The 144179-nt window shown below is 43.2% G+C and overlaps 1 protein-coding gene across 2 annotated transcripts; it reads left to right on the forward strand.

Annotated features, from left to right (window-relative positions):
- Nucleotides 1-2925: 2925 nt before the first annotated feature.
- ALKAL1 (ALK and LTK ligand 1) lies at nt 2926-112144 on the forward strand. 2 transcript variants are annotated; one of them, XM_040433487.1, is made up of 6 exons: nt 2926-3466; nt 101289-101342; nt 102901-102972; nt 110284-110367; nt 111211-111288; nt 111892-112144. In XM_040433487.1, exons 1-5 carry the CDS (start codon nt 3133-3135, stop codon nt 111249-111251), a joined length of 585 nt encoding a protein of 194 aa, XP_040289421.1. In that variant the 5' UTR covers nt 2926-3132; the 3' UTR covers nt 111252-111288; nt 111892-112144. The 2 variants fall into 2 exon arrangements, with proteins under 2 accessions (XP_040289421.1, XP_040289422.1); XM_040433488.1 differs by lacking the exon at nt 102901-102972.
- Nucleotides 112145-144179: the final 32035 nt, after the last annotated feature.

Consider the following 144179-nt stretch of genomic DNA (forward strand, 5'->3'; position numbering starts at 1 on the left):
TGGGTAGGTGGAAATCATGCTGTTATGTACGGTATATTCCAGACCCTCTTCATGAAATGTCTCTTGCTTTTCAGAAACTGGTCATGTAATAATTGTTTAAATAAATATTTCTGAACCTACGGTCTGATCTTTTTGCCCTCTTTAGGTTGCCCTACTACAGCAGTTATGGCATAACTCAACTGCTAGGCATAGCTATGGTGAGGTAGGTCAGGTACGTTTCCGATAGCCTATCCGATCACAAGTTGTAGGCAAATTTATTTGCCATGTTTGTGGGAGGGGAGGCTTGTTAACGGCCCTATTTATGGACGTCCTCGGGCCCTAGGGTGACGTCAGCATGCCGGCTTTTCACCCACCCACCCCAACCATCTTATGGTTATTTCATATTAGGGTAGCCCTTTTAGGTTGCCCTACTACAGCAGTTATGGCATAACTCAACTGCTAGGCATAGCTAGCGTGAGGTAGGTCAGGTACGTTTTTGATAGCCAATTCGACCACAAATAATAATTACCGGTATATTAGTAATGTTTTTTATTATTTTTTGCATTAAAAAAAAAAAGTTTAGAAAATCAGTAATTTCTATTATGAGAACCAAAGGCATAGAAGTAACCTAACATTCAACAGGTCTCCTTATCAGCAGGGATGTGGACTACACTTTCCTGCGTTCCTGAGCTTACATGGCAATAAGTAGAACTTGTCTGCATTCTTCTAAAAGTCTCAGGGGAAGAATAGATTTTCCTCCTTCTTTTACTGTCATTCTCAGTGAATCCCCATAAGTCCTAAATTCTGTCTGATGCTGTCAGCTTTATTAACAGACATTTCCTGGTCTAAAGGGAGAATCTAATTCACAAATATATCTGAGTCAGTCTAATAAATGGCTCTCAATTACTATCCATTGGGGAGGGGGGATACTGTATGCCAGGAAGAGCCATGGTGACTCAAAGAATGAATTACCAAAGATGTTTTCATTACCTGCCACCCACCTAAAGTCAATACTATTCGCCTGTGCAGCCACCTAGAGAAAGTATATATAAGACAGGTGTATGGATATCAAATGATGCTCTCACTGTAACCCGCCTGCACATCTTACATCAGTGTTGGGATAAGTCCAGCTCACCAGGGGTAAGCTAGAAGAAAATCTGGTATCTATATACTTTACTTGTATTTCTTCCTTTCTTATTGCCATGTGTATGCATGTTGTTTAGTAGCTTTTCTTAGATACTGTAATGCACCGTACACAAAATATTCATAGACCATTCCCTATGGCACAATTTTCTCACTACATTGAGACTTTAAGAACATTCTTTAGATACATAAGATATATAAATGACAGTGAATACGCTGACAGGTACACACATTATATACATATACATTATACTGGCTACATTGGGTTTACACACATTATAAAACATAGAAATTATACTGAAAATATTGAGAGTTTACACACATTATATCAAATTATATACATATGTACATGATACAGTCTACAAGCATTTTATATTTACAGTATATATATATTATACTGAATACATTGACACTCTACATACATATATATGCATTTACATACATAAGTACATTATAGAGACTACCTCCAGTGTGTGTATATATATAATGAACACATTGAGAGTCTACAATAATTATATCTATCTATCTATCTATCTATTGATCTCATATCTATCTATCCATCTCCTATCTATCTATCTATCTATCTATCTATCTATCTATCTATCTATCTCATATCTATCCATCTCCTATTTATTGATCTCATATCTATCTATCCATCTCCTATCTATCTATCTATCTATCTATCTATCCATCTCCTATCTATCTATCTATCTATCTATCTATCTATCTATCTATCTATCCATCTCCTATCTATCTATCTATCTATCTATCTATCTATCCATCTCCTATCTATCTATCTATCTATCTATCTATCTATCCATCTCCTATCTATCTATCTATCTATCTATCTATCCATCTCCTATCTATCTATCTATCTCCTATCTATCCATCTCCTACTTATTGATCTCATATCTATATATCCATATCCTATCTATCTCCTATCTATCTATCTATCTATCTATCTATCTATCTATCTATCTATCTATCTATCTATCTATCTATCTATCTATCCATCCATCCATCCATCCACCTATTATACTGAATACATTGACAGTTTACCCACCTTATATACCTGTATACATTAGGCAGTTGTTAGGCTTCTCATGTATACTTTGATGTAGTCCCTCCACCTTACCCTTCCCCCATTCCCTAAATAACATATTCACCTGTAGATCCCAGTCTCTTACATCTGATTACACAACCTTCTCTGGTGCTTCACTTCCAAAGATATGTCATGCAAATATGGACAGACGATTCATGTTTGTTACAGGAATGTGTCTGGTATGCTTTCACAGTCTGTCTTAAAACAAGTAATAGGCAAAAGATGCACAGAACCTGTCAGAACTACAAGTCCCAGCAAGTCAAACAACTTCATTGCACTGCACTGTACCTTTAGTCCCCTGTAAACTCTAGAATAAATGTGCACTTACTGTCACTGTACTGACTGTAGGTAGGTATTGCACGTGGTGTGGGCAGTATCTACAACATCTGCATGCCGTAGCTGTTACATTGCACCGAATCCCAGCAAGTGCCAGGCAGACCTTGTGAGTTTCCTAAACCCGACAATAATGATGAAGGAAGAAAGCTGAGTAAATCCCAAACAAAGCCAGGATTGTATCATCTGCATTGTTAATACCTTTTCTAATCCGGAGCTATAAATGTGCCCTGGAAGATGTGGGATGAGAGGCAGCCTGGAGGGTGGAGAGTCTGGCCACTCAATTAGGGAGGCCAGTCATTAGTGGCTGTGCCCTGGGAGGAGGGTGTGCTAGTTGGATGGATTATAACAGCTGGAGAAAGGGATGAGTGCGGGTTGTTTGATCGTTAATGGGAATTTAGCAGTAGTTATCTTCATCAGCAGCAGCTTCTCCTCCTCCTCCTCCTCAGCTTTGTCTTTTGCATTACTTCAGTACCCCTCTGACTGCTTGAAGTTCTTCCTAGGAACACCCCAGGGTCCTGTATTGTCCAAGATCACCATGAGCAGCCCGAAGATGATGAAGGGCAGAAGCTAGCATGTGTAACCCTTGTCTTCCTCCCTCTCTCTTCCCTAGGATCGCAAAGGGAGAGATGCAGAGGGCGAGGAAATGGCAGGCAGTACTGGCCATCTCCTTCTTGCTGGTCACCTCCTCTGTCCAGGGCATCAGTGAAGCGCAGTCTGGAGAGAGGAGAACTCTTCTAGATCTTATTGTGCAGGTCATTGGGGACAGTAGCACTAGCAGAGAAAGTGGCAAAGTCATTACCAGGCGGTACAGCGAGGGGACTGCTTACTCTACAGAGCATGGTGGCAACCACAGACTGTCCTCCAGGGAGAGAACTTCTCCAAGGACCAGCAGCAAGAGACCTTCAGGTAAGTGAATCTCCTCCTAAGCTTCCTGATCTCTGCCCCTTCCATTCATGCACAGGAAAAGCACCAAGTTTCTACAGTGTAATCCAATCCTTAAGACATCTAGTAGTTTTATCTCCCTCCAGAGTCTCTAATCGCTTTAGAGGGGATTTCATGCTGGTATCAGGCTTGGATTCAGCACTGACTATCTACTGTATCTTCACACTGCTGAGCATTACTCTCAGACAGCCTGTGCTAATCTGACCATACACAATGCAATGATTTTTAAGGAGAAACATCACAAATTCACAATTCTCCCATGGTAAAGAACTTGTCATGTGCTTGGTGAAATAATGTGTCAGGTATTGTGGTTACAACTGTCAGACCAAATCTGTAAATGCCTAACTCTTGTCAGGAGACAATGGGGCTCTTGTAGTTCTCAATCAATGTTCTACAGCAAATTCCTATGATCTTCTTTCAGCAGGATTTTATCTTTAGCCTCATGATTTTTCTATAACTATTATTACACATTGACACAAGTTGCGCTATTGATCATTGATATTCTTTATTCACACTTGTTTGACCAAACACAACATGAATACTCTCGGTACCAGCATGAAAAACAGCACAAATCTATGCAGAATGTCACACATCATTTTGTTCCTTGTTTCAGAACTCCTCTGAGGCTGATCATTTATCAGTTAATATGTATGGCTCAACATTTTGTAACTTATAGGAGTCCTAGTTTAGCAACTTTTTCTACATAAAAAAGTCTAGCATTTGTATGTATATTTGCAGCTTTTGGCAAGGATAGCTACTAGAGATGAGTGAGTTTCCCAAAATGTATTTTTGGGTCAGATTCGGTCATATGGGTTGTCAGATTCAGTTCAAATAAGTTCAGCCAGAACTGAAAGTTCCTCAGTGGACCTGGAATGACATGTAAGACACCCTGGGGTCTCCTAGGATTGTATCCAACCTCTTTCCAGATTTAACGCCAAGACAGCAGTAGTAATGTCAAAGTGAGAGTGACATATATGGCTATGGGTAAATGGATGGAAGCCAGCAGTAACAAGGAGACTGTTTAATATCACACTGCACTGTCTGATTTTTTTAAAAAAAAATTCTGATTGGTGGCAGATGTCCTCTTCTTGGTTTAGACAGAGTATGGAACTCCAGCTCACCTGAGTTAGGATACAAGCTGAGCCCAAATAGGTCTGAATCAGGCCCGCTCAAACAATGTAGGAAGATCCAGCACAGGTCATAAAATCCATGAGTTCTTTATTGAAGATTCAAATCAATACATGTATGTATGGGGACAGAGCCTCCGATAACGCGTTTTGGGCATATCAGATGGAGAAAAGTGGTATGTGCACCTGACATAGAGTATATCTACCGAGTCCACATACCACTTGTCTCCGGTTATGACTAATGACATCTAATATGTTCGAAACACGTTAACAGGAGTATCGGAGGCTCTGTAACCACACATGTATGTATTAATTAGAATCCTCAATAAAGAACTCATGAATTTTATGACCTGTGCTGGATCTTCCAACACGTCCTCTTCTTGGTTGTCTGATCCGTAAAATCATGGGCACCATTTGGAATGATTCATGTAGAATGAATCACTGATGTTTCGGATTCCCCGAAATGTGTATTTGAGTAATTTGTAACAAATTTGATTAGCGTAGAATTATTTTTTCTCATCTCTAAAAGCTACACATCTTGCTGTGAGTGTCTGGAAAGGAATTTCTGTGCACGCAGTACATTTTGTTTTAATGTGAAGCACTATGTGTGATTTTAAGAGCATGGTATGATATTTCTAAAACACAGCAGGCTCTATGAGGCACATTTATCCCATACGCCCGTCTTGATACCTGCGTGCTGGGATGCCTCTTAATAAATGTGTCGCTTCTCTGCTAGTCCATGCACCAGATAGGGGTTGGCATAGACTTCAGCTGTAACTTATACCAGTTTCTGCAAAGCCCCATTCCACTGAGCTCCCCCTACTTTGGGGTCACTTTACAAAATCTCAAAAAGTCGCTGATTATGGCCCATATATGGCATATCCCATAATTTGTGACTTTTTTTATGCCAAAAACAATAGTGGCATAAACACTGCTGAATGCCCCTCTATGTGAAGCATTTTTTCTCCCATAGACCTCCAAGTAGTAAAGAACTTAATGAAAAAAACTGCCCTGTGTTGCATGTCTTTTCCTTTTTGCATGTTTTAGGCTGTAGGTTTTTATCTTCTTAGGCCATGTTCACATCTGTATCCGTTACAGATTCTGTCACATTGCAATCAGCTGTATTCTCCTGGTAAAGCAATGGGCACCTTGCAGGCATTGACAGCCCCAATCGTACTCAAGGCGGTCAATAGGGCACGATAGGTGTCCATCCCATGACCGTTCCAGCACTGCATCATGGTTTCAGTTATAAACAGATGGGAACAGGGCCTTGCTGATGTTTTTGAAAATGTGTTTAACACGAGATTGTGACGTTCTCTGTGCACGTCTATTATGAATGCAGTTTCTTACATTTTCTGGCAAAGTGTAGAACTGAAGGGTCCTTGCTTCTATAGACACATGTAGGCCAATGCATTTATGAGAAAATACTGCCACCTTGCAGCTGTGGTGTTAAGCTGCAATAGTTAGTTTTCCTGTCCTAACCCATATTCGTATTCATCACTGTACGGTCTAGACTAAAGTAAAAAGATTGTAACTACCGGAGAATAATTTCTAAGGCATTTTGGTTGATTTTTTTTTAAATGCAGCTAAAAACATAAGTGAAGGAAGTTGAAAAGCACAATGCAAAATCATATGTGAACAAGCTCTTAACTCTCACAAGTCACCGAGTGCCATTATACCTTCTGTTTTGCACACAAGGATTTAAAGGGAACCTGTCACCAGGATTTTGTGTATAGAGCTGAGGACATGGGTTGCTAGATGGCCGCTAGCACATCCGCAATACCCAGTCCCCATAGCTCTGTGTGCTTTTATTGTGTAAAAAAAATGATTTGATACATATGCAAATTAACCTAAGATGAGTCCTGTCCCTGACTCATCTCCAGGACAGGACTCATCTCAGGTTAATTTGCATATGTATCAAATCAGGTTTTTTTTTAACAATAAAAGCACACAGAGCTATGGGGACTGGGTATTGCGGATGTGCTAGCGGCCATCGAGCAACCCATGTCATCAGCTCTATACACAAAATTCCGGTGACAGGTTCCCTTTAAGTAGTGGAACAGAGAATATGTAAAATATGAACGCAGTAAATTTTCATGGATTACCTACTGTAAGTCTAACACCGGTGCCTTGCAGCCCTGGGGTCCTGGGATCGAATCTGACTGGGGAGTATATTAACATGGAATTTGTATGTTCTCCTCATATTTGCGTGAGTTTTTCTCTGGGTAATCCAGTTCCTTACCCACATCAAAAATATACAGACAGATAAATTGACTTCCTACGAAATTGACCCTAGTGTGCATTGTGTGTCGGGGTCGACAGCCGCTGACTTTCAAGAGAGTTGCCCCAGCTACATAACTATCCCTGCAGTTTCAGTCCTTGGGTGAAAAGCACATTAAAAATTCTTTGTCATTATTTCCCAAGCCTTCACATCAGTTTGAAAAGCAAAGGAAAGTCAAATTGGCTTCAGCTGCATTCTCCATAAGTAAATGTGCTTCACAGATGACTTTTTACATTTATAGATCAGGTTATTGTTTTGTCCCCGGACCATGCAGGGAGAAGAATTGATGTATAATGGGATGTAACACAGTGGAAAGGTTTTTGTGATGAACTGATGTCTCTGTCCAGTGAGTTAATTTGAAACAAAAGCCAATAACTCTGGTCTAGTTTCTGCCTCACTTGGTAAAAACCCAATTCAGTGCTAGAGGAGGACAAATCAATGACTAAGGCCCTTCCCCCAGCTAACATTTGTTTAGACTGCTCACCTATTAAACGACACCATGAGTCACCATCTACCCAGAAATATATGTTCTCCTGAGCTATCCTAGTTATGTACAGTTTACTAGATATGGATAGCTTGTGCAAGCATAGGGATGTCTTCTTTGACAAGTGCTCTACTGGAAACATCTAGTCACTAAGGGCCCTTTAACACCGGTCAAGTATTGGGCCAGTCTTCCGAACGCTCATTGGCCTATATAAAGGTGCCGTTGATCACTCAACAAATGTGCACAATGCTCTTTTGTTGGGCGATATTAGCCCATTTAATTCTAGGAGCATGTTAGCATATACTGTAAGTTGGAAGAGATTCCTGGAGTCTGCATTAAACAGTACACCACAAATGCGCTGTGAACTTAGTCTAAACCAGTTACTCTATGCAGTACGTGTAGCCATAAATTTTGCATGGACAATTTGATGCAGGCAGAGAAACATACGTCAGTAAGAAGCTATGATAAATGTATGTAGTTGACTTCACTTAAGCATGCCATTCATCTCTGTATCGTAAACCATGGAAGGCACATCATACGATCATCGTAAAGTAGCATAACAAATGGCTTATCATGCACTATTAAATATTTACTCCTCTAATCTCTGAATCTTAGACTTGGAAAATTAGGAATGAACTCTGTTTTTAAGGCCACTTTACACTGCTCGATGGAGAAGATGATTGTTGGGAAGGGAACGTTCCTTCCTGACAATCATCTGCTCATGAGCGGAGTGGACCTCTTCATTTACATGCAGCAATCTCCTCCATTGTATGGAGAGGAGCGATCACTAATCCCATCACTCGTCCCCATACAGACTCATTGTTTTCTGGCAGCAGAGTGCTATCTGCTGCTGGAAAACGATGATTTAGGTGTCCGCATAAATGATCCTATTACCCACCCGAGGAACATACGTTTTGCTCGTTCATTAGGTAATCTGCAGCACCTTTATACCGGTAGATTTATTCTAACCAGTGTTCGTACGAATGTTCGTAAGGGATAATCTGCCCGAACACCAGGCATTCTAAAGGAGCCATTGACTAATTCTTGTCAGAGGTCTAGGATTGTTGGTTCCTAGACGATAACTAGTTTCATTCAAGGTGGTGTTACTTTATAAATAAGGCACAGGGAAAGCTCCAATTCATTCTCTAGTTAAAGTGTTAGTGAATGCTACAGATGATACCATAGTATATTATTTACTGGCCTATAGAGTTATTTTTGTTGATAACATTCTTTGCCTATCCTCCCAGCAATCAGAGCCCCACCAATCTCTAAAACAGGAGATCCCAGACACTGTATGCAGAGGTGGTCAATCATGCATGCTGCCACCGTAACAACTCACCCAGCAGTTTTGGCAAGTTTTGAAGATCTTTATAGAGTGAGGGCACACAGTGGACAGATAGTAAATGTCTACTGGAATTATAATTTGCCAGAAATTCCAGAATGTATCTTTAAAGCAGCATATGGTCCACTGACACTTTCTTGACAAGCATACGTACGGAACTGTTTTCGGAACTCATATAGAAGTAAATGGAGAGAGCTACAGATGTGCAGTCACTTCTCCATTCCTAGCTGCTACGGGACCAAGACCTGTTCTTGAACATTTATGACATATCCTGTCAATATGTAAAAAATGTATAGATTGGCTATACGCAAATACAGAAAAAAGTCTCTATCACAGAACATTCATAATTTATTACAGCTTCTATATACTGTATCCCTATAAATCTTGATCCAATCGTTTCTGTTAAGGTCAGGAATTTTATAGAAAATATTTAAAGTGAATTGACTCTTTTTTCCCCCAAGATGGATCTAATAAATATCTCCATCTCTTGAAAGCAATAAACATGAGCACGCATTATATAAAGCACAATTTCCTTTAAAAATAGAATAAAATCAGAATTGTGGAGGAAACTGATTCCATATGTATCCAGGTCCAAATGTGAGTCCCTATGTTCTCTATTATTGATTCCAGCTAAGATCTGAGAATGCATTGATAGTCTACGCAGACGTTTCTTCATCTTCTATGCACCGATAACACATGTAACATCTGTATTAAGACACACTCCACCTCAACTCAAATTGTTAACTTCTGCGTTGTTTTGGGGTCCATTTTATAAAATTGCCAACAACTCTAATAATAGCTAGCCAAATCCCTAGAGTTTTCACACATTGATTACATGAAGCCAAATATATACGGCAGCTCTGAGGTGTCGTAGATTTCTGTTGAGGCGCACGGACTGTAAGAGGATGAGCCTAATTTATGAGGACGCCTGCATCTCGCCAAAAATTAGGCACATCCTCCAGCAGCGCAGGGAATATCAAGACCAGTGCAGAGAGCGGTGGTCTTAATAAATCTCACCCAATGTATTTCACTTACATTGAAATAAATTTGACATGTTTTACATTACTACATATTGTTAGTTTATTACCCTATAATTACCAGAATATTACTTTTATAGCAGAGGGTAAAAGCACTAAGGCATAAAAAGGTAGATATTTGACAGTCTGGGAGAGATTTATGATATTGGCTATAAGAAAAATGTCCTCTGTTGCTCATAGCAACCAATCACAGCGCAGGTTTCAATCCTTATTATGCTCCCAGAGTTTAATATTGATGACCTATCATCAGGATAGGTCATCTTTGTATGATCAGTTGGGGGATCCAACACCTGACACCCCACCAAACAGGCTATGAGCTGTGCGCTACGATTGGCCAGCGCTGCAGCAAGGGACAACCCTAATACAAAAACTCTGCCCCGTACAACAGAGGGAGCTGCAGACACCGGAGCCTATACCGGGGCGAACGGAGCGGCGCCCAGACATACTAGTAAGTGCAGGGGGACCCCTGGGCGCCGCTCTGCCCACTGATATAGTTAGTTTTTAGTTTTTAAACTAGTGAAAGGTCCTCTTTAAGTTCAGTTGTGACTAACATTTATCTCTGTATACACACTTACACAGAGAACTTAAAGGGGCTCTCTGGACTTTTAATATTGATGACCTATCCTCAGGATAGGTCATTGATATCAGATCGGCGGGGGTCAGACACCCGGCACCCCCACTGATCAGCTGATTGAGGAGACGGTGTTCGCAGTGCGCACGTGCCGTATCCCTTCTCTCTTCCCGCTCTCCGCTGTGTGTCTATGGGCACACGCCGTCTCCTCAAACAGCTGATCGGCGGAGTTGCTGTGTGTCAGACCCCTGCCGATCTGATATTAATGACATAGGATAGGTCATCAATAGAGAAAGCCTGGACAACCCCTTTAAATTTATAAAATTACAAGCTTTATTGAATCTTTAAGAAAAAAAAATTATATATACAGTATATATATATATATATCAATCTGTTCACCTCCTTCTGCATTTTGTGGTAACAGGTTCTCTTTAAATAGGTTGTGTGACCCCCAAAACAAATGACTTCAGAACAGTATTGAAATGCAGGTAAAAAATGGACTCACCTACACGCCGTGGTCCGGAAGTAATAGAGACCAGAGCCTTGCCACTGGAACAGAGCAGTGTGGAATAGTCAAATGCATTTTCTTTTCTTCATTTGAACACTTCTGTGTAGTGCTGAAGTTATGAAGTGTACTGGTCAGACAGTTCTTCTATGTGTACATGTATGCAGGACCGGATTAAGCATGATGGAGGCCTCTGTGGAAAAAATCTGCTGCATTTGTGGAGGGGAAATGTGATGTCCCTGAGCTAAATGCCTGTCCGCTGCTGCCACTTTAAGGTCTGGCATAAATGCTGCTGCTAGTCAGTCCACAGTCTGGTATAAAAGCTATGGTCAGTCAGTAAGGTCAGGTGTAAGCTCTGCTTTCTGTCAGTTTATATTCTAGTGTAAATGCTGAGGTCAGTCAGTGCATAGTCTGGAGTAAACGCTGCGGTCAGTCAGTCCATAGTTCGGTGTAAATCCTGCAATCAGTCAGTCGACAGTCTGGTGTAAACACTGTGGTCAGTTCATAGTCCAGTGTAAATGCTGCAGTCAATCCATAGTCTAGTTTAAACACTGCGGTCAGTCAGTTCATAGTCTAGTGCAGGCATCCTCAAACTGCGGCCCTCCAGCTGTTGTAAAACTACAACTCCCACAATGCCCTGCTGTAGGCTGATACCTGTAGGCTGTTTGGGCAGGCTGGGAGTTGTAGTTTTGCAACAGCTGGAGGGCCGCAGTTTGAGGATGCCTGGTCTAGTGGAAACACTGAGGTCACTCATTCCATAGTCTAGTCTAAATCCTGCAATCAGTCAGTCCACAGTCTGGTGTAAATGCTGTGGTCAGATCATAGACCAGTGTAAATGCTGCGGTCAGTCCATAGTCCAGTGTAAACACTGCAGTCAGTCAGTCCATAGTCTGGTGTAAGCTCTGCTTTAAGTCAGTCTATATGACGCTGTGGTCAGTCAGTCTATAGTCTGGAGTAAATGCTACAGTCTGGCATAAAAGCTATGGTCAGTCAGTGCATAGTCTGGTGTAAGCTCTCCTTTATGTCAGTCTATATTCTAATGTAAATGCTGAGGTCAGTCAGTCCATAGTCTGGAGTAAACGCTGCGGTCAGTCAGTCCATAGTTCAGTGTAAATCCTGCAATCAATTAGTCGACAGTCTGGTGTAAACGCTGTGGTCAGTTCATAGTCCAGTGTAAATGCTGCAGTCAATCCATAGTCTAGTTTAAACACTGCGGTCAGTCAGTCCATAGTCTAGTGGAAACACTGAGGTCGCTCATTCCATAGTCTAGTGTAAATCCTGCAATCAGTCAGTCCACAGTCTGGTGTAAATGCTGTGGTCAGTTCATAGTCCAGTGTGAATGCTGCGGTCAGTCCATAGTCTAGTGTAAACACTGCAGTCAGTTAGTTCATAATCCAGTGTAAACACTGCAACCAGTCAGTCCATAGTCTGGTGTAAGCTCTCATTTATGTCTGTCTATATTCTAGTGTAAATGCTGAGGTCAGTCAGTCCATAGTCTGGTTTAAATGCTGCAGTCAGTCAGTCAGTCCATAGTCTGGAGTAAACACAGCGGTCAGCCAGTCCATATTCTGGTGTAAATGCTGCAGTCAGTCAGTTCATAGTCCAGTGTAAATCCTGCAATCAGTCAGTCCATAGTCTAGTGTAAACAATGCAGTCAGTCTATAGTCTAGTGTAAATGCTGTGGTAAGTCTATAGTCTAGTGCAGGGCTGGCCAACCTGCGGCTCTCCAGCTGTTGTAAAACTACAATTCCAACCATGCCCTGCTGTAGGCTGATAGCTGTAGGCTGTCTGGGCATGCTGGGAGTTGTAGTTTTGCAACAGCTGGAGAGCCGCAGGTTGGCCAGCCCTGGTCTAGTGTAAACACTGCAGTCAGTCTATAGTCCAGTGTAAATGCTGCGGTCAGTCTATAGTCTAGTGTAAACACTGTGGTCAGTCAGTCCATGGTCTAGTGTAAACACTGTGGTCAGTCAGTCCATGGTCTAGTGTAAACACTGCAGTCAGTCTATAGTCTAGTGTAAATGCTGCGGTCAGTCTATAGTCTAGTGTAAACACTGTGGTCAGTCAGTCCATGGTCTAGTGTAAACACTGTGGTCAGTCAGTCCATGGTCTAGTGTAAACACTGCAGTCAGTCTATAGTCTAGTGTAAATGCTGCGGTCAGTCTATAGTCTAGTGTAAACACTGGTCAGTCAGTCCATGGTCTAGTGTAAACACTGTGGTCAGTCAGTCCATGGTCTAGTGTAAACACTGCAGTCAGTCTATAGTCCAGTGTAAATGCTGCGGTCAGTTTATAGTCTAGTGTAAACACTGTGGTCAGTCAGTCCATGGTCTAGTGTAAACACTGTGGTCAGTCAGTCCATGGTCTAGTGTAAACACTGCAGTCAGTCTATAGTCTAGTGTAAATGCTGCGGTCAGTCTATAGTCTAGTGTAAACACTGTGGTCAGTCAGTCCATGGTCTAGTGTAAACACCGCAGTCAGTCTATAGTCTAGTGTATACTCTTTTTGTATTTCACTTATAATTATTATTTTTAATTTAAAAATAATTTGTATCTTTAATGCATTTTACCAAAGAACCTAAGGCTTTTAGCCTGGAGACAAGATAGATCATTCTGAAAGGGGCAGCACTAAGTGGCAGGGCTCTGTGAGGGGATATGGGCAAGAGGAAGACACTACCTAGCAGGATTATCTGGGGGGAGTAGGAACAGGGGAACTCTGGCCCCCCTCCAACAATCACTTACCAAACATAAGAGCTCCTCATGCAGCCACTTCTTGTTGGCGAAATCTTCTTTCTTCTGTTGCCAGCTGCGAGGACCTGCCATATTGTCCAATTCATTTCCCATGTTATTTCAGTGCCAATCGAGGCAGCATGGTTTTGTACTACTGGCCAAAGAAAAATTTCTCTTCTCTGAAACAGAGGAGAGATAAAAGGTTCTCTGGCCAGTGCTGTGTGTTTCATACAGTACTAGGAGCAGTAGAAGTGGGCATACTGTAGGTGCAGAAGCTGCTCACTCGTGTTTAGGGCCTAGTTTAACATGTAGTGCCTTGCTGCTCCTGCAAGTCACTGACATATACAGGTTGACATATGCCCTGGGGTGTGCGACCCGTGTGCCCTCCCTTCGATCCGGCCCTGCACGACAGTACTGTGCAATTTACAATATAATATAGCATATAAACTGAGAATACCTTACCGAATAATGTTGTGCAAATCCAGGCACAACACTAGGAAATGACGTGGTCTATCCTATAGAGAGGATAGGTCAGGCTGCTGCGCTTGTTCGCTGGGATCCTCCAGATGGAGTGCGGAATACACTTAGGAACATATTCGCTCAACAAGGAGCAGAAAAAGAAAAACAAAAGTGCGCTGCTCTGCTATCTATAAAAGTTATTTATTAAAAACAGACATAAAACACTATAAAACACTAAAATTAAAAGACTAGCTACGCTTTTCAGTGGCGGGCCGCCACCTTCATCAGGCTGTCCACTTTTGTTTTTCTTTCTCTGCTACTTGTTGAGCGAATATGTTCCAATGTGTAGATTAGTAACACTTGAGAATAGCATCAGGATCAGGATGTCTCTGCTGTACTTTGGTGTAACTCTGGTTGTATACACTATTTATAAGCCTAATGTATCTACCATAACACCACTGAGATGACCACCCAAAATTGCATTGAAAAGTTGTCTTCTGGAGGTGAATATAAAGTGGCACTGAAAATGTAAAACAGAAAATCTGTTTTGGATAAGGAGTTGGTCTTCTCAAAGAGGTCATCTCCTGGAAAAAAGTTTACGATTTAGTTTTTAGTTGTTTTAATAATTTTTCTATTTAACATTGGTTCTCTTGAGCTTAACCCTCTCTCATATATATTGTTACTGCTCCTTCTCATTTTCTACCTCAGGCTGAAATCCTAAGGCCTCTTTCACACGGGCGAGATTTCCGCGCGGGTGCAATGCGTGAGGTGAACGCATTGCACCCGCACTGAATCCGGACCCATTCATTTCTATGGGGCTGTGCACACGAGCAGTGATTTTCACGCATTACTTGTGAGTTGCGTGAAAATCACAGCATGCTCTATTTTGTGCGTTTTTCGCGCAACACAGGCCCCATAGAAGTGAATTGGGCTGCGTGAAATTCGCAAGCAACTGCAAGCAAGTGCGGATGCAGTGTGATTTTCACGCATGGTTGCTAGGAGATGATCGGGATGGGGACCCGATCATTATATTATTTTCCCTTATAACATGGTTATAAGGGAAAATAATAGCATTCTTAAAACAGAATGCTTAGTAAATTAGGGCTGGATGGGTTAAAAAAATATAACTAAAAATTTAACTCGCCTTAATCCACTTGTTCGCGCAGCCCGGCTTCTCTTCTGCCTTCATCTGTGAGGAAACTGACCTGTGGTGACGTCACTGTGCTCATCACATGGTCCATCACATGACCCAGATCATGTGATGGACCATATGATGAGCGCAGTGACGTCACCACAGGTCCTTTTCCTCACAGATGAAGACAGAAGAGAAGCCGGGCTGCGCGAACAAGTGGATTAAGGTGAGTAAAAAAATTTATTTTATTTTTTTAACCCATCCAGCCCTATTTTACTAAGCATTCTGTTTTAGGAATGCTATTATTTCCCCTTATAACCGTGTTAGAAGGGAAAATAATTACATCTACACAACCTTGAACCCAAACCTACTCGCGCGGGTTTGCCACAATGCACCCGGGACGCACCCTGAGCAAAAACGTGACGCCCGTGTGAAAGAGGCCTAAGACTCCTAAAATCTGTCAAAGGCTTGCATTTATTTATTTTTTAGGGTACTTTCACACTAGCAGCAAGGAACTCCGACAGCCTGTCGGATCCGTGCTGCTGCTAGTGCACACGTGCTCCCGGACTACCGCTTCGGCCCCATTGACTATAACGGGGGCGGGCCTGAGTTCCGGCGGCTGCACGGCAAACATGCAGAGAGGCGGACGGAATAAAACTATGCCATGTAGTTTTCCTCGTTATGTTCTTAATCCTCGTTATGTTCTTAAGAGAAAAAAACTGAATGGTCAGATGACATACAGTACCTTTGAGACCACTAGACAGTCAGTCTAGTCACAGCTCTCACTTGATAGGGCAATGTGCTCCAGCCTGGAGTGTCAAATGTCCTGTTCACATGACTTGTCTTCTGGGTATATTCATCTAGACACATGAATATCACGTGTCTCACATTCAAAAGATTAAAGTCTCTAATGAGTATTTGTAAAATACTACATGTCATATGTATTATACTTCAATAGGTCAAATAACATATGTATATTCATCAAAGCCATATCATTTCTTTTCTGGAAAATCATTGAGAAGACCTGCAGGTTATAAAAATAGAGGCAGATGTGGCTCTATTTCGTTTCACCAGCCAAAATATGGTAAAACACTGTGGAAATGTGGTATTTTATTATTTCAAATATCTGAACACCAAGCTACAGATAATGGTTTCTGGTTACAAGGTCTACTGAAATGTTCTGTTTAGTGTCTATAAGCTACTACAGTATATACAGTATGCTTGCACCAGTTACTGGGTGAAGGGGGTATAGATTACTATAAATGTATGGTCTTTGCAAAAACATTTCAGTGGTCATTTAATAATGTAAAATATGGATAAATTAGGCATACTTCAGGCACAGATGGTGGCCCAGTGGTTAGTTGCGCCACTATTCGCGACTTTTCCCCACTCACACCAGGTCTAAATTTTTTAGCGCGGAGTGAGTGGGGAAGGGGACGGGCCGGTAGACCTATCTCATTCATCATTTTCTATGCCTTTTTCAGGCGTAGAAAATGGCCTAAGGCCTGTTTGACACTGGAATTACTCTTTCTGGCAGGCTGTTCCCCTGCCGGATCCGTAACTATAGTGTACATACATGAGGTGCTGGAAGTCCGTCCGGTCCCATTCACTTTAATGGAGAGCGGCATAGATCCAGCCGTAGCACTGCAAATATGCTGAGAAGCAGCCGGACAAATACCACTGCACACATCGTTTTTTGTCCGGTTTCCTCTCGGCATATTTGCTGTGATGCTGCTGGATTTACACCACTCCCCATTATAGTGAATGGGGCCGGAAAGACTTCCGGCAGCTCACGGATGTACACTATAGTTACGGATCCGGCAGGCTGTTCTAGCAGGAACAAGTAACGCCAGTGAGAAAGTAGCCTAAATGTAAGACAGCTAGGATGCTGGTGCTGGATGCGCCGAAGTTATGGAGAGGCCTGCCCCTCTTTATAACTTCAGCGGATCCACCAACCTCTATGGGCCTTTATTAAGACCGGCATCTAAAACCCCAATCTTAATAAATGTGCCCCTACATTTCTTGCTATTTCCTAGCCCCCTCATGATCAGAGCTTAAATAGTAAATATTTCTTGGTAGCACAGATGTTAAATGATTCTTCCTGGTAGATCAATACTCAATATAGAGTACAGTATGTAGGACGTAATTCTGGAAGCATGTCATACATATCCCTTCACGTGCATAGGCAAAAATCAAGCTTAAAGTGTACTTGAGTTTTCAAAAAATGTTTGCATAGTAGCTGTGCTTCTTTGTACAATCACAACTGTGAAGGAACAGTTATTTTTTGGGCTTATCTAAGACTCTTTCAGCCATATAATCCTCTGTTTCAGCTATACAGCTAGATGCATTTCTCTCACAATCAGGCGGTGTCTCCCTTTTTCGAGTACTGTGCTTACTTCACAGGAACATGCAGGATGCTCCTGTGAATTCAGAAGCTGTGTAGATGTAGTTGACAGCAAATTAGGTGGATGGAAGTAAGACCCCTAGTGGCCATGACTTTACAGCTTTTTTTGAGGTGGAACCAGGCATATTTTTTAAATGAAGTAATTTAGAAATTTGCAAGTTATACCATTGGCTATTAAATTAATAAAAAAATTGTGAAAGTGCAGTAACTGTTTAAATCTTGTTTGCCACTGTATGTCTTTTTGGTCCAGTTGGATATTAGTGAAAATATGAAATTTCTATGACAACTCTGTTTTAAACTAAGCCAGCCTGACTGACTAATCAACACAGGTCCTGCTGCTGTAACCACTGGCTATCCACCTCTATAGCTGGGGGAAGTAGTTTAACAACTTCCAGACCAGGCCATTTCCCCTCTTCTCCTCTAGCCAAGTTATGCTAATTTGATGTGAGTCACTTTATGTGCTAATAACTTTAGAATGCTTTCACTTATCCAAGTGATCTGAGATTATTTTTTTGCATTGCACTTCAAGTTAGTGCTAAATGTGTGTCAATTCATTACACCTTTGTTAATAAAGAAATCCAAAATTGGCACAAATGTTGGAAAAATTAGCAATTTTCTAAATTTAAATTTCTCTACTTTTAAGTCAGATGGTATCTTACAAAATAGTTATTAACATTTACCATATGTCTATGGTCTATTATTTTGTCAATGTAATTTTTTTTTTTTTAGGACGTAAGAAGTTTTAGAAGCAATTTTCAAAAAATGTTAAGAACATTTCAAAAACCGATTTTTGCGGGGCTTACATAACAGAAACCACCAATAAATTACCTAATTTTTGAAAATACACCCTTCACAATATTCAAAACTGATTTTTGCAATTTTGTTAAACCTTTAGGTGGAATTTAAAACTTTTTTTTTTTTTTTGCAGAGGTTCCATTTTAATCCATTTTACTGTAACACAGCAACGATTACTAAAAACAAACCTCAATAATTATTACCCTGATTGTGCACTTTACAGAAACACCCCATCTGTAGTCATAAACCTATGGACACACAGCAGGGCTCAGTAGAGAAGGAGTTGCCATTGTTTTTTGTTCTGACATAGTTATGGGGGGAATACAAGCCCGAGAGAGTATGTACAACACTATACAGTGCTATACAACCTCACTGCAGAGCTGATCTTGGTCTGTGAGGACCCAGCAGCTCGCGCAGACTCCTGTTCCTCCTCAATCAGATGACTGCTAAGGTGGGAAAAGGAAGCAGCATAGTGATTTCTGATCGCTATATACTGTGCAGTATATAGAGCAAGAGGGAAGGCAGGGATGGTGGAAAACCATCCCTGATTTATCTATGGGGAGCCTCTTTCATTGGGACTCCCACTCAGCAGCTGCATGATTACCGCATGTGGCTGTGATCTCTATCAGAGATAAGTCTCGATCTCAGAAGTTTATAGTCAATGGACAATCTGGAACTGGTTATTATTTTATTGTAGCCGTTCAAATGACAGTCCGTCCATGTAATACATAGAGAAATGAGGATGATATCTCCCAGGATAGGGAATTCTCTTTATGACCTGATAGGGTATTTGAAAAGAAGTTGTTTAACCCTTAAACTCCAATATGCTGATACAGGGAGCAGAGCTCTAAGGTGTTTGATGGCACTATGAAAAGGTATTTGACTATACAGCTGAAAAGATATCCACTGATGACTAGTGTTGTGTGCGAATATTCGAATAGCGAATATTAATCGTGAATATCGGCACATTCGTGAATATTTAGAATATAGTGATATATATTCATATTTTCGAATATTCTAGATTTTTTTTCATCTGAACCCATGATCCCTCACTGCTTCTTGCTTGTGGGCCAATGAGAAGGCTGCAATGTCTTTGTCTGAGCTTAGCAACATCCCTAGCAACCAATAGGAAAGTTGCCTACCCCTTACTATATAAGAGAACCTCCCCAGCAGCCATTTTCTACCGTTTTTTAAAGTTCTGAGAGAGACAACAGTATCATTGCTGTGCTCTGTGCTTATCACTCATCACATTAGATAGAAAGTTAGATAGCTTATATATATATAATACAGATAGTTAGTGGGAGATAGTCAGTGTAGGTTATATCCTGTTATAGTGTAGCTGTTCCAGTGCAGGGTGTTAGGTAGTGTGATAGGTTCTGCTGTCCATACATACAGTACATTCTACAGACATAGTTCTGTGATGTCACAACAATACTTAGTGCACCAATCAGTAATGTGTAGTCAGACCTGCTAAAATGTGAAGTTACACGTATTGTGCCAAAATATGCGCATCATTAATTGACGATTAGCACAATCGCAAATATATTGGAACTCTCTATCTGCATATAAAGCCATTTTTAATGTTCTGCCATGCCAACCATTTTCTTTAGTCTCAGGAAACTTCTAGCAGCTTGGAAAATGTAGCAAAAGTGACCCACCCCTGTACTGCTTGCGCTTTACGCGAATATTACATTGCCGATTTTCACAATAAAGAAAATAATAGCGAATTCTCGAACTCGCGAATATATGACGAATATTCTGCAAAATATTCGTGAAATATCACAAATTCAAATATTGCCCCTGCCGCTCATCACTATTGATGACCAAACAGCTGCTTATATTTTTGTTTTCTGGACCCCTCAGTGTGTCATGGGGAGGGGGGGGGGGTGATATGTATTCAAAGGTAGTCAAATAGAAACATTCATATATTAATTGGAGTTAGACCTTAGAACTTTGCCAGTACAAAGTTTGGAAAGTAATGTAATCTATATTATTATTTACATATATCAAATAGGCTCCAGTGCAGAGCCGAAACGTCGCCATTGCCACATGGGTGACTAAAGAGTGATTTCATTTTTATCCTGGAGTGCTGCCCTTTTTTCAACCTATATACAGTACAGACCAAAAGTTTGGACACACCTTCTCATTCAAAGAGTTTTCTTTATTTTCATGGCTATGAAGGCATTAAAACTATGAATTAACACATGTGGAATTATATACATAACAAACAAGTGTGAAACAACTGAAAATATGTCATATTCTAGGTTCTTCAAAGTAGCCACCTTTTGCTTTGATTACTGCTTTGCACACTCTTGGCATTCTCTTGATGAGCTTCAAGAGGTAGTCCCCTGAAATGGTCTTCCAACAGTCTTGAAGGAGTTCCCAGAGATGCTTAGCACTTGTTGGCCCTTTTGCCTTCACTCTGCGGTCCAGCTCACCCCAAACCATCTCGATTGGGTTCAGGTCCGGTGACTGTGGAGGCCAGGTCATCTGGCGCAGCACCCCATCACTCTCCTTCATGGTCAAATAGCCCTTACTTTCAAAGTTTTCCCAATTTTTCAGCTGACTGACTGACCTTCATTTCTTAAAGTAATGATGGCCACTCGTTTTTCTTTACTTAGCTGCTTTTTTCTTGCCATAATACAAATTCTAACAGTCTATTCAGTATCCACCTGACTTCTCCTCAACGCAACTGATGGTCTCAACCCCATTTATAAGGCTAAAAATCCCACTAATTAAACCTGACAGGGCACACCTGTGAAGTGAAAACCATTTCAGGGGACTACCTCTTGAAGCTCATCAAGAGAATGCCAAGAGTGTGCAAAGCAGTAATCAAAGCAAAAGGTGGCTACTTTGAAGAACCTAGAATATGACATATTTTCAGTTGTTTCACACTTGTTTGTTATGTATATAATTCCACACGTGTTAATTCATAGTTTTGATGCCTTCAATGTGAATCTACAATTTTCATAGTCATGAAAATAAAGAAAACTCTTTGAATGAGAAAGTGTGTCCAAACTTTTGGTCTGTACTGTATATATATATATATATATATATATATATATATATATATATATATAAAAATGAAGAAAGGACAGCACTCCAAGTAAAAAGTAGTGGTCTTTAATCACCCATGCAGATGGCAACGTTTCAGCTCAAACAAGAGCCTTTTTCAAGCTCAGGCTTTTTTTTTCAGGCTCTTGTTTGAGCTGAAACGTTGCCATCTGCATGGGTGATTAAAGACCACTACTTTTTACTTGGAGTGCTGTCCTTTCTTCATTTTTGTTCATCTGGGGTAAGCAGCGATATCCCTGGACATAGCACCCACACTGCTTGTTTCCAGTGCCGCTATTACTTTTCCTTTTTTTATATTTGTCAAAGGCTCTTGTATGAGCTGAAACGTTGCCATCCACATGGGTGAATAAACACCATCAACTTTTACCTGGAGTGCTGTCCGTTTTTTCATCTTCCATTGACGGGGTAAGCTGCTACATCCCTGGACATAGCACCCTCCTTGTGTTTTTCTTCCGGTGCCGCCATTATTTTCTTTATATATATATATATATATATATATATATATACATATATATCCAATTGACATTACATTGTGTATACATACCATAATATTGAACACAGACATGTGACATATGTGAGCTCAGCATGTCTGGTATTAATATGAGAATAACCATACATTCCAAAAAATATAGAAAGAGATATCAAAGATTTTGAAGGGGGTTCCGACAATGAAATTCATGCCTGAGATTTCCGTGACTCACAAAGCACTTCCACCCTTAGGAGGTTTTGTAATGCTATAAAGGCTACAAACACTTGTGACTGGGTTGTGGTCAAAGAAAAAAGAAATGTCTATAAGACCACATTAATTATCTAATGTGGTTAGGTCAAGAAAAATGTAATTTGAAACACCAACTTTTAAAGTATTATAAAACAATACAGTTTTTCATTAGAAAAACATCATGCTTCATGGTGGAAAAATGCACATTGTAAAGTACGATAGGAAAACAACACACTTGATGTCTAGGGTTTGAGGTAGGAAATAGGTGTGTATGACAGCAGGTAGGTAATAGGTACTGTATGTATAGGGTAGAGAAACTGGCATGAATGAAGGCAACTGCCCAACTCCTGGTTCACACCACCATAGAGAGGAAAATATCAGTTTGGCCGATGGCCTGTTCCCTTATTTATGTCACAGTGACTGCAGAGATGGACTTTCCTTTTTAAGTCCACACCATCCTTGTGCCAACCCATGTTATATGTAGCAATTTAAAAGCTAACTAATAAGAAAACTATACAGGGGGAGATTCACTAAGCTACATGCGCCAGAATTGAGGCTCAATCCTTGCATATCATGCACCAGATGTATATTGTGCTTTAAATACTTATTGCACCTCAGTTGTCAACTGACCCACTGGTGGAACCACCAGAAGCTTAAGATGCAGAAATCGTACCAAACCCAGTCTGAGCAGTTACTTAGGCTTGAATGCTGGTTTTAGAGATCCATCCAGCACATTCGTAGCGTGGATGAAGGTAGACAGAGGACTGACTTGCAGACAGGGTCATAGTGAAGACACAGACAGAGCAGGCAAGCAGGCAGGCTGGATACTTGACAGAAATACAGACAAGGCAGACAGACAGGGTTTACTCAAACATGAACACAACTGAAAATGAAACTGGAAGTGCATGCACGGTGGCTCAGTGGTTAGCACTGGTGCCTTGTACGAATCCGACCAAGGACAACATCTGCATAGAGTTTGTATGTTCTCCCCATGTTTGCGTGGGTTTCCTTCCACACTCCATACTGATAGGGACCTTTGATTGTGAGCCCCATTGGGGACAGTTGGATGCTAATGTCTGTGTAAAGGGGAAATATTAATCACCAATATTTATGCAGATATCGGTAATTAATATTCATAAATAGGAGGAACCGTCTATTGATAACTCCGCCTATTTATACCTTTATATAATAATAACAACAATACCTTTGCTCTGCTTTACACTAATCACTATGCTAGCTGCATGCGCCTTACTAACTAACTATCGCCAATAATTACACGTTACACAGATACAAATATAACAGTATTTATTAACAATACACTACGCAATACACTAACATTACAGCACTAATTATACAGTATTCAACTACACTACACGTTCCCAATTCCACCCATAAACTAACTATACGATACACACATTCAATATTAACAGCCCACCCACCTAGTACTGTATACTATCCCTACGGGGCAGACGAACGTAGACGGTGGTCTTACAAGCCGACCACCAAGCACAAATATACCACGGGAGGGGATTAGAGTATCAGGAATCAGGGCAACAAGGGGTGTAAAGGGTTACCAGGATCAGGGGTAATAGGGGTAAAGGGGTAGGGATACAGAGGGTTACCAGGGGGATATGGGGTAGGGTTATAGTGTCCAGGGGATATATACCAGGGGATAGCAGGAGGGTGTATCGTGAGGGTTACCAGGGGAGTGAGATAGTACAGGGGGGGTCCGGGGGGTATATAGAGTGCAGGGGGGTCCAGAGGGTATATAGATAGTGCAGGGGGGGGGGTCTGGAGGGTATATAGAGGGCAGGGGGGGTCCGGAGGGTATATAGAGTGCAGGGGGGTCCGGAGGGTATATAGATAGTGCAGGGGGGGGGTATATAACGATACTTAGGGTTAATGCTCGTTGTCCAGGGGTCGCTCGTTCGTCTAGGGGTGCTCGTCAGTCCAAGGGGGTCTCCTTCAGGGTGGGTGGGCGGCCGGCTCTCTCCTCACTAGTGCAGGCCTGCCGGACTTATATGTCCGGCCGCCCGCACTGCCGTACCGCCCACACAGTGCAGGACACGTGGGCCGGCGCGGTGAGATGACGTCACCGTGCCTGCCCGCGCGTCCCTGCACGCGCACCGCAGGGCCGCGTGCACTAGCTGACAGGCGGGAGATCCTTTGATCTCCCGTCTGTAGCTCTTAGCATTCTGGACATCGCAATGGTAATTGCGATTCCAGAATGCGCATAATAGAGTGAGCGGAGGTATCTCCTCTCCCTCTATTATGCTTAATTATCTTCAGCAGGGCTGCAGATAATTAGAACAAAAGGATTCAAATTCTATTGAATTTGAATCCTTTTGAGGTCACCAGAATGACCGGACCTTGTTCGGTCATTCTGGCGCCTTCACCCAGATTACATCAATGTAAATGCTTGGGGCACATTTACATTGATGCATCTGTGTCCATGTAGGGGGGGGGGGGGATTTATATGGTATGGGGATATATATATATATATATATATGATATACAGGGGGCATTATAGATAGATATACAGTATATATATATTAAAGGGGGCACATACATATATGAATTCCCACAGGGGCATGAATGAGCCCCTGGGGAATATCAGAGGCAGATGGGCGCAGGTGCTGGGCACATCTGCGCACATCGCCCTCTGAGGGGCTAACATATACATACATATCTATTAAGGGGGCACATGCATATATCACATTATATGAATTCCCACAGGGGCATGAATGAGCCCCTGGGGAATACCAGAGGCAGATGGGTGCAGGTGCTGGGCACATCTGCGCACATCGTCCTCTGAGGGGCTAACATATACATATATATATGCATGCCCAGTAGGCATGCATATATATTTATGTATACCTGCCACCCTTCCTCAACAATCCCCCTGTTGTCGGTGATACGACAATATCTAGGGGGAAGGGTGGAGGCATCTTTTGCCCCCCCTCAACCCCATCCTCGGTGATGGTCCAGGAAAACCGGAGTGCACCCTGTCTCTTAGGTACCTAGACATCATCTAACCCAACGACTTCCTCCGACCTGCCCTTCACCGTAACCGACTCCTCCATCCACAGGATACACCGTCGTCTTTGTTTCCCAGGAACTCTCTTCTGCCTTGACTGTTACGGTGTTAGCCCCTCCTATTGTCATTTCTTTCTGGACTTTCGGAGTGGCTTGATCCTCGCAGTCTTTGACTTGTCTTTCTCTCACTCTTCCGGTGTCGGTCACTCCTGATAAGTTTAGAATGACCACACCCTCGCTGTCTTTGACTTGTCTTTCTCTCACTCTTCCGGTGTCGGTCACTCCTGATAAGTTTAGAATGACCACACCCTCGCTGTCTCGGCATTGCTGTCGATCTTCAGGTGTCGTCCACGCCCAAGGAATCTGGAGTGGGTCCACCCTTACAGTCTCAGTCTCTATTCTGCGCCAACTCTTCTTAAGCCCGTCTTGTTCCATCTTGATCGAAGGATGGGTGCGGTTCTCCCATGGACAGCTGAATCGGTCTTTACAAGGCAGGTCAGATATATATATAGGTTTTTCTTTCAAATAGAGGTGATGTCACGGTACCTAAATTCTAACAACGGGAATACCTCCGTTACACTACACATCCAGGTTATTCCCTTATGATCCTTACCGTTCAGGGGTCAAAGTGGCAAATGGAAACCAGAGGGGGCCTGTCCCTATCGTGCCCTAATCTTATCCCCATTCACACCACCTATTTACACAATAACCCCCAACCCCCCCTAAATCCAAGAGTTCAGTCCAATTGTCTTGTTCTTTGGGCGATTAGGCCTCAGGACTTTTTGTGACGTCAAGTCCTGAGCCTTCGGCGGTTGTTTTCGTGAAGTGCCGTCTGGTTCTGGTTTAGTTGGTCCGTTAGTCTCTTGACTCTCCGATACATCCACCATAGTCCAAGGTACATGAGTCCAACCAGAACCAGAAGCACTATCACCGGGTGAATCAATAAATTGAAAAATGACGTTGCCTTTGGACTGTATCCGAAAAGACTCTCCCACCACGAAACCTTTGAGTCCTTGTCCAATGCGGTGGCAACCGCGATGATCTTTGTTCGGTCATGGGTGAGTTGAATGGTGGCTTGCTTTTCCGTCTCCCGAAGACGTTGTATGATCTCTTCCTCTTGGCCGAAATCCATCAGGAGATGTCTAAGTTCTTTGCCGAAGCCAAGAGGAATCTTCTGAAGTCTTACAGGAACATCGGGGCGGATGTCAAGTCTTTTCTCTGGGGTAATCGGGGTTCTTCCCTGCTGCTCTGCGACGTTCAAACCTAAAACGGGACTAAGGGTGCAGTACGCTCCGGGGCGGAGTGTTGCTCGTTCGGTACAGTTAAGCCCAAAAATTGCATACGATGGGTCACTCCCTTGGTACCAACACCAATACCCCTGCCCCAAATATTTCAAAGAGGATGAGGGCAATGGGTTGGCCTTCATCTCACAGGACCCCTCGGTGTTCCAACACTGGTGTCTGAGCATCTGCTCCCGACTACCCTGACAGAGGATGACATTCTCCCTTATCCGACATCCCTCTGTATCAAACAAAGAGGGATGGCCCTCCTCATAGGTTAGAACGCCCGAGGGGAGCTGGGGATGAAGCACTGTCTGGTTGTTAATCATCGTTCCTAGATTGATGGCACTGTATCCTTGTCTGATGCGACCGGATACAGGTGCCAGGGACGAAGCAGTGCAGGTTAAATTTTGACATCCATGCCACTGAACCACCCACCAGTTGGTGTGATTAATAGCAAAAGGAGAAATCAGTGGACTTATTCGCTGACGGAGGTTGAATGGGAAGTGGCCGTTGTGAAGTGCCGTGACAATATCTTTAAGGTTGTCCGAGAGTTCGCTCTGGACCTGCGTACACGCCAGAGCAAGCTGAGCCCGATCCTGCTCCTCCAAAAGACCCACAACTAACCTCCTAAACTTCTCACGTATAGCAGAAGATAGAGAGGTAGTGGCATCAATGTGTGAGTGTTGTAAACCCTCTAAGACGTGGTCTACATTAATCTGGGTCTTGAATCCTTCCCCGGCGTGTCGCGCAACCTCCCCAAGCTTACTTCTCAAGACTTCCATGTCCATAGTGTTCAGGGCACCCACTCCCAAAGCACCTCCGCCCAGTCCCATAGCCACCAGGTCTCTCCTCCCCCTGTTCTTCCTGAGTCGAGAGTCGTCTTTCCTGACCTCTTGCCCCGCCTCTATCCAACCTCTTACCATGTCAATTTGGTTCCTAACGAACTCCTCACACCTATGATCCCAGTGATCAACTCGGAAGTCATCTACGGAAATTCTCCAGGTAAACAGGATGAATTTTGCATCCGTGATGATCTTCCAGGGGGATGACAGTTGAGGAGCTACAGGGTCTGCCAATTGATGGATAGGGGTGGTGCAAGAGTCTGAATGTGGTCTTACTGGTTGGAGACCTTCTGTTTCGTAGGGGACCCTTACTATAGAAACACAGACCCGTCCCCGTCCTTTGAATGGATACCATTGATCGTCTTCTCCAGCCTGTAACACTAGTTTCCCTACGGGTTTGGTTTGAGACAGATAGACCCATTGAGTAAAGGTCCAGCACCCTTCGTCGGCTGCCTCGCAAAAAGGCCACTTGAATGAACCATCTATATTGATGTCAAAGTTAATGTCCCTGCCCCTGGGGTCTGTCCAATCAGAAGACACATACCTACCCCGGTATTCCTCAGTCATAGGGGTACCATCCATCCATACATCCACTGTAGGGGTGTCCACCCCATTGCACACTAAATCCCACCTCCAGGGATTAGTGTCCAACATCACCATCTGGGTATCCTGTTCCCAGTGGGCATAGGTGACGAAATAGTATCCCGTCACCTCAGGAACGCAGTTGTCTCTCATGATCATGATCATGAAAGACCGTATGGATGGAGACCCCTTTAACTGCGCATACCTTGGGTCCTTGGCATCGGTCCGTACTTTTAAAACTGTGGCTCGATACAAACCCTCCAGTTTTACCGGACCACTCTGATCATTCCAAATGGCCTGATCAGAGTCACTGCAGTTTAACTTTAACATCATTATGCTGGTTCGCACGTAATCTGTGGATACATGGCCCTGTACATAACTGGATTCCCTGGTGATAATCATCTGGGAATCCCTCAACATACAATAAGCCTTCAGGGTGCCTTTTACCAGAATGGGCCTATGAAAATATGTCCTAACCCTCAACCCGTCTCTGCTATCCTTCCCTAGGAAGGTAGCTTTCAGGATATACCAACCGCTGTACTCTGCCCCAGTGACATCTTCAGGACTCAGCAAACCCTCCTTGGTACACAACACTGTGGTAGTGTTGGCTCTCACTTGCTGGTAAGGGTGCAAGTGTGGATTCCTAGACACCCATCTTAAGGATTTGCTAGGTACAGGGTCCAAGTCCTGAAAATGCCTGTATTCCTTGAGACAGAGGGCGTGCAAGTCATGTTGTATGGCAGACACATTCTCCACCGGGGTATAATGCTGAATTACACCATTGGCAAAACCCTCTCTCTGGAAACCATACAGATACCATTGACCTGGTGTAAAGGTGACGTTCTTGTATGGTTCCAGGATTTTGCCATCCAAACATTCCACCATTAAAAGGCCGGGTCCATCAAGTGATATGCTGGCCATACCAATATTAGTCCCCAGGTCTTCCCCTGAAGAGGCTGAGCCCGCCATCAACATGCTTACCACTAGTGTCACAAGCTGGGTACGTATCTCATTCAGAGGATGCCTAGCTCTTCCCTGGCAGTGTGGTCCCATGGAGTGTCTCCCTCTTGTGTTCTGAAATGAGATGGAATGTGTTAAGTGGATTGGATTCACACTCGACCCACCAAGCCCTTTCTCCCCCCCTCACCCAACTCGGAACGGTATGCGTTATTGAGTTGGGGAGGCTCGGGTGGCTTTGGCCTGGTCGATGTGAATCCAAAAAACTTCCTGGCGTCTACGGGATTTCTTCTTGCTCGTGATAGGCCTTTGTACCTTCAGCATGGTGTCCCCCATTACTTCAAGGACCTTATACGGTCCCTCCCAGTTTGCGTCCCATGGGCCGACCCGACGAAAGACTTTCACCATTACCATTTCTCCGACAGAGGGCATAGGCGTTTCCCCCTGTAGATACGGTTTGTGTAACCGTATAGCTGCATGAGGCAGTAACTCCTTCAGGTTCTGCTGAACCTGCTGAAGAAACAAGTCTCTAGCGATGGCGTTCTTCGTGGGCTCCGACACTTGGGGTTCGTTTGGTAGACATAAGGGCATTTTACGTCCGGTCATGAGTTCAAATGGGGAGATGCCGGTACTAGAGGCCTCTGTGGCTCGGATACCCATTAGCACAGCTGGAAGGGAGATTACCCAAGAGGAACCTTTCTCCAGCAGTGCCTTGGAAAGCCGGGTTTTGATGGTCCGGTTCATCCGCTCCACAATGCCCGCCGACTGAGGGTGGTAAGGGACATGAAACCTTTGCTTTATGTCTAGGAGACCACAAAGCGCTTTCATGACCTTACCCGTGAAATGAGTCCCTCTGTCGGATTCTATCAATCTGGGGATCCCCCATCGTGACAGAACTTGTTCCCAGAGAACACGGGCAGTGGTGGAGGCCGTATCATTGACCGTAGGGATGGCTTCTACCCACTTCGAGAAGACATCCACTACCACCAGGGCGTAACGACAGTTACGACTCCCAGTTGGCAAAGGTCCGATGAAATCAATTTGGATAGCGGACCAGGGACCATCAGCAGGAGGAACCCGCTGTAACACCGGCTTCAGGGCTGACGCCCTTGGGTTAACCTGAGCGCACACCAGGCACTGTTGCGTAACGTCCTCTACTGTGTTGGACATTCCAGGCCAGTACAATTTGTCTCTCAGGAGAGGCAAGAGCTTATTCCGGCCAAGATGTCCAAACATTTGGTGGTTCAACCGCGTCAGCTCTGTTTGCAGATGCTGTGGAACCACCGGGAGAGGAAGCAACTGAGTACCGGTGTCGTAACACAGGATCCCCTGTTGTAAGGACCAGGGATGCTGTGGTACTTGGATGTGTGTCATTAGAAGAGGATCCTTAGCTTGTTCCTCCTCGAATGACACTGGGCTGTCACTCAGATGGGTATGCGCTGCAATCCGGTATGCGGGCAGTGGCTCAGTGCCTGGTTCCCTAAAGGTCCCAGACACTGCTGCTAGTTTTGCCAGTTCGTCTGCCTGGTTGTTACCTGCTGTCAAAGGTTCGTCCCCTTTTTGATGCGCCGGGATTTTTATGATGGCTGCTTCCGCCACGTGTGCCATACCCCACTCCCACAGCTCCTTCAGGACTGACACATGAGCCAGAGGTTTGTTTTGGCTGTCCAAAAATCCTCTTCTCTTCCAAACGTCCAGGTGCAATGTGAGGGAGCGAACTACATATGCGCTGTCGCTATATATAACTCGTTTCCCTGGAGGGTGAAGAAGCAGGGCCTCTTTAACAGCCTCCAGCTCTGCCCGCTGTGCTGACATGTGACCTGGTAACCGGACAAGACTCTGGGTACCAGTGGTCTCATCCAGCACAGCAAAACCTGTGACATATTCCCCATCCAGATAGAACCGAGAGCCATCAACAAAGATGACTCTGTCATCTGGATGCTTGTCAGTCCTGAACATCCGTGGAGAGTCGTCCATTACCGGAGGGCCACAGTCATGTTCAGTTCCAGTCAGGTTCAGCAACTGGGACAAAACATACTTGGCCTTGTGGTCCACCTGCAGATTACGGCCGCTGAGATCCATGATCCATCTCCCGAATCTCTGTTGGGAGACTCCAGGGAGAGTATCACGGAGCAAAAGGGTCAGCGGTGAGTGTGGAGTCTGCAAAGTGAGGGGCCGGAAGCCAACAATATGCTCAGTGGTCTTAACAGCATAGTGTATGGCTGCCAATTGCTTGGCGCATTCATCGAACCCTCGTTCGACCTGCGAAAGCAGCCTGGAGAAATATCCCAGCGGTCTGGTCTCGTAACCTACTTTCTGTACAAGGACAGCTGAGATAGACTCCATCCCTGCATGCGCCTGTATGGCCATTTCCCCATCTGAATGTGGAGTGGCCAACACAGGCGCCGAGGAGAGGTCCCTTTTCAGGGTTGAAAAGGCCTCCTCCTGCGCATCGGACCACCCTTTGATTGAGGGTTCCTCTCCTCGAAGGAGTTCGTAGAGAGGTTTCGCTTTGGCCGCGAAATCCTCTATGAACTCCCTCATGAAGTTGGCAACCCCCAGGAATTTTCTCAAATCCTGAAGGGTGCCAGGCCTGGGTAACTTTACCATGGCTTCCACCCGGGACGTCATGATTCCTTTGGTTCCACAGGAAATTTGGACCCCAAGGAAAGTTACCTCCGCTTTAGCCAAATTTGCCTTATGGGGACTCAGTTTGAGTCCTGACTTTGCCAGGAGTCCCAGCAGCTCTTTCAACAGAACCAAGTGTTCCTCCAAGGTTTCTGTATGCAAAAGCAGGTCATCCACGTATTGCAGGAGGCATTCCGGCCGTGAGAACACACTCAGCACAGCCGCCAATGCCTGATGGAAATACGTGGGGCTGCTATGGAACCCCTGGGGCAGTACAGCAAACATGTACTGTTTGTCCCCCACCGTAAAAGCGAATTTGTACCGACACGACTCCGTGAGTTCGATGGAGAAGAACCCGTTGGCAACATCGATGGTCGAGAATACGCGGCTTTCGCCACTTATTCTGGCCATGATGTCAGGAGTTTGGGCCACCACTGGGGCTGACATTGGGGTGTATTTATTAAGGACACGGAGGTCTATGGTCAGCCTCCATGCGCTTGTGTCCTTTTTCTTAACTGGCCAGAGGGCATTGTTGCACTTCGAGTTGCCCTCAATGACCACACCCCTAGTCTTCAATTCAAGGACAGTGTCCATAATTGAATGGGTGGCCTCTGGTGGAAATCGATATTGGCGTTGAGGTGGAGGGTCAGGACCCTGTATGTCCACCAAAACGCCAATCAATCTGCCACAGTCATTCTTATTTTGGGCCCACAGATCAGGGTGCTCGTACACAATAGGCTCAAGGTCTGGATTGTGCGAGACCTCAGGCCACTTGTGTTCCAGCACATCAGTAGAGTTATCTACTGCTGGCAAAGGTGGTCCCAGACACTGGCGTTGAATGACAAACACCTTGGCTCGTCTGGGACCCTTCCACACAATGCAATTTGCCAGATCCAGGATCCACCCATTTTGTGTCATTACATCGGTTCCGATAATGTTATCAGAACCGGGGTAATACCACATGGGTATCCTGAGGTTAGTGCACCTGGTAATCTGAACGATTACCTCATCAATTCTGTGGGCCTTCACCCCCCCTTGTTGGTGATCAAATCCGATCACCACACACTGGGGGCTGTTGGGGAGTAGATCATGTTTGATATTGGTAATGGATATTTCCGCCCCAGTATCAAGCATGATTTCCGTTTCTTTATCTTTTATCGTGGCTTTTATATGGGGTCTCCCTGAAGGATCCAGTATGATTGGACATACTGGTGCCAATTCTTTAGGGACCCCTAATCTTCAATCGATATCCACCAGACTCCCAGTAGGTATTTGTGTGGTACATACTGCCACTCTTGTGCTCTGTTCCTGATCCTTAGGTGTGGAATCTCTTGATTCCACGCCCCCTGGGACATTCATGACCGCCACGCATTTTGGTGCTTGTCCTGATGAATGTCCCAGATTCATATCAACCTGTTCCCCCACAGGTCTGGCATAATTAGGCTTCATCCTGAAACCGTTATTATTGCCGTTTTTCTCAGAATTTGTCCGGTTAATCTTTAACCACTGTGGACAATTTCTTTTTATGTGCCCCTCTTGTAAGCACAGGAAACAACGAAAGTTTCCTGCCCTTTCCAGCGGTGGGGCCGTGGGGCGGACAGTTGATGCATACCTCGTGTGTTGTACCCGGTCGTCTTGCGACCTACCGTATACAGGCACACGCTCCCTCACTTTCACAGACTTCTTACTGAGCAGTATGTCTTGTCTACACTGCTCAATAATCATGGCTGCGTCCGTGAGGGATGGCTCCCTAGCTGCACTCAGCCGGATTGCAGTATCAAGATATGGGAATTTTTCCACAAACATGCGCACCATGCCTTGTGGAATCCCAATACCCTGATCTTTGGTAACCCTCCTGTACATCGCTTCAAACCGACTACACAATGACAAGGGTTCATCATGTATAGTAGGCTTGAACTTTGACAGGACCTCTGGAGTGACATCCCAATGACCCGTGGCCAGTCTCGTGAGTATGGAGAGGCGCTCCTCCTTATCATGAAACTGGCCATTCGTGGGTCGCATCCTCCCTGTTACCTCATACCTTTGATTAAGGTGTGTTGGTAACCATAATCTGAACAGCTCCATGCGATATTCCGGAGCCACTGAATATTTGTTACAGTGACCTTCGAAAATATCGCATGAAGCGAACGGATCTACATGGGGATCATATTTCGGGATCTCCTTGCAGATCCGTAACAGGAAGTTTATCCTTTCCATACTGGAATGGTTAGGATACACCTCTTCCTGTTTCTCCGGACGTGTTGGCGGATTGGAAGCGGAATATACCCCTCCACTTTCCTCTCCCCAACCGTTGTCCTGGTAACGGTTGCTACCCCTATTCTCCCCGGATGACGGGGTGAATTGTAGAGACCGTTCCACCTGTCCCCTAGTGTCTACCAATGCGGATGTATTATCCGTCGAAGACCCTGGCGCTGCCGCCGCTGTCTCCCCCTGTGCCATTTCCGAAACACAAACTTGTTTCGTGGGCACCATACCGTTGGTACTAGGCCTGGACAAATTGGAGATTGCCCGCTGCAAGTCTGCAATGGTTTGCGTCTTTGCAGCCAGGTTCTCCCTCATCTGAACAATCAGGGAATCCGTAGATACCGTATTGTTCCTGTACTGATTAATCTCAGTGTACAACCGGAGTAGCTCTCTGTCCATGTCAGAGTAGAGACTGTCCTTATCCGAGAGTCTCGACTCTAACACACAGATTTCTCTGCCCCTCTCAACTGTACACTGGGCTTCGTCTTGCAATTGAACCTCTAGTGTGTGAATTCTTCTATAGTTATCAACACAACAATTGCAGTGGAAGTTTGCTTTGTCCGCAGCCTCCCCTGCCTTTCTTGTGCTGGCAAGTATCTCTGTGTGTTCCGCCTTCCAAATGGTATCCTCATAGGAAAGAACCAATTTCTAGCATTTGGAGGCGTTTGGTGGTCTTGTTAAAGACACTCCTACTAATACAAACCCGGTCATGAGCGTACACCTGGTCCAGTAAAGCGGACCACAGCAGCTCAGCGGATTTATATGTAGTAGGAACAATGGGATTAAAAGTGCTGTTTTTGGCTAAGTGTTGGAGTGTGGAGAAGTTCATACTCACCGTTTGCTGAGCGTCCATCTTCTTGTTGGTGCTGTACTTTCTTGTCCCTTGCAGCTGCTTGAAAGAAGTCCTTTTCTTCCGGATCGCTTCTTTCCGACCAGCTGGACTTTTATGTACCTCCAACGAAGATGGATCTCTTTCCGTGACGTATCCTTCTTCTCTTACCCCAGCGACGGTGACCGTGTAAAGCAAATACAAAAATATTAATTCACAGAACAATTATAGATTCTCTGCAAAAGATTTTGTTTTATTTCTGGTACTTTAAGGGAAGTATCGCTTCTCCTGTACGAATTATCGGGTCCTAGACGCTCAGACACTCCGCTGACCGCGTCTCTCCTGCCCGCTAATTCACACTACTAGCGACCCTCAACCTTAAGACCAAAAATAAGCGCAAAATCCACGCAGTGGACCTGGCTCGCCAATGTAAAGGGGAAATATTAATCACCAATATTTATGCAAATATCGGTAATTAATATTCATAAATAGGAGGAACCGTCTATTGATAACTCCGCCTATTTATACCTTTATATAATAATAACAACAATACCTTTGCTCTGCTTTACACTAATCACTATGCTAGCTGCATGCGCCTTACTAACTAACTATCGCCAATAATTACACGTTACACAGATACAAATATAACAGTATTTATTAACAATACACTACGCAATACACTAACATTACAGCACTAATTATACAGTATTCAACTACACTACACGTTCCCAATTCCACCCATAAACTAACTATACGATATACACATTCAATATTAACAGTCCACCCACCTAGTACTGTATACTATCCCTACGGGGCAGACGAAGGTAGACGGTGGTCTTACAAGCCGACCACCAAGCACAAATATACCACGGGAGGGGATTAGAGTATCAGGAATCAGGGCAACAAGGGGTGTAAAGGGTTACCAGGATCAGGGGTAATAGGGGTAAAGGGGTAGGGATACAGAGGGTTACCAGGGGTATATGGGGTAGGGTTATAGTGTCCAGGGGATATATACCAGAGGATAGCAGGAGGGTGTATCGTGAGGGTTACCAGGGGAGTGAGATAGTACAGGGGGGGTCCGGGGGGTATATAGAGTGCAGGGGGGTCCAGAGGGTATATAGATAGTGCAGGGGGGGGGGGTCCGGAGGGTATATAGAGGGCAGGGGGGGTCCGGAGGGTATATAGAGTGCAGGGGGGTCCGGAGGGTATATAGATAGTGCAGGGGGGGTATATAACGATACTTAGGGTTAATGCTCGTTGTCCAGGGGTCGCTCGTTCGTCTAGGGGTGCTCGTCAGTCCAAGGGGGTCTCCTTCAGGGTGGGTGGGCGGCCGGCTCTCTCCTCACTAGTGCAGGCCTGCCGGACTTATATGTCCGGCCGCCCGCACTGCCGTACCGCCCACACAGCGGCGCGCGAGCGCGCACCACAGTGCAGGACACGTGGGCCGGCGCGGTGAGATGACGTCACCGCGCCTGCCCGCGCGTCCCTGCACGCGCACCGCAGGGCCGCGTGCACTAGCTGACAGGCGGGAGATCCTTTGATCTCCCGTCTGTAGCTCTTAGCATTCTGGACATCGCAATGGTAATTGCGATGCCAGAATGCGCATAATAGAGTGAGCGGAGGTATCTCCTCTCCCTCTATTATGCTTAATTATCTTCAGCAGGGCTGCAGATAATTAGAACAAAAGGATTCAAATTCTATTGAATTTGAATCCTTTTGAGGTCACCAGAATGACCGGACCTTGTTCGGTCATTCTGGCGCCTTCACCCAGATTACATCAATGTAAATGCTTGGGGCACATTTACATTGATGCATCTGTGTCCATGTAGGGGGGGGGGGGGATTTATATGGTATGGGGATATATATATATATATATATATATATATATATGATATACAGGGGGCATTATAGATAGATAGATATATATTAAAGGGGGCACATACATATATGAATTCCCACAGGGGCATGAATAAGCCCCTGGGGAATATCAGAGGCAGATGGGCGCAGGTGCTGGGTACATCTGCGCACATCGCCCTCTGAGGGGCTAACATATACATACATATCTATTAAGGGGGCACATGCATATATCACATTATATGAATTCCCACAGGGGCATGAATGAGCCCCTGGGGAATACCAGAGGCAGATGGGCGCAGGTGCTGGGCACATCTGCGCACATCGTCCTCTGAGGGGCTAACATATACATATATATATGCATGCCCAGTAGGCATGCATATATATTTATGTATACCTGCCACCCTTCCTCAACACTGTTAAGCACTGTGGAATATACAGGGTGGGCCATTTATATGGATACACCTTAATAAAATGGGAATGGTTGGTGATATTAACTTCCTGTTTGTGGCACATTAGTATATGTGAGGGGGCAAACTTTTCAAGATGGGTGGTGACCATGGCGGCCATTTTGAAGTCGGCCATTTTGAATCCAACTTTTGTTTTTTCAATAGGAAGAGGGTCATGTGACACATCAAACTTATTGGGAATTTCACAAGAAAAACAATGGTGTGCTTGGTTTTAACGTAACTTTATTCTTTCATGAGTTATTTACAAGTTTCTGACCACTTATAAAATGTGTTCAATGTGCTGCCCATTGTGTTGGATTGTCAATGCAACCCTCTTCTCCCACTCTTCACACACTGATAGCAACACCGCAGGAGAAATGCTAGCACAGGCTTCCAGTATCCGTAGTTTCAGGTGCTGCACATCTCGTATCTTCACAGCATAGACAATTGCCTTCAGATGATACGAGATGTGCAGCACCTGAAACTACGGATACTGGAAGATCGGGTCCCCATCCCGATCGTCTCCTAGCAACTGTGCGTGAAAATCGCACAGCATCCGCACTTGCTTGCGGATGCTTGCGATTTTCATGCAGCCCCATTCACTTCTATGGGGCCTGCGTTGCGTGAAAAACGCACAAAATAGAGCTTGCTGTGATTTTCACGCAATGCACAAGTGATGCGTGAAAATCACCGCTCATGTGCACAGCCCCATAGAAATGATTGGGTCCGGATTCAGTGCGGATGCAATGCGTTCATCTCACACATTGCACCCATGCGGAAAACTCGCCCGTGTGAAAGGGGCCTATGAGGAGCGATCAATAATGCCATTGTTTGTCCCCAAACTAAATCACTGTTTTCCAGCAGCAGATGATGATTACACAGCACGATCTGCTGCCAGAAAATTTGGATTTTTAAACCTGTTAACAGATTCTAATTATCCGATGAACCAGTGTTTGCTCATTCATCGGGTAATTAACTGCAATATTACACTTCAGGACCCTTCCTTGCTAATTGCTTTTCATCTCAAAAAATGCTTTCAATCCATCTCCACATGTTAATACAAGCCTATGGAGAGGGGAGGGGGGGAGTGAGCAGGAGCAGAGCAGGAGATAGACACAGACAAAGAGACACTGCACGGCTATATAGGAAGGTTATACGTAGCTCTGCACAAGTGCTTCATTCACTAAAATACAGGTCAGTACTTCACTGTAATGTCCTCCATGATCCTGGGGCTGGTTATAAATGCCTGGAATGGCAGCTAGTCTCCACCCACCATCTCTAAGAGAAATGCAAACCAGAGTTACAGCATGCACACAGGAAAATGTTACATTTTAAAGTATATGGAACAATTACTGCAGGTAATGTGAATATCACTGCATCACTCGTTTGTAAAATGTTAAAGGAAATGAGTAGATTTTTGGGACACTCTACAACCCTGTATAGCATTTTAGTTTTTTCTTGGTTAATGGCATGAAGCGCAGGTTCCCTTTAAACACTTACTTATCCGTTAGCAGACAGTTTTTTTCCACACTTAAAGGGGTTTTCTCATCTCAGACAATGGGAGCATATCGCCAGGATATGTCTCTATTGTCTTATAGGTGCGGGTCCCACCGCTGGGACCCGCACCTATATCGAGAACGGAGCCCCAAAAGTGAAGGAGGGGGCACTGCGCATGCGCAGCCGCCCTCCATTCATTTCTATGGGGCCACCGAAAATAGCCGAGCGCTGGCTCTGCTATTGCCGTCTGCCCCATAGTAATGAATGGGAGCATGGGCCACGCATGCGCAGCACGCTCCCATTCACTTCTATGGGAGAGGTGGGGATTAGCGCCTGGTGGTGGACGGACCCTGGGAAATCTGGGGTCCTCCAGCCACAGCACTCCCCGTTCCGTTCTCAATATAGGTGCGAAATGCCCCCATTGTCTAAGATGGGAATACTCCTTTAACTACTTGGCCATAAATTCATAAGTGCCCCATGCCGTTGTTGATTTCTTCTGTTTGGCAGCAGGAATATTTCGGTACAGTGTGCATGCTCAAAGAAAATCATGGAAAATTTTGGCCAGACAAAGCACAATATATGAATAAGATGATGCTTTAGATAAAATAATGTTATCTGAATAATTGTATTATATTGGAATTTATATTCTCCTTTGATTACCTGCTTATAATGGTATTCTGCTTGACACAAAAAAAAAAATCTTTAACCATTTGAAATGAAAAACTCAATAAAAACTATTGAAACAGAAAATCATGGAAAATGATTTCAAATAGAAAGTGATTGACTAATGTCAAGTGAAATATCTGTGTAAAACCAATGTTGTTGCGTGGGTTGTATATCTTGTTCATTTGTTTTATGACGTGTAAAAATGTGGCTACTAGCTGACTCTACCGTGTATACAAATAGATGAATCTACCTATTGCATACCGTTTGTATGTTCTTGGAGTTTTAATAACCTAAAAAAATAATAATAATTAGGCGCATCCTCCTGCAGCACAGGGTATATCAAGATTGGTGCAGAAAGCGCCAGTCTTGATAAATCTCGCCCAATGTGCTTACTCCTCTGCAGATTAAATCTACATTCATGCTATTCAAGATTTACTTAGTTACAGCCACTAGACACATGCATATGGCTATTTAAAGTAAAACTACAGCTTTCACTAAACCAAGTCTTATTTGGCTCATGATACACATGTAGTAATTATCCCTTGGAGGAAGACAATGCAATCATGATGAAAAATCCACCTGCCTGTTACAGCATTGCATTCACTGGCCTCAGTGGTGACCTGTACCCAAGCGCCAAGTCATGGTTTATTCATTTGCCACTGGAGGACACGTCACTACTAAGGCAAGTTTCACACGAGCGAGTCTCACACATCAGACTCGCAGCGTGTGTCAGGGAGTGCACCCGGCCTGAACTCCCATTACTGACGGGTCACATAGCATTATATTGATTTATGATTCTATGTACCCCTTACAGTTCTGAAATGTATTGGATAACACTGACAGCATTATCTCAGTGTTATACAATACATTCCAGAACTGTAAGGATTACATAACATCATAAATCAATATAATGTTACGCAACCCCGGCAGTGCTGGAAGTTCAGGACAGAAGCTGCTGCATACTCACGATGCAAGTGGGATGCATGGGACTAACTCATCTGAAAGAGGCCTAAGGCTAGTGAATGACTGCTGCAACATATACAGTCAGGTCCATAAATATTGGGACATCAACACAATTCTAGCATATTTGGCTTTATACACCACCACAATGGATTTGAAATGAAATGAACAAAATGTGCTTTAACTGCAGACTGTCAGCTTTAATTTGAGGGTATTTACATCCAAATCAGGTGAACGGTGTAGGAATTACAACAGTTTGCTTATGTGCCTCCCACTTGTTAAGGGACCAGAAGTAATGGGACAATTGACTTCTCAGCTGTTCCATGGTCAGGTGTGTGTTATTCCCTCATTATCCCAATTACAATGAGCAGATAAAAGGTCCAGAGTTTATTTCAAGTGTGCTATTTGCATTTGAAATCTGTTGCTGTCAACTCTCAAGATGAGATCCAAAGAACTGTCACTATCAGTGAAGCAAGCCATCATTAGGCTGAAAAAACAAAACAAACCCATCAGAAAGATAGCAAAAACATTAGGCGTGGCCAAAACAACTGTTTGGAACATTCTTAAAAAGAAGGAACGCACCGGTGACGTCAGCAACACGAAAAGACCTGGAAGACCACAGAAAACAACTGTGGTGGATGACCGAAGAATTCATTTCCTGGTGAATAAAACACACTTCACAACAGGTGGCCATATCAAGAACACTCTCCAGGAGGTAGATGTATGTGTGTCAAAGTCAACAATCAATAGAAGACTTTACCAGAGTGAATACAGAGGGTTCACCACAAGATGTAAACCATTGCTAAACAGAAAGGCCAGATTAGAGTTTGCCAAACGACATCTAAATAAGCCTTCACAGTTCTTGAACAACATCTTTGGACAGATGAGACCAAGATCAACTTGTACCAGAGTGATGGGAAGAGAAGAGTATGGAGAAGGAAAGGAACTGCTCATGATCCTAAGCATACCACCTCATCAGTGAAGCATGGTGGTGGTAGTGTCATGGCGTGGGCATGTATGGCTGCCAATGGAACTGGTTCTCTTGTATTTATTGATGATGTGACTGCTAACAAAAGCAGCAGGATGAATTCTGAAGTGTTTTGGGCAATTTTATCTGCTCATATTCAGCCAAATGCTTCAGAACTCATTGGACGGCGCTTCACAGTGCAGATGGACAATGACTCAAAGCATACTGCAAAAGCAACCAAATAATTTTTTAAGGGAAAGAAGTGGAATGTTATGCAATGGCCAAGTCAATCACCTGACCGGAATCCGATTGAGCATGCATTTCACTTGCTGAAGACAAAACTGAAGGGAAAATGCCCCAAGAACAAGCAGGAACTGAAGACAGTTGCTGTAGAGGCCTGGCAGAGCATCACCAGGGAGGAAACCCAGCGTCTGGTGATGTCTATGCATTCCAGACTTCAGGCTGTAATTGACTGCAAAGGATTTGCAACCAAGTATTAAAAAGTGAAAGTTTGATTTATGATTATTATTCTGTCCCATTACTTTTGGTCCCTTAACAAGTGGAGGCACATATGCAAACTGTTGTAATTCCTACACCGTTCACCTGATTTGGATGTAAATACCCTCAAATTAAAGCTGACAGTCTGCAGTTGAAACACATCTTGTTCGTTTCATTTCAAATCCATTGTGGTGGTGTATAGAGCCAAAAATGTTAGAATTGTGTCGATGTCCCAATATTTATGGACCGGACTATGATCTGATATTAGACGCTAAGGACTAGAATTCCTGTTCTATATGAAAAAGAAAGAAATATTTTTCCAAATACATGTGATTAGAAAAAGAAATTGTATTAGAGGTGCATTTAATATTTAATCCTCACAGAAATGAGTAGCCAAACGCATTGGACTGAACAGAACCATAATTACAACTTGAAAAGTTGGGGAAAATGTTGGGGAGTACATTTGCTAAAACTGCATGGCGGTTCTCTAGTGTACAAAAATGAAATTTTTTATACAGGCAGCACTTTGCACAAGAAATGATGCTGCTTTAAAAAAAAGTGGGCTTCGCGGAAAGGGGCGAGGTCTCTTCCGCCCAACGCTTGTACCATAATTTATAGCTGAAAACTGCTGTAAATTATAACTATATCTGTCAACCCGTAGCTGTCCTAGAATTTACTTTCTGGCCCACAGACAGCGCAAGGTGAAAAAACTGTATTAAATTTGCTGTATCTCACTTAAGAAACTTCTTACTTAGAATGGCGCATTGAACACCATTTGGATGATATGTACAACACTAATCCCCATTTTAGAAAACTGGAGTAGAAAAAGTGCAATTTTTTTTTTCACAAATGCCATTTCTACAGTGCCCTCGCCACTTTCTGAAAAGGGGTATCGGCAAAGGCAGGGTGTGGACAGGGCCATTGGAAAATCTATCATTTATATCCTTTTTTTGGTGTAACTGATGGCTGAAGTCAATATCTGCTATGAGCTGTAGTAGATGTCATTCTAAGTGCACCTCGTCATAAATTAAGCTCATCTAGTGTAGAAAACACCAGGCTTGATAAATCTCCCCCAAAGTCTTATTACTTATTATAATATTTATGGAGCTTTTTATGTATTTTTTTTTTTTCTTGCTCCATGATTTATGGTTGCATGTTTCATGTCTATAAACCAGTGAAAAAAAATCATTTGTTCCTATAAATGTGGTTGTTAAACTCTTCTGTAATGTGTGTTTACACAGCAGGGAATTCACAAAGTCTGTGTGATTCTTTTTTTTTTCTGCTTACAATTCGGAAAGAATAAGACGAACATCCCATCACACACTGCCAGATTTTCCATGGAGAAATGCGTCTGTATAGACGTCGTGCTCCGCATAAGGCCGCATTCACAGGACCGTAAGTGTTTTGTAGTTTTAAAGTCAATGGGTCCGCAGTGTGCACATGGCCGGTAACCGGACCGCAAAACACAGTCATGTGAATGCAGCTTAAATTGCAAATATTTCCTTTAGAATTTCCTCTGTACATTTGTTCCACAGCCAAAGTTATTTTAAACAATTGACCTTTTGGCCTTTCTAAGTATCCTTTCTCATTCTGGATATACTTATTTATCAAATGTCATGAAAGAGTTGGTTGCCATAGTTAACTCATTCTACTATGATAATGTACATCCAGCTCTGCAATGCTTCACTTTGTAAAGCAAACATCAACCACTAAAACGCACATAGAAAATTCTTGCATTTGGCTTTAAAATAGTTTCCAGTGAAAACAATTATAAAATGTCTTAGCCGGTCAAAATTATTTTAAAAAGGTCCACTTCCTTTAAGGATCTTCTGCCCTTTCAGTTCGATGAATGCTTGGTCCCCCACCATTTTCTACTTCCGGCTGCAGCAATGATTGTGCATGGAAAACCCCTTTAAGATAACATTCTGCATCAGGGTGCACTGCAGGACACAATTCTAAAACCTGGAAATGAATATGAATTTTCTGTGATTCAGTTTGGGAGAATCAAGGAGAGATTAAGGAGAGAGAGACTTTTCCAGGCTATTTGGGCAATTTCAATTTGTATCAAATTTATTCCAACCCAAACTGAATCAGCCCCATATCAAATATTAAGAAATTTGCTCTTCTTTAGTAGAGGCAAGAATTACCAAGAGGGTGAGGGTAGATGATAAGTAAGAAACTTTTGTATAATGGAATTTACATCCACAAATAATCTATGATTAAATCCAGAAGATGCATTTGAGTATTCTAGTATAATTGCACAATGGTAGAAAAGGGAAAGGCCCTTTGTATTAGATTACTGTTCTAAGGTAATATCTTGACTTGTATGTTGCATGATTGCCATTATGTGTATTCTACTGATCTGAAATTTGTCCTGAATTTCTTGTGATTAATTTAGGACAAATGAAAGACACATGCATAATACTCCTCTGGAAAAGAGATATGCCACCAGTTCTCCTTCCAATAGGACACAATAACTTAATGTCTCAAGAGGAAATTCCCCTGGTTAGCTGAGTGGCCTTGGTGTTACTCTTGGGGGTGCTTTCTCATTAGGCAGACCACATAGTATGCATAAGGAATTAGCTTTCCTTCCTAAAAGAAAAGAACACTAAGCTTATCTGAAGCTAGCAGATGTAAAATATTCTAATTTGCATATATGTTTCCAAGAAATGTAGCTCAGCGTTGGCTGGACTACAGTACTCCTTGTGTATACTAGGTGGTCTCCCTAATGAGAAAGAGCACTCCCATGAGCCCCCAATTGGCCACTCAGCTAACCAGGTTTTTTTTTTTATATTTTTTTTTACAGAAACTCAGTACTGGTACATTCAGTACTTTTATCCTTTATATATCATTATTGTACAGGGTGGGCCATTTATATGGATACACCTTAATAAAATGGGAATGGTTGGTGATATTAACTTCCTGTTTGTGGCACATTAGTATATAACTCATGTAAATGTAAAGAAACTTGTAAATAACTCATGAAAGAATAAAGTTACGTAAAACCAAGTACACCATTGTTTTTCTTGTGAAATTCCCAATAAGTTTGATGTGTCACATGACCCTCTTCCTATTGAAAAAACAAAAGTTGGATTCAAAATGTCCGACTTCAAAATGGCCGCCATGGTCCCCACCCATCTTGAAAAGTTTCCCCCCTCACATATACTAATGTGCCACAAACAGGAAGTTAATATCACCAACCATTCCCATTTTATTAAGGTGTATCCATATAAATGGCCCACCCTGTATAACATATCATTAGATGAACTGCATGCTTTGAATATTAAGCTTTAAAGAGTCACTGTACTTTCAGACAATTTTATTTTATTTAATAGAGAATAGGGTAACTAGATAATTTCAAAATAACTTTATTTTAAAAAATCCACCTGTAAAGTCATGGTCACTAGTGGTCTCATTTCCAACTAATTTTCAGTCCACCGCCTGTTGTCAGGCAAGATCTGTCCCTAGTAACAGAGATTCAGAAGATGGCTCAAAGGAAATAGGTAAGTGTCAGAGGTAGCTGAGATTGTGAGCCTGGTAGAACAACTTTCACATCTTTCTATGTGATTTCCCCCTTCTTATCTGTTCTGTGAGCCCTGGAGCTGAAAACAAACATTGGGAAGTAAGGGAAAGGACGTCACAACAGTACAGTGCTGGCAGACCTCACAGAAGGGATACACTACCTGCTTCTGAGTGAAATGTAGCTTTGCAGCTGAAACAGGGAATAATATGGCTGAAAAAAGAGTTCAGGGAAGCCCAAACATAACTATTCCTTCATTGTTATGATTGTACAAAAGCACAGCCATTATGTAATTATTTTTTTTAAAAACACAGTTATGCTTTAAGGGTTATGCTTTTAGTCCTGTAAATTGTATCCATAGGAGAGCTGAATAGGACTAAACATGGCATCAGTCATGTTAGATGTTATGTGACCCTCACAAGTATCATGTGACTTGGCTTTCAGTTAACTGCCCAGGTATCTAACGGGTGACTATTAGTGTATTAAGGAGCAGAACATATACAGTATTACTACCTGCAGCAGCATCCCATCATGTCTGCCAGTGTCTGTGTAGAAACATATACAGTGGATATAAAAAGTCTACACACCCTTGTTAAAATGTCAGGTTTCTGTGATGTGACCTATAAACTGTACAACTCAATTGAAAAACAAACTTAAATCTTTTAGGTATAGGGGGAAAAAAATATAAAAATAAATAAATATGGTTGCATAAGTGTGCACACCCTTAAACTAATACTTTGTTGAAGCACCTTTTGATTTTATTACAACACTCAGTCTTTTTGGGTATGAGTCTATCAGCATGATGACATATTTTGACTTGGCAAGATTTGCCCACTCTTCTTTGCAAAAAACACTCCAAATTTGGCAGATTGTGAGGGCATCTTCTGTGCACAACCTTTTTCAGATCACCCCACAAATTTTCAATTGGATTCAGGTCTGGGCTCTGGCTGGGCCATTCCAAAACTTTAATCTTCTTCTGATGAAGCCATTTCTCTGTTGATTTGGATGTATGCTTTGGGTCGTTGTCATGCTAAAAGATGAAGTTCCTCTTCATGTTCAGCTTTCTAGCAGAAGCCTGAAGGTTTTTTTTGCCAATATTAACTGGTATTTGGAACTGTTAATAATTCCCTCTAGCTTAACTAAGGCCCCAGTTCCAGCTGAAGAAAAACAGCCCCAAAGCATGATGCTGCCACCATCATGCTTCACTGTGGTATGATGTTCTTTTTGTGATGTGCAGTGTTGTTTTTGCGCCAAACATATCTTTTGGAATTATGGCCAAAAAGTTCAACCTTGGTTTCATCAGACCATAACACCTTTTCCCACATGCTTTTTGGAGACTTCAGATGTGTTTTTGCAAAATGTAGCCTGGCTTGGATGTTTTTCTTCGTAAGAAAAGGCTTTCGTCTTGCCACTCTACCCCATAGCCCAGACATATGAAGAATACGGGAGATTGTTGTCACATGTACCACACAGCCAGTACTTGCCAGATATTCCTCCAGCTCCTTTAATGTTGCTGTAGGACTCTTGGTAGCCTCCCAGACCAGTTTTCTTCTCGTCTTTTCATCAATTTTGGAGGGACGTCCAGTTCTTGGTAATGTCACTGTTGTGCCATATTTTCTCCACTTGATGATGACGACTATCTTCACTGTGTTCCATGGTATATCTAATGCCTTGGAAATCCTTTCGTACCCTTCTCCTGACTGATACCTTTTAACAATGAGATCCCTCTGATGCTTTGGAAGCTCTTTGTGGACCATGGCTTTTGCTGTGGGATGCGACTAAGAAAATGTCAGGAAAGACCAACTAGAGCAGCTGAACTTTATTTGGGGTTAATCAGAGATACTTTAAATGATGGCAGGTGTATGCTGACTCCTATTTAACATGATTTTAAAAGTGGTTGCTTAATTCTGAACACAGCTACATCCCCAGTTATAAGAGGGTGTGCACACTTATGCAACCATATTATTTTAGTTTTTTTTAGTTTTCTTCCCTCCACCTTTCAGTTTGTTTTTCAATTGAGTGGTACAGTTTATAGGTCACATTAAAGGTGGAAAAAGTTTTGAAAAGATTTATCTTTGTCTAATTTTTTTTACAGCACAGAAACCTGACATTTAAACAGGGGTGTGTAGACTTTTTATATCCACTGTATGTGTATTATGCTTTTTTAACACTGAACTTTATTAGCAACATGACATCTCCTAGAGATAAGCAGCCATTTTACATTACCTAGACACAGACAGCTGTTTTATACATCACCTAGAGACGGGCAGCCATGTAAATACACACAGTAATGTAGTTACTGTAACAACCACAATACAAATCATGATTCCACTACTAGTCCTATGTATTTGCCACATGAATGTGTCCTGTGTGCTGACCCGGCACATGTATGTGATGTAACACTGTTTCTTATTAAATGACAGGCCTTAAATACAATACACAGGACTGATACATGGACTATAACATTCTACTGCATGTTAGGGGTCAACTGCCTGATATAAAAAGTGTACATATTTATGCAGAATTTTAAATGCATGTAGATTTTAAAAAAATTATGATTTCCTCTAAAAGGATACATTAAAAATAAAAAGTGGAGTCTAAAGCTGGATTCACATGTACTGTAAATTTATGCAACAAATTGCAATGAATCTAAATACACATCAAAAGCAACACATGCCGTTTTTGTGGTGGATTTAATTGTGGCATAAATTCATTCAGTGTTTAATGGGAACATTCACTCATCCAGGACATGAGATAAAAAGTGTGGCTGTCAATCATTACTTCATGCATGCTTGCACACCCATAATCTCAAATGTGCAAAAAGGTTAAGGTAATCTTTGTACTACTATTTTACCACTATTAAATGTTTCTTACCAGGTTTGGGTTTCCACCAATTTTATTATATTGTTGAATATCTACAAGTAAAGGTGTTTTTAAACAGGAGAAATACTGACTGATGAGCAAAGCAAACATGCTTGCTGGTTGGTAAACAGGGCATGTGCTGCATGGAGGACGAACAATCATAGTAATGATTACTTGTCCAACGTGCAGTTGCTATCGGCTGGTGAGAAGTCTATTTAAAAGAACACCAGTTGACTTGCTTTATCAATAATTGGTTCTCATCATGGCCCTGCATCAACCCATCTAAATGGGCCTCTACTGGTACATATTAACATAGTTTAACTAGCTATAACTTATAATACTATAATATTATTTCATATAGTATATGATCATGACTGCAGTAAGAATTAGTATAGTATAATTAGTATAGTTTCATTTATACATTGATGAGCTTATCCATGAATCATCAATTCCTATTTCAGTACTGCCAACTAGGAGCATTATGGTGATCATTATGGTCCAAAATATTATCACTGAAACAGTTTTTTTGTAACCCCTTGTCTCTCTATTGCAACCGTTGAATCCCCACTAGAATTTGCAAATTTCTTAAGAGTCGATTCAGATCTGATTTGGCATAATTAGCTGCCCAATTCGGGGCCGGATAAATTTGAAATGAATCAAAAACACCTCAATTGCAAGGAAATGTGTTTCCCCCTCTCCCTCCCTACCGCTCTCTCTCTCTCTCTCTAATTTAAGAATCATTTCTAATCTTAATGATCTTGATCATCTCTAATTCTCACTTATAAGACATTTATGGCATATCTACAGGAATGGGAAAATCCAGTTGTTAGTATTCTCAATAATGAATATAATAATATATCATTCTGTAATGAAGGCCATCTAGCAGAATGCATGCCAGTATACAGGCCAGCGCACTGATGTTTTTGTTTCTGAACTTATGTAGATATAGACATTAGCTGGTAAATGGTATTATATATTTAGCTTGTGATTTTTAGTTTCCAGGCACTGGTGCACCAGTGTCCTTAGCAACAGGATGCAATGCTCCTTCTCCCCACAGCGGACGTGCCAGAGGAGATTAGCAGTGGGCTGATTGCTCAGATGCTCTATTCCTATGTGCTAGTGTTCTGACCAATGGAACGAAGAGTCAAGACCTATCAGGTTCCGATCCTGGAACTGATCTATTTAAACCCCTTCCTTGCGTTATACCAGTGTCAGTAATAGTCTCTGACTCACTATCTGTGTTCCTAGTTGTGTAATTTGGATTACTAGTGATTTGACCTCATATTGTCCTTTTGACCACTTCCCATCTGGTTCTGATCTCGGCTAGGCTATTTAAAACCTCTCTGTCTCCCGATTTGGTAGATTGTTTTCCTCCTGATTCTGACCCATTTCAGTATGACTGTGTCTCTGTGGCTTGTTTTTGTCTCTTGGTGTTGTTTGTCTCACATCTTAGCAGAGTTGGAAATGTCGACCAGTTCTGGTCTTGACACTTAGAACTTGCACTGCGAGTAGGTAGGGAAAGCGGGCGGGGTTCTAGTTAGGGCTCAATGTCCATGCCCGTCCCTACCTACTGACATTACAATTAGTTTAAATTTCATCTCTAATTTAATTTGCCGCACTAAAACAATTTGTGACAGATTCTTAATTCATAAATAATGTCAGATTTGTTAGATTTATTCAATTTTATTTTATAATTATATTTTAACAGTTAAAGCGTTCTAGTGTACATAGAATTTAGAGATCATTTACAATGAAAATGCAGAGGAAGTGGATTTTCTTTTCTCAATGAATATTGAGGATAAAGGGATGAGGCTATGAATTATTTTTATTTTATAAAATACTTTACTTAGAAAATTGTTGTTGTATGTGCTTTGTATGTTTAGCATCTCCTGGAAAATAACTATGCCTTGCCAAACACATTGGGGGTGTCATGCATTAAGACTGGCCTCTCATATATTATTGTTAATAGGAATCCTTATTGGAGTATAGTGTGCAAGAAGGAGAGGTAATAATTCTGACACATAGGCGGAGTTCTTTGGAATAGAAAAAAAAGTCTACAGCAGGAAAGGAGCTGGTGTAAACTTCTTGTCTGATGCTGGGCTCGTTTTTTGGCATACTGTATGTTGTTAAACAAGTCGGATCACAGAGGTCCTGCCCACAGCCTGCCTCCTCCCGACCATACCTCCTTATTGTAAAAGTTGCAAGGGAGGTGAAAAAGGGCAAAATGTCAAAATTTTTGGCACAAAATGGCAAAAATAGCTATACCCCTGTATTTATGCCCCTGGTCTTCTGACCATGCATTTTAGAGATTTGGTATAGCACTTACCTTTGTATTGGATGATGTCACATTTTCTCTTTTTTTCATCACTTCCTATTTCCAAATTTATTTTATATCGTTTTGAAGGTTATTAGGAAACATTTATTTGTAATATAGAATAGTGTTATATTAGGACAGTGCATATTATCATTTATGTACATTATCTTTTGTTATGGTCTGGGCCAGAAATTGATTACTCATTGGTGACGCTGCTCATTTTGCACCTAACCACAGTATTTCTGTATATCTGAATGCACTTGTTTTGGCTACAAGAGAAATAATGTAATTTTTGCACATCTTGGATGGGTAAATGTTTACATGGTCTTGCTTTGTGTCTTTACATATCATATTTCTGCATGTAAGTGTTTTGGCTATTTTTGATTCACGTGTTCCCACTCATTTGTCTTTCTACAAACTTGATACATTCCCCTTATTGTATTTTACACAAGCCTTAATATACTAAGTTGATACGAAGATTCATTTTCTTATCCTGGTAAAAGATGGTCTATATTAACAGCTTTACCCCTTGGGGACACCTCTATATTTAATTCTTTGGAGACTATGACTGCTATACTTAGGCAGGGTGTCACTGGACATGCCACTGATGAGTAAGATAGGAATAAAAGAAGAAATGCATGTGGCTGTTCTAACCAGTGTGCTACTGTTTTACTGTTTAACCCCTTATTGACTAAGCAGTTTTTGTTTAGTTTTTTTCATTTTTTCCATCGTCGTATTGCAAGAGCTATAACTTCTTCATTTTCCCAACAATGTAGCCGTATGAGGGCTTATTTTCTGTGGGACGAGTTGGAATTTTTAATGCACCCTTTTGGGATATACATGACTCATTCATTAATCTTTATTAACTCTTTCTGGAGGAAATGGAAAACAACAGCAATACTGCCACTGACTTTTTATGTTGCAAATTTTGTGACATTCACTTTGCAAGATAAATTACTTGATAACTTTACTCAGAACCCATCACTTTTTTTCCATCTATGGAGCTGTGTGGCGGCTCAATTTTTGCAGCACATTTGTGGTTTTTATTACTCTTATCCTGTGATCGTTTACATAATACACTGTATTACTTATATAATGCAGTGTATTATGCTGTCAGTAGGAAACTGACGGGCAATAGGCATATACAGAGGGTAGACCTGAGGGCCTTCACTGGAAACTTGACTGCTGTGCAAAGACACCCCATGATCTCATTCACAGAGGTGCTGGTGGGTGACGGAGCTGCAATGGTCAGGATAAGAGTCTCTGCCAATCCAGGTCCTTAAAGCAGGAACCCGGCTGTCATAGGACAGCAGAGCTCCTAAAGTTCCCTGCATGGGAGACCCATGCAGCACTTGGCTAGGCTGCAGTAAAAAGGTGGTGGCCTAGCCTAAGACCCCTTACTGATCACTGTAAAAAGGGCATACTGGTGGTTACTAAGGAGTTAATACATACTAAAATACAATTGTACCTTTTGTTTCCTCAGCCCAAGTGCATAACATTACATTTATCCACAGTGAACTTGATTTGCCTTCTTTTCACCCAAGCCTCCAGCTTTCTTAAATCCTTCTGCAATATAACATTTTCCTCCCCTGTGCTGATTCCTTACAGAGCTCAGTATCATCTACAGATCTTCCCTTTATATTTTTCCCTTGTAGCTTACACTCTGACATGTGAAATTGGTCTGATGCATATAAAGCTTTTGTTAAAACTTGGCTTTAATTTGGAGTTTGTTATATGTATACACACACACACACACACACACACACCATTTTTCGCCCTATAAGACGCACATGCTCATAAGACGCACCTAGGTTTTAGAGGCGGAAAATAAGAAAATAAGAAAAAAACAATTTTCATCAGACCTCAGCTTAGAGCCCTAATCAGACCCCCAATATTAATCAGACCTCAGCAAATACCTGCAATGTTCATAAGACTCCCACATACAACCCAGATCACAGCCCCAGTTTGAATAAGAACCCACCATTCAGGCCCCCAATGTAAATGACCCCCAAGCAAAGCTCAGATTATACCCCCAATGCAAATGACCCCATCCCCCAAGCAAACCTCAGCTCAGAGCCCGATGTGAATGACTCCCAAGCAGACCTCAGGTCAGACCCCCGGGTGCAGAGCAAGCATTAAAAATCTATTAACAATTAAGTTACCTCTCCTACTCCAGACACCGTCGCCGCACCTCACATCCACATTCTTCTAGTTCAGCCTGCCGCGCACCATGCTATGACCTGACGTGCACAGCGTGAGGTCACAACATGCCAACGTCCTCATGGTGTGTGCAGTCACAGCACAGCAAGCGGCCAAGAACCAGGAAGCGAGTACAGAGTCCAGGGAGTGGGAGTGCTGCATTCACCGTTTCTCGGTCCTCCTGTACTAATCAGCTAAATTCTAGAATGGAAGCACTGACATTTTCCTCCCACTTTAGGGGGAAGAATGTGCATCTTATTGGGAAAAGAATAGGAGTCAATGTTTTATTTACCAATAAATACATTTGCTATGTAGTATGTAAAATCCCAAATTTCTTTCTTAAGGGCTTATTCAGTGAGAAACATTTTGATTAAAGAGGCTATGGAAGAAACATTGGGTTTTTAGCAAATCCCTACACTTGGCTGGACATGAAAAGGGAAGCTTGCTTACCTGCTTCTTAGTGCTGGCTTCCCGTTTTTTTTTCTCCTGCCAGTCTGCGATGCTTCCCTGTCCTCCCTCATTGTAAACATCAGATTCTCGCACAGCGATATCAAACCGGATGTTTTCATCGAAGGAGCCCAATGTAGCATCGCAGGCTGGCAGGAGAAGGAGCCACTGCAAGGAAGCAGCCAAGTAAGCGTCCCTTTACAGGTCCGGCCAAGCGGGGATATTTGCCAACCTCCCACCACCATTCATGCACAACTTCTTCAAGGGCTCAGAGTGAGTTAAAAACGATAAAAAATGTAAAAGTAAAATGATATACAGGAAATGTCAGAAAAAACCTGCTCAGCCAATCACTGGTTTTAGCAGTGGCCTGTCTCAGCCACTGATTGGCTGAGGGGGCTTCTTTGGCAGTGTTGATCGAGCACCATAGTGTTCGGGGTTTCGGGCCCAACACATCGGGATGCTCGGGTGCTCTACCAAGCACCCGAGTATAATGGAGTTCAATGGGAGAAACCGAACATTTAACCAGGAACCCCCTGCTCAGAAGAGGGGAGGGTGTCTGGTTCATAGGAAAAGGTTAGAAATTGATGGAAACACCACCGAAAATGGTTCAGGAACAGCATGGGGAGGATGTCTGGATGCATCTTGTACTCCCAGGTCGCTGCTGGTAACGATGTTGTCCGAGTAGTACGCCACTTTTACAGACTGACAATAATACACACAAAACCAAAGATAAAATCGATTTTAGAGTAAAAATTGTTAGGAAACATTCTTTCCTGTATATTTACTTGTATATAAAGTGCAAGTGCTACCAAAAATTACAAGGAAGAGGCACTCCGATACAACCTATATATCACATAAAGGAGGGCCTCATTCACATTGTGGTACAATTGTTCAGGTAGTGGGACTCCTACACTCATAAAGCCTATGCACTAAGTGAAAGGGCTGCCAAAAATTACAAGGAATCGGCACCACAATACACCCTTTGTTACACATAAAGGAGGGCATCATACACAGCCCTGAAAAATTATGATTTATGGCCTGCTGGTGACCCTCAAAAACACTTGGAGCAAGGGCCTGCTGATCTGACCATCTAAAACATTATGGGAGAGGGCCTGCTGCGACTTTGGTGACTCTAGATAACTTGGGCACGATTGCACGTCCCCGTGACCGCGACAATCCTTTCGTATGTCTTCCCTATCAACTTTCGATGTTTTCGATGTTATTGTCAGAGTGAGCAAAGGTGACCATGGGTAACAGGGAATCAGGGTTTGAGTCCGGAAAGGGAGCCTGAGAAACAGCTACGGCTACTACTTCCAAGCATGGCAGCATGCGCGCAAATTACCTATTAGATATAATTAGGTGAGGGCCTGCAGGTGAGCTGACCCTGTAAAAGATTGTAGGTGAGGGCCTGCTGGTGAGCTGACCCTCTAAAAGATTGTAGGTGAGGGCCTGCTGGTGAGATGACCCTGTAAAAGATTGTAGGTGAAGACATGCCGTTGAGCTGACCCTCTAAAAAATGCCTGTAAAACATTATATGCGTGGGCCTGAAGGTGAGCTGACCCTGTAAAAGATTCTAGGTGCGGGCCTGCTGGTTATCTGACCCCGTAAAAGATTTTAGGTGCGGCCTGCTGGTGAGATGACCCTGTAAAACATATGCGAGGGCCTGCTGGTGAGCTGACCATGTAAAAGATTATATGTGAGGGCCTGCTGGTGAGCTGACCCTGTAAAACATTTTAGGTGAGGGCCTTCTGGTGAGCTGACCCTGTAAAACATTTTAGGTGAGGGCCTGCTGGTGAGCTGACCCTGTAAAACATTGTAGTTAAGGGCCTGCCGGTGAGCTGACCTTTTTAACAAATTATATGCAAGGGCCTGCTGGTGAGCTGACCCTGTAAAACATTGTAGGTGAAGGCCTGCTGGTGAGCTGACCCTCTAAAAAATTATATGCGAGGGCCTGCAGCTTAGCTGACCCTGTAAAATATTGTAGGTGAGTGCCTGCTGGTGAGCTGACCCTGTAAAACATTGTAGGTGAGTGCCTGCTGGTGAGCTTACCCTCAAAAAAATTATATATGAGGGCCTGCAACTGAGCTGACCCTGTAAAATATTATATGAGAAGGGCATATATGCGAGGGCATTATATGCGACGAATAAGCATGTTGATATGATGGAAGAGGAGAAGGAGGATGAGAAAAGGAATATTCAACCATATACCCTTATTTGTGGTGGAAGGGGTACATGGGAATACAGTGTATTTAGTATATTATAAGCAACACATTTAAAGTGCCTTTATGTTCATCAGCTTTCCTCTGGTGGAGTCGAGAAGTCATGGTTAATCCAGGCCTTGTTAATTTTTATAAGAGTCAACCTGTCAGCATTTTCAGTTGACAGGCGGATACGGTTATCTGTTATAATGCCACCAGCATCACTAAATACCCGCTCAGATAAAACGCTGGCAGCAGGGCAGACCAGCACCTCTAAGCCATAGAGTGCCAGTTCGTGCCACGTATCCAGCTTGGACACACAGTAGTTGTAAGGCACTGAGTGATCATTAAGGACGCTGACACGGTCTGCGATGTACTCCTTCACCATCTTCCAAAATTTTTCCCTCCTTGTGACACTAGGCCACGCATCAGGGTGAGGGTGCTGGCGGGTGTCATGACACTGTCCTAGGCTTTGGAGAGTGTTACCCTGTTGGAACTGCTGTGTGTTCCCCTTGTCTCCCTTCCTCGGTTGGCCAAGAAACTACGGACTCTGCCACCAGCGTTGTCAGATGGAAATTTTTGGAACAATTTTTCAAAAGGTATCTTCTGGTATTGCACCTTTTTGCTCATCCTCTCCACTAGAAGAATGAGAGATGACAAATTCTCTTTCTAGCGGGGGTCGAGAAGGGTGAACAACCAGTAATTAGAGATGTCGCGAACATAACATTTTCAGTTTGTGAACGGCGAACTCTAATTTCCGCAAATGTTCGCGAACGGGCGAACTGAGCGAACAGCCATAGACTTTAATAGGCAGGTGAATTTTAAAACCCACAGGGACTCTTTCTGGCCACAATAGTGATGGAAAAGTTGTTTCAAGGGGACTAACACCTGGACTTTGGCATGCCGGAGGGGGATCCATGGCAAAACTCCCATAGAAAATTACGTAGTTGACGCAGAGTCGGGTTTTAATCCATAAAGGGTATAAATCACCTAACATTCCTAAATAGTTTGGAATAACGTGCTTTAAAACATCAGGTATGATGTTGTATCGATCAGGTAGTGTAAGGGTTACGCCCGCTTCACAATGACAGACCAAACTCTGACAGACCAAACTCCCCGTTTAACGCACCGCAAACAACCGCAAACAGTCCATTTGCACAACCGCAAACTCCCCATTTGCACAAGGTTGGATACCAAGCTAGCCATGTCCCGTTCCTTGTCCTCACTGACGTCATTGGAAAACTCTTCCTCCACCCAGCCACGTACAACACCAAGGGTCCCCGAAAGGTGACAACAAGCCCCCAGGGACGCCTGCTGTGGTTGGTCTTCCACCTCCTCAAAGCCACCTTCCTCCTCTGACTCCTCTTCTTCAGACTCCTCTCTCTCCATTGCCGCAGGTCCAGCAATCGACGATGACAAGGCTGCTTCTGGTGGTGATGGTGACCACAGCTCTTCCTCTTCATGCTCATCTACGGCCTGATCCAGCACTCTTCGCAGGGCACGCTCCAGGAAGAAAACAAATGGGATGATGTCGCTGATGGTGCCTTCGGTGCGACTGACTAGGTTTGCTACCTCCTCAAAAGGACGCATGAGCCTACAGGCATTGCGCATGAGCGTCCAGTAACGTGGCAAAAAAATACCCAGCTCTGCAGAGGCTGTACTAGCACCCCGGTCATACAAATACTCATTGATGGCTTTTTCTTGTTGGAGCAGGCAGTCGAACACTAGGAGTGTTGAATTCCAACGTGAATATCGGAAAAGTGCGCCATGGCCGTGTAGGAACGCCTGAAATGGCCACACACCTTCCTGGCCTGCTTGAGCATGTCCTGCAAGCCTGGGTACTTATGCACAAAGCGTTGTATGATCAGATTCAACACATGTGCCATGCACGGCACATGTGTCAACTTGCCCAAATTCAATGCCGCCAACAAATTGCTTCCGTTGTCACACACCACTTTGCCGATCTCCAGTTGGTGCGGGGTCAGCCACTGATCCACCTGTGCGTTCAGGGCGGACAGGAGTGCTGGTCCGGTGTGACTCTCTGCTTTCAGGCAAGTCAACCTCAAGACGGCGTGACACTGTCGTATCCGGGATGTGAAATAGCCCCTGGGGAGCTGGGGGGGTGCAGTTGATGTGGAGCAAGACGCAGCAGCAGAAGCGGACTCAGCCGAGGAGGTTAGCGAAGAGGAGTAGGAGGAGTAGAGGAGGTGGCAGCAGGCCTGCCTGCAAGTCGTGGCGGTGTCACCAACTCCTCTGCAGAGCCACGCATTCCATGCTTGGCAGCCGTCAGCAGGTTTACCCAATGCGCAGTGTACGTTATATACCTGCCCTGACCGTGCTTTGCAGACCAGGTATCAGTGGTCAGATGGACCCTTTCCCCAACACTGTGTGCCAGACATGCCATGACTTCCTTTTCCACAATAGAGTACAGGTTGGGGATTGCCTTCTGTGAAAAAAAAATGTGGCCGGGTACCTTCCACTGCAGTGTCCCAATAGCTACAAATTTTTTGAAGGCCTCAGACTCCACCAGCTTGTATGGTAAAAGCTGGTGGGCTAAGAGTTCCGACAAGCCAGCTGTCAGACGCCGGGCAAGGGGGTGACTCTGTGACATTGGCTTCTTACGCTCAAACATTTTCTTGACAGACACCTGACTGTAGGCAGATGGGCAGGAACTGCTGAAGGTGAGAGGCGGAGTGGCGGGTGGTTGAGAGGGGGCAAGAAGGACAGCAGTGGTTGACGTGGCTGAAGATGCTGGACCAGGAGGAGATGGTGGTTTTGAGTTTGTGTGCTGCTTGTACTCATCATGTGTTGATCCCATAGGCGTTTGTGATGTGAGATCATGTGCCTTCGCAAAGCAGTTGTACCTAGGTGGGTGTTGGACTTCCCACGACTTTTGGCACAGGTTGCAAATGGCATCGCTGTTATCAGAGGCAGACACACAAAAAAAATGCCACACTGCTGAGCTTTGCAATGACGGCATTCTGGTGGTGGCAACAGCATGCGTTGATTGGCGTGCTGTCTGGCTGACCCCGGGTGCCGATACATGCTGTCTGACTGTGCCACTAGCTCCTTGCGACGACCTCCCCCTGCTTCCAACTCGTCTCCTCCTCCTCTCTGTCTCCCCATCTGAACTTTCCCCCTGTTCTTCTTCTCTTCGAGCGGGCACCCACGTGACATCCACGGACACATCGTCATCATCAACCGCTTCACTTGTATCTGACAACTCAGCAAAGGAAGCAGCAGCGTGTACAACATCATCATCATCATCACACCATACGTCCATGTGTGTAATGCTGCCTGACTGAGACATATCCCTGTTATCTACATCCTTTGGCAATAATGGTTGTGCATCACTCATTTCTTACAACTGATGTGTAAATAACTCCTCTGACAGATCAAGAGAAGCGGCTGTGGTGCTAGTGTTGGTGGTGGCGGCAGGCGGGCGAGTGGTAATTTGAGAGGTGCCCGAAGCTGAGCTGGAGGAGGTTGGTGCGTCAAGGTTCCGAGCGGAAGCTGTAGAAGATTATGTGTCCTATGTTAGCCAGTCAACTATGTCCTCAGAACTTTTTGAGTTCAGGGTACGTGGACTCTGAACACTGGACATTATTCTAGGGCCAAAGGAAATCACAGCACCATGACCATGACGGCACCTGCAGGGTGGCCTGCCTCTGCCTGTCATTTTTTTTTAGATTAGTGGTACTATGCGTGCAAGGTACTGTGCCACCCGATATGAGTGGTGGGCAGTGGGCACAGTACAGTCTGTGGGCCTGACACACACTGGCAGGCAACTGCAATTATATTACAGAGAAAAAATTGTATTACTTTTTTATCTGCAAGCTACTGTGCCAACAGATATGAGTGGTGGGCACTGGCAGTGGGCACAGGACACTCTGTGGGCCTGACACACACTGGCAGGCAACTGCAATTATACAGGGAGTGAAGAATTATTAGGCAAATGAGTATTTTGACCACATCATCCTCTTTATGCATGTTGTCTTACTCCAAGCTGTATAGGCTCGAAAGACTACTACCAATTACGCATATTAGGTGATGTGCATCTCTGTAATGAGAAGGGGTGTGGTCTAATGACATCAACACCCTATATCAGGTGTGCATAATTATTAGGCAACTTCCTTTCCTTTGGCAAAATGGGTCAAAAGAAGGACTTGACAGGCTCAGAAAAGTCAAAAATAGTGAGATATCTTGCAGAGGGATGCAGCACTCATAAAATTGCAAAACTTCTGAAGCGTGATCATCGAACAATCAAGCGTTTCATTCAAAATAGTCAACAGGGTCGCAAGAAGCGTGTGGAAAAACCAAGGCGCAAAATAACTGCCCATGAACTGAGAAAAGTCAAGCATGCAGCTGCCAAGATGCCACTTGCCACCAGTTTGGCCATATTTCAGAGCTGCAACATCACTGGAGTGCCCAAAAGCACAAGGTGTGCAATACTCAGAGACATGGCCAAGGTAAGAAAGGCTGAAAGACGACCACCACTGAACAAGACACACAAGCTGAAACGTCAAAACTGGGCCAAGAAATATCTCAAGACTGATTTTTCAAAGGTTTTATGGACTGATGAAATGAGAGTGAGTCTTGATGGGCCAGATGAATGGGCCCGTGGCTGGATTGGTAAAGGGCAGAGAGCTCCAGTCCGACTCAGACGCCAGCAAGGTGGAGGTGGAGTACTGGTTTGGGCTGGTATCATCAAAGATGAGCTTGTGGGGCCTTTTCGGGTTGAGGATGGAGTCAAGCTCAACTCCCAGTCCTACTGCCAGTTTCTGGAAGACACCTTCTTCAAGCAGTGGTACATGAAGAAGTCTGCATCCTTCAAGAAAAACATGATTTTCATGCAGGACAATGCTCCATCACACGCGTCCAAGTACTCCACAGCGTGGCTGGCAAGAAAGGGTATAAAAGAAGAAAATCTAATGACATGGCCTCCTTGTTCACCTGATCTGAACCCCATTGAGAACCTGTGGTCCATCATCAAATGTGAGATTTACAAGGTAAGTTTCACTGGTAAAAATAAATAATTGAAATGGGTATATATTTGCTTTTTGTTAAGTTGCCTAATAATTATGCACAGTAATAGTCACCTGCACACACAGATATCCCCCTAAAATAGCTAAAACTAAAAACAAACTAAAAACTACTTCCAAAAATATTCAGCTTTGATATTAATGAGTTTTTTGGGTTCATTGAGAACATGGTTGTTCAATAATAAAATTAATCCTCAAAAATACAACTTGCCTAATAATTCTGCACTCCCTGTATTACAGAGAAAAAATGGTATTATTTTTTTATCTGCAAGCTACTGTGCCACCAGATATGAGTGGTGACTGGCACTGGCAGTGGGCACAGTACACTCTGTGGGCCTGACACACACTGGCAGGCAACTACAATTATATTACAGAGAAAAAATGGTATTACTTTTTTATCTGCAAGCTACTGTGCCAACAGATATCAGTGGTGGGCACTGGCAGTGGGCACAGTACACTCTGTGGGCCTGACACACACTGGCAGGCAACTGCAATTATATTACAGAGAAAAAATTGTATTACTTTTTTATCTGCAAGCTACTGTGCCACCAGATATGAGTGGTGGTCGGGCACTGGCAGTGGGCACAGTACACTCTGTGGGCCTGACACACACTGCAAGGCAACCGCAATTATATTACAGAGAAAAAATTGTATTACTTTTTTATCTGCAAGCTACTGTGCCACCAGATATGAGTGGTGGCAGGCACTGGCAGTGGGCACAGTACACTCTGTGGGCCTGACACATACTGGGAGGCAACTGCAATTTTATTACAGAGAAAAAATTGAATTAATTTTTTATCTGCAAGCTACTGTGCCACCAGATATGAGTGGTGGGCACTGGCAGTAGGCACAGTACACTCTGTGGGCCTGATACACACTGGCAGGCAACTGCAATTGAATTACAGGCAACTGCAATTATATTACAGGCAACTGCAATTATATTTATTACTTTTTTATCTGCAAGCTACTGTGCCAACAGATATGAGGGGTGGCGGGCACTGGCAGTGGGCACAGTACACTCTGTGGGCCTGACACACACTGGCAGGCAACTGCAATTATATTACAAGCAACTGCAATTATATTACAGGCAACTGCAATTATATTTATTACTTTTTTATCTGCAAGCTACTGTGCCAACAGATATGAGTGGTGGCGGGCACTGGCAGTGGGCATAGTACACTCTGATACACACTGGCAGGCAATATATATAAAAAAAACTAAAAAAAACAGACTGATGTACTAGCCCTAAAAAGGGCTTTTTGGGGGGCTGTCAGGACGCTGTCCTTACAGCAGATCAGATGAGTCTTTGAGGACTGGAGTGGACACAGAACACTGGCCTAGCTAACGATTTCCCTATTAATTCAGCAGCAGCAGCACTCTCCCTGCTCTAACTAACACTGCAGCTTTAGAATGAATCTAAGATGGATGCTGTCCTTGCTTTTTGATAGGAGGTGGGAGGGTCTGGGAGGGAGGGTATGCTGATTGGCTGGAATGTGTCTGCTGACTGTGAGGTACAGGGTCAAAATTTGCTCAATGATGACGTATAGGGGGCGGACCGAACATCGCATATGTCGCCCGCCGCAGCGAATGCGAACAAGCGATGTTCCCCGGGAACTGTTCGCCGGCGAATAGTTCAGGACATCTCTAATCAGAGATTGCCCTGCTCAGTGACTGCTCTGCTCAGTGACTGGGGGTTACATTTGAATGATTTTTTTTATTTTTATAATTGACCTATCCAGGATCTTCTATTTCTCAAAATGGCAACATTCATTGACACTAAGTAGTAAACCTTATTCTGGTATATGCGTAACAAATACTTTTTCAGTGACTACTCATTTGTGTCAGGTTTTCTTTAAAGGGGTTATTAAACATAGAAACATAGAATGTGTCGGCGCAGATAAGAACCATTTGGCCCATCTAGTCTGCCCAATATACTGAATACTATGAATAGCCCTTGGCCCTGTCTTATATAAAGGATGGCCTTATGCCTATCCCATGCATGGTTAAACTCCTTCACTGTATTTGCAGCTACCACTTCTGCAGGAAGGCTATGCCATGCATGCACTACTTTTTTTTTGGACAGCAGTGGCTTCCTCTGTGGTATCGTCCCATGAAATCGATTTTTGTTTAGTGTTTTACGAATCGTAGATTCGCTAACAGGGATTTTAGCATATGCCAGAGACTTTTGTAAGTCTTTAGCTGACACTCTAGGATTCTTCTTCACCTCATTGAGCAGTCTGCGCTGTGCTCTTGCAGTCATCTTTACATGACGGCCACTCCTAGGGAGAGTAGCAGCAGTGCTGAACTTTCTCCATTTATAGACAATTTGTCTTACTGTGGACTGATGAACAGCAAGGCTTATGGAGATACCTTTATAACCCTTTCCAGCTTTATGCAAGTCAACAATTCTTAATTGTAGGTCTTCTGAGAGCTCTTTTGTGCGAGGCATCATTCACATCAGGCAATGCTTCTTGTGAAAAGCAAACCCAGAACTGGTGTGTGTTTTTTATAGGGCAGGGCAGCTGTAACCAACACCTCCAATCTCATCTCATTGATTGGACTCCAGTTGGCTAACACCTCACTCCAATTAGCTCTTGGAGATGTAATTAGTCTAGGGGTTCACATACTTTTTCCACCTGCACTGTGAATGTTTACATGGTGTGTTCAATAAAAACATGGTAACATTTAATTCTTTGTGTGTTATTAGTTTAAGCAGACTGTGATTGTCTATTGTTGTGACTTAAATGAAGATCAGATCACATTTTTTGACCAATTTGTGCAGAAATCCATATCATTCCAAAGGGTTCACATACAACTGTATATGAGGTGCCCAGGCATTGGGGGGGGGGGGGGGTGTCATTAAAGGGGTTGGAGAACCCTTTTAATATAGCATGTAAATTGATATTCCTATTTAATAGGTTTTTAACAAAACCATCCCTTCATGCCTGCTAATGCCTTTTATAATATCTGCCGTGCAGAGTACTTACTGTACTTATCTGAATATAATGACCTTCAGGAACAAAAATCACATTTTTGAAAGTACATTTGTGAACTTATCCTATAGTCATGAAAAGCTTACTTTAAAGAGCAGGCCTGTAAAAGGCACAAGTCACATGATGACCTTCGCTGCTGTGGCCCTGGGAGGAATGTCATATTCACAGGGACCTTTTTGTGACCTTGGGCTTAAACTTTTAATCCATTTGGTTGTCACCAAAACTATTAAGATGAATGGAACTGATTTATATTTGCAGACATTTCTGCAACAATTCATGCTTTGATGATTAACTGCTAACTTGTACTGACAATTTAATCTGCTGTTATTGCTGCATTAGACCTGCAGATGAGCATTACGGTTGTCAATCACCTGCTCTTCAGTGAAGGAGACCGCTGCTATTGCCTGCAGTGAGCTCCTCCACAGTATGGAGAGGAGAGATTGCCGTCGCTCGTCCCCATACTGACTTGTTGTTTGCTGGCAGCAGAGCATGATTAGACAGCACGATCTGCCGCCAGCAAACCATGCTTTTTTAAGCCTGCATAAAAGATGCAACTACAGCCCTTAGCCATCAATGTCCTACTGACACATGGGGAGTTCTGTGCTATGAGTTCCCCTAAATAAGCAAATGTATCAGTCAATACACCCACCCTTTGATCATCAAACTAGAGATCAGCTTCATGGGGTTGTGCCAAGTTTAAAAGTTATCCTCTATCCACAGGATTGGTAGGGGTCCAATCACCGTTCCTCCGACCTGATGGTCCGGCAGGTTGAGCAGGCTCCCTGCCACTCCCTTTATTCTCTAATAGAACTGCTGGAAATAGCTGAGCACTGTACTTAGCTATTACTTGACCACCGATGATTAGTCATGCCCTATCCTGTGAACAGGGGAGAACTTCAAAACTTGACACAACCCTTTTAGTGTCCACAAGTTACTATGGTAGATATACATGACAAGGCTCAGCTATCTTTCTGTTACTATTGCATATCCAGTCTTTTCATGAATTCTGCATGTCATGCATGATTTTCTACTCTCCTGAAATATGTCACTTTCAAAGGACTACCATAAAGGACTAAACATGTTTTTGACAATATTTGAATGGGTTTAATAAAAATAGCAAAATATCACTCACCTCAAGTGCATTTGTGCTTATCTGTTTTGGGCATGATAGGGTATGTTCCTATGCCCTAACTTGAAGGAAACCTATGCTCTGGAGACATTTTATTGTCCCTCCACATGATGTACATTCAGGGTATGTTGAAGTTACCTAAACAGTCCAAGATTAATATAATTCGGGGTTCAGCGAGTTTCACCGCTGGGTGTCATCCATGTTTAAAGCGGACAGCACCCACAGTGAAAACTGACTCATTGCAGTCAATGGGGGAGATTTATCTGGTCTAAAGGAAAAGTGGTTAAGTTGCCTATAACAACCAATCAGATTCCATCTTTCATTTTCCAAAGGAGCTCTGAAAAGTGAGAGGTGGAATCTGAGTAGTTACTATGGACAACGTAGCTACTTTTCCTTTAGAACAGTCTTGATAGAAATGAATGGGTGTGTGTGAAAAAATGCAACTAAACCCAGGTCATGCAATGTATTTTGCATGCAGGACTTGCCCATTCAAATCAATGGATCATTGAAAAAAAATAGTTATTACTTTACATTCCCCATATGTCTACTTCATGTTTGGATCATTTTGGGAATGATATTTTATTTTTTGGGGATGTTATAAGGCTTAACATCCTCAAACAACCGTAATGCTCATCTGCAGGTCTAATGCAGCAAATCTTGAAATTTTTCAGAAATTTTCAAAAACCCAATATTTAGGGACCAGTTCAGGTCTGAAGTCACTTTGCGAGGCTTACATAATAGAAACCACCCAAAAATGACCCCATTCTATAAACTACACCCCTCAAGGTATTCAAAACTGATTTTACTAACTTTGTTAACCCTTTAGGTGTTCAACAAGAATTAATGGAAAATAGAGATACAATTTCAAAATTTCACTTTTTTGGCAGATTTTCCATTTTAATAATTAACAGCCAAACCAAACTCAATATTTATGGCCCTGATTCTGTAGTTTACATAAACACCCCATATGTGGTCGTAAACCGATGTACGGGCACACGGCAGGGCGCAGAAGGAAAGGAATGCCATACGGTTTTTGGAAGGCAGATTTTGCTGGACTGTTTTTTTTTACACCATGTCCCATTCGAAGCCCCCCTGATGCACCCCTAGAGTAGAAACTCCAAAAAAGTGGCCCCATTTTAGAAACTACGGGATAGGGTGGCAGTATTGTTGGTACTAGTTTAGGGTACATATGATTTTTGGTTGCTCTATATTACACTTTTTGTGAGGCAAGATAACAAGAAATAGCTGTTTTGGCACAGTTTTTATTTTTTGTTGTTTACAACATTCATCTGACAGGTTAGATCATGTGATATTTTTATAGACCAGTTTGTCTCGGATGCGGCGATACCCAATATGTATACTTTTTATTTATTTATATAAGTTTTACACAATGATTTCATTTTTGAAGCAAAAAAATCATGTTTTAGTGTTTCCATGGTCTGAGAGCCATAGTTTTTTCAGTTTTTGTGCGATTATCTTAGTTAGGGTCGCATTTTTTGCGGGATGAGATGACGGTTTTATTGGCACTATTTTGGGGTGCATATGACTTTTTGATCGCTTGCTATTACACTTTTTGTGATGTAAGGTGACAAAAAATGGTTTATTATATATTTATAATATATTTATATTTTTATTATATATTATATTTAGTTTTTATTTTTTATTTTTTACGGTGTTCATCTGAAAGGTTAGGTCATGTGATATTTTTATAGAGCCGGTCGATACGAATGTGGCGATACCAAATATGTATACTTTTTTTTTATTTATGTAAGTTTTACACAATAACAGCTTTTTAAAAGAAAAAATAATGATGTTTTAGTGTCTCCATATTCAGAGCCATATTTTTTTTATTTTTTGGGAGATTGTCTCAGGTAGGGGCTCATTTTTTGTGGGATGAGGTGACGGTTAGATTGGTACTATATTGGTGGGCAAACGCCTTTTTGATCGCTTGCTGTTGTACTTTTTGTGATGTAAGGTGACAAAAAAATGGTTTATTTAGCACAGTTTTTATTTTCTTTTTTTTACGGTGTTCATCTGAGGGGTCAGGTCATGTGATATGTTTATAGAGCCGGTCAATACGGATGTGGCGATACCTAATATGTATCCTTTTTTTTCCCCCTATTTTTTACCAAATTTTTTTAACTTTATTTGGGGAAAATGACGTTTTTGTTTATTTTTACGTGAAACTTTTAATTTTTTTGGGGAAAACTTTATTTTTTAAACTTTTATTTTCACTTTATTTTTTGTCCCACTTTGGGACTTGAACTTTAGGGGGTATATTCCTTTACAAAGCATTCCAATACTTCTGTATTGGAATGCATTGGCTGTATGAGTAATACTGTGTGTATTACTCATACAGCTTCCGGGGCCTGTGAGATCCAGGGGGCTGGATCTCACAGGCTCTTCACCGGAAGGCAGCGCGATGCCTTCCTTAGACATCGCGCTGCCTTCCATGCCATCAGGTCCCCCCCACAGCCTCATGGGGACCCGATGGCACCGCCGCACAGCCGCCGCAACCGCAGGTAAAGCCGCAAACCGCAGGTCTGAATTGACCTGCGGTTTGCGGCGATCGCCGATACGGGGGTGGTCACATGTTTCGATCAACCCCCGCCGTGCCGCAATCGCGGTTTAAACCCATGGCCCGAGGAGGAGATCGCGGCTGGCCCTGTCAATCAACAGAAGGAGGGGGCGGTTTTCTGCGGCTGCTACCAGCAAGTAGACGCCCTACTTGCTGGTAGAAAGGTAATTAGCATATCATAAAAGTACGTTTTTTGCTAAATCTACTGAACGAAAATTATTAATAACATAATGTATGGCAATATGGCAGGATAGGGATTATAAGTACACACAAAAAAAATGAGTTTAGTGGGGTGACAGAAGCCCTTCAATGACCAGACCACTTTTTACAATTCTGAAAAAAATGACATTTTTCATTTTCAGTTGTAAATATTTTTTTAAAAAACTACATTTCTATATAAATTTTTCTCTAAATATATTGTTCTACATGTCTTTGATAAAAAAAAATGTTTAGGTAAAAAAAAAATGGTTTGGGTAAAAGTTATAGCGTTTACAAACTATGGTACAAAAATGTGAATTTCCGCTTTTTGAAGCAGCTCTGACTTTCTGAGCACCTGTCATGTTTCCTGAGGTTCTACAATACCCAGACAGTAGAAAACCCCCACAAATGACCCTATTTTGGAAAGTAGACACCCTAAGTTATTCGCTGATGGGCATAGTGAGTTCATAGAACTTTTTATTTTTTGTCACAAGTTAGCGGAAAATGATGATTTTTTTATTTATTTTTTTCCTTACACTCACTATGCCCATCACGAAATACCTTGGGGTGTCTTCTTTCCAAAATGGGGTCACTTGTGGGGTAGTTATACTGCCCTGGCATTTTAGGGGCCCTAATGCGTGAGAAGTAGTTTGAAATCAAAATGTGTAAAAAATGCCCTGTGAAATCCTAAGGCCTCTTTCACACGGGCGTTGCGGGAAAATGTGCGGGTGCGTTTCGGGAACACCCGCACATTTGTAATGCATTTTGCACTCAGAAGTTCGGGCTTGGGATCGGCGTTCTGTAGATTGTATTATTTTCCCTTATGACATGGTTATAAGGGAAAACAATAGCATTCTGAATACAGAATGCATAGTAAAACAGCGCTGGAGGGGTTAAAAAAATAATAATAATTTAACTCACCTTAGTCCACTTGTAGCCCGGCATCTCCTTCTGTCTCCTTTGTTGAACAGGACCTGTGGTGAGCATTAATTACAGGAACAGGACCTTTGATGACGTCACCATGTTATAAGGGAAAATAATAATGATCGGGTCTCCATCCCGATCGTCTCCTAGCAACCGTGCGTGAAAATCGCACCGCATCCGCACTTGCTTGCGGATGCTTGCGATTTTCACGCAACCCCATTCACTTCTATGGGGCCTGCGTTGCGTGAAAAACGCAGAATATAGAGCATGCTGCGATTTTCACGCAACGCACAAGTGATGCGTGAAAATCACCGCTCATGTGAACAGCCCCATAGAAATGAATGGGTCGGTATTCAGTGCGGGTGCAATGCGTTCAACTCACGCATCGCATCCGCGCGGAATACTCGCCCGTGTGAAAGGGGCCTAAAGGTACTCATTGGAATGTGGGCCCCTTTGCCCACCTAGGCTGCAAAAAAGTGTCACACATGTGGTATCGCCGTACTCAGGAGAAGTCAGGCAATGTGTTTTGGGGTGTCTTTTTACACATGCCCATGCTGGGTGAGATAAATATCTCTGTCAAATGACAACTTTGTATAAAAAAATGGGAAAAGTTGTCTTTTAGAGAGATATTTCTCTCACCCAGCATTGGTATATGTAAAAAGACACCCCAAAACACATTGCCCAACTTCTCCTGAGTACGGCAATACCACATGTGTGACACTTTTTTGCAGCCTAGGTGGACAAAGGGGCCCACATTCCAAAGAACACCTTTAGGATTTCACAGGGCATTTTTTACACATTTTTATTTCAAACTACTTCTCAGGCATTAGGGCCCCTAAAATGCCAGGGCAGTATAAATACCCCACAAGTGACCCCATTTTGGAAAGAAGACACCCCAAGGTATTTCGTGATGGGCATAGTGAGTTTATGGAAGTTTTTATTTTTTGTCACAAGTTAGTGGAATATGAGACTTTGTAAAAAAAAATAAAAAATCATCATTTTCCGCTAACTTGTGACAAAAAATAAAAATTTCTAGGAACTCGCCATGCTCCTCACGGAATACCTTGGGGTGTCTTCTTTCCAAAATGGGGTAACTTGTGGGGTAGTTATACTGCCCTGGCATTTTAGGGGCCCTAATGCGTGAGAAGTAGTTTGAAATCGAAATGTGTAAAAAATGCCCTGTGAAATACTAAAGGTGCTCTTTGGAATGTGCCCACCTAGGCTGGGTGAGCTATATATATATATATATAACAAAGAAAATCCGCAGCACTCCTTGAAGTAAAAAAAATGTGCAATTTATTCACACATGTCACAAAAGACAACGTTTCGGTTCTCTCACAGAACCTTTCTCAAGCCACTTGACTTGAGAAAGGTTCTGTGAGAGAACCGAAACGTTGTCTTTTGTGACATGTGTGAATAAATTGCACATTTTTTTTACTTCAAGGAGTGCTGCGGATTTTCTTTGTTATTTATCCTGTCCTGCATCGGGGGACTGCCGCGGGCACCCACACAACTACAGCTACGTATGACGGAGTGCTGCCTGACCTTTTTTATGGATCTATATATATATATATAAAAAGAAAAGATGGCAGCACTAATTCACAAAAAAATGCAGCGGGTGCTATGTCCCAGGGTGTAACTTCTTACCCCAAAATAATAGTAGAAAGCGGACAGCACATCCAGTAGAAAATCGTGGTTTATTGACCCATGTGGGACAGTAAGGCAACGTTTTGGCTCGGACACAGAGCCTTCCTCAAGCATGAGAAAGGCTCTGTGTCCAAGCCGAAAACGTTGCCTCACTGTCCCACATGGGTCAATAAACCACGATTTTCTACTGGATGTGCTGTCCGCTTTCTACTCTATATATATATATATATATATATATATATATATTTACTTGTGGGAAATGATTCAGTAAAACCTGTCATTTATACATGTATAACTGTCCATTTAGAGACATCTGTCAATCACTGATATCCCCTACCTCCTGTACCGATAGCTCTTCACAGTGCTGCAGATATTAATGTAAAGTTTACAGTAATGTAAAAGTTTTACTGTAATGTAAAAGTTTTACAGAATCTTTTCCCACAAAACTATATATCAATCCGTTCAGCGTCCTGCTCTGTAAGATGTTGCTTTCAGATTGTATTGCATTTTTGGTGACAGGTTTTCTTTAAAAACAAAAACTCTCAATTGGAGCTTTTAAATACAGTGCTGGAGTTTTTTTTTTATTTTTATATATTTATGATTCGAGGTGGGAACCCTACTCCAGACACACAAGACTGGCACAAGACTATTCAGTGAAGTATTTTTAAGTGATGGTTGGCAGGAGAAGCTGTGTGTAATTCTTGACACTGACCCTGATGACATCTGTGCAGAAAGAACACAAGAACTTAGCAGAATGGCAGAAAACACTGAAATAACTGAAGTAAAACTGAGGGAGTTTAATATGGGTACATGCACACCGCAGTGTGATTTATGCGGATTTTCATGCGGTTTTTGCTGCACTTCTGCAGCAAAAGTACTTGTGGATTTTCTTTAGATCTCTCTTGGCATTGCAAAGGGTAAACCGCTTGGGTTCATGAGGACTTTCCTGTGCCTTCCTCTTCATCCTACTTCAGATAATCTAAATCTGGCAACTAGATAAAACATCACACAACTTTACAACATCAAAGCAAGTAAAGGGCACTGATCACTTAAGGCAGTAGATGAATAAAAGTATAAAAATATAAATAGACCCATGAAAACAGAAACACACTGTCAAAATACTTACTTTTTCTAAGTATAGAACCTTTTAACCTTTGCTTTTGAACCCTAATCACAAGAATGTCAAACTATGCCTAAATAGTGGTATGCACTTCATGGACTAATTTTCAAATGTTCTGTTTTTGATGAGCATGAGGCTTAGTAATCATCATCCCTTTTTTATAAACTGCTTGAGAAGTTGTTTTATTGATTACAGATTAGGGCTGCAACGATTAATCAAAATTATCGATAATATTCAACGAATCCCGTTATCGAATAATCGGTCGATTCGTTGCTCTGCGGGGCGGGAGCGGGCGGTCAGGGTCCTTAACCAGCAGTAACTTTTACTTCAACTTTAAATCAGTGCATCTTTACTAACTTACAATGAAGCTCCGGTAACAGGCAGAGCGGGCAGCGGCGTAACGTCACTTACTCACGTGACGCGCCTGCTCCGCCTGCTTCATTCATAAAGTGGGCGGAGCAGGCGCGTCACGTGAGTGGGTGACGTTGCGCCGTCGCCGCCTGCTCTGTCTGTTACTGGAGCTTAATTGTATTTGTAATGTAATAAAGATCATAGAGCTGATTTAAAGTTCAAGTAAAAGTTACTGCCAGTAAAGGAATAGTCTGAATACTGATGTGGCCGGTGTATTGGGAGATCTGTGGATGGCACTGTTATGGAGGGGATCTGTGGATGGCACTATTATGGGGAGGGGCATCTGTGCACTGCTATGGGGAGGGGGATCTGTGAATGGCACTGTTATGGAGGGGAACTGTGTATGGCACTGTTATGGGAGGGGGATCTGTGCACTTCTAAGGGAGGGGGATCTGTGAATGGAACTGTTATGGAGGGGATCTGTGGATGGCACTGTTATGGGGAGGGGGATCTGTGCACTGCTATGGGGAGGGGGATCTGTGGATGGTACTGCTATGGGGAGGGGATCTGTGTATGGCACTGTTATGGGGGAGATCTGTGGATGACACATATAGCATATGATGCTATATAGTGTCATCCATAGATCCCCCCCATAGCAGTGTCATCCACTGATCCCCCTCCCCATAACAGTGCCATCCACAGATCCCCTCCCCATAACAGTACCATCCACAGATTCCCCTCCCCATAACAGTACCACTGCCATCCACAAATCCCCCTCCCATAACACTGCCATCCACAGATCCCCAACCCCATAACATATACCCCAGGCATTGTGTGTATACACACGGGCAGGCATTTGCTGCCAACAAGCAAACTTTTTCAAACCATTTTTTTTCAAATCCTAAAAAATCCTACAGTGCAGTTTGCAATACCACCTGCAGCCATAGCCACAAATGTCACTTTACTAATGCTAGCTTGGCCTTAACCCCTTAAGGACCTAGGACGTACCGGTACGCCCTATTTCCCGAGTCCTTAAGGACCCAGGACGTACCGGTACGTCCTGACTTAAAATCTGTATTCCGGCGCCCCAGGGGTTAATTGGAACGGGATTTCGGCTGAAATCATTCAGCCGGCATCCCGTAACAATGCAGGGGGGGGGGGTCATTTGACCCCCCCGTATCGGCGATCGCAGCAAACCGCAGGTCAATTCAGACCTGCGGTTTGCTGCGCTTTTTGCAGTTTCTGATCGCCACGGTCCCTGACCGCGGGGATCAGAAACTATAGAGTGGCTAAAATAAATATTTTTCACCCCCCCTGCACCCCTGCACGATTTGATGCCGGAGGGTGGTGCGGGGGGAGGGTGTCGCAGGCGGTGGGGGCGTTGCGGGAGGCGGGCGGTGCGGCAGGCGGGATCGCGATCCCCCGCCCGCCTCCCCATGAACGATCGTTGGCTTCTAGTGGGTATACCAGGGTGCCAGCACATTGCTGGCACCCTGGTATAAACGGCTGACATCTGTGAAGATGTCAGCCGTTTAACCCTTTCCATACCGCGGTCCGTACGGACCGCTGTATGGAAAAAGTTAACTGTCATCGGTCAGGGAGCTCCCTCCCTCTCCATCGGGGGGCTGCTGTGCCTTTGCAGCCCCCCGATGGAGAGGGAGAGAGCCCCCCTTAGCCCCGTGCTTACCCTTCCCTGTCTGCGAAGTTCTGAGCAGACGGGGAGGGTTCCCATGGCAACAGGACGCCTGCTCAGGCGTCCTGCTGTCCATGGTGCTGAACAGATCTATGCTAAAAGCACAGATCTGTTCAGTGTAAGTAAAATACAGTACAGAACAATATATATTGTTCTGTACTGTATTATACAGACACCAGACCCACTGGATCTTCAAGAACCAAGTGGGTCTGGGTCACAAAAATGTAAAAAAAAGTGAAAAAAGTTAAGATAAAAAAAAAAACATTTATCACTGAATAAAAATTAAAAAAATAAAATAAACTACACATATTAGGTATCGCCGCATCCGTAACGACCTGATCTATAAAATGGTCATGTTACTTTCCCCGCACGGTGAACGCCATAAAAATAAAAAATAAAAACTATGAGAAAATTGAAATTTTGCCCACCTTACTTCCCAAAAAAGGTAATAAAAGTGATCAAAAAAGTCGCATGTACGCCAAAATAGTACCAATCAAACCGTCATCTCCTCCCGCAAAAAATGAGACCCTACTCAAGATAATCGCCCAAAAGCTGAAAAAACTATGGCTCTTAGACTATGGAAACACTAAAACATGATTTTTTTTTTTTTCAAAAATGAACTCATTCTGTAAAACTTACATAAATAAAAAAAAAGTATACATATTAGGTATCGCCGCGTCCGTATCGACCGGCTCTATAAAAATATCATATGGCCTAACCCCTCAGATGACCACCGTAAAAAAAAAAAAAAAAAAACAGTGTAAAAAAAGCCATTTTTTGCCATCTTACGTCACAAAAAGTGTAATAGCAAGCGATCAAAAAGTCATATGCACCCCAAAAAAGTGCCAATCAAACCGTCATCTCATCCCGCAAAAAATGAGACCCTACTCAAGATAATCGCCCAAAAACTGAAAAAACTATGGCTCTTAGAATATGGAGACACTAAAACATTTTTTTGGTTTTAAAAATGAAGTTATTGTATAAAACTTACATAAATAAAAAAAAATGTATACATATTAGGCATCGCCGCATCCGCAACAACCTGCTCTATAAAAATACCACATGATCTAACCTGTCAGATGAATGTTGTAAATAACAAAAAAAAAAAAACGTGCCAAAAAAGCTATTTCTTGTTACCTTGCTGCACAAAAAGTGTAATATAGAGCAACCAAAAATCATATGTACCCTAAACTAGTACCAACAAAACTGCCACCCTATCCCGTAGTTTCTAAAATGGAGTCACTTTTTTGGAGTTTTTACTCTAGGGGTGCATCAGGGGGGCTTCAAATGGGACATGGTGTCAAAAAAACCAGTCCAGCAAATTCCGCCTTCCAAAAACCGTATGGAATTCCTTTCCTTCTGCACCCTGCCGTGTGCCCGTACAGCAGTTTACGACCACATATGGGGTGTTTCTGTAAACTACAGAATAAGGGCCATAAATATTGAGTTTTGTTTGGCTGTTAACCCTTGCTTTGTAACTGGAAAAAAAATATTAAAATGGAAAATCTGCCAAAAATGTGAAATTTTGAAATTGTGTCTCTATTTTCCATTAAATCTTGTGCAACACCTAAAGGGTTAACAAAGTTTGTAAAATCAGTTTTGAATAGCTTGAGGGGTGTAGTTTCTTAGATGGGGTCACTTTTATGGAATTTCTAATCTAGGGGTGCATCAGGGGGGCTTCAAATGGGACATGGTGTCAAAAAACCAGTCCAGCAAAATCTGGCTTCCAAAAACCAAACGGCGCACCTTTCACTCTACGCCCCGCTGTGTGCCCGTACAGTAGTTTACGGCCACATATGGGGTGTTTCTGTAAACGGCAGAGTCAGGGCAATAAAGATACAATCTTGTTTGGCTGTTAACCCTTGCTTTGTTAGTGGAAAAAATGGGTTAAAATTGAAAATCAGGCAAAAAAATGAAATTCTCAAATTTCATCCCCATTTGCCAATAACTCTTGTGCAACACCTAAAGGGTTAACGACGTATGTAAAATCAGTTTTGAATACCTTGAGGGGTGTAGTTTCTTAGATGGGGTCACTTTTAGGGAGTTTCTCCTCTAGGGGTGCATCAGGGGGCTTCAAATGGGACATGGTGTCAAAAAACCAGTCCAGGCCTTCCAAAAACCAAACGGCGCACCTTTCACTCTACGCCCCGCTGTGTGGCCGTACAGTAGTTTACGGTCACATATTGGGTGTTTCTGTAAACGGCAGAGTCAGGGCAATAAAGATACAATCTTGTTTGGCTGTTAACCCTTGCTTTGTTAGTGGAAAAAATGGGTTAAAATGAAAAATTTGACAAAAATATGAAATTCTCAAATTTCCTCCCCATTTGCCAATAACTCTTGTGCAACACCTAAAGGGTTAACAATGTATGCAAAATCAGTTTTGAATACCTTGAGGGGTGTAGTTTCTTAGATGGGGTCATTTTTGGGTGGTTTCTATTATGTAAGCCTCGCAAAGTGACTTCAGACCTGAACTGGTCGCTAAAAATTGAGTTTTTGTAAATTTCTGAAAAATTTCAAGATTTGCTTCTAAACTTCTAAGCCTTATAACATCCCCAAAAAATAAAATATCATTCCCAAAACAATTCAAACATGAAGTAGACATATGGGGAATGTAAAGTCATCACAATTTTTTGGGGTATTACTATGTATTACAGAAGTAGAGAAACTGAAACTTTGAAATTTGCTAATTTTTTTCAAATTTTTGGTAAATTTGGTATTTTTTTGTGCAAAAAAAATAATTTTTTTGACTTCATTTTACCAGTGTCATGAAGTACAATATGTGACGAAAAAACAATCTCAGAATGGCCTGGATAAGTCAAAGCGTTTTAAAGTTATGAGCACTTAAAGTGACACTGGTCAGATTTGCAAAAAATGGCCTGGTCCTTAAGGTGAAAATGAGCCTGGTCCTTAAGGGGTTAAAGAGCTTGGTCAGTTTCATACAGTGCTAGGAGACCACAGCATGTCATCCACAACCTTTCAATTGGAGCCCTATCGATTCGGATCAAATTTATTTGAACCCCAATCGAATAAACCGATCAAATCAAATCTGAATCAAATTTCAAGAAATTTGCACATCATTATCTATCATCAAAAATGTTATTGAACACCTTAATCGATCTTTTTTACTATCCATCTCACTATTCGAATTAATAAAAAATCCTGCAGTTTTCATTCTGGCCACTAAGCCCCAAAACTTTCTGTTTTGTAGCGATCACTTCTTAGCAGGCATCTCATTATCTTCATGGGCAGAGTTACAAAGAATGAGTCTTTCTTTCTGTGCCATTTTATGTTCTTGTGGCTGCTGTAAAGCATTTGCGAATACCAAAATAATAGTAATTTTTTTAAAATTAATTTTGCTATTTGGTTTTGATTTGTTAAAAAGGTGATATGTTACCTTTATAGCATCACTGTCTTGTGTTTGAGACTAGCGCAGTGCTGGCTTTCATTGTCTAGATTAGGATATGTACAGTATGTAGGGAAAGCTATATACTCAGCAGGACTTTGGTATAATCAGTTCCTACTGAAACTTAAAACAGTTTTAGACTGAATTTCTTGCTAACAATCAAGAACTAAGATTCTAGGCAAACAGGACATAGAGTAGCCTAGGGCTATCTGGAAAACAAGGACACAATACAGCCACTGTGTCTTTGCTATCACTTTGGAAACAGCTTCATATAAATAAATGAATAAACTGCTGTGTGTTTCTTTTTATGTTTTAATAAATGATCATAATATTTTTGTCTATGACAAATTTGCTATTTATACCAGTGGCATTCAGCCATAGCCCATATTTTGCCCCGATGGGTCTTTCACAACATTTTTAGCATTTCTTGCGGATCCGTCATGGATCTGCAAAAATGCTTCCGTTACAATAATACAACTGCATGCATTCATCATGAACGAATCCGTTTGTATTACAGTGGATATAAAAAGTCTACACACCCCTGTTAAAATGTCAGGTTTCTGTGATGAAAAAAAATGAAACAAGGATAAATCATTTCAGAACTTTTTCCAACTTTAATGTGACCTATAAACTGTACAACTCAATTGAAAAACAAACTGAAATCTTTTAGGTAGAGGGAAGAAAAAAATATAAAAATAAAATAATATGGTTGCATAAGTGTGCACACCCTTAAACTACTACTTTGTTGAAGCACCTTTTGATTTTATTACAGGACTCAGTCTTTTTGGGTATGAGTCTATCAGCATGGCACATTTTGACCTGACAAGATTTGCCCACTCTTCTTTGCAAAAACACTCCAAATCTGTCAGATTGCGAGGGCATCTCCCTGTGCACAGCCCTCTTCAGATCACCCCACAGATTTTCAATCAGATTCAGGTCTGGGATCTGGATGGGCCATTCCAAAACTTTAATCTTCTTCTGGTGAAGCCATTCCCTTGTTGATTTGGATGTATGCTTTGGGTCGTTGTCATGCTGAAAGATGAAGTTCCTCTTCATGTTCAGCTTTCTAGCAGAAGCCTGAAGGTTTTGTGCCAATATTGACTGGTATTTGGAACTGTTCATAATTCCCTCTAGCTTAACTAAGGCCCCATTTCCAGCTGAAGAAAAACAGCCCCAAAGCATGATGCTGCCACCACCACGCTTCACTGTGGGTATGGTGTTTTTTTGGTGATGTGCAGTGTTGTTTTTGCGCCAAACATATCTTTTGTATTATGGCCAAAAAGTTCAACCTTTGTTTGATCAGACCATAACACCTTATCCCACATGCTTTTGGGAGACTTCAGATGTGTTTTATAAAATGTAGCCTGGCTTAGATGTTTTTCTTCGTAAGAAAAGGCTTTCGTCTTGGCACTCTACCCCATAGCCCAGAAATATGAAGAATATGGGAGATTGTTGTCACATGTACCACACAGCCAGTACTTGTCAGATATTCCTGCAGCTCCTTTAATGTTGCTGTAGGCCTCTTGGTAGCCTCCCAGACCAGTTTTCTTCTCGTCTTTTCATCAATTTTGGAGGGACGTCCAGTTTTTGGTAATGTCACTGTTGTGTCATATTTTCTCCACTTGATGATGAGTGTCTTCACTGTGTTCCATGGTATATCTAATGCCTTGGAAATTCTTTTGGACCCTTCTCCTGACTGATACCTTTTAACAATGAGATCCCTCTGATGCTTTGGAAGCTCTTTGTGGACCATGGCTTTTGCTGTGGGATGCGACTAAGAAAATGTCAGGAAAGACCAACTAGAGCAGCTGAACTTTATTTGGGGTTAATTAGTGGGATTAAATGATGGCAGGTGTATGCTGACTCCTATTTAACATGATTTTCAATGTGATTGCTTAATTCTGAACACAGCTACATCCCCAGTTATAAGAGGGTGCGCACACTTATGCAACCACATTATTTTATTTTTTTTTTGTTTTCTTCCGTTGAAGAAAACAACGCCTCCAAAGCGGAATGGTGACAGAATGGAAGCAAACTGATGCATTCTGAGCGGATCCTTTTCCATTCAGAATGCATTAGGGCAAAACTGATTAGCTTTGGACCTCTTGTGAGAGCCTTTGACGAATCTTAGAAACGGAAAGCCAAAATGCTAGTGTGAAAGTAGCCTAAATGAGAGCCTATTGATGGGAAGTTTGTTTTATACAGATTTCCATGCCAGTAATTTGTGAAGGTCAGTTATGACTGCCCAAAAAAATAAATGTGTCCTTTGATGGTATACATGAATAGACTGTTCAGGGATCACATTTGCAAACATAATTTTCCTCTGTACAACGGCATGCCCTGAGATTGTGGCTTGGTAACCACATCACTATACAGTCTAAGGCTAACGTCACATGTGCAGCAAAACTATCCGGCAGCTTGCCGGTGTTCTCCGGATCTAGCATAGCCGGAAAGTGCCACATGCCCTCCAGACCCTATTGGCTATAATGGGATCCGGCCCCTTCCAGGCATAAATGCTGGACAAAAACTGTTGTGTGCAACCATTTCTGTTTGTCTGAATCCCGGCATTTATGCCAGGGAGTGGCCAGATCCTATTATAGTCAATGGGGTCCAAAAGGCAGAATTGCATTGTTTTTCACACTCAAACATTCCAAACATGTTTTTAAGTTATATAATACAGTAGAGGTTCCCCAAAAAGGTGGCATTAATAAATAAAACTTGCCCTGCTTAAAACAAGCCCTTATACAGCATTTGAATGGTAAAGCACTGTGATAGCTTACCTCCTGCACTCCAGCTGTGGTAAAACTACAACTCCCAAGATGCCCCCTTGCTTTGCTGTTCTCAGAAATCCATAGAAATGAATTGAGCATGCTGGGAGTCGTAGTTTCACCACAGCTGGAGTGCCGGAGGTTAGCCATTATAGCGTTTGAAATGCAGAGATACTGTAAAAGAAAAAGACGATGGAGCCCTGAATTCTAACTGCAATGTCGGGCCTACTTTGCACTTCTGGTCTTATTCTAGAAGTCAGAATAGCTAACACTGTATTTGCCATAGCCAATAATTGTGACGCACTCAATAGGTAATGGAAAATGTTTTCTTTAAGAGAGAGGAGAGGATGTTATAAAAATGGATCTGCAGCGAACCCAGGAGAAGGGAGGGGAGTTAAGGACAGAAGTGGTGGAGGTAGTAGTTACTCAAGGTGGTGGTCCTCACTCTGGCTCTCCCTGGGGCTGTGCGGTGATGGGAAGGGTGCTCCCTTCTTCCCTTAAGTGTACTCTCTGGCTTTGAGACTCTTGCCTGGTGTTTTTACAGAAAGTATAATTTTAACATTGATACGAATTGGGCTTGAGGAAGGAAAAGCCCAGCTTTGCATGATTGACCGGTCTATTGTTAGAAAGATATGTCAGGGAACCTGTTACTAAAGCTGCCTATAATTAGGGCAGTATATTCTTTCTGACAGGTTGAAATGGTTGTTAGTATTGTCTTTAGTTGGTTCAAGGTGTACGTTTACTCTACCATCTACATGGAGGTATTTTCTCACATACAGTATGCCACTGACAATAAAAAGTATCCAGTAATTACAAAAAATATGTCATTCTCTTTGTAATCTGGATGCAGGGTTGATAATTAAAGGGCTGTTTCTCTTAGAGAACATACACTCGACAAAAAAGTCTGTTAAAGACACAATGTAAGTTTTTTATGCCCATTTTTCAACCATTTGTGCATTCATTTTCTGCCCGTCTGCTTTTAATGGCCGTTTTTTATCCGTTTGTCATGGCTGGTAAAAATGGCCATGAAAAATGTATTAATTTTATTGGCTATTTTTTAATAAAGATCTCAACCCCTGCAGTGCCCTCAGTATACATAATGTCACCTGTAATGGACTCCAGCGGTAATAATGTCCCCCATTGTGACCCCTAAAAGTAATATTGCCCCCTCTAGTGGCCCTAGCAGTAATAATGTCCCCAATGGTGGCCCATAATGTTCCTCATAGTTACTCCTGCAGTAATAATGCCCCCGTAGTGGCCCATAATTTCTCCCACAGTGTCCCGTGTCCCCCAGCTGTAATGTTTAGTTTTAGCAAAAAATAAGCATGCAGGTGGATGAGGTGAGTACTTTTTTAAATTTTTTTAATCCCTAAAAGGCCATATTGTCCTAGTGTACCCGTTTTTAACGGCCTTTAGACGGGCGCACTTCTGTCTTAGCGGCCTTTAAAAAAGGTCCAATTGCTTTCAGTGGGGTCCATCTGGCTGTGAAAACAGCCAAAAATAGGACTATTTTTTAATGGCCGCTATTCACTGGCTGTTAAAGAAAAACGGCCTTGTGAATAACCCCGTAGTCTACATTGGTTCTGAAAATGGCCGTGTGGATGTAGCCTCACAAATTATCCCCTTTCCACTGGGTGGGGAATAACTCTTAGATCGGTGGGGGTCTGACAACTGGGGCCCCTACCCATTATGTGAACAGGGGGTCTTGTCTCCTCCATTTGAATAGAGCAGCAGCTGAGCATATTGGCGACTCTTGTCTTTTTTTTTAAGGTGAACCTGAAAGGAACCAGACACCTAGTGTTAATGCTTCTTGTATTCACCCAAATCCAAGCCCCTTGTATGAATTCATAAAAGGACCTATCACATATTTGCTGCATACAGCGTATCTATCATTAATATGTCATTTATTTCTTTTGCAGTCCTTAGTTCTGTTCAAAAGGATTTCCAGAACTGGAATGTATTGTTACATGTGGGTTTAAATTTATGATAGAAAGACATTCCTGGAAAGATATTCCTTGACTTAGGGAACTCTGGAGTTGAATTTCCATTCTGCGTATAATTTCAGCATAATGTTTAAATCATTGATTGCATAGTACTGCACAGTACAGCATGTGAGCCCTATTTATAGATGTGATAGCTGTAGCGCTGTCCAAACGCAGCGCAGAGCGTTATAGCTAGGGAGAAAAAACCTCCCTGTGACGCTCTGCGCTGCGATTGGACAGCGCTACAGCCAGGGAAGAAGGAGATGCCAACGGAGAAAGACTCAGTCTCCTCCTTATTGCTCTGATGCTCAGCATTAGCATACTGAGTGGGAAAAATCCGGCGGGGCACAGCAGGGCATAGGAAGCATATTTTTTAAAATATCCTCTTTATAGGTATGCATATGGGCTGCGATACCAAGCACAGCCACTATACAATGTACAGAGCTATGCTTTGTATCCTGTGAGGAGGATGCAAAGCTCGGACACTTTCAAACAGTTGGCGAGGGTAGGTTATCAATATTGTACTCCTGGAAAACTGCTTTACAGAAGGGCATAAACAACCAGACCCAGGCACATCTTTCACTCTGTGATTCTAAACCAATTTGATTTCAATTACTATGACTTGCATAATAAAAGACTCATTTTTTGATGTACTTCCTTAACAATACACAAACAATATGCGGCCATGACAAAGATCAGATTCATCACTGACGTTCATGCTAACTGGCGTGTCAGAAACCATTTTCTATTTGGCATGCAAACACTAGACTGTGGCTGGTTCAGATTTGACATTGGCTGAGTAACTCTGCTGTAATTATAACATATAATGGCATACAAATGGTTTGCCAGACAAGAAATAAATATATGAGAAGTATTGTTTGGAATGATCTGACTTCATTAAAATGGAACTCCAAAGATGTGTCACAAAGAGATACAAGGAAATGTAAAACAAATAGTTTCCTGGAGAGGGAGGAAACATTTTGTTCAAATTAGTTGAAATAGCAAAATCTTGGAGTGACTATAAAGAGTAGAGATGCCGCATTCATACGTGATCGCGGCATCTGAGTGTAAAATTAACAATAAAAAAAAAATGTAACCAAACTTACCCCCTCCATTTGCTTGCGACGGGCCAGCTGCCGCCATCTTGCTTGAAGATCTCGGCCGAAATCCTGTGCAGCACGAGATTACGTCATCACGCCGGCTGGCGTGGTGACATATGACGTCATCACGCCGGATGGCGTGATGATATAATCTCGCGCCGCATGGGTTTCGGCCTAGATCTTCAAGCAAGATGGAGGCTGGCGGCCCGCCGCGAGCAAATGGAGGAGGCAAGTTTGAATTTTTTAGTTTTTTAATACTATTTCAGGTTAAATTGTTTCGCTGACATGAATCACGAGGAAATTCGGCTTCTAGGCGAATCGAATTTATCCTGAAATTCGGATCGAATTCCACTTCGTGGGATTCGATTCGCTCATCTCTAATAAAGAGAACATGTTTGAAAAGTAAAAAGTGACATGTAGGTTTGGCAAACCATTAGCAAAACTTTTTAGATTTCAGTGCCTTTATATATAAAATACAAAAATTGGATACAGTTTTAAAAATATTTTTGCTAGTATTGTAAATGGCTGAGCTATAAAACATGAAGCCTACATGCAACCTATGGTTTAGTACATATACCGTCTTGTGGTAACTTTATACAGCACCATGCTAAGCAAGCATTGCTTTTGGGGAAAAATATCTCTGTTATATGGCAGTTAAAATTAAATTTGATTCTGTTAACTTTTTTTTACCCTTTATCTGGGGATATAATCAGGGTAAATATAGTCAAAACAATAAGCAACAGTAAAATAATAAATTAGATGTATCCACCCATAGAGTGTTTAGCCCTATTATATATTAAATTATTAATCAAGGAGTGTCTTTTAATCAAAGTAGCGTATAGTTTTCAAGAGATTTTTCCTTTTTTCTACTCCCAAATCAATTTAAAAGAGTCTCTCTTATATGGAACCCCTATATTTATCTGTAGCCAAACAGAATTTACTACCTTGTTGTGTTGCTGTTTCCAGCTGCCAGATTTATCTATAATGTTCTAATGGCCAACCAGGAATCCAGATTTCCTCAGTGGGCTTCACTGAATATGACTTTTTTAGTCATTTTTTCAGTGACCAACTGGTAAATCTAATGGTGGAGCAGATGAACCTGTACGCCCAACAGTTCGTTGCTCAACACCCGGGCTCCTTTTTGGCTAGGCCCGGTGGCTGGACCATGGTCAGTGCAGCCGAGATGAGGACATTTTGGGGCCTCGTGCTGCATATGGGCCTAGTCAAGGACCCTAGTGTCAGGCATTACTGGAGTGGGGACATCCTCAATTTGTGTTTATTGAAACCCATAGTATGCAGAAAATGCAGTAAATCATAAGAGGTTTGTGTTTCTCATATACAATATTTTCATACAAATAGAGATCAATAAAACATCAATCCAAAAATAAGTGATAAAAGGAGAAGGGGAGACAAGACAAAAAAAATAGGGATGAAGGGAGGTGGGGGGGGGGGGGGGGGATGGAAAGGGGATAGACTAGTAGCCCAAATAAGAATTCAGAGTAGTAGGTCTGATATGAGCAGATTAAGCAAGAGTACCTGAGGTCAACCAGCCTGAAAAGTTAGCCGATGCACGGAACTGATAACAGGTTTCCCATTGTTTGGAATGTGCATCTCTTCCAATCGCTCCAGATGATCCAGGGCCTTTACCCAAGTGATTCTATGGAGACTTTCTGTTGAGCGCCAGGCCCGAGGAATGATTTGGCGCATTGTTATAATAAAGAATCTAAGATAAAAAATTTTTACCGATTTGATTCTACCTGGGAAAGCTGATAGGAGAGCTATCTGGGGAGATGGGGAGATGGAGGACCTGTAGAGATGATCGTGAAGCTTGAATATGTCCCACCACAGAGAGGCAACCCCGGGACAGTCCCACCAGATGTGCAACATGGTGCCTCTTGAACTCAGGCACCGCCAACAGGTACGGAGGGGTAAAACTGGTGTAGCTTAACCGGGGTCCTATACCATCCAGACCAAATCTTATAGTTAAGTTCCTGTATCTTACAGGATATAGAGGACTTATGGGTAAATAATAAGGATCTCTTCCACTGGTCAGGTGTGAGAGAACATCCCAGATCACTCTCCCAGGATTGTATAATTTTCTTACCCGGAGCAGGGAGCTCCTCCGGGTCGTCCCCGATCTCTCCCGAGTTCAGTATGGCGTATATGAGAGATATAGGATGTCCAGGCGCAGAGGTCGCAACACATATTTTCTCAAAATCGGATAAGGGGGATTGAAGTTGCGATCCAGGTGCCAGAGATCTAGTGAAGTTGCTCAATTGGAGATAATGGAACTAACGTCCAGGTGAATCAGGCATGAGATGTAACAGGTCTTTGAGGTCTATTAGCCCCTTAGTGGAGTGTATGTCCCTGACTCTAACCTGAGGCTTGGCTTGTAGCCCAAAAGATAGGGCCATAAGGTTGGAAGGTAGTGATGGGTGTCCAGATAGGTTTGTGAGTGGACCAGGGATCGTGGCCAACTTAAACTTGGAGTCGAACCCAATCCAAGTATCCACTATGGAAGACAGAAAAGGCGAGAGCTGTTGGATGGACAATTGGTTTAAGGTATTTTCGGGTACCAGAAGACACCCGGGATCAAGCCTGGGGCCAGCGCATGCTCTAGCTCGACCCATAGTTTCGTGTTGAAGTTGTGTGTGAGGTCAATTATGCAATGCTCTATAATATGACAAAAAGTTGGGCAAACCCGTGCCTCTCTGGGTCTTTGATCGAGTCATTAGGTTGTAGTTCAATCTAGCCCTGGACCTACCCCAAACTAAACGAGAAGCTATTCTTCTGAGTCGAGTGAAATAAGAAAGGGGAACCCGGCAAGGGATTGTCTGAAATAAATATAGGAACCTGGGCAGGACGTCCATCTTTAAGGTGTTGATTCTGCCGAACCAGGAGACATTTAAGTTCGACCAGGATCGAAGGTTATTTTCGATAGTATGGATTAAGGGTAAATAGTTGAGCTTGAACAGGTGGGAAGGATCCAGAGATATGTATATTCCCAGGTGTTTAAGCGCGTGTGGGGACCATTTCAACAGGAAGGAACTCTTGGTGGCGACTTCTCTGGGAGGGAGAGTGATATTTAGAATTTCAGATTTTTGAATATTAACTTTGAAGTTGGATAGTGATCCAAAAATCTCAAATTCTTTTAACACAGAGGGGAGGCCAATTCTAGGAGAGGTTAGGTATAACAGTAGGTCATCGGCAAACAGTGAGAGTTTATGTTCTACGTCACCAAAACGGAGACCTTTGATCGATTCGTTAGCTCGTAGAGCATTAGCTAAGGATTCCATGACTAATATGTAAAGGAACGGGGACAGGGGGCACCCCTGGCGCGTTCCGTTTGAGATAGAAAAAGGATCCGATAGTGTGCCGTTGACACGTACTCGGGCAGTGGGGCCGGTGTACAGGGCCATAATTCTGTCATTTTTGAACCCAAGCTAATATGGATTAAGGTTCTCTCCAGCAAATGCCAACTGACCCTGTCGAAGGCTTTTTCCGCATCGACCGAAAGCAGGCATAAAGGGCTCTTTAACTGTTTAGCTTTAGAAATCAGACTGATGGATTTAATGGTGTTGTCGCGGGCCTCTCATCCTGGGACGAATCCCACCTGTTCCCTATGAATACAGTTTGGTATGTGGGGGTGTAGTCTCAAGGCTAATATTTTTGCAAATATTTTTAAGTCTATATTGAGGAGGGAAATAGGCCGATAGTTTGAGCAAAGGGAATAATCTTTGTCCGGTTTGGGGATAACTGTGATATGTGCCTGATATCGAATTGAATGTCTCTAGGAGTAAAGGGGCCAGGTCATCACTGAGTGTTTTGTAAAAATGGGCGGTTAGCCCATTTGGGCCTTGACTCTTCCCATTTTTAAGATCTTTAATGACGGACAGAAGTTCTGGAGTGGAGAAATCATCTTCCATACCAGAAGACGCGTCACCTGGGACACATGAGGGTCCGAATTGGGAGAGGTCATTTTGTACGTCGGGGGGCGACGATCTAGAAGCATTTGCACGAGTTTGGTCTAGATTATATAAATTGGAGTAATATGTCTGAAATTCATGCGCGATTTCGAGCGGGGCGTGGACCCGACCTTTCGAGCCCACGTTTAACGAGGGGATATGTTTGAGAGGGATACGTAGGTGTAGGGATTTTTGGTCAAGTATTTTTAAGATCTGTTGTCGGATGGAGGAGAGCTCAGCTTTAAGGGAGTCCGAAGAAGAGGTCTTGTTTATAGCCTCTTTAGCGTCCAGTTCCGTAAGGAGTGTAGAGAGCTTATGAGCCCTTTCCTTTTTGAGCCTAGCCCCATGCGACAAAAAGATACCCCTAAGGACACATTTAAGGGCTTCCCATTTTAAAGGCGGGCAGTGTTATCTGACCTATGATCAGAGATAAAGTCTGCAATGGTTTTTCTCACGTCTGCAACACAAACTGAGTCGTTCAAGAGATTGTCATTAATCTCCAGGTGAACATACGGGAAAGTGTGTGGGTTGGGGACAGTAGGCCAAATACCGGTGCATGATCAGACCAAATCATGGAGTCGATTGAGCATCGGGGCTCAAGGTCCAGGAGGCTCTGCGACACGGAGAGATGGTCTAATCTGCTGTAGCTGTTGTGGGCAGAAGAATAGAAGCTGTAGTCTCTGACACCCGGATGCAAGACCCTCCAGAGGTCAACTAATTTGAGAGATGTGAGAGTTGCTTTAAACATGCGCAGTGACGAGGGAGAGATCGCAGATTACCCACAGAGGAGTCCAGCTCGGGGTCCATGACCATGTTGAAATCTCTGCCTAGGATGATACGGGAACCCTCCGCGAAGCCAGCCAGTCTTCTCAGGATTTTGGTCCCAAAGGATGTTTGATGATCAGCCTTTTGAATCAATATCTGAAGCTAAGACCTTAGGTCGGAAAGCTTTGTGGAAAGCTATGGAGACTCCACCTGCTTTTTTATCTGCATGGGGACTGTGGTACCAGGTGGGGTAGTATTTGTTCACATAGCTTGGTATAGATGAGAGCTTAAAATGCGTCCCCTGTATCATTGCTATCATAATTCTTATTTTATGAAATCGATATAGGATTTGGCTGCGTTTTTCAGGCTTGTTAAGGCTAAACGATAAAAGACCTGTCATGGTGGGTAAGAAAGGAGAGAGGCAAGATTATATGGCTGGACTACACGTAAGGAAAAGAACACAAGTGGGGGGGGGGGTGGCGAACACATGTTACAATAAAGGAATAATGTGAAACCAGTAGACATGGACTGGGGTTTTAGAGCTCAAGGGGAACCAAACAATCGGTTCAACGGTCGCTAAGTAACGACGAGTCGTCACGTACAACACTGCAAAAAGTGTTGTGGTACCTAGTAGGGGAAGGAGGAGACAAGGGCAATACAGCAGCCCAACATGTCTCCGGATAGGTTATGAAATATGTAAATGAAACAAGTTTTAAACAGCCTATCAAGCAAAAACATTGAGCAGGACAGCAACATTGAACAGGGGGGGCCTATGTGACAAGGCCATGTGAAGATAATAGCAAGAATGTGGTGATAACTGGGAGCCTATCAAATGTCGGACAGTTCAGTCCTTAGAAGGGCGAGAACTTCTGGAGGGCCTCTGCTGTTTCGGGCGTGCCATTTGCCAGGAATTCCTGTGCGGCGTGGGGGTCATCTCCCGTTGTCTGGGCCAGTCAGGAAGGTTCACAGGCGGTAGGTCGAAGGTGTCCAACATCCTCTGGAGGTCAGTGATGGTTTTGAAGGAGGGGGATTTCCCGTCTTTTTTAGCAAATAACTGGAAGGGGTAGCCCCAGCGATAGACAATGTCATTGTCCTTGAGAAGGAGCAACAGTGGTTTAAGAGCTTTGGGCAGCATAAGTGTGCGCCTGGCCAGGTCTGGCAGGATAAGTACGCCAGGGTAATCTGGGAGGCTTGGCGACAGGTTCCTAGCGGCTTTGAGGATTGCCTCTTTTTCTTTGAAGAAATGGACCCTGCAAACAATGTTGTGTGATCAGGAAAGATCGGTTGATTTCGGGCCCAGTGTTCTGTGGATTCTGTCATATCTCGACAGGTGATGTTTTATTAAGTTGCTTGTCAAAGAAACTTTGGGCCCAGTGCTCTAGGTGATGTGGAAGGACAGATTCGGGTACACCTCGTATGCGGAGGTTGTTCCTTCTGTGCCTTTTTTCGATGTCATCAAGATGGTTCCGGATGTCTTGGATTTGCTCAGTGTGATCTTGTAGGGCCTGCTGATGAGACTCAAGTGACTGGAGAGTCTGTTCCTGGATTGCCTCAATTTCCTCTACTCTATGTGCCACTTGTTTGAGATCTGACTGCAATGCCGCCATGTCTTGCTTATGGGAGGCTTCTAGCCTAGAGAAGAGAGCATTTAGCTCCTGTTTAGTGGGGAGAGCCATCAGGCGAGGTCGGTGCCGCCAGTATGGTTGTATTAGCAGGGAGTCCTGAAGAGCCATGTGACTGGGGTGATGAGCCTGGCGTGGAGCGTCTGCTGTCCGCCAGTGCAGGAGAAGAGGGGGCTACTGAGGACGGGCTATTAACAGCCCCAGCATATGATGAAGCCCCTGATGGAATGAACGGTGAATGACTAGGATTCGGGGACGCGGCTGTGATGGTTAGTGCCGCGGTCTCCTCACCTCCAGTAGCGTCCGCCATCTTGGGGAGCGTGGGATTCTTGGCGCTTCTCGCCGGCTGATAGCTGGAGGCAAGGAAGCGCTCTATGGCCCCGGAATCTCTCTCCACCAGTGCCGGTGTGGACAAGGTTCTCTTCCTCCTGTTTTTCATGAGGGTAGATAGGCTGTGTGTGTCCCGAATCTGGGATATGCGCCGGAGGCAGTCAGGAGCTCAGAGTGTGCGCTGCTCACTCGGCCATTGGCAAGCTCCGCCCCTCATCACCAGACCCCACTTTACAGTACGGCCATGACACGCTCCCGGTTTGAGGCCATCCGGAAATGCCTGCATTATGCAGATAATGCAGCATGTCCCCCCCCAAGGTGATCCTGCCTATGACCGCCTGTACAAAATCAGGCCGGTCATCGATCACTTTGGGGCCAAATTTGTACAGGCCTATGTACCTGGAAGGGAGGTCGCGGTTGATGAGTCTCTCATTGCGTTCAAGGGGAGACTCATTTTCCGCCAGTATGTTCCCTCAAAGCGGGCGAGGTATGGTGTGAAGCTGTACAAACTTTGTGAGAGTACCTCAGGGTACACTTACAAGTTTCGTGTGTACGAGGGGCGAGATTCCCGTATTCAACCCCCAGAATGTCCCCCCACTTTGGGTGTTAGCGGGAAACTTGTGTGGGACCTTATGCACCCACTGCTAGATAAGGGTTACCACCTGTACGTGGATAACCTTTATACTAGTATCCCCTTGTTCCAGTCCCTCGCCGCCAGATCCACGTCCGCTTGTGGAACCATGCGGAAAAATCAACACGGCCTCCCTGCCCACCCCCTCCAGGTTCCTATCCCCAGGGGTGAGACCCGTGCCCTTACCACTGGAAACCTGTTGCTGGTCAGATATAAGGACTAGAGGGATGTCCTTGTACTGTCCACAATTCATGGTAACGGCATCACACCTGTCACTGTGCAAGGTACCGCGGCAACGGTCCTCAAGCCCGATTGTATCGTCGACTACAATTGGTATATGGGAGGAATTGATCTCTCTGATCAAGTCCTCAAGCCATATAATGCCATGCGCAAAACCCGGGCATGGTACAAAAAAATTGCGGTCTACTTGGTGCAGGTTGCCTTGTACAACTCTTTTGTGCTGTCCCGGAGCGCTGGCAACACAGGGACATTCCTTCAGTTCTATGAGGCAGGCCGGAGTACCTCGGGAACTGGAGGCGCCCGGTTCGTCCCTGGCCAACACTTTCCAGGTGTGGTCCCCCATACTTTAAAGAAGGGACGGACCCAAAAAAGGTGCAGAGTGTGTCACAGGAGGGGGATACGGAAGGACACCACTACACAATGTGACACGTGCCCCGATCATCCGGGCTTCTACATTATTGGTTGCTTCAGGGAGTACCACACTTCCATGGAGTACTAAATTTATATCCCAATTTAGCCACTGACAATCCGCTAAAAAACTGGTTCTCAGACTTGAGACACTAAAACGAAAAATATTTTTTTTCAAGAATATTGTTTAGTAAAACTAAAATAAATTAAAAAAGTTGACTTATTAGGTATCGCCACGTCCGTAATAATCTGCTCTATAAAAATATACCCCCCTAACCCCTCAGATAAAAGTATTTTTTTGTCACCTTACATCACAAAAATTGTAATAGCAAGCGATCAAAAAGTCATATGCCCCCCAAAATAGCGCCAATAAAACCGTCTTCTCATCCTGCAAAAAATGACATAAGATAATCGGCTAAAAACAAAAAAAAATGACTCATACTATGGAGATACTAAAATGTTTTTTTTTTCTTTATAAAAAGATAATATAGTGTAAAACATAAATAAATAAATAAAAAGTAGACATATTAGGTATCGCCGCGTCTGTAAGAATCTGCTCTATAAAAATACGCCCCCTAACCCATCAGATGAACACGGTAAAAAAAATAAAAATAAAAACGGTGCCAAAAAAGCAATTTTTTGGCAAATTTTCCATGTTAATCAGTTTTTTTTCCATTAACAAAGCAAGGATTAACAGCCAAACAAAACTTTATATTTATTACCCTCATACTGCAGTTTACAGAAACACCCCATATGTGGTCGTAAACTGCTGTATGACCAAACGGCAGGGCGCAGAAGGAAAGGAACGCCGTGTGGTTTCTGGAAGGCAGATTTTGATGGCCTTTTTTTTTTTGGCACCATGTTCTATTTGAAGCCCCCCTGATGCACCCCTAGAGTAAAAACTCCATAAAAGTGACCCCATCTAAGAAACTACCCCCCTCACGGTATTCAAAACTGATTTTACAAACGTCGTTAACCCTTTAGGTGTTCCACAAGAGTTATTGGCAAATAGAGATGAAATTTCAGAATTTCTATTTCTGGTAACTTTGCCTCACAAAAATGTAATATAGATAAACCAAAAATTATATGTACCCTAAAAATAGTCCCAACAAAACTGCCACCTTATTTTCTAGTTTCCAAAATAGGGTCACTTTTATGGAGTTTCTACTCTAGGGGTGCATCAGGGGGGCTTCAAATGGGACATGGTGTAAATAAACCAGTCCAGCAAAATCTGCCTTCCAAAAACCATACGGAGCACCTTTCCCTCTACGCCCTACTGTGTGCCCGTACAGTAGTTTACGGCTACATATTGGGTGTTTCTGCAAACTACAGATTTGGGGCAATAAATACAGCATTTTGTTTGGCTGTTAACCCTTGCTTTGTTACTGGAAAAAATGGATTAAAATGAAATTTAAGAATTTAAATTTATTGGCAAATTTTCCATCTCCATTTTCCAATAACTCTTGTGCAACACCTAAAGGGTTAAAAAAGTTTGTAAAATCAGTTTTGAATACCTTGAGGGGTGTAGTTTCTTAGATGGGGTCACTTTTATGGAGTTTCTACTCCTGGGGTGCATCAGAGGGGCTTCAAATGGGACATGGTGTAAATAAACCAGTCCAGCAAAATCTGCCTTCCAAAAACCACACGGCGCACCTTTCCCTCTACGCCCTACTGTGTGCCCGTACAGTAGTTTATGGCCATATATGGGGTGTTTCTGCAAACTACAGAATCGGGGCAATAAATATTGAGTTTTGTTTGGCTGTTAACCCTTGCTTTGTTACTGGAAAAAATGGATTAAAATGCAAAATATGCCAAAAAATCTAAATTCTGAAATTTTATCTCCATTTGCCATTAACTCTTGTGGAGCACCTAAAGGGTTAACAACGTTTGTAAAGTCAGTTTTGAATAGATTAAGGGGTGTAGTTTCTAGAATAGGGTAATTTTTGGGTGGTTTCTATTATGTATGCCTCACAAAGTGACTTCAGACCTGAACTGGTCCCTAAAAATTGGGTTTTTAAATATTTCTGAAAAATTTCAAGATTTGCTTCTAAATTCCTAAGCCTTGTAACATCCCCAAAATATAAAATATAATTCACAAAATGATCCAAACATGAAGTAGACATATGGGGAATGTAAAGTAATAACTATTTTTGGAGGTATTACTATGTATTATAGAAGTAGAGAAATTGAATCTTGGAAATTTGCAATTTTTTACATATTTTTGCTAAATTTGGTATTTTTTTATAAATAAAAATATTATTTTTTTACTTCATTTTACCACTGTCATGAAGTACAATATGTGACGAAACAACACTCTTAGAATGGCCTGGATAAGTAAAAGCGTTTTAAAGTTATCACCACTTAAAGTGACACTTATCAGATTTGCAAAAAATGGCCTGCTCCTTAAGGTGAAATAAGGCTGTGTCCTGAAGGGGTTAAGGAGTTAAGTGCACTCACTTACCCAGGAGCCAAAAAGTGCCATACTTATTTTACTATTTTATAAAATAAATATCTGATGGCCACATTCTTGCTAGAGATGAGTGAATTTCCTGAAAGTGACATTTTTGGCTAAGGGTGAAAAAAAAATGGTCCAAAAATTGTGGTATCTGGAGAAGCAATGGCTTTTTTTTAAGAAGCGGTCCAAATATTATTTTAAATAATCGTTTTGGTGATCAACCTGGAAAGTGTAGATGCAATAGCTTTTAAATGAAATCATTTAACATTTATCCCATTTTTGGGAGCAGGTTTGTTATGGACAAGACTGGAGATATGTAGCTGTATAGATAGTTGTAGTGACGCAAGCACCACATGGAACATGATGGATACAGTGGGAGATAATCAGTTGCATAGGGCAAGTAGCAGCTGCAACAGCACCCCAGTATAAAAATGATGGACAAGACAGAGGTTGTGCTGCTTTGTAGGGGTTGTAGTGGCAGCAGAAGCTGCAATGCATTAGCAGCCATACAGTATGTTGGACAGGCAGATTTTGAATTATGTGATGAAGATTGGACTGATTTACATTGATAATAAATTGAGTGGTTTGCCTTTAAATACTGCACAGTGGCGCAGTCTGACAAATGGCTAACAAAACCAGCTTCCCTGAGGCAACCTGAATAAGGCTACTTTCACACTAGCGTTTGGGGTTCCACTTGTGAGCTCCGTTTGAAGGCTCTCACAAGCGGCCCCGAACGGATCCGTAGAGCCCCAATGCATTCTGAGTGGATGCGGATCCGCTCAGAATGCATCAGTCTGGCTCCGCTTGGCCTCTGTTCCGCTCAGCAGGCGGACACCCGAACGCAGCTTGCAGCGTTCGGGTGTCCGCCTGGCCGTGCGGAGCCAAACGGATCCGTGCAGACTTACAATGTAAGTCAATGGGGACGGATCCGTTTGAAGTTGACACAATATGGTGCAATTTTAAACGGATCCGTCCCCCATTGACTTTCAATGTAAAGTCTGGACTGATCCGTCTGACTAACTTTCACACTAAGAATTTTTTCGGAACTATAATGCAGACGGATCCGTTCTGAACGGATCCCAACGTTTGCATTATAGGAGCGGATCCGTCTGTGCTGACACCAGACGGATCCGCTCTGAATGCAAGTGTGAAAGTAGCCTAAGTTACACAATATGACACATTGACTACTGTCTCCAACACCTAACTCTCTGAAATATTTATAAATGTAACTACTGTAATTGTCCTCCCTTCACAATGAAGTAACCTCTCTGACCCTAAACTAGCTACTGTATATTGTGTTCTCTTTCCTCTATCTAACAGATGTGCTCATGATCTTCCTTCTTCATCTTCTTATCTTCCCTGTATTCTGATATGTACAGATCCAGCAAGCACCAACGTGGGTTAATTCGTTAACCCGAAAGTGTAACAAGCTTTGCACAGTGTTAAACTAAGCCAGCATGATAGGCTTGTGTGTTAAAGCACCAGAAATTACTGTAACACCTGCTACATCTGTAAAATGGCAGAAGCTACTTTGATTGATTCATTGAAAACCAAAGTTTTTGGGAAATTCCGGATTTAGTCGTCTCTAATTATTGGCAAAAATTATTTTAGCTTAGTGCAAGTGCATTTTTTCAGTATCTTTGTTCTTTGTGATAATTTTATGAACCAATGAACCCCCCCCCCACCTCGTCCAAATCAACGCACACTCAGTTTTTACAGGAGAGTCAGGAGCCACCATTACTAGTTAAGCCTGTTTCCTATAATATTCCTTTTTATTGTCAGCAGTAAAACAAAGTGCTCCTTGTATCTGCCTGCAGTGTACACTCTCTGGCCACCAGATGTCTGTAAATTTGAAATATTCAATTTTTAAAAAAAATGAAATTCTTTTAAAAAAACACCAAACAAAAGATATGTGACAAATAATAAGATTGTTTTCTGCATTTATGTTACACTATAAAGCAAGCCTGAATCAGAAACACACATACACATATGTATTATATATAAAAATGAAAAACGATCTGTCTGTCTAAGCCTTTTTTACAGGATTAAAACTAGGTCAAATCAGGATTAACACAATGAAAAAAGAAACCATAAAGCAAACACAATCCTTTCTGTGCATTATAAAAACCACACAACAAAAAGAGGACAGAAAGAAGGATATATTTCTTAATAGTTTTTATAGGCTCGTGCTTTTTGTTTCTTTAGCATTGCTATTAAGACATTATTATATTTTGTGCGCTAAATGTAGAACATTTTGAAAGGGCCCCGTCAATGTACTTTCAATAAAGACATTCCCTTCAGTTTAAGATTTCTATTGTATGGTTTATACAGTATGCTGGAAGTTTAGCTTGGATGGAAAAGACGCTACAGAGAGCACTAATAAACAGCTCCCAAAACACTCCCAAATCTGAAACTTACAAAGAGTTGAAGGGGGAATGTAATTTAAAACATAACTTTTACAAAGTATACAATAAAATGATAAATAACACTACTATTACAGTACATAAATATAGGGAATAGGTTTAGTCAAATGTACCCCCATACTGGTAGTCAAGCAAACACATATAAATAGAAATGTCAAGGACAAGGTATATATTTGAACATTCTTACCGGATCCAGTGCAGATCAGTCAAATGAGATCCAGTATAATGCAGAAGACCGGATCCAGTACCAGTCAGTCAGATTGGATCCGGTAAAACGCAGGGGACCTGTTGAAGATACCGGGGAGGTCCTGTAGCAGTGGTAATTGTCACTGGGAAGGATATTGTCCCTAGTTTGTCCTACAGATGAGGGGGGGAATAAGTTAGACCCTGCCTATCTACACAGTATACCCGCCCCGAAGGGGGAGACCCCGTCCAGATACCTGCCCCTATATTCAGCCAATTACCTAAATTGTAGTCCCTAATACCCACTCCCCAATTTAGGAAATTGGCCGAATATAGGGACATCTCTAGTTATATGTGTTTGCTTGACTACCAGTAAGGGGCTATATTTGACTAGACTTACTCCCTATATTTATGTGGTTGCTCGACTACTAGTATGGGGTTACATTTGACTACACCTACTCCCTATATTTATGTATTGTAATAGTGGTACAGCACATTGCCCTGTGTAAAATGGGGAAATGATGCCTAGTGCTTACAGTATACAAAGTGAACTGGGGACAAACTATCGTTGTAACAATCATTCGCCCACATCTCACTTTGTATTGGGACATGTGAAATGCACTTAAAAAGAGGGCTTATTGCCTTGTACATTGTAGATTGGCTTGCGTTTACTGCTCAACATTGTGTTTACTGCCTGACATTGGCTCGTGAATTCTTTGCTTTTACTTTATTTCTTTACTGTTATACTACTGTGTGTATCATAGACATGCTGTGACATCACAGTGTGCTTTATTCCTGTACATGAGGGAATGATACAAGCACAGAGTGAAGAGACCGAAATATGCATGTAATCTTAATGTTCTGAACTTGAAAAAATTGATCTATCTATCTATGAATAAATGTGAGCCCTAAAAAACAAGACCCCAAGAAAAAGGATAAAAGTATTGGGTGATCCAGTATTATGTTTCTCTGAATGAGACATGCAAGCCAGTTCTCTTTCTAAAAGGACAAGAGTATTGAGCATCTAAATCAAACATTTCCCTGGTTAACTGAGTAGCCTTGGGGGTACTCTTTACCATTAGGAAGACCAAAAAGTGTGCATGAGGAGTATTGTGGTCCAGCCAACATTGCTCTGCCTTTCTGGAAACCACAATTTAAATTATAGTATCTCATACCTGCTGACATCAGATATGCTTAGTGTTCTTTTCTTTTTGGAAGGAAAGTTAATTTGCATACCTTTGGTTTTTTGGCTTGCATATTTTGTTTTATTAGAGTATTATGCATGGGTCCCTCTCTCTCTCTCTTTCTCTCTGATATTTGCCTGAAGAAATTTGGGTTTGTTAGAATATTAATTTTTCAGGAAATTCAGAACAAAATCTGAATCTATAGAATCTATAAAATGAATTTGCTCATTTGTTTATTCATATTGTCATAATATAGTTCTATCATGCAATATTACATTGTTATTGTTAACTCCTTGCAGTACCTTCCCATAGTCCTTCTTGATACTAGGCTCTTCCTCTCGCCCAACCCGGTCTTCTAAGATGAACAGTCTTCTAAGCAGATTTACATCCAAAAGAAAATGAGAAAAACTAAAAAAGGATAAATACATGTCTAAAAACATATTAACATAGCCCTACAGTGTGTGTTATAAAAAACAATTTAAAAATTATTTTGGTATCCCAACGAATAAAAAAACTCTAAAACCGTCTGGTCATTTAAGACTTCAAATCACTGCTCATTAAGAGGTAAAATAATAAAGAGTCTGTAATATTTCCAGAACCTCGGCATCAATTTGGTCTACTTGTATTTTGATGCAGCCCATTCAAGTGGGGCTGAGCTACAATACCAGAGACAGCCCATGGAATAGAGTGGTACTGGAAAATAGCTGGCCTTTATTATAATCCTGTAAAGCTTATTATATTTGAATTGTTGCTACAGTCCTGATCAAAAGTTTAAGACCACTTGAAAAATGGCAAAAAATCATATTTAGCATGCTGGATCTTAACAAGGTTCCAAGTAGAGCTTCAACATGCAACAAGAAGAAATGGGAGTGAGACAAAACATTTTTTGAGCATTCAATTTAATGAAAACAACGAATAAACTGAAACAGGCTGTTTTTCAGATGATCAAAGGTTTAGGACCACACCCCCAAATCAGAAATCCAACAGAAATCCAACTTCCAAACATGAACTCAGTAATGAGTAGCTCCGCCGTTATTGTTTATCACTTCCAAAATTCGTTTCGGCATGCTTGATGCAAGCGTTTCCATGAGGTGAGTGGGAACATTTCTCCAAGTGGTGAAGACGGCCGCACGAAGGCCATCTACTGTCTGGAACTGTTGTCCATTTTTGTAAACTTCCCTTGCCATCCATCCCCAAAGGTTCTCAATTGGATTTAGATCAGGGGAACACGCAGGATGGGCCAAAAGAGTGATGTTATTCTCCTGGAAGAAGTCCCTTGTCCTGCGGGCATTGTGTACTGTGTACGTTGTCCTGTTGAAAAACCCAGTCGTTACCACACAGACGAGGGCCCTCAGTCATGAGGAATGCTCTCTGCAACATCTGGACATAGCCAGCGGCCGTTTGACGCCCCTGCACTTCCTGAAGCTCCATTGTTCCACTGAAGGAAAAAGAACCCCAGACCATTATGGCGCCCCCTCCACTGTGGCGCATAGAAAACATCTCAGGTGGGATCTGCTTGTCATGCCAGTAACGTTGGAAAGCATCAGGACCATCAAGGTTAAATTTTTTCTCATCAGAGAATAAAACTTTCTTCCACCTTTGAATGTCCCATGTTTGGTGCTCTCTTGCAAAGTCCAAACAAGCAGTTCTGTGGTGTTCAAGGAGACGAGGTCTTTGAAGACGTTTTTTTTTTTTCAAGCCCTTCAGTCTCAGATGCCATCTGATGGTTATGGGGTTGTAGTCAGCACCAGTAAGGGCCTTAATTTGGGTCAAGGATCGTCCAGTGTCTTGACGGACAGCCAATTGGATCCTCTGGCTCAGTGCTGATGAAATTTTTTGGGGTCTTCCATCTGACTTTTTTGTTCCATAACCCTCAGGATCATTTAGGAAATTCCAAATGACTGTCTTACTGCGTACCACCTCAGCAGCGATGGCGCGCTGTAAGAGACCCTGCGTATGCAGTTCAACAACCCGACCACGTTCAAAAAGGGAGAGTTTTTTTGCCTTTGCCATCACAACGTGTGACTACCTGACAGAAGATGACAATGAATCCACATCTTTGCACAGATTTGGCCTTTTAAAGGCATGTGGTCCTAAAATTTGGATCAGCTGAAAAACAGCCTGTTTCAGTTTAATTGTTATTTTCAATTAATTGAATGCTCAAAAAATGTTTTGTCTCACTCTTATTTCTTCTTGGTGCATGTTGAAGCTCTACTTGGAACCTTGTTAAGATCCAACAATGTAAAATATGATTTTTTGCCATTTTTCAAGTGGTCTTAAACTTTTGATCAGGACTGTATAATCAATACAGTACACAGCACAAGGGATTGAACCTTGGAATAGAGGTGACCTGTAAAATAACAGCTGACCATTAAAATGTATGTGACAACAGGAAGCAGCAAGAACTTAAAACATAGGGGGACATTTATCACTTCCTTTCCTTTTGCCTGAAAAGTAGCGTTAAAAAGTCACAGGTATGACTTTTTAACCTCAACTTGGTTGCCTTTTCCCTTCTTTGCTGTCCTCAACACTTTTCTAAAAGAAGGTGTGGCAAGGATTGGGAAAGGGGTGTGTCCAGCTGCAGTGACAAATTTATCTTTATTTACGCCAGTTTTGCGGTTTAAATGAAGCCAGAAATCTATGGCAGCCCTGAACAACTTTTTTTGATGCACCAGACCTAATTCTTTTCTGGTCAGAATGATGGTCTGACAGAGTATTAAGAAAATATTTTTGCTGTGATTTCAGTCTACACAGAGATTAAAGTAAAGTGTATCTAAACGTTTCTAAAAAATTTTGTTAAGCCGTTAAAATGCCATAAAAATAATTTTGTTAATTATTTTATTAAAGGGAACCTGTCACCTCCCAAAACCATCCCAAGCCGCCAGCAGTACCTGCTTGTAGCCAGCAGTGTGTTTCTGATGATGCCTTACTTCCTGAAGGCAGATGCAGCAAAAGTACTGAAAATGTTGTTTTATCCCCTGCCCGGCGCGCTTCTCCACATATGCTTGAAGTCAAGGGGGCAGCGGCCTCCTTGCTTCAAGTCACAGTAACCGCGCCCCCTTCCCTGCCCCTTCGCTGTGATTGACAGCGCTTATGCACGAGAGTCTGGCTGCCTTTGCCGAACTGCCGGCTGTCAGTCACAGTGAAGGGGAGGGAAGGGAACGTGGTACCGTGACTTGAAGCAAGGAGGCCGCTGCCTCCTTGAGTTCAAGCATGTGTGGAGAAGCACGCCGGGCAGGGGATAAAACAAAGTTTTCAGTACTTTTGCTGCATCTGCCTTCAGGAAGAAAGACATCATCAGAAACCCACTGCTGGCTACAAGCAGGTACTGCTGGCGGCTTGGAATGGTTTTGGGAGGTGACAGGTTCCCTTCAATTGATTTATTGTTTTACCAGCAAAACCAGCTCCTGAAGTAAGGTCTCTCTATAGCGCTTTTTGCTGCAGTGCATACAGAATCTGTAGACCGTAGCCATGTGTGCTGTGTATGGATTCTGTGTTCTACAATATGTTCTATGCTAGGCTTTGGTGGAGTGAGGACAGGCAGGAGCAGAAATGTGCTGTGCTAGAGCTCCTGCCTGTCCTTTTTCCTCTCCGCTAAAGACTGGCATAGCACAGCGGCGCAGGGTACCCTGCATCAATGTGTTATACAGAGGTTTCATCGGAACAGGACAGAAGCAGCGATGTGTGCTCCAGGCAGTATGGTGCTCACTTCAGCTCATATTATAGAACACACAATCCATACACTGCATATGTGTCTACGGTGTATGTATTCTATATGTGCTGCAGTGAAAAGCGCTATAGAAAGGCCTGGACTTTGGGGACCTGTTTTGCCAGTAAAACAATAACATGTGAATGGAACATGTGAAAAACACCAAAAATTCTAAAATATATATACAGTATATATATATATATATACAGTACAGACCAAAAGTTTGGACACACCTTCTCATTCAATGAGTTTTCTTTATTTTCATGACTATGAAGGCATCAAAACTATGAATTAACACATGTGGAATTATATACATAACAAACAAGTGTAAAACAAATGAAAATATGTCATATTCTAGGTTCTTCAAAGTAGCCACCTTTTGCTTTGATTACTGCTTTGCACACTCTTGGCATTCTCTTGATGAGCTTCAAGAGGTAGTCACCTGAAATGGTCTTCCAACAGTCTTGAAGGAGTTCCCAGAGATGCTTAGCACTTGTTGGCCCTTTTGCCTTCACTATGCGGTCCAGCTCACCCCAAACCATCTCGATTGGGTTCAGGTCCGGTGACTGTGGAGGCCAGGTCATCTGGCGCAGCACCCCATCACTCTCCTTCATGGTCAAATAGCCCTTACTTTCAAAGTTTTCCCAATTTTTTCGGCTGACTGACTGACCTTCATTTCTTAAAGTAATGATGGCCACTCGTTTTTCTTTACTTAGCTGCTTTTTTCTTGCCATAATACAAATTCTAACAGTCTATTCAGTAGGACTATCAGCTGTGTATCCACCTGACTTCTCCTCAACGCAACTGATGGTCCCAACCCCATTTATAAGGCAAGAAATCCCACTTATTAAACCTGACAGGGCACACCTGTGAAGTGAAAACCATTTCAGGAGACTACCTCTTGAAGCTCATCAAGAGAATGCCAAGAGTGTGTAAAGCAGTAATCAAAGCAAAAGGTGGCTACTTTGAAGAACCTAGAATATGACATATTTTCAGTTGTTTCATAATTGTTTGTTATGTATATAATTCCACATGTGTTAATTCATAGTTTTGATGCCTTCAGTGTGAATCTACAATTTTCATAGTCATGAAAATAAAGAAAACTCTTTGAATGAGAAGGTGTGTCCAAACTTTTTGGTCTGTACTATATATATATATATATATATATATATATATATATACAGCATGTGTAACATAAAAACTTGATTTAAACAATAGGTAATTTTCTGATGTCACATTAAACTAAAACATTTTATAAGTGAAAACCAGACCACGTCTGACATATGAGGTATAATAAATGAGTAAGGATGTAAAATATTAACAATTGGGTTAAAATCAAGTAACGTTCATACATTCAATGGTATGATTATAGGAAAACCTTATATTTTGCCATTGAGGTGAATCAGTATTGATATACATATATTTTTTTTTCCAGAAACATTTTCCAGCGATTTCAACCTTAAAGAAAAGTTCTTAAATCATTTGACAGGTAAGGATTATTGTAAACGATTCATGAATGAAATTCGCTTAAATGGACAACTTGTAATGCCACATTTCTCCTGGGGCATTTTCTTCTTCCGGTGATACCCGCAGCTTGCCTCCTCTAGGGGAAGAATTATGCTTACTTTCTGCGGTCCTGCACACTGGCTTCCGTGTGTCTTCTGATCCTTGGCTTGTTTCCACAAGAGACAAGAAAATGTCTCCTCTCCACAAGAGACACATCGCCGCAAAAGCCAGTAATTGGCTGCAGCAAAGCAGCGGACCACGTCCATGGTAGGGAGGAAGTAAATAAGCCACGGACCGGACGATGGACACACGGTGTCGAGCATGCAGGGACATAGTGGCAGCGAGCAGGCAAGTATGATTCTTTCCTTAGCAGAGGTAAGCTGCGGACATAAAGGTAAATTACAGTTAGAGATGAGCGAAGGCTGCTTCGCCGAATTTTACAAAAAAATTTGCTTTGTGACAATTTACTTTGTCATGAAGTGCATCTTTTTGTAAGTAGCGGGTGCAATGACAGGGAGCTGAGATAGCGCCGCTCCCCATTATTGTACCCCTCAGATTCTGCGTTCATGCATAATTGCGGCATTTGAGAGAAAAAATAAACTGTGTAAAATTAACAGAAAAAAAATTAAATCATACTTACCGCCTCTACTTACAAAGGTAGAAAGCTGCAGAGCTCAACTGTGTTCGCTTAATGGGATGCATGGATCAGAGCTCGTACCTTGCCGCAACAGTGTAAGGAAAATAAAGGTAAAATCCAGCTTCCCATAAAAAACGATGTCTTTATTTCTTAAGCGGTAAAAGCATATTCATTACACCAAAGGTCTACGCGTTTTTTCGGACAGTAAAATCTTAGTCCTTAATCATGACATACAAAGTGAAAAGAAACACCACTTCCTTTTAAAAAAAGTAACACCTGATGCTGATTACCCACACACGTCACATGATTGTGGGGGGGGGAGGGGAAAAACCAAAGCAAAGACACCCAACTTGTGCATTAAAAATCACCCCTAAATTTTTTTTATTTATATTGTAAATGTTCAAACCATTGGGTGCGCAGCTCCCCAAACTGAACATCCAATATGCTTTTCTGCTCAAGAGCTTGCGCTTGTGGTCACCTCCTGTAATAGGGCGAGACACTCTTTCTATTCCCTGGACCGAAAAAGATGCAGTATTCTGCTTGTGAACTACCGCAAAGTGCAAACTGGCGGCAGAAACATTTAGTGTTTTAAAATGAGGAATATATGAAAGGTGTTTACGGACCCTAGATTTTATCTGCTTTGTGGTACATCCCACATATTGTAAGCGGCATTCTTTACATGTAATAAAGTATATTGCAAAATCAGTGTTGCAGTTCAGGAGTTGATTTATTTTGTGGGTTTTGCCATTAGCTGTGGACGTAATGCTTTTGCTGACATCCATATATCCACAGCAAATGCGCCTATTTCTACCGCATTTGTAATTTCCTTTGTAGGATAACCATGTCTGCTGGCATTTAGGGTGGTCATAGAATAGACTCGGGCTAATCTTTTGTCCCACCGTAGGTGCCCTGCGTGCTACACACCTAACTCCCGAGGACACTATTCCGTCCCATCCCTGGTCACCATTGAGGACAGGTAAGTGACATCTGACAATGTCACATACCTTCACATATTCTTCACTGTAATTGGTTACCATTGGTGATTGGTTTGTCCCCATCAGAAGCCAAATTGACATTATTTTTCTGTTTGTTACTGTTCCTATTTTTATTTTTATCTTTGCTTTTATTTTTTCCTATTAACCGTTCATGTGGGAAAATTAAATTTTGCCTCTTGAGGGACTTGGCTAATACAATGGCATCCTGTATATTTTTTGTACAATATTGTCTTGCCTTGCAATATGGTTTTACCACTAAAGAAATAAAGACATAGTTTTTTATGGGAAGCTGGATTTTCCCTTTATTTTCCTTACCCGCCTCCACTGTGACGCACAGGATTTCAGCCGAGATCTTCAATCAAGATGGCGGCGCCTGTTTTTTTTTTTAACTAATTCGGTTAAGTCGTTTCGCTACCCGAAGTACGCTCGTTTTTCTAATTATAGCTCTCCGATCCACATACGTATTATAATACATAAATGGATGTGTATGCATATCTACTGTATGATCATGCAACTTTGTTCCTTAAAGGGAGTCTGTCATCAACATTTCACTTTTTTAACCCTTCCCACAGCTCCCTAGCATGCTTACAGTTAATAAAAACGTTACCTCTGGCATCAATCCTGGACTTATAAAACCATCAAAAACGATCTTTATAACATATGCAAATGAGGGCTCGCAAGTGCCCAGGGGCGGCGTTACCCTCGTAGGTGCCCAGCTAAGCTAACTCAGCCTTTTCATTGCTTCCCCCGCCCCTTCTTACCCTCCGCCCACCCATCCTTTCCCTCTGACTGCCTATCTACCAACTTGTTATTCCGCCGAGATCCCGGGCCTGCGCACTCATTCCTTTGGCCGGCGCATGCGCACTGCGATGCCAATTCCTTGTACGGCATCGCAGTAATTAATCCGCATGCGCAGATGGACCCCCTCCTTTGCTGTGTTTTCGCGTCGTCAGCCAGCGCATGCGCAATAGTTACTGTGATGCCATACAAGGTATGGGCATCGCAGTGCGCATGCGCCGGCCAAAGGAATGAGTGTGCAGGCCCGGGATCTCGGCGGAATAACAAGTTGGTAGATAGGCGGTCAGAGGGAAAGGATGGGCGGGCGGAGGGTAAGAAGGGGTGGGGGGAAGCAATGAAAAGGCTGAGCTAGCTGGGCACCTACGAGGGTAACGCCGCCCCTGGGCACTTGCGAGCCCTCATTTGCATATGTTATAAAGATCGTTTTTGATGGTTTTATAAGTCCAGGATTGATGCCAAAGGTAACGTTTTTATTAACTGTAATCATGCTAGGGAGCTGTGGGAAGGGTTAAAAAAGTGAAATGCTGATGACAGACTCCCTTTAAGACTGTATTGCATTATGCATCTTATAAGGTTTAACCATTCCATAAGTGTTGGTTTTTATCTACTCAGATGTATTATTTTTATACATTGCTTGACGAGGCCAACATATGGTATCTGATCTTCTTTTTGTAAGAAATGCTGGGCGAGATTTATCAAACTGGTGTAAAGTAGAACTAGCTTAGTTGCCCATAGCAACCAATCAGATTCCACCTTAAATTTTTCACAACTCCTTGGAAACAGTCATTAGGGTTAGATCAGGGATGGCCAACCTGAGGCTCTCCAGCTGTTGCAAAACTACAACTCCCAACATTCCCAGACTGCCTATAGCTATCAGCCTACAGCAGGGCATGGTGGGAGTTGTAGTTTTACAACAGCTGGAGAGCCGCAGGTTGGCCATGCCTAGGTTAGATAAACCTTAATTTTAAACACTGTGGGATAGATTTATCAAAAGTGGTGTAAAGGAAAACTGCCATACCACTCAGATTCCACCTTTCAATTTTCTGAGCTCCTTTGGAAAAAGAAAGGTTGAATGTGATTGGTTGCTATGGCCAACTAGGCCAGTTCTACTTTACACCAGTTTGGTAAATCTCTCCCTGTATATTCCATTACATTAACAGATGAAGCAGAGCTGCACTCGGCATTTACCTAAGCTGAAATTGCATAGTGATGGCTATCTACCATAATATAATTGGTTAGTTGCCATTTTCATTAAAAGCTTAATAATACACAGTTGAGTCACATTATTATGACCACTTCCTACTTTTGAAGTCAGCAGTGCTTGATCATGATGGAAGTCACATGTGGTAAGCTGGCATGGTGGGTATATAAGGTGTGGGATAGGCTGTCTGTACACATACAGTTGATATAAAAAGTCTACACACCCTGTTAAAATGTCAGGTTTCTGTGCTGTAAAAAAAATGAGACAAAGATAAATCATTTCAGAACTTTTTCCACCTTTAATGTGACCTATAAACTGTACCACTCAATTGAAAAACAAACTGAAATCTTTTAGGTGGAGGGAAGAAAACTAAAAAATAAAATAATGTGGTTGCAGTTATAACTGGGGATGTAGCTGTGTTCAGAATTAAGCAATCACATTCAAAATCATGTTAAATAGGAGTCAGCATACACCTGCCATCATTTAAAGTGCCTCTGATTAACCCCAAATAAAGTTCAGCTGCTCTAGTTGGTCTTTCCTGAAATTTTCTTAGTCACATCCCACAGCAAAAGCCATGATCCACAGAGAGCTTCCAAAGCATCAGAGGGATCTCATTGTTAAAAGGTATCAGTCAGGAGAAGGGTACAAAAGAATTTCCAAGGCATTAGATATACCATGGAACACAGTGAAGACAGTCATCATCAAGTGGAGAAAATATGGCACAACAGTGACATTACCAAGAACTGGACATTCCTCCAAAATTGATGAAAAGATGAGAAGAAAACTGGTCTGGGATGTTACCAAGAGGCCTACAGCAACATTAAAGGAGATGCAAGAATATCTGGCAAGTACTGGCTGTGTGGCACATGTGACAACAATCTCCCGTATTCTTCATATGTCTGGGCTGTGGGGTAGAGTGGCAAGACAAAAGCCTTTTCTTATGAAGAAAAACATCCAAGCCAGGCTACATTTTGCAAAAACACATCTGAAGTCTCAACCAAGGTTGAACTTTTTGGCCATAATTCCAAAAGATATGTTTGGTGCAAAAACAACACTGCACATCACCAAAGGAACACCATACCCACATTGAAGCGTGGTGGTGGCAGCATCATGCTTTGGGGCTGTTTTTCTTCAGCTGGAACTGGGGCCTTAGTTAAGCTAGAGGGAATTATAAACAGTTCCAAATACCAGTCAATATTGGCACAAAACCTTCAGGCTTCTGCTAGAAAGCTGAACATGAAGAGGAACTTCATCTTTCAGCATGACAACGACCCAAAGCATACATCCAAATCAACAAAGGAATGGCTTCATCATCAGAAGATTAAAGTTTTGGAATGGCCCATCCAGAGCCCAGACCTGAATCCGATTGAAAATCTGTGGGGTGATCTGAAGAGGGCTGTGCACAGGAGATGCCCTCGCAATCTGACAGATTTGGAGTGTTTTTGCAAAGAAGAGTGGGCAAATATTGCCAAGTCAAAATGTGCCATGCTGATAGACTCATACCCAAAAAGACTTAGTGCTATAATAAAATCAAAAGGTGCTTCAACAAAGTAGTAGTTTAAGGGTGTGCACACTTATGCAACCATATTATTTATTTTTATATTTTTTCTTCCCTCTACCTAAAAGATTTTCAGTTTGTTTTTCAATTGAGTTGTATAGTTTATAGGTTTACACGCGTGCTGCAATCATGAAAGTATATAGTGAGTGGACAAATGGCACCGTAGTGAATGAGCAATGTAGAAACTGCAGAGAACTACATGACACTGATGTGAGCAGTGAATATCAGCTAGGAAGGTGCGAGAAGGCAGACTGTTATGCTACAGTGGAGCAGTTCACCACCAAAATTAATCAGGGGGCTGCAAATGTGTGCCTAAAGTAGTTTATCAAACCCTACTGTGTATGATGCTCCGAGACAGATGGTCACTGCACCTCTGCTAACAAAGTTGCATCTGCAGAAAAGGCTTTAATTTTCGCAGCAGTATCGGATTGGACTTCTGCTGATTAGCAAAGAGAGAAACATCAGAGAACAAACACCCTGCAACCATTTCTGGAAGAACACTAGCTGGTTGTTGCAGCAGTATGGTCTGGGGAATGATTTTATGGCATTCTCAGTGCACAATCATCCATGTCGAAGACACTCTCGACTGTTTTGGGTATGAATTCATCCTTGCAGATCACATACACTCATACATGCAGATTGTCTTCCCTGGGGGGTGGATGGGATCCTCCAACAAGACAATACAACATGTCACATGGTGAGAAATGACCAACATTAGTTGGAAGAGCATGAGCAAGACTTCCAAGTACTACCCTGGCCCCCTAATTCCCCAGGCTTGAATTCAAATTAGCATGTGGGACCACCTCAATCTTTGTATTTGCTCTTTGGATCCTCCCCCACATACCCTCCAAGCAGCTGTGGGGTGCACAGCAGTCAGATACCTGTGACAACCTACCAGGACCAAATTGAGTCCCTCAATCTAGCTGCTGTCTGTGCTGAACACAGCGGTTACTGTGGATATTAGATGGTGGTCATAATAATGTGACTTCACTGTGTACATTCCAGCTCATATTACAGGTTTGCGCTAGTTATGATTTGTATGGAACCATAAATGTGGCTGAGCTCATAAATTTTGGTCATATGGATTGTGTAATATCAAAGGCACTACAATTTTTTTTTGTTCCTGCCATATGGCAGTACTTGGGGTAAGATGAATTCATCATCTGCCCACCGCTCCAAAATACTGGTTAATGTGATGGAAGATACAATTTACCATTATGGGATGTTTGAGATCCTACTGTCTAGAGAATGTTATTCCTTTAATAATGTGACTTGCTGTTACACTAAAATTGGGATTTTTTATGAAAAAGCAGATGCAATCTTTTATATATCCATTTGACTGTGGATTGATCACCAAAGCAGAAGTTGTATAAGAAGTCTGCATATAATTTAGCACATATAGTATAAAGAGTACGGATATCTCACCCTAACCTCAGTGTGTGTGATCTCTGGCTTGCAATTAGATTAGAGAACAGCACTGAATGTATTATAGGCCCATCTGACATGACTATGTGCCTAGGAGCCAGGTGAACTGCATTTTTTGTTCTTTCAACACTTCCAAATGCTATGCATGAATAAACATTAAAGTATATTTTCATTTTTTAATTTCTAGATTTTTCTTTTCCTTTCTTTCCCCCGAAAGGAATTCATCAGTACAGTATGTAAAGATAATAACATGAAGGTTCCTACATTCCTGTTATTCCATGATTCAGACCCATGAATCACAAAACTTCTACCCATCTGTACCATGTCTTCATTTTAATTTTTTTAGATCAAAATTATTTTTATGATGGGACCTGCTAATACATAAAAAAAGGAAAAAATCTGTACATGGAAACATGGAAATTGGTGCCAACTGCTGTACTTTTATGTCACAAAAATATTCATATTGTCACTGGTGACAAAGTTATACTGTCATAGTGATTATCTGTGGCTTCCTTCTGAGGAGATCTCTTCAGCGGTGGCTTGTTGTAGCTAGCATTACATGGGTTATGCAAGTTTTAAATTGGTGTTCTAACCTTAGGATAGGTCATCAATTTTAGGTCAGTGGTGGCTCGGGTCTTGATACTCCTGATGATCATCTGTAAGTGAATTTAAAGGGGTTGTGTCACTTCAGCAAATGGTATGTATTATGTAGAGAAAGTTTATTCAAGGCACTTACTAAAGGGTGCATTCACACGTCAGTATTTTTACCTTTCCAGATAAACGTTCCTGTTTTTTGCGGAACCGAAAATCTGGATGACATGAGGATGCTTTTAGCATGTCATCCGCATTTTTGACGGATCCATTGACTAGAATGGGATGACGGAAGGCAAAATCGGACAAATAGTAGGACAGGGTATATTTTTTTTTCCAGGATCCGAATAACGGAACCCACGGAACGGAACGGAATCACGGAATCGGAGAGCACCATGAGTGCTGTCCGATTATTTGCGGATTCCATTGAAAATGAATGGATCCGCATAACGTTCCGTTTTTAATCGGAACGGATGCGGAACACCAAAACGGACGTGTGAATGGACCCTTATGTATTGTTTTTACCCATATTGCCTCCTTTACTAGCTTGATTCATTTTCCATCACATTATACACTGCTTGTTTCCATGGTTACGGCCACCCTGCAATCCAGCAGCAGTGGCTCTGCTTGAACACCACAGGAAAAAGCACCAGCCTTTGTGATCCCCCATGGTCCCGGCCACCAGAGAAGCCAACTCTTTTTCTGTAGTGTGGCAAGCACTGAATGGAAGAGTGGTCATTACCATGGAAACAAGACATGTATAATGTGATGGAAAAATGAGTCTAGCCAGCAAAGGAAGCAATATGGACAATCACAATACATTAAGAATTGGCTTGTATTATCTTACTCTACATGATAAATGCCACTTGCTGAAGCGAGACAACCCCTTTAACAAAGCTGCAATACCAAGCACAGCCACGTCGAAAAGTATGGCTTTGTGAGGTACTTAACAATATAACCAGTGAATAGACTGCTGCTCTCATAAAGCGTTGCAACCCCTTCAAACACTTAAAGGGGTATTCCCATCACATACATAGGGAGCATATCGCTAGGATATGCCCCCATTGTCTGATAGGTGCGGGCCCCACCTCTGGGACCTGCACCTACAAGGAGAACGGATCGGGGAGAGCCGAGGCTGGATGACCACCAAGCGCTGCTCCCCGCTGCTCCCATACAAGTGAATGGGAGTGCACCGTGCATGTGCAGCCCCTGCTCCCATTCATTCTATGGAACAGATGGAAAAAGCCGAGCCAGCGCTTGGCTATTTTCGGCAGCCCCATTGAAATGAATGGAGGGCGGCTGCGCATGCACAGTGCGCCCTCCATTCATTTCCCTGCTCCGTTCTCATTGTAGGTGTGGGTCCCAGAGGTGGGACCCACACCTATCAGACAATGGGGGCATATTCTAGCGATATACCCCAATGTATGTGATGGGAAAACCCCTTTAATTGGTGGGGGTACCGACACCCCCACTGATCTAACATAGCCTATCCTAAGAATAGATCATCAATTTAAAAAAATAAAAATAAAAGAGTAACCACTTTAAATAATTTCTAAATTTAAAAAAGGGAATTACGGTCCTTAAAATGGATTTATAAAAGTGCAGTAAATTTGATGGGCAGTGGGTCCCTTCTGAATATTACTATGTGGCCTTATGATTTCTGTGTTAGACCCTAGTCAAATCTTGATCCCGATTGTTCTTTCTCTGTTTTCATTACAGCAGGTCGAGTAGTAGTCTCAGCAGAATGCAGAATGCAATTCTATCGACTCTACCACAACACAAAAGACTGTTCAATACCAGCTTGTAAGTAGACGGACACCTGCTATCTAAATGCGTATCAAATTGTAATTTAGCTAGCTTTGGGCTACAGTTTGGTCCTGCCTTTTCTATAGGTAGCATTTTTTCATACGGTGTAGTAATAAAACATTTAGTTGGTGCAGGTGCTATCTTTACTTTAGCAGGTCATCTCAAACGCATTAATTTAAGATCACAGGTTACATACATCTCAAAATAAATACTTTGTTTCCTTGAATTGGGTCTTCTGAGAGCTAGAACTAATATCTGTGTCCAGCTTGCCCTTCAGTTCTGTTAAGGCCCCTATACATATTCTTGCGGGTTCGGCAAACAGTTGAATATATATATGGATAACTCCTAACTCTCCCCCCACAGATGATGTCAGGGGAGAGAAGGATCAGGCAAAGTGAATATCTTTGCTTGATCCCTTTGTTCTCCCTGGACATAAGCCATCACTAGAATTGTCTGGCAGCAGCATTCTCCTCTCTCTTACTGATAACATATACCGTACATGCTCGGTGGAACCAAACATGTACGGGAGAGTTGGAAGGTAGTCGGGTGAGAGAGCTGTTGGCCAAAAGATCGTTTGAGTGACAATTTGTTAAAAGTGGTATGGCCAGCTTTACCATCTCAAGTCAGTGTACCTTCATTGATTTGAGCAGATACCATGCTTAATGCTTTATACAGCGAGTTCACTGGTTAAAGTGATCGACTGAAGAGTCTTCCAGCAGCAAAACTCTCTTCCTCATCCTAAGAAATTAGCAATTTGAACAGGGGATTTCCTACCATGATAGTTAATGAAGGTTTCTTTATTATATAGACTTATGTTTTATTTTTATTTTTTTTATATAGTATACATGAGATGTTGCAAGGATGCTAACACGGTTGGCTAAAAGCCACTAGTGCTCACAATCCTCAAAAGTAAATATTGTAAGTAATATGCATTGATTTTCTTATTTTTGTATTGTATGTGTGCTATGATATCATGTGATATTAAAATAGACTGAGGTTATAAAACCTCAAGAGGGTGACAAATTGAGATTTCATTTGCACACCTTTTATTCTTCTCATACAGTAGTTGGATGAATTCTGTACTGCTCTAATCGGGTGGTAGTAGATTTAGAAATGTAGTAGAGATCAATTTATAAATGAATTGTGTCCATAATGCAGTTTCCTTATACATTAGTGAAGGGGACTCCAAGCCCAGAATGAGCAGGAATGTAAATACAAGTGATACTGATTTTCCCCACATACTATATATCAATCTGCTGCCTACAACGCAGACACTGTGTTTATTGTTCCCTTTAACGGAAAGCAGGGATTTAGAGACTCTGCAAACATATACCGTTATTTTTGAAGTTCAAGTATTCTCATTTGGAAAATGGAGAGTGATGGAATAATAAAATGAAAATAGTTATGTAGTCCATTTGAGAAAACTTTGAAAATGTAATAAAAAATTGCTTTATTTGTCATGCATAATATATTAATTTATTTTGATGTAGTTCACTGTATATTTTTCATTTTTCATTGTAGATGTGACCTACTAAAACAGAACTCTGATTTGCCAAGAATGTGCCTTGAAATCGGACGTCTATACCATGATGATCTGAGTTACTGTTTTTCATTGAAAGCATCTTTTTCTTTAAGTTGAACATTCCATAGTCATGTGCATAAAACATTTTTTATCACATTGCCCAGGGCCGAAAAGAAATTTAGCTATTTATATAATACTTTGTATATAATATTTACTAATGATATACTAAATATATATTATAACCACTTGCAGAGTTCGTTCTTCATTTTTTGTATTTGTGTATTTGCTATTTAACATTTTCCATTGTTATTAAATATGTTGCTCAGGCTCAAATATTTTTTTATTTGCACTAACTTGAAATATATATATTTATATATATATTTATATATGTGACTAAGCTTTAAGGGAGATGTTTTATTGTCAGAAGAAACTATCTGAAATTGTTCGGTAAGCTTTTGCAAAATATTGCACATCAGAATCGCACAATGTATTAGTAAGTATGGAACATCTGAAAATAAAGTTATATTATATGACTGGAAGACTGCAATGCAGTTTACATTGATTCAATACTTTACACACGTGTCTAATTCTTTTACTTTTCAAATTTTATTTCAGTCAATGATTAGAAAACCAACCTGTGTGCTTGCGGATTTCCGCTAATTGCGGCGCTTATACTTCCTGTGGTTTCAAGTTATTTATTTTTATCCAAACTTTAAGATAAGTAAACAACACAACGGGTAACTTCAGTAATGCACAATTTCAGCACAAAAGAAAATTGCAAACAATCAGGAAAGGTTGATTAGCATACGTTAGAAAAGTGGTGAAATTGTCGTATAGTATAGAATGATATTTAAAGGGATTCTGTCAGCCAGATTTTTGGATACAGAGCTGTTCATTTCATCATATCAGTCTCCTTTATCTAAATAAAAATAATACTAGTTTTACCCCCCACCTGTCCCTTTCATTTTTGATAAAAATCACTTTTAATTATATGCTAATTACTAGAGTTGAGCGAACCCGAACTGTAAAGTTCGGGGTTCGTACCGAACTTTAGGTTTTTCGGCACCCGGACCCAAACCCGAACATTTACGTAAAAGTTCGGGTTCGGTGTTCGGCGCTTTTTGAAAGGCTGCACAGCCAATCAACAAGCGTCATACTACTTGCCCCAAAAGGCCATCACAGCCATGCCTACTATTGGCATGGCTGTGATTGGCCAACTGCAGCATGTGACCCAGCCTCTATTTAAGCTGGAGTCACGTAGCCCCGCCCGTCACTCTGCTCGGATAAGTGTAGGGAGAGGCTGCAGCTGCTGTGAGGGAGAGATCAGGGAGAAATCTTATCAAGAACTGCTTTTTTTACTCAGCGATCTACAGCAAATGTGTTTTGTGGGTGCAGTGCACAATTTTTTTAAGCCTGCCCTGAGCCAACTACTGCTGAAAACAAACTTTTTTTACTTCAGTTTGTCAATATCAATACATAATCGGCAGCCATTTTATGCAACGATAGTGCACCAGCACAGGCTATCTGCATGTCTGCAAGAAATACATTTTTGCTTACTGGGATTAAAAAAAACACTTTTTTTCATATAGTGCACATCTAGGATTAGACGTGCATAATTGAGTGTCACATTTAGACCACAAAATACATCTTTTTGCTACTTGGGTGAAAAAACCCTCTAATATACTGCACATCTGGGATTAGACATGCATAAGTTAGTGTCACATTTAGGCCAGAAATACATCTTTGTGCTACTGGGGTGAAAAAACCCACTAATATACTGCTATCTGGGATTAGACTGCATAAGTAACTGTCACATTTAGGCCAAAAATACATCTTTTTGCTTACTGGGGTGAAAAAACCCTCTAATATACTGCACATCTGGGATTAGACGTGCATAAGTGGTACAAGTATAAGTATACACGTATAGCAATCCCCACACACATGAGACGAGGCTCTATGTTGAATGTAAACAGGAACTCTTTAATGGGTTATTTTCAGCCTTTTATGCAGGTCTCCTAGCAAGGGACATTCCCCGGCGCCCTTGTAGAAGACTGTGACAGTTTATATTTTAGCCAATCACATGCATTTACAGTATTGAAACCTTCCCAGCAATTGTACACAAAACCCCCTTCCCTCTGTCTGTAACGCAATCAACAAAATACAATGAGTTTGTCTTTGACGCAATGAACAAAATACATTTACCAAACATAATGGCTAACTTAATAACTCACAGACAGAAAACACACATTTTTCCCAAAACACAGAAAACATCTTAAAACCCCACATATCCCCATAATGTATACATCCATGGATAGCTCTGATCTGGTGAACAACATATCTAAAAATTACCCAGATCCTGAGCAGGGGTTCCCGAATTCCATGGAAGTCACCTTTGGCCGACCGCAAGCATGGCTTTCCTGCCCAAAACAGTTCCACAGATTTGAGCTGTGGCGCCGGTCCTGTCTTCTCCTTCAAAGTTAGTATATAGGCAATAATCCTGAGGCAAGAGGCTGGCAAACAGGCCCCTCCAAAACCCAGTGGCGAGGTTATTTTCGCCACACATCTCCCCCTCACCAGGGAAGACTAACCAGATACCTGACCTCACGCCGGTCGGTACCTGAGTTAGTCCTGGCAGTCCACCCCACAACCAACCCACAATCAACCCTGGTTGGAGCCTGGTTGTTGGAGGGGGGAGACTGACTGTTTCCCCTATGGATACCCAGCTCTGCTGCTGGAGGGGGAGACCAACTGTCTCCCCTTTGGCTAAACAGCCCTGTTGCTGGGGGACAGGACCAACTGTCCCTACCCCCTGTGCTGTAAGTGCAGAGACCACGGTCCCATCTGCACTGTTGTGGGGCTTACTGTCTCCCCTTGGTGCGTTAAGCTGCCGCTGGGAAGAGGGGGTAACATGCTCCTCTCCCATACATTCTTCCTGCCGCTGGGGAGGGCGACCGACTGTCTCCGCTCCCAAAACAGTGTCCTGCTGCTGGGGAAAGGAGACTGGCTCTCTATTACCTGCTGACACTCTGCCTGCCTGGGGGACAGGACCAACTGTCTCTGCCCCCTGTAACTCAGCCTGCCGCGGGGGAATGGAGACTGGCTCAAAAATCCCAATAAATCACATTGCCACTGGGGGACAGGACCGACTGTCTCTGCCCCCTGTAACTCAGCCTGCCGCTGGGGAATGGAGACTGGGCTCCCAATTCCCTGCAGGACCGGTGGAGAGACCTCGGTCCCATCTCCACCGGCCCCCTGGGGTTCTTCCCAGTAAACATCCACAATATCTTCCCAGCTGAAGAGGTCTGGCTCTGGGTCTGTCACTCTGCTCTCCTGCTGAGCCTTCTCACTGGAGTGGAACAGCTGCTGGTAGCCCTGTTACAGCTCCATCTCCCGGGTCACCAGGTGGACCAGGTCCTGATCAATCTCATGAGTGTCGTCCCAGTCATAACTGCTCTTCCTCCATTCCAAGAGATCACGGAACCGGGCTTGTGTAGGGCTCCCAAACTCCAGCTCTGAAAAAGTTTCCCATAACAAGCCAGGACCATCAAACCTCTCCCTCTGGCTTGTCATGCTCAGCTGTCCTGGGTAGGTACTGTGCCCCATACCACCAGAGCGCCTGGTAGGCATCTTCCAGCCACAGCTCCTGCCATGCTAGGTGTTCCAATTTCATTTACCCATTCCTACCGGGGCTGCTCTCCCAGAAGGGCATCCGCAGGGCTACTCGCTTCTGCAACCGCTGGTCTTCCGTGGGGAGGTCTCTCGTCCCGCATATACTCCACAATACCCAGTGCCTGGACCAGATGCCTTTTCGGACTGCATCCTCGGTCATCCATGACACCCTCATCGTACTCCACTGCTGTTTCTATTCTGGTGCTGTTAGGATCGCTGTACTAGGACATGTGTTGCCCTCAAATTGTAAAATCCATGGAATGGTGTCTCCTGTAGCTGTCCTTCTGGCTGTGGGAACGATCCGCCGCTTGCCACCAATGTAACGGATCTCCTGACACCCTGGACTGCGTACCTCTGTTGATGGATGCTCCTAGTGCTTCCGAGGACTCCAAGCACTCCACTCGACACCGATACCACCACATGGAACCAGGAAAAGCTCTTACAAGAGCTAGGAGTAATAGCCAGGGGAGTATACACGTATAGCTAACCCCACACACATGAGACGAGGCTCTATGCTGAATGTAAAACAGGAACTCTTAGGGCTCTTTCACACTTGCGTTCTTTTCTTCCGGCATAGAGTTCCGTCGTCGGGGCTCTATGCCGGAAGAATCCTGATCAGGATTATCCTAATGCATTCTGAATGGAGAGAAATCCTTTCAGGATGCATCAGGATGTCTTCAGTTCCGGAACGCAACGTTTTTTTGGCCGGAGAAAATACCGCAGCATGCCGGATCCGGAATGAATGCCCATTGAAAGGCATTGATCCGGATCCGGGCCTTAAGCTAAACGTCGTTTCGGCGCATTGCCGGATCCGACGTTTAGCTTTTTCTGAATGGTACCATGGCTGCCGGGACGCCTAAAGTCCTGGCAGCCATGGTAAAGTGTAGTGGGGAGCAGTATACTTACCATCCGTGCGGCTCCCCGGGCGCTCAGAGTGACGTCAGGGCACCCCAGGCGCATGGATGACGTGATCACATGGATCACGTGATCACATGGATCACGTCATCCATGCGCATGGGGCGCTCTGACGTCATTCTGGAGCGCCCCGGGAGCCGCACGGACTGTAGGTATACCGCTCTCCCCGCTCCCCCGCTCCTACTATGGCAACCAGGACTTTAATAGCGTCCTGGCTGCCATAGTAACACTGAACGCATTTTGAAGACGGATGCGTCTTCAAATGCTTTCAGTTCACTGCGTTTTTCCGGATCCGGCGGGTAATTCCGGCAAGTGGAGTACACGCCGGATCCGGACAACGCAAGTGTGAAAGAGCCCTTAATGGGTTATTTTTCAGCCTTTTATTCAGGTCTCCTAGCAAGGGACACTCCCCCTGGGGCCCTTGTAGAAGACTGTGACAATTTATATTTTAGCCACTCAAATGCATTTACAGTATTAAAACCTTCCCAGCAATTGTACACAAAACCCCCTTCCCTCTGTCTGTAACGCAATCAACAAAATACAATGAGCATTGTCTTTGACGCAATGAACAAAATACAATTACCAAAACACATTGGGCTCTGCCTGTGATACAATTACCAAACATAATGGGCTAACTTAATCCCTCACAGACAGAAAACACACATTTTTCTCCAAAACACAGAAAACACCTCAAAACCCCACATATCCAAAAATCACCCAGATCCGAGCAGGGGTTCCCGAATTCCATGGAAGTCATATTAGCCGACCGCAAGCAGGGCTTTCCTGCCCAAAACAGTTCTGCAGATTTAAGCTGTGCGGCCGGTCTGTCTTCTCCTTCAAAGTAAGTATATGGGCTATAATGCTAAGGCAAGAAGCTGGCAAACAGGCCCCTCCAAAACACAGTGGCAAGGTTATTTTCGCCACAACGTCTAATCCCAGATGTGCAGTATATTAGAGGGTTTTTTCACCCCAGTAACCAAAAAGCCGTATTTCTGGCCTAAATGTGACACTCACTTCTGCACGTCTAATCCCAGATGTCAGTATTTTAAAGGTTTTTATACCCCAGTAATCAAAAAGATGTATTTCTGGCCTAAATGTGACAGTCACTTATGCACGTCAAATCCCAGATGTGCAGTAAATCAGAGGGTTATTTGACCCCAGAGTAACCAAAAAGCCGTATATCTGGCCTAAATGTGACACTCACTTCAGCAAGTCTAATCCCAGATGTGCAGTATTTTAGAGGGTTTTTTCACCCCAGTAAGCAAAAAGGTGTATTTCTGGCCTAAATGTGAGCAGTCACATATGCACGTCTAATCCCAGATGTGCAATATATAAGAGGGTTTCTTCACCCTAGTAAGCAAAAAGATGTATTTCTGGCCTAAATGAGACAGTCACTTATGCACATCTAATCCCAGATGTTGCAGTATAATATAGGGTTTTTTCACCCCAGTAACCAAAAAGATGTATTCTGGCCAAAATGTGACAGTCTCTTATGCACGTCTAATCCCAGATGTGCAGTATATCAGAGGTTTTTTCACCCCAGTAAGCAAAAAGCCGTTTTTTCTGGCCTAAATGTGACCATTCACTTAATGCATGACTAATCCCAGATGTGTAGTATATTAGAGGTTATTTTTACCCCAGTAACCAAAAAGCCGTATTTCTGGCCTAAATAGTGACAGTCACGTATGCAATTCTAATCCAGATGTGTAGTTTATTAGAGGGTTTTTTCACCCAGTAACCAAAAAGCTGTTTTTATGGCCTAAATGTGAGAGTCACGTATGCAAGTCTAATCCCAGATGTGTAGTATATTAGAGGGTATTTTCACCCCAGTAACCCAAAAGCAGTTTTTTGTGGCCTAAAAGTTTGACAGTCACTTAGGCACGTCTAATCCCAGATGTGCAGTATATTAGAGGGTTTTTTCACTCCAGTAAGCACAAAGATGTATTCTGGCCTAAATGTGAACACTTACTATGCACGTCTAATCCCAGATGTGCAGTATATGGCCTCATTGCACACGACAGTATTTTTTTCACGGTCCGCAAAACGGGGTTCCGTTGGTCCGTGATCCGTGACCGTTTTCTCATCCTTGGGTCTTTCTTGATTTTGGAGGATCCACGGACATGAAAAAAGAAGTTGTTTTGGTGTTCCGCCGTGCCGTGCGGACCAAACGATCCGTCCTGACTTACAATGCAAGTCAATGTGGACGGATCGTTTGACGTTGACACAATATGGTGCAATTGCAAACGGATCCGTTCCCCCGTTGACTTGCAATGTAAAGTCAGGAGTTAATATACCATAGGATCAGAGTTTTCTCCAATCTTGATGGTATATTTTTAACTTGAAGCGTCCCCATCACCATGGAAACGCCTCTAAGTTAAGAATATACCATCGATTTGAGTTAGATCGTGAAACTCATATCCAACAGTATATTCTAACACAGAGGCGTTACCATAGTGATGTGACGCTTCAAGTTAGAATATCTACGAGCAGTGTACATGACTGCCCCCTGCTGCCTGGAAGCACCCGATCTTTTACAGGGGTCTGTGATCCGCACAATAAACCCCTCAGGTGCCGCACCTAAAGGAGTTAATGTGCGTCTCATAGCCCCCCTTAAGAGATCAGGTGCTGCCAGGCAGGAGGGGGAAGACCCCCTCCCTCCCCCAAAATTATATTCATTGGTGGCCAGTGTGGCCTCCCTCTCCCCCCCCCCAGTAAAATCACATTCCGAATCCCCCATCATTGGTGGCCAGTGCGGCCTCACCTCTCCCCCCCCAGTTTAAAATCACGTTCCGAATCCCCATTATTGGTGGCCAGTGCGGCCTCACATCTCCCCCCCCTAGTTAAAATCACGTTCCGAATCCCCCATAATTGTGGCCAGTGAGGGCCTCACATCTCCCCCCTAGTAAAAATCACGTTCCGAATTCCCAATATTGGTGGCCAGTGCGGCCTCTCATCTCCCCCCCAGTTAAAATCACGTTCCGAATCCCCCATCATTGGTGCCAGTGCAGCCTCACATCGTCCCCCCCTAGTTTAAAATCACGTTCCGAATCCCCCCATCATTGGTGGCCAGTGCGGCCTCACATCTCCCCCCCTAGTTAAAATCACGTTCCCCCCATGATTGGTGGCAGCGGAGAGTTCCGATCGGAGTCCCAGTTAAATCGCTAGGGCTCCGATCGGTAACCATACCACCAGGACGCTACTGCAGTCCTGGTTGCCATGGTTACTTAGCAATTTTTAGAAGCATTATACTTACCTGCGAGCCGCGATGTCTGTGACCGGCCAGGCGCTCCTCCTACTGGTAAGTGACAGGTCCTGTGCGGCGCATTGCCTATAGCACAGACCTGTCACTTACCAGTAGGAGGAGCGTCCGGCCGGTCACAAACATCGCAGCTCGCAGGTAAGTATAATGCTTCTAAAAATTGCTAAGTAACCATGGCAACCAGGACTGCAGTAGCGTCCTGGTTGCCATAGTTACCGATCGGAGCCCCAGCAATTAAACTGGACTCGACGGAACTCTCCACTGCCACTAATGATGGGGGAACGTGATTGTAACTAGGGGGGGAGAGTGAGGCCGCACTGGCCACCAATGATGGGGGATTCGGAACGTGATTTTAACAAGGGGGGGGGAGAGGTGAGGCCGCACTGGCCACCAAAGATGGGGGATTCGGAACGTGATTTTAACTGGGGGGGAGAGGTGAGGCCGCACTGGCCACCAATGATGGGGTATTCGGAACGTGATTTTAACTGGGGAAGGGGAGAGGGGAGGCCGCACTGGCCACCAATGAATATAATATTGGGGAGGGAGGGGGTCTGCCCCTTCCTGCCTGGCAGCACCTGATCTCTTACAGGGGGCTATGATACGCACAATTAACCCTTTAGGTGCGGCACCTGAGGGGTTAATTGTGCAGATCACAGCCCCCTGTCATGTACACAGTTCTCAGTATATTCTAACTTGAAGCGTCCCCATCACTATGGGAACGCATCTGTGTTAGAATATACTGTCGGATATGAGTTTTCACAAAGTGAAAACTCATATCTGAAAAAGCTTTTATGCAGACGGATCTGTGATCCGTTTGTGTGAAAGTTGCCAACGGCCCACGGATCACGGACTGCGGATGCCAATCTTGTGTGCATCCGAGTTTTTTCACGGACCTATTGACTTGAATGGGTCCGTGAACCGTTGTCCGTCAAAAAAATAGGACAGGTCATATTTTTGGACGGACTGGAAACACGGATCACGGCCGCGGATGATCAACGGTTCATTTTCCGAGTTTCAACGGACCAATTGAAAGGTCAATGGGTCCGCAGAAAATCACGGAAAACGGAACAACGGCCACGGAAGCACACAGCTGGTCGTGTGCATGAGCCTAAATCAGAGGTTTTTTTTCATCCCAGTAAACCAAAAAGCCGTATTCTGGCCTAAATGTGACAGTCACTTATGCACGACTAATCGCAGATGTGCTGTGTATTAGAGGGTTTTTCACCCCAGAAAGCACAAAGCCGTATTTATGGTCTAAATGTGACAGTCACTATGCACGTCTAATTCCAGATGTGCAGTATATTAGAGGGTTATTCACCCCAGTAAGCAAAAAAAAAGTATTTCTGGCCTAAATCTGACAGTCATTTATGCACGTCAATTCCCAGATGTGCAGTATATTTGTCACGAGGGTATCGAGAACCACGCCTGACTCAGTTATACCCGGGGTCAGGAAGTCGCCGCGGTTGGCTGCATGCTCTATTTAAGATAGGGCTGTTTTCCTTATGGTAGCTTTCTGGGTTTGCTTTGCAAACCCTTTTGGCTCACTCAGGGATCCGTAGCTCCTTCTCCTCAGCTGTTCCTTGTCCAGCACTCCCAGACCTCCTTATATTCCTTTCTCACACTTCTCTGGTTGCCAGAGATAGAGCTTCCTGCCTTGACATCTATTCTGACCTTTTGGAGCTGTGTTGCTGCATTCTCTGGTAGTTGGTCCAGAACGCTACCCTCCGGATCCCTGTTGGACCTTTTTGGTCTATTGTGGTCGCCCACCTGGGTGTATGTGTTTGTCTGTTTGTCTGTCCTCTCCCTGGTGTTTCCCTCTTAGTGATAGTGGTGCGGACTAGCGATCCCACCGGCCCGTTCACTATCTAGGGCTCATATTAGGGAAAGCCAGGGTTTAGGCACGTGATCGCCGCACGGGTGAGGAACCCGTCTAGGGACGTCAGGGCAGTCAGGTGCCAGCCGCAAGGTGAGTTAGGGGTCACCACCTTTCCCTCTCCCTTGGGCAGGGCTTTCCCTGTTTTCCCCCCTGTGCGTGATGTCGGTCATTACAATATTAGAGGGTTTTTTCACTCGTGTAACCAAAAAGCCGTATTTCTGGCCTAAATGTTACAGTGACTTATGCATGTCTAATCCCAGATGTGCAGTATATTAAAGGTTTTTTTCACCCCAATAAGCAAAAAGATGTATTTCTGGCCTAAATGTGACACTCACTTATGCATGTCTAATCCCAGACGTGTAGTATATTAGAGGGTTTTTTCACCCCAGTAAGCACAAAGATGTATTTCTGGCCTAAATATGACAGTCACTTATGCACGTCTATCCCGATGTGCAGTATATCAGAGGGTTTTTTCACACCCAGTAACTAAAAAGCCGTATTTCTGGCCTAATTGTGACACTCACTTATGCATGTCTAATCACAGATGTGCAGTATATATCAGAGGGTTTTTTCACCCTAGTAACCAAAAAGCCGTATTTCTGGCCTAAATGTGAAAGTCACTTATGCACGTCTAATCCCAGATTGTGAAGTATATTAGAGGGTTTTTTCACGCAAATAACCAAAAAGCCGTCTATTCTGGCCTAAATGTGGACAGTCCACTTATGGACGTCTAATCCCAGATGTGCAGTATTAGAGGGTTTTTTCACCCCAGTAACCAAAAAGCCGTATTTCTGGCATAAATGTGACAGTCACTTATGCACGTCTAATCCCAGATGTGCAGTATATTAGAGGGTTTTTTCCCTTAGTAAGCAAAAAGATGTATTTCTGGCCAAAATTTGACAGTCACTTATGCATGTCTAATCCCAGATGTGCAGTATATTAGAGGTTTTTTTTACCCCCAGTAACCAAAAAGCCGTCTTTGTGGCCTAAATGTGACAGTCAAATATGCAAGCCTAATCCCAGATGTGCAGTATATTAGAGGGTTTTTTCACCCCAGTAAGCAAAAAGATGTATTTCTGGCCTAAATGTGACACTCACTTATGTATATCTAATCCCAGATGTGCAGTAAATTAGAAGGGTTTCATGTTCACCGTTTGCACTTTTACACGTTGTGTGTCCACTAGGATTTTCAGCGTTGCGGCGCCCTTACGGTACCCCTCCTTGAGGTCTAGGGGGGGGTGTGTGTGGCAATAATGGTTCTTCCACCCCCTGCCAAACCACTGGGCTCTCCCTCCGGGGAGAGTCAGACTATTTGTTGAGCTCCTGGCTGACGCCCTGGGTGGAAGCCTAGGAGAAAGCGGAGCACAGATGGGCGAACCCTTGGCTTAGGCTGAGGGTTGCCACTTGTCCCAGTCCCTTGCGGAGCTTCGGCCCCGAGGGATTGGGATGGTTTGTGGGGGGCGCTTCGCTATGGAGAGGGCCTGCGATAGACCGCAACCTAGTGCACGATTTTTGTGTGGCACGCTGCACGATTCTGTCGCACGGGTGTTGAAAGCATGCTCTTCGGGCTTTTAAGAAAAAAAAAAAGTGTATACTCCCCTGACTATTACTCCTAGCTCTTGTAAGAGCTGTTCCTTGGTTCCTGTGGTGGCATCGGTGTTGAGTGAGTGCTTGTAGTCCTCGGGAAGCACTAGGAGCATCCATCAACGGAGGTACGTAGCTGGGGTGTCAGGAGACCGTTACAGACGTGCATAAGTGACTGTCCATTAGTCCAGAAATACGACTTTTTGGGTTACTGGGGTGAAAAAACCCTCTAATATACTGGCACATCTGGGATTAGACATCATAAGTGACTCACATTTTGGCCAGAAAATACGGCTTTTTGGTTACTGGGGGGTGAAAAAAACCTTTGATATACTGCACATCTGGGATTAGACGTGCATAAGTCACTGTCACATTAGGCGAAAATACGGCTTTTGGTTACTGGGGTGAAAAAATCCTCTAGTATACTGCACATCTGGGGATTAACTGCATAAGTGACTGTCACATTTAGGCCAGGAAATACATATTTTGGCTTACTGGGGGTAAAAAACCCTCTAATATACCTCACATCTGGATTAGACGTGCATAAGTGACTGTCACAATTAGGCCAGAAATACGGCTTTGTGCTTACTGGGGTGAAAAAACCTCTAATATACTGCACATCTGGATTAACATGCATAATTGAGAGTCACATTTAGGCCCGAATACATCTTTATGGTTACTGGGGTGAAAAAACCCTCTAAGATACTGCACATCTGCCGATTAGACGTTGCATAAGGTGACTGTCACATTTACGACCCAGAAAATACGGCTTTTTGGTTACTGGGTGAAAAAAACCCTCTGATATACTGCACATCTGGATTAGACATGCATAAGTGACTGTCTCATTTAGGCTAGAAATACGGCTTTTTGCTTACTGTGGTGAAAAAACCCTCTAAAATACTGCACATTATGGATTAGACGTGCATAAGTGACTGTCACATTTAGGCCAGAAATACGGGCTTTGTGCTTACTGTGGTGAAAAAACACTCTAATATACTGCACATCTGGATTAGACGAGCATCAGTGACTGTAACTTTTAGGCCATGAAATACATCTTTTGCTTACTGGGTGAAAAAACCCTCTAATATACTGCACATCTGGGATTAGACGTGCAGAAGTGACTGTCACATTTAGGCCAGAAATACGGCTTTTTGGTTACTGGGGTGGAAAAACCCTCTATTATACTGCACATCTGGGATTAGACGTGCATAAGTGACTGTTACATTTAGGCCAGAAATACGGCTTTTTGGTTACTGGGGTGAAAAAAAACCCTCTGATATATTATGCACATCTGGGATTAGATGTGCATAGGTGACTGTCACATTTAGGCCAGAAATACGGCTTTGTGCTTACTGGGGTGAAAAAACCCTCTGATATACTGCACATCTGGGATTAGATGTGCATAAGTCACTGTCACATTTAGGCCAGAAATACGGCTTTTTGGTTCCTGGGGTGAAAAAACCCTCTGATATACTGCACATCTGGGATTAGACGTGCATAAGTTACTGTGAAATTTAGGCCACAAATACCGCTGTAGAGTAAAAAAATTAAATTTGAGTGCAATATCCTACATCAGGGTTTTTATTGGCGGTTAATTATTTTTAACAGACTTAACCACTTTTTACTTTGCTTTGTGAACGCTAACTATGAGGCAAACATCTAATAAGGGACGCAGTCGTTGTGGTGGTGTTGGTGGAGCCTCTGGTGCAGGGAGAGGACGTTGCCGTTCTGCCACAGCTACACGTCCTACTGAATCTACTACCTCAGGTCCCAGTAGCTGCCAAAATCTACAGCGATATTTGGTCTGACCTAATGCCGTTATAAAGATGGTAAGGCCTGAGCAAGTACAGGCGCTAGTCAATTGGGAGGCCGACAGTGGATCCAGCACGTTCACATTATTTCCCACCCAGTCTTCTGCAGAAAGCGCACAGGTGGCGCCTGAAACCCATGCCCATCAGTCTGTGACATCACCCCCGTGCATATCGGGGAACCTGTCTGAGCCTCCATTCATGCAGCAGTCTCTTATGCTGTTTGAAGACTCTGCTAGCAGGGTTTCCCAAGGGCATCCACCTAGCCTTTCCCCAGGGGTGGAAGACATAGAATGCACTGACGCACATCCACCTATGTTTCCTGATTAGGACATGGGAATACCACCTCAGCCCGTCTCTGATGATGACGAAACACAGGTGCCAACTGCTGCGTCTTTCTGCAGTGTGCAGACGAAAATGAGGTCAGGGAGGAAGACTGGGTGGAAGACGATGCAGGGGACGATGAGTTCCTAGACCCCACATCGAATGAAGGTCGTGCCACTGACTTTCAGAGTTCGGAGGAAAAGGCAGTGGTGAGACCGAGCCAACAGCGTAAAAAAAGCGGAAGCAGGGTGCAAATGCAGAGCAGCCGTCGCCAAAACAGTTTGCCTGCTACTGGCCACCGTCACCAGGGACCGAGCACACCAAAGGCAGCTTCAAGGAGTTCCCTGGCATGGCACTGCTTCACACAAGTGCTGACGACAAGACCCAAGTGGTTTGCATGCTGTGCCATCAGAGCCTGAAGCGAGGCATTAACGTTCTGAACCTTAGCACAACCTGCATGACCAGGCATCTACATGCGAGATCGGGCTGCAGTGGAGTAAGCACCTTCAAAACCAAGAAAGGGCTCAGGCCCCTCCTGCTCCCTCTTCTGCTGCTGCTTTGGCCTCTTCCTCCGCCTCTGGAGGAACGTTGCACCTGCCGCCCAGCAAACAGAGGATTGCCACCAACAACACCACCTCCGTCACCAAGCATCTCCACCATGTCACACGAAGCATTCAGCTCTCCATCTCACAAACCTTTGAGAGAAAGCGTAATTCCCACCTAGCCACCCTCGATCCCTGTCCCCTGGCTTTTGAAATTCTCTCATTCAGGCTGGGTGGAGACGGACAGCTTCAAACAGCTCATGTCGCTTGCTGTCCCACAGTACGTCGTTCCCAGCCCGCCCATCTTCTCCAGGAAGAGCCGTGCCCTCCCTGCACAACCAAGTATCGGATAAAATCAAGTGTGCACTGCGCAACGCCATCTGTGGCAAGGTCCACCTAACCACAGATACATGGACCAGTAAGCACGACCAGGGACGCTATATCTCCCTAACTGCACTCTGGGTAAATGTAGTGGCGGCTGGGCCCCAGGCGGAGAGCTGTTTGGCGCACGTCCTTCCGCCGCCAAGGATCGCAGGGCATCATTCTTTGCCTCCTGTTGCCTCCTCTTCCTACTCGGCTTCCTCCTCCTCTTCGTCCACCTCCTCATCCGGTCAGTGACAGACCTTCACCACCAACTTCAGTACAGCCAGGGGTAAACGTCACGGTTTGACACACATCCCTTGCCTGGCGCATGTGCTGAATTTGGTGGTGCAGAAATTCCTTTTACAACTACCCCGACATGTCAGAGCTGCTGCGTAAAGTGCGGGCCGTCTGTGCGCGCTTCCGGCGTTCTCATCATACCGCCGCTCGGCTGTCTGCTTTACAGCGTAACTTCGGCCTTCCCACTCACCGCCTCACACATGCTAGAGAGACTGTGCGAGCAGCAGCAGGCCATAGTGGAGTTTCAGCTGCAGCACGCACGGGTGAGTCGCACTGTGGAACAGCACCACTTCACCACCAATGACTGGGCCTCCATGCGAGACCTGTGTGCCCTGTTGCGCTGTTTCGAGTACTCCACCAACATGGCCAGTGGCGATGACGCCGTTATCAGCGTTACAATACCACTTCTATGTCTCCTTGAGAAAACACTTAGGGCGATGATGGAAGAGGATGTGGCCCAGGACGAGGAGGAGGAAGAGGGGTCATCTCTAACACTTTCAGGCCAGTCTTTTAGAAGTGGTTTAGAAAGAGGATTTTTGCAACAGCAGAGGCCAGGTACAAATTTGGCCAGCCAGGGCCCACTACTGGAGGACGAGGAGGATGAGGAGGAGGAGGATGGGGATGAAGCATGTTCACAGCGGGGTGGCATCCAACGCAGCTCGGGCCCATCACTGGTGCGTGGCTGGGGGATATGGAGGACGCAGACGATACGCCTCACACAGAGGACAGCTTGTCCTTACCTCTGGGCAGCCTGGCACACATGAGCGACTACATACTGCAGTGCCTGCGCAACGACAGCAGAGTTGCCCACATTTTAACGTGTGCTGACTACTGGGTGGCCTCCCCGTTACAAAGACAATGTGCCGTCCTTAATTCCCTCACTGGAGCGTGATTAGAAGATGCGCGACTACAGGCGCACGCTGGTAGACGCGCTTTGAGAGCACTCCCGACTGATGCCGGGGGACAAGTGGAAGCACAAGGCGAAGGCAGGGGAGGAGGAAGAGGTCGCCAATGCAGCTGTGTCAGCGCCAGCACCTTAGAAGGCAGGGTTAGCATGGCCGACATGTGGAAAAGCTTTGTCACCTCGCCGCAACAACCGGCCCCAACTGCTGATATGGAGCGTGTTAGCAGGAGGCAGCATTTGAACAACATGGTGGAACAGTACCTTTGCACACGCCTACACGTACTGACTGATGGTTCTGCCCCATTTAACTTCTGGGTCTCCAAATTTTCCACATGGCCAGAGCTTGCCCTGTATGCCTTGGAGGTGCTGGCCTGCCCTGCAGCTAGTGTACTCTCTGAACGTGTATTTAGCACGGAAGGAGGCGTCATTACAGACAGATGCAGCCGTCTGTTCACAGCGAACGTGGACAAGCTCACGTTCATTAAAATGAACCAAGCTTGGGTCCCTCAGGACTTGCCTGTACCTTGTGCAGAATAGACAGTTCTAACAGCCTCAACCATCCATCCTTGTACTCAAGTGCACTTATTCCTTTTATTTTTTTTATATGTCACAATATTTTGGGGGATACCCCTATGTAAAAATGCTAAATAACACACATCTGTGTTGGCTACCTATTCCTCCTTCGCCGCCACTTCCACCTAGACTGCCACGTGAGCCTACACGGCCACATCCACCCATTCACCGCCTCCTCAACCTCTTCCTCCTACATCATTCCTAATTTTTATTTTTTTAAGGTCTTTTATGTTTTTTTAATTCATTTCCCTATCCATATTTGTTTGCAAAGCATTTCCCATGCTCTTAAGCACATTTTGCTGCCTTTTGCAGCCCTCTAGCTCTTTCCATGACATTTTTACAGCCATTTTAGTGCTCAAAAGTTCGGGTCCCCATTGACTTCAATGGGGTTCGGGGTCAAGTTCGGGTCCCAAACTCGAATTTTTCTTTCAAGTTCGGCCGAACCTGCCGAACCCGAACATCCAGGTGTCTGCTCAACTCTACTAATTACGCATGGGACCTGTAAAAGTTTATCAATTTCTGAAATCCCTGAATGTGCACACAAGAACAGGGCAAAAAGGGAAGCCGGATGCAAATTTGGAAAAAAATACTGCTGTACTTAGTTCAGATGAAACAGCAGTTGATTATCTTCAGGAGGGGGATAGAGAGAGGGTGGATAAATTGGATACTCCCATGGCAGAGCCCTCCCCTCTAGAAGAAATTTTAGCTACCGTTAAAAACAATGAAAAGGTGATACAAAATATTGCTTCTCAGCTTGGGACAGTCGGATGTGTCTTTATAAGGACGGTTACTAAAATATGAGACAGAGTTTCTGTTATAGAAAGTCCATGGGTTCCCTACAAATGAAGTGACAGTATTAAAATCGGAAAATTTCCACCTGACTACGAATTACAGTTACCCTACAAAAAAAACTTGTCGATCTAGATAGGTCGAGTTGCTTCATGTGGAATTCTGGGGCTCCCGCAGGTTGCCTAAGGGAAAGACTCTGCTGAAATGCTACAATCTCTTATTTTTGAGAATTTTGGGAAGGAATATTTTTCTTCTATGTTCTTAGTGGAGAGGGCTCATCGCATCCCTGGGGGAAAACCAACTCCTGGAATGCAACCTCGGGCTCTTTTGGCAAAAAATACTTGTCTTCCGCAACAAAGACATGATCCTTAAGAGAGCCAGGGAGTGCCCTCCCATTGTGTATGATGGTGGTAAACTGTCTTTTTTCCCAGATTGCTCTAAAGAGACACAAGAAAAGAGATGTAGTTTCTTGGTGGTTAAAAAACGGCTACAGGCCAAGGACATTAAGTATTCCTTTATGTACCCAGCCAAACTTAGGATATTCTTCAATGGAGCAACTCACTTCTTTGACACTCCTACGTTAGCCACTGACTGGCTTGATCGGAATGGAGTTTAAGCATTGGCGCACCTTTTGATTTTTATTTTTTTTCACTTGTATTTTGGTTGTTTGGTGGGGGCGGGTCGGCGGGAGGAGGAGAGATGGTCTGAGATGAGAGTTCTGCTGTTAGATAAGGGTGGGTCATGGGTTGAGGGGGGAGGATGGGGTGCGATGCGTCTCTTAGGACGATTTTAATTTGTAGTTTTTCTCGTTTGATTACCTGAAAATATGTCTGCTAGATTTTTAACATGGAATGTACGGGGACTGGGTGATAAGTTAAAAAGACAGTATGTTTTGTTCTAGTCCAGAGAAATCTACCCGCGGTTGTTTGCTTAACAGAAACTCACTTACGATGAGCTGTTGGTGCGGATTAGTAGAGGATGGGTCTCACAGGCATTTCATTCAACATTTACCAGCCACGTCCAGAGGGTGAAGGTACTTATTCATAAAAAGATCGATTTTGTCTGTGAGACCTACTCTTTGATAAGGAAGGTGAGATATGTTTTCCTTATGGGAAACTTCTTGGTAAGAACCTGTATTTTGGCTTTATTATATCCCTCCTCTTTTCTTTTTCTGTACTAAACTCGTTATTAGCATATTTGGAGAAACGGCCAGACTGTCTTACCCTAATAAGCAGGGATTTTAACTGTTTTGGACCGATTTCTATGGGTAGAGATGCCCCTATTCCTGTATTTAATCTGGGATCCCGCATGGCTCGTTTCTGTCAGGAGTCGGGCTTTATAGACGTCTGTGGTGTTTTGGGAAGAGGGAGCAGAGCCTATTCCTGCTTCTCAATGTATGGGAACTGTATTTCCAGGATTGATCTGGCTTTAATAAATGAAAAATATCTGAGATATACAGTTGTGTTCAAAATAATAGCAGTGTGTTTAGAAAAAGTGAATAAAACTCAAAATCCTTCTAATAGCTTTTATTTCCATACACACAAATGCATTGGGAACACTACACATTCTATTCCAGATCAAAACATGAAGAAAAATATATCAAATTTGCGTTGTTCCGCAAAAAAAGATTAAGAAATGTGAATATTAGACTGTTCAAAAAAATAGCAGTGTTTGTATTCTTCTTTACAAACTCAAACATTCACTATATAAACTGATTTTTTTTTGAAGATTTTGCTTTCCTTTGAATCACTTAACTAATATTTAGTTGTATAACCATAAACTGTTTCTGAGAACTGCTGTACATCTGTGTTGCATGGAGTCAACCAACGTCTGGCACCTGTGAACAGGTATTCCAGCCCAGGATGATTGGACTACATTCCACATTTATTCTCTAATTCTTGGTTTTGCCTCAGAAACTGCATTTTTGATGTCACCCCACAAGTTTTCTATTGGATTAAGATCCGGGGATTGGGATGACCACTCCATAACGTCATTCTTGTTGGTCTGGAACCAAGATGTTGCACGTTTACTGGTGTGTTTGGGTCGTTTTCTTGTTGGAACATCCATTTCAAGGGCATTTCCTCTTCAGCATAAGGCAGCATGACCTCTTCAAGTATTTAAACTGATCCATGATCCCTGGTATGTGATAAATAGGCCCAAACCTGTAGTATGAGAAACATCCCCATACCATGATGCTTGTGCCACCATGCTTCACTGTCTTCACAGTGTACTGTGGCTTGAATTCAGTGTTGGGGGTCATCTGACAAACTGTCTCCGGCCACTAGACCCAAAAAGAACAATATTACTTTCATCTGTCCACAAAATGTCTCTTTAGGCCAGTCAATGTGCTCTTTGGCAAATTGTAATTTCTTCAGCACATGTCTTTTTTTCAACAGTGGGACTTTGCGGGGGTTTCTTTCAGATTGCTTTGCTTCACATAGGCCCCTTCTAATTGTAACAGTACTCACAGGTAACTTTAGAGCTTTTTTGATCTTCCTGGAGCTGATTGTTGGCTAAGTCCTTGCCATTTTTGCTATTCTTCTATCCATTCGAATGGTAGTTTTTTGCTTTATTCCACGTCGTTTAGGTTTTGGTTGCCATTATAAAGCATTTGCGATCTTTTTAGCTGAGCAGCCTATCATTTTCTGTACTTCTTTATATGTTTTCCCCTCTCCAATAAATCTTTTAATCAAGGTACGCTGTTCTTCTGAACAATGTCTGGAATGACCCATTTTCATCAGAATTTCAGAGAGAAATGCACTGTAACCAGCATGTACAACATTTGCTGCCTTCCATTCTTAAATAAGGGCAATCATTGGCACCTGTTTTTTAAAGAATGAATGACCTCACTCATTGAACTCCGCACTGCTATTATTTTAAACATGCCCCTTTCAATTAGTGATTCAATTGCACAGAATCAGCAGCATGCATGTCATGACTGTTGGGTCTGTTGGATTCTATTACTCTACTACACCTGCTAGTAATTTATTTTGCCATGTAGAAATATAATTTCTACCAAAAACAGTGATTGATCAGGTTAGGGATGTCTGACTGCTATATTCTGACACAACTGTAATGCAAAATGTTGAACATGGAGGGTTGTTGGTGGCAGGTTCCCTTTAAGTGCATGTACATAGTTTAGAAGAATCTTTTTTCAACTCACAAAACCTTGCTACTATAAATGATGAAAATAACAAAAGACTCTACATTTCTGTTCCTCTTTCTGTCAATAAAAAGTGGGATTTTTTAAAATTCAGTTGGTAATATTATATACCTTTATTATTTAAATTATTACCGCATTTGGCTACAACATACTTGTCAATTTAAGATAAAAATTGTTGTTATTGCTATAGCTGAAAAAAAAATAAACTGGAGTCTTATAACCCCAGAACAGAAAAATGTTGTGTATATAATACTGATACCAAATTATTGATTTACAAAAAGTATTCTCTATGATATAGATGGAGTTCTCATCCAACTGGCCATAGATAAATTGGTTGAGGAGGGGAAAACATTTACTCCACTGGAAATCCTATCAGAGGCGTACATAGAAATGATAGGGCCCTCATGCCTCATCCACAGCTCCTCCCCTTTCATCATGTACTGTGCCTGCTGCTGCGTGCTATATAGTATGCTATCCAGGCCAGACTGGGATTAGAAAATAGCCCTGGTATATAAGCCCCACCAGCCCACATATAATATTGCATAAAAATAACGGTTCTCAATAGACACTGTGGAGGTGCATTTAGCTTTACTTTGTTATGCCACTATCTAAACCATCAATACAAGAAAGAAAATAACAGTGGACATACATTACCCTCACCACAGCAACATATACCATAATAAAGCTCAGAATACCTCCCCAGCAGTGTGTGATACCGCCTTGCAGCCCAAAATACCTCCAAGCAGCATTCAATACTAGAGTGCAGCCCAAAATACCTTCCTAACTCCATACAAATACCACATTACAGCACAAAATATCTCCCCAACAACGCTAAATAAATACCACCATGAAGTACAAATGCCCAGCATTATTGTCCCTGAAAAGACTTGCAGGACAGGAGCAGACTGGAGTTGGAGGGAGAGAGCCTTCTGGTAGCAGATAGAATGGAATGGGTAAAAGGAGGTGTGACGTCACGGGTCCCACGATAAGAGGTACATGGAGTGTGTACAGATATATAGTATATACAGTGGTGTACTGATATGTGAGGTAGAATGTATAAATTACACCTCGTACCTCACATATCAGTATCCCTGCTGTATATACATACATCTGTACACACTACATCTATTATACTTTGTACCTCACATATCAGTACACTGCTGTGTATACTATATATCTGTACACACTGCATCAATTATAGCTCGCACCTCACATATTAGTACACTGCTGGATATTCTATACTAGCAGAAGGACCCGGCTTTGCACAAGTAAATTTCATCAATTTAATTTAATGTTTCTGTGTGTCGTTAAAAGATATCAACAGTATCCCCCATAACAGTGACCTCTACTGCACCCCGCCCCACTGTCTGCAGAGCTGTGTATCTAATCCTATCCTGTGTGATACTGTCTGCTGAGCTGTGTATCTAATCTTATTTTGTGTGATACTGTCTGCTGAGCTGTGCATCTAAATTTTGTGCAAGACACTACATTTGGGGCCTTTGCTGCAATTGTGAAAGTCCAATGCAAGCGTTAAATACCGCTGTTTATTCTGGTTTTAAAAAAAACACTCATTTTGTGGCAAGACACTAAATTTGCAGCCTTTGCTGCTTTTCTGACAGTCCAATACAAGCGTTAGATACTGCTGTGATATTCTGTTTTTATAAAAACACCCATTTTGTGCAAGATACTACATTTGCGGCCTTTGTTGCCTTTGTGACAGTCCAATACAATGTTAGATACTGCTGTTATATTCTGGTTTTAAAAAAACACCCATTTGAGCAAGATAATACTTTGCGGCCTTTGCTGCATTTGTGACAGTCCAATGCAAGCTTTAAATACTGCAGTTATATTCTAGTTTAAAAAAAAACACCCGTTTGTGCAAGATACTACATATGGGGGGCTTTTGCTGCATGTGGTGACAATCCAATGAGAGTGTTAAATACTGCTGTTATATTCTGCTTTTTAAAAAACACCCATTTTGTGCAAGACACTACATTTGCGGCCTTGGCTGCATTTCTGACAGTCCAATACAACGTTAGATACTGCTGTTATATTCTGGTTTTAAAAAAACACCCATTTTGTGCAAGATAATTCATTTACGGTCTTTGCTGCCTTTGTGACAGTCCAATACAAGTGTTAGAAACTGCTGTTATATTCTGGTATTAAAAAAACACCCAATTTGTGCAAGACACTACATTTGCGGCCTTTGCTGCCTTTGTGACAGTCAAATACAAGCGTTAAATACCGCTGGTATATTCTGGTATTAAAAAAACACCCATTTTGTGCAAGATAACTACATTTGCGGCCTTTGCTACATTTGTGAGAATCCAATACAGGCTTTAAATACTGCTGTTATATTCTGGTTTAAAAAAAAACACATTTTGTGCAAGATAATGCATTTGATGTCTTGCTGTATTGTGACAGACCAATACAAGATTTAAATACTGCAGTTATATTCTGGTTTATAAAAAAAACACCCATTTTGTCCTAGATAAAACATTTGGGGCCTTTGCTGCATTTGTGACAGTCCAATATAAGCGTTAAATACCGCTTTTATATTCTGTTTTTAAAAAAACACCCATTTTGTGCAAGATACTACATTTGCGACCTTTGTTGCCTTTGTGACAGTCCAATGCAAGTGTTAGATACTGCTGTTATATTCTGGTTTTAAAAAAACACTCATGTTGTGCAAGATACTACATTTGCGGCCTTTGCTGCCTTTGTGACAGTCCAATACAAGCTTTAAATACTGCAGTTATATTCTGGTATTAAAAAAACACCCATTTTGTTCAAGACCCTACATTTGGGGCATTTGCTGCCTTTGTGACAGTCCAATACAAGCTTTAAATACTGCAGTTATATTCTGGTTTTAAAAAAACACCCATTTTGTGCAAGAACCTATATTCGGGGCCTTTGCTGCATTTGTGACAGTCTAATACAAGCGTTAAATACCGCTGTTATATTCTGACTTTAAAAAAAACACCCATTTTGTGCAAGACACTAAATTTGCGGCCTTTGCTAAATTTCTGACAGTCCAATACAAGTGTTAGATTCTGCTGTTATATTCTGGTTTTAAAAAAACACCCATTTTGTGCAAGACACTACAATTGCGGCCTTTGCTGCATTTGTGACAGTTCAATACAAGCATTAAATACTGCTGTTATATTCAGGTTTTAAAAAAAACACCCATTTTGTGAAAGATACTTCATTTGCGGCCTTTGCTGCCTTTGTGACAGTCCAATACAAGCGTTAAATACTGCAGTTATATTCTGGTTTTTAAAAAAACACCCATTTTGTGCAACATAATACATTTGGGGCCGTTGCTGAATTTGTGACAGTCCAATACAAGCTTTAAATACTGCAGTTATATTCTGGTTTTTAAAAAAACACCCATTTTGTGCAAGACACTACATCTAGGGCCTTTGCTGCATTTGTGACAGTCAAATGCAAGCGTTAGATACTGCTGTTATATTCTGTTTTTTTTTTTAAAACACCCAATTTGTGCAAGATAATACATTTGCGGCCTTTGCTGCCTTTTGTGACAGTCCAATACAAGCGTTAAATAGAGATGTCCTGAACTTTTCGCCGGCGAACAGTTCCCGGCAAACATAGCTTGTTCGCGTTCGCCGCGGCGGGCGAACATATGCGATGTTCAGTCCGCCCCCTATACATCATCATTGAGCAAACTTTGACCCTGTACCTCACAGTCAGCAGACACATTCCAGCCAATCAGCATACCCTCCCTCCCAGACCCTCCCACCTCCTATCAAAAAGCAAGGACAGCATCCATCTTAGATTCATTCTTAAGCTGCAGTGTCACAAATTTGACTAAGTTTGTAATCGCAATGCGATTAATACAGGTTATATTAATCGCATTGCGAATTCAACTTAGAGCTGGGTTCCTAATGGTTGTATTGCTAGAATATAACGAAGATTGAGAATATAGTGCTATATTCGTTATATTCGTCAATTCTAAGCAATACAACCATTAGGAACTTAGCTCTAAGTTGAATTCGCAATGCGATTAATGCAGGTTATATTAATCGCATTGCGAATTCAACTTACCACACTCTGCGTCAACTACGTAATTTTCCATGGGAGTTTTGCCATGGATCCCCCTCTGGCATGCCACAGTTCAGGTGTTAGTCCCCTTAAAACAACTTTTCCATCACTATTGTGGCCAGAAAGAGTCCCTGTGGGGTTTAAAATTCGCCTGTCTATGGAAGTCTATGGCGGTTCGCCCGGTTCGCGCATTCGCAAACATTTGCGTAAATTCGCGTTTGCCATTCGCAAACGGAAAATTTTATGTTCGCGACATCTCTCTAGCGTTAATACTGCAGTTATATTCTGGTTTTAAAAAAAACACCCACTTTGTGCAAGACACTACATTTGGGGCCCTTTGCTGCAATTGTGACAGTCCAATACAAGCGTTAGATACTGGTCTTCAGATTTCATCTCCCAGATTGAGGGCCTCCTAGTGGGACATTGAGGTCTCCAGCGATGTGTTCCCTCACTTACATGTGTTGTATGTTTGGTGTGGATTATGATTTGGTGTGTTGTAATTGAACCACAAGTCTGTATGCAGTGCCGCCTGGGGCTGCCATGCACCTTGCGGCATGGGGGGTCCTGGCGGAGTCTGGTGTGCTGGATACCTGTGTGAGTTGCTGGTACGGTATCCTGTTTGGTGTTAGGGCTCCGATACGTATTCACGGTTCAAGTCGGTGGTGGCAGCGGCAGGTAGGTGTGTTGTCTTGTTTTCTTACCTGCCGATTCTCTCACTGCATTTGGTCTTTTCCTTTCCCTGCTTCTAGGCCTTTTGAGACTCCTTTTCCTTTTCTGTCCTTTGTGATAGTCCAATACAAGCTTTAAATATCGCTTTTATATTCTAATTTAAAAAAAACACCCATTTTGTGCAAGACACTACATTTTGCGGCCTTTGCTGCATTTCTGACAGTCCAATACAACCAGTCAATACTACAGTTACATTGTTGGTTGACAAATTAAAAAAAATTGTGACCGTGAAGTAATTGTATAAAATTCACCTGTCACAATATTGTGTGACCTCAAAAATCTTTTCCTTTTTATGACACCGGCACTGCCTTACGGTCAGTGAACTTAATTGTTGACTATTGGCGGTTACATTGTCGCCTGACAATAAACTATCTGTTAGTTTGGTGGGTGAACGGAAAGAATGGTGAGAGCGTCAAATAAGGGACGTGGCCCCTCTCGTGGTGCTACCGGTGTTGGTGGAGCTCCTGTTGCAGGGAGAGGACGTGGTCGATCTGTGCCAGCTACACACACAAGTAAAACATCTTCCTCAGGTGCGAGTAGATGACAGAACCATCAGCATTATTTGGTAGGGCTGAATGCGGCTCTACGAATGGTGAGGCCAGAAACAAGTACAGGCGATAGTAGATTGGGTGGCTGACAGTGCCTCCATTCCTTCACATTGTCTCCCACCCAGTCCCTTGCTGAAAGATCAGAGTTAGCACTTACAGCCCATGGCCATCAGTCCTTCACCTCACCCCCTTACAAATGAGCCAAGCAGTCTGAGCCCCAGTCATGCAGCAGTCTCTTCTGCTTTTTGATGACTCTGCTAGCAGAGTTTCCCAGGGCCATCCACCCAGCCCTGCCCCAGAAGTGGAAGAGATTGAGTGCACCGATGCCCAACCACTTATGTTTCAGGATGAGTACATGGGAGGACCACCGCAGCACATCCTCGGATGATGACGAAACACAGATGCCAACTGCTGTGGCTTCGAAAGTGTGCAGACCGACAAGGAGGGTAGGGGTGAAGAATGGGTGGAAGATGATCCCACATGAAATCAAGGTCATGCGAGTGACCTGTCTAGTTCGGAGGAAGAGGGGTGGTCGCACAGAGCCACCAGCACAGCAAAAGAGGGAGCAGGGTGCAAAAGCGGAGCGGTCGTCCCTTAGACAGTACGCCTGCTACTGCCCACCGCAGCAAGGGACCGAGCACACCAAAGCCAGCTCCAAGAGTTCCCTGGCGTGGCAGTTCTTCAATGTGCTGACAACAAGACACGAGTGGATTGCACGCTGTGCAATCAGAGCCTGAAGCGAGGCTTAAACGTTCTAAACCTGAGCACAACCTGCATGAACCAGGCATCTAAGTGCAAAGCACGAGCTGCAGTGGAGTAGACACCTCAAAAACCAAGAAAGGTCTCTGGCTCCTCTGCTTCCTCTTCTGCTGCAGTCTCGGCCTCTTCATCCCCCTCTGGAGTGACAGTGACACCTGTCACCCCGCAAACAGAGGATGTGCCAGCAACGCCACCACCTGTGTCACCAAGCATCTCCACAATGTCCCATGGAAGCGATCATCTGTCTATCTCCCAAACACTGGAGCAAAAGAGGAAAGTACCCCCCCTACCCACCCGCGATCCCTGGCCTGAATGCCAGCATTTCAAAATGAATGGCCTTTGAAATGCTGTCATTCCGTCTGGTGGAGACGGAGGAGTTTTAAAAGCCTTTTGGCGGTGGCTGTTCTACAGTACGTCGTGCCCAGCCGCCACTACTTTTCCAGGCGAGCCATCCCTTCATGCACAACCATAGTGGGGGACAAAATCAGGTGTGCACTGTGCAACGCCATCTGCGGCAAGGTTCACCTTACTATGGATACGTGGACCAGTAAGCATGGTCCAGGGACGTTATATCTCCCTAACAGCACACTGGGTAAATGCAGTGGCGGCTGGCCTAAAGCGGATAGCAGTCTGGCGCATGTCCTCCCACCACCGAGGATTGCAGGGCAGTTTTTTTTTGCGTCCTGCTGCTTCCTACTCTGATTCCTCATCCTCTACCGCCTCCTCATCCGGTCAGCGTAACACCTTCACCACCAACTTCAGCACAGCCAGGGGTAAACGACAGCAGGCAGTTTTAAAAAGTATCTTTTTGGGGACAAACCCCACACCGTGCAGGAGCTGTGGACGGGCATAGAACAACAGACCGATTAGTGGTTGGTGTCAGTGAGCCTCAAGCCCAGACTGGGGGTGTGCAATAATGGGCGGAATCTCATAGCAGCTCTGGGCTAGCCGTTTTGACGCACATCCTTTGCCTGGGCATCATGGGCCTGAATTTGGGGTGCATAAATTCTTAAAAAAATACTCCAATATGTCAGAGGCTGCTGCAGAAAGTGCGGGACCGTCTGTTGCACCACTTTTGGCATTCTCACTCTGCCTGCTGCTCAGCCTGTCAGCGCTGCGGCGTAACTTCAGCTTTCCCGCTCACCGCCTCATATGCGACGTGCGCACTCAGGTGGAACTCACCTTGCACATGCTGGCCAGACTGTGCGAGCAGCAGCAGCGATAGTGGGAGTTTCAGCTACAGCATGCACGTGTGAGTCGCTCTTGCAGAACAGCATCCACTTCACCACCATGAGTGGGCCTCCATGCGAGACCCTGTGTGCCTTGTGCGCTGTTTCGAGTACTCATCCAACATGGCCATTGCCGATGATGCCGTTTCTCAGTGTTACTATCCCTTTTCTATGCATCTTGAAAAAAAAACGCTTCGGGCGATGATGGAAGAGGATGTGGCATAGGAGGAGGAGGAAGAGGGATCATTTACAAGGGTTTCATGCCAGTCATTCACAAGTGGCTCCGAGGATGGGTTTCTGCACCAACATACGCCAGGTACACAATTGTCCAGCCAGGGCACAGTCCTGAAGTATGACAAGTTGGAGGATGAGGAGGAGGAGATGGAGGAGGAGGAACCGTGTTCACAGCAGGGTGGCACCAAAACCAGCTCATGGCCATCACTGGTGCGTGGCTGGGGGGATACAGAGGACACAGACGATACACCTCCCACAACGGACAGCTTGTCGTTGCCTGACAGCGGGGGCACAGTGGAAGCACAAGGCGAAGGCAGAGGAGTAGGAAGAGGTCGCCAACGCAGCTGGGGCACCGCCAGCACCTCAGAAGGCAGGGTTAGCATGGCCAAAATGTGGAAAAGCTTTGTCAGCACGCCACAACAACCAGCACCACCAGCTGATATGGAACGTCTTAGCAGGAAGCAGCCTTTCAGCAACATGGTGGAGAAGTATGTGTGCACACGCCTACACATACTGAATGACGGGTCTGCCCCCTTCAACTTCTGGGTCTCCAAATTGGGCACATGGCCTGAGCTTGCCCTTTGCATCTTGGAGGTGCTGGCCTGCCCTGCAGCCAGTGTATTGTCTGAACGTGTGTTTAGCACGGCAGGGGGCATTATCACAGACAAGTGCAGCCGCCTGTCCACAGCCAATGTGAACAAGCTCACGTTCATTAAAATGTACCAGGCATGGATCCCACAGGACGTGTCTGTACCTTGTGCAGATTAGACATGTATACAGGCCTTGCCCAGCCATTGTTATAATCCAGCGCACTTTCTCATTGTTGTATTTTTTGTATTTCCAAATTATTTTGGGGTGTACCCTAATTTAAAAAAATAAAAATAAAAAAACATTAAAACCAAAAACAAGTGTTGGCTACCTCCTCCTCCGCTGCTTCCACCTACACCGATACGTCCACCGCCTTCTCAACCTCCTACTCTATATGGACCTCCACCTCCTAGAACAAGATTATTATTTTTTATTTTTACGTATTTTATGTTATTTTAAGTCATTTTACTAATTTGTCTGATACATTGTTGGGTGACATATCCCACATTTTTGGCTATGATATACCCCTGCTCTACATTGTGGACAGGGAAATACATTTCACTAATTTATCTGTTACATTGTCGGGTGAAATTCACCAATTTTTGGCTGTGATATACCCCTGCTCTACATAGTGGACAGGGAAATACATTTCACTAATTTGTCTGTTACATTGTCGGGTGAAATTCACCAATTTTTGGCTGTGATATACCCCTGCTCTACATAGTGGACAGGGAAATACATTTCACTAATTTGTCTGTTACATTGTCGGGTCAAATTCACCAATTTTTGGCTGTGATATACCCCTGCTCTACATAGTGGACAGGGAAATACATTTCACTAATTTGTCTGTTACATTGTTGGGTGACATTCATCAATTTTTGGCTGTGATATACCCCTGCTCTACATAGTGGACAGGGGAAATACATTTCACTAATTCGTCTGCTACATTGTCGGATGAAATTCACCAAGTTTGGGCTGTGATAAACCCTACTCTACATAATGGACAGGGAAATACATTTCACTAATTTGTCTGTTACATTGTTGGGTGACATTCACCAATTTTTGCTGTGATTATACCCTGCTCTACATAGTGGACAGGGAAATACATTTCACTAATTGATCTGTACATTGTCGGGTGAAATTCACAGATTTTTGGCTGTGATATACCCCTGCACTACATAGTGGACAGGGAAATACATTTCACTAATTCGTCTGTAACATTCTTGGGTGACATTCACTAATTTTTGGCTTTGATATACCCCTGCTCTACCTAGTGGACAAGGAAATACATTTCACTAATTCGTCTGTTACATTGTGACAAATGCTCATCTTTTGCACTAAAAAGCACATTTGGAGCCTACACTGCATTTAGAGTAATAAGATATTGAGGCACTCAGGTTGAAAGTTTTGCAATTCAAGTGAGGTTTATTTCATAATCTCTGCATCATCCATTTGCCCGTGGTATATATGAATAAAATGACAAAATATTTCTGGCCAGACGTTTCGGTCACGGTGGACCTTCATCAGTGGTCATGTTATCTGAAGGGTGGCTAGCGGTATTCCTGGGGCGCTGCATTTAGGACAGTATGAATGGTGAGGCCAGAACAAGTACAGACGATAGTAGACTTGGGGTGCTTACAGTTCCTTCGCATTGTCTTCCACCCAGTCACCTGCTGAAAGATCAGAGTTGGCACCTACAGCCCATGGCCATCTGTCTTTCAACTCACCCCCTTGCAAATTAGGCAAGCAGTCTGAGCCCAAAGTCATGCAGCAGTCTCTTTTGCTTTTTGATGACTCTGCTGGGAGGGTTTCCGTGGGCCATTCACATAGTCCTGCACCAGAAGTGGAAGATATTGAGTGCACTGATGCCCAACCACTTATGTTTCAGATGAGGACATGGGAAGACCAACGCAGCACGTCTCTGATGAGAAGATACAAAATGTGTCAACCTTGCTGCGTCTATTCGGCAGTCTGCAGACGCGTCAAGGAGGGCAGGGGCAAAGAGTGGGTGGAAGGTGATGTGGAGGATGATGAGGTACTAGAACCCACTTGGATCAAGGTCATGCGAGTGACCTGTCTAGTCTGAGGAAGAGGCAGGTGGTCGCACAGAGGCAACAGCACAGCAAAAAAGGGAGCAGGGTGCAAAGCGTCTGTTACATTCTTGGGTGACATTTTACCATTTTTGCCGTGAATAAACCCTGCTCTGCATAGTTGACAGAGACCAAAATTTTAAAAAATCGTCTGTTCCATGGGTGGGTGACAATAACCCATTTTTGCCGATGAAAAAACCCCCTGCTCTGCATAGGTGACAGGGACTTACATTTCTAAAATTTGTCTTTAATTGACGCGCGCCCCCTCCTTTCATTCGATCCTTCGCTTTAATAACTTGTCCCACATTTCCGCTCGATACATTTCAGCCATTGAACTCCCTGGATGTGGTATCCTTTCTCACGCTCCCTCTCCGGCATTGAACCCTGATTCCCTGCTACCCGTGTTCACCATGGTAGGCGCAGAAATGAACATCGAAAATTGATAGAGAAGATATCCAATTGGATCGTGGACATCACAGGGACATGCGACATGGTGGAGCAGTATGTGTGCACACGCTACACATACTGACTGATGGGTCTGCCCCCCTTAACTTCTGGGTCTCCAAATTGGCATGAGCTTGCCCTTTACGCCTTGGAGGTGCTGGCCTGCCCCTGCAGCCAGTGTATTGTCTGAACGTTTGTTTAGCATGGCAGGAGGGGGTTATCAAAGAGAAGCGCAGCCGCCTGTCCACAGCCAATGTGGACAAGCTCACGTTCATTAAAATGAACCAGGCAAGGATCCCACAGACTTGTCCATACCTTGTGCAGAATAGACATGTATACCGGCCTTACCCAGCCATTGTTGTACTCCAGCGCACTTTCTCTTTGTTTTATTTTTTATATTTCCCAATGTTTTGGGTCTACCCGAATTTTAAAGAAAAAAAAAATAAAATAAAACATTATAAAACAAAACCAAAACATGTTGGCTACCTCCTCCTCCTCCACCGCCGCTTCCACCTACACCGCCACATCTACAGCCTCCTACTCTATATGGACCTCCTCTCCTAGATCAAAATTATTATTTTTTATTTTTACGTATTTTATGTTATTTTAAGTAATTTTACTATCCACATTTGTTTGCCGAGCACTTGCCATGCTCTTAAACCACATTTTGCTGCCAATTGCAGCCCTCTAGCCCTTTCCATGACTTTTTTTAGAGCCATTTTAGTGCTCCAAATTTCGTGGTCCCGATTGACTTCAATGGGTTTCGGGTTCAGGGTCAAGTTCGGGTGCCGAACTCAAACTTTTTTGTGAAGTTCGGCCGAACACGTCGAACCGAACATCCAGGTGTCTGCTCAACTCTAGTTCTGGGGAATACTATTGATATTTTTTTACGACACACGGAAACATGAAATGAAAGAGATGAAATATACCCATGCGAAGCCGGGTTCTTCTGCTAGTCTCTTATATACATAAAAATGAGTTTCTGTCTGTCTGTTCTTTATGCGCGACCAAACGACTGGACCAATCTTCACCAAATTTGGCACACAGGTACATCAGGTGTCCGGGAAGGTTTTAGACTGTTTTAGACCGTATCAGCTCTCTAGGATGTACCGTTCCTGAGATATTCCTAAAAAATTACCAGCATTAGCCAATAGAAGCTTGCAAGTCTTTCACTCATATCTCAACTGCCATACACACGGTCACATGTCCCTTATCAGCCAATAGAAGCTCGCAGGCCCTTAGTCTTCACATACACACAGTTTTACTCCAGGTTTAAATAACAACCCAGCCATTTTTATTCACTGCTGTAGGTCAGCTTTAGGCTAGGGCTACACGACGACAATAAGTCGCACGACACATAGGGCAACAACTTCACTGCTACATGTATCCATCTTTTATGTATTTTTTTGCGATTGTCATGTCGCAGCATGTCACATGTCGCAGTGCGACACTATAGCCCTATCATTATAAAATTTGTTGCATGACATTGGTACAACAAAATGTCGCATGACACATGTCATCATGTAGCCCTAGCATTA

The sequence above is a fragment of the Bufo bufo genome, chromosome 5, assembly GCF_905171765.1.
Source record: "Bufo bufo chromosome 5, aBufBuf1.1, whole genome shotgun sequence".
In the NCBI taxonomy this organism is placed as follows: Eukaryota; Metazoa; Chordata; class Amphibia; order Anura; family Bufonidae; genus Bufo; species Bufo bufo.

Bases quoted from the DNA above. Each gene is read 5' to 3' on its own strand.
- ALKAL1 (XM_040433487.1), top strand. From the start codon at position 3,133: ATGTGTAACCCTTGTCTTCCTCCCTCTCTCTTCCCTAGGATCGCAAAG. The intron at 101,343-102,900 runs GTAAGGATTATT...GTCCCACCGTAG, and splicing joins GTTCTTAAATCATTTGACAG to GTGCCCTGCGTGCTACACAC. The intron at 110,368-111,210 runs GTAAGTAGACGG...TTTTTTATATAG, and splicing joins AGACTGTTCAATACCAGCTT to TATACATGAGATGTTGCAAG.